Here is a 127910-nt window from a genome sequence, read left to right as displayed (position 1 = left end):
TCGTAATCCTCCTGCCTCAGCCTCCCGAGCCACGGGATTACAGGTTTCGACCCCATGCCCAGTCTGTATCTTTTTAATTTTTTAAAATATTTTTTTAGTTGTTGACCTTTATTTATTTTTATGTGGTGCTGAGAATCAAACCCAGTGTCTCACACATGCTGGGTAAGCCCTCTACCACTGAGCCACAACCCCAGACCTTATTTTAAACAAATTATTTTATAGTCTTCTGTTAGAAAACTTTCATTGTATTAGCAAACGCCCAAAGGCAGAAAGAAGAAAAATTCTCTCAAGTTTTACCACTGAAAGTGGGTATTGACCTCACTTTGGTTGCAGTCTTATCTGCGCATATTTATTTTAACTGGATTGTAATAATTTTGTGTTTGCGATTTCATATTTGTTTCTCTCTATCAATGGCAGTGGTTTGCCACCACCTCAGTACCCATCGGGGGCTGCCCTGGCTTTGAGGGGCCCTGTTCACAATCGTGCTGTGAATACAGTACCTGGGAGCTCCATGATTTTGTGCTGTATGGGGAGAAAAGATGACAGTGTTCCACTATGTCCACAGTTTGTATATACAGTGTTTACAGCCATAACTGGTGGGTGTTTTTCGGTCAAATTTTATCTGGGTGTTTACTTCTACACAGCACGGAGCCCAACAGAGAGCTAGATACACGGCAGGCATACGAAAATTTATTGAAGTAGTGATTGACACTGCATTGCCATGTTGTTTAAAATAACCTGCCTGCGTGTTATAAATACGCTGTATACCAGAACATAAACTCCCCAAGAACAGACTCCTGCCTTCTTCCCTGTTCTATTCTTGGAGCAAGAACAGGGCTCCATTCAGAATAGTCTCTCAGTAAATAGTTGTTAAAGACATGCTCTTTTAAACATTTTTGTTAAATTTTGTACTCCTGAGAGGAGCTGCCTAAATGAGCAGTATGTATCATACATTCATTCCTCAAAGAATCCCAAATATCATTTTACACACACTAGGAAAGTATAAAACCCATTGGCCTATTGGACAGGGCCAGTCCTTGAGGATGACTGGCCAGGCATTTAGATGGCTTGTTGGTTTCCTGCTCTTTTCAAAGGAGAACTTTACTAGACAGACCAGTGACCAGCTAACCTGGGCACAGAGAACCTGTGCACTTCTGCCAGGCACAGAGCTTTGGCCCTTCCTCCTTCTATTTTCCATTAGAAAATTTTTGTGGGGCAAGCAAGAACTGGAACATGGGGAAGAGAGTCTTTGGTCTGATCAAAAAGCTGGGGCTATAGCTCAGTGGTAGAGCACCCCAGGGTTCAAACTCCAGTACTGAAAAAAATTTATTTTTAATTTCAATGATAAAATATAATTTAGAAAACTTGATAGGAAAGCCTATTGTATTTGCCCATTTTGTCCTTATTATTTCTTTCCTGTTTTCTGACATTCTAAGGTTTCTTCTTTCATGATTTCCTTTAGAGAACTTTCTTCGGCATTCTTTTAGGGTAGGTCTACTGACAATTCTCTTAGTTTTTAAAAGTTTTTCTTTTCATGGAAGAGTCTTGATTTCCCCTTCATTCCTAAAGGACCTATTGCTGAATATACCATTCTGGGTCGACTTTTTTTGGGGGGGGGGATCACTTGGGAAATGTTGTGCCACTTCCTCCGGCCTCCATGGTCTCTGATGAGAAATCAGCTGTCATTCTAGTTGTTTTTCCCTCTGAGTAATGTGTTATTTCTCTCTCATTGCTTTCAAGATTGTTTTGCCTTTGGTTTCCAGAAGTTGAACTTAGAGGTGTCTTGATGTGGATTTATGCTGTTTATAGAGTTTGCTCAACTTCTTGAAATCTCTAAGTTTATGAATCTTGCCAAATTTATGAGCTTTTCAGCCACTGTTTCTTCAATGACTTTTTTTTAGCACTGCTTCTTACTCCCTTCAATATAGGAAGCCCAAAATAAAATTATCTGTATGTTGTATGCAATTACTTTTTAAATCAGTGAAGAAAAGAGAAAAAGATGCAACCCTACTATCTTTTGCGATTATCTACCTTTATCAACCCTTTTGTTTTTCGTGTGAATTCAAATTTACTCTCTGATGTCATTTGCTTTCTAAGAACTTCCTTTAGTATTTCTTTTATATTAGACCTACTAGCAATAAATTATCTCAGATTTTTCTTATTTTGGAGTGTCTTTATTGATATTCTCTATTGGATAAGACATCGTCATTAAGCCTTTCTTTAATTCTTTAAGCATGATTTCCTTTAGTTCATTGAAAATATTTGTAATTATTACATTGAGGTATTTGTCTACTAAGTCCAGCATCTGAGCCCCTTCAAAAATGGTTTGTGCTCGGCATAGTGGCGCATGCCTGTAATCCTAGCAGCTCAGGAGGCTAAGACAGGAGAATCGCAAGTTCAAAGCCAGCCTCAACAACAGTGAGGTGCTAAGCAACCTGTCTCTACATAAAATACAAAATAGGGTTTGGGAGGTGGCTCAGTGGTCCAGTTCAATCCCTGGTACAAAAAAAAAATGACTTGTATCGGCTGCTTTTTTATATGTCACACTTTTCTGTTTCTTTGAATGTCTCACTATTTTTGTTGTTATTAAAAACTGGACATTTGGGATACTATAGTATATCATCTCTGGAAATGAATTTCTTCCATCTTCTGGGAGCTGATGTTGCTTTTTAAAATTTTTTTTAGTTATAGATGGACATAATACCTTTATTTCGTTTTAATGTGGTGCTGAGGATCAAACCCAGTGCCTCACACGTGCGAGGCAAGCACTCTCACCGCTGAGCTACAACCCCAGCCCCTGATGTTGCTTTTGTCACCTGCTTGGTCATTTATTTGTTTGGTTAGTGAGTTGACAAGCTAATATTGTGCAGTGTATCACTTCTGATGTCCACACTCAGATTTTTGTCTCACTTTTATCTTTTAGCCTGACTACCTATTTATATAATATTTTATATTATATAATATAAAATATTTATATAATAATAAATATATATTAATTATATATACTTATATATAATTAATATAAGCCACTTATTATATTAATTATATATCAATATATTATATATATATATATATATATTATAAACCTATTACCATTAATGTGTGTAGTTTGGATGTGCTACCAGTTTGGGATATTTACTTATTATTTTCCTCGTGCTTTATGTGCAACAAGAGAGTAGTAGCTTGGATTTCCTCCCTCCGATCACTCCTAAGAATGTCATCTTAGGCATTTGCACACTTCCAGACTCCCAGGGATGCATATATGATTTTATTTTAAAGCCTGGATGTCTAAGAGTAGCTTATTGTTCAACCAGTGTTTGGTCAGAGGGTGAACTTAAGCCCCTTGTGCCAGTAGGGCTTCCTCCCTGTGCTGATGGGTCTCTGTGCAGCCTGGGAAATATTTCCAAGTCTGCCCTACATCTTGCTGTGACTTCTCTAGACCATGTGAAGCCTAATGTTTGTACACAGACTTCCTGTGATGCTCCTTCTAGACTTTCTCTGGGTCGCTCCATTACATTTCTGATTATTCTGTCATTCTGCTCGTGTTGTGGAACTATTAGCACCCTCTTAATTTATTGATAAAATATCATAATTTTCAACAACACCTTTAGGCATGGAATTTTCCACACTCTGTTTCAAATTTAAAAGTCCCCTCTGACTCTACCCTGGGCAAAATCTATGTGCTACTGCAAAGGCCTTAAGTTGGGGACAGTGACCAACTTATCCCAGAATGATGCTTCTGCTCTACAAGTGGGCACTGGGATGTTGGTAGCTCCTGGTCTTCTTGGTTCACCCCTCTTGGTATGGAAGCTACAGTGGGAGGGGTTAAGGATTGAGGTCTCATTTTTCTCAGGCTGCTTACCTGCAGTAGAGCTTCTGTCCTACAGCTGGGGTCTGTGGATACAGCAGAGCACTCCTTTTCTTGCATCAAGTAGAGCATTTGTAATAGTTTGTAAGATGGCACTGGCAGTGGAGGGAGTGAATTGTGGTTCATATGCCATATATTTCCTACGATATTTAACCAAGTTTCTTGAATGAATGTTTTTCTACTTGATGGATGACCTTAAGACAATTTCCAAAGACTTGTTGTTTTGAATCATTTTCTCCAGCTACATGGAGAATGTTTATTAGGGAAGGAATCTACCATACCCTTTCCTCTGCCGTTCTAGAAATAGGCTCGCTGCTGGGCTACATGAGGCTTTACTGGTCGCTCAGCCACTGTCTGCATCTCTTCAGCAAATGCTGCCTGACAATGTCCACCACATGTGGTTCTAGCAGTTTTATCATCTCTAATTTGGAAACCGAATTTTGTTTCTTATATTATTTAAATCATTCAATTTCTTTTTTTTTAAAGTTTTGAATTATTGGCTTTAAAGTGACAGTGCAATTTAACTGATACAATATTATTTCAAAGTGTTCTATTATGATACCATGAACTAAATTGTTAACATTGTGAAACAGAAGGAACAATTAAATAAATGATTTTATTCCATCTATTGAAATAGAAGGTTCACTAAAGAAGAATGTCTCAGAAGTGAACAAGGAGTTTTCAGTGCAAGTAAGCAAGGGTCTTGATAAAGGGTAGAGTTCAGTTCTGTCTGCAAGCACAGGGTAAGTTGAACCTTTCCAGTTCACCAGCTCTAAGAACATAACCAGCTTCTATAGTTTAGATAGGGTCTGTTGCTGCCAAAACTCATGTGGAAATGTAATTGCCAGTGTAATAAAATTCAGAATGTCATGGAATTGTGCACTGTTAAGAGGTATTTGAGCCCAGGGCAGTGACACACACCTGTAATCCCAGCTGCTTGGGAGGCTGAGGCAGGCAGCTCACAAGTTCCAGGCCAGCCTTAGCAAGGCCCTGCCTCAAAATAAAAAGAAAAAAAATTAAAGGGCTGGGGATGAAAGAGTGTTTGCCAAGCACACATGGAGCCCTGGGTTCCATCCCCAATACCACCAGAAAGGAAAACAAAAAAGAGGTGTTTGGGTCATGGGGGGGGGGGTGTCCTTCCTCATGAAGATACTAATGTAGTTCCTGCAGGAGTGGATTACTTATCATGAGATACGGTTGTTTTCATAAAGCACGAAGTTCCTTTTGTCCCCAACTCTCTTAGTATACACCTGCTTGGCCTTCCACTTCTCTCCTTGTCAAAAGCTAAGCAGATGGATCTCACCTTGTCAAATGCTAAGCACTATGGTTGGGACCTCCCAGCCTTCAGAACTGTGATTAAAAAAAAAAAAAAGAAAGAAAGAAAGAAAAGAAAAGAAAAAGAAAAAAAAAGTCTGTTCTTTATAAATTACTAAGTCTCTTGTATTCTGTTATAGCAACAGGAAACAAACAAAGACAAATGACGATTTTTTCAACCACTACTGCTTTCTAAGAGGGCAGGGCTCAAATTAAATTTAATGTGCTCATTCCCTTCAACTACCGGTTGTCGCTGACAATCTTCTGAGTGGGTGATGGACAGACTAAGAAATAAAACCTCAGGGAGGCTTGCTGACATTGTGTCTGTACAACCAGGTGAACTAGTTTTTGGAAGGTCAGATATATTGAAAGATGATGCCCAAAATGAAAAAAGGGAAATATTAATAGAAAAGGTTGCATCAAAGTAAAAAGCCAGCAGTGGAATGAGATGGACATCATTACCCCAAGTACACATATGAAGGCACAAATGGTGTGACTCCACTTTGTGTTCAACCAGAGATATGAAAAATTGTGCTCTATATGTGTAATATGAATTGTAATACATTCTGCTGTCATACATAACAAATTAAAATTTTAAAAAATACTCAAAAAAATGTAAAAAGCCAGAGTTGAACCTTGGAAGTGTCCTGTTCAACAGGTTCCAGGAGGTCAGTGAGGAGAGCTGGTGTCCAGCAGCAGTACGCTCAAAGTTTCCTAAGTCTCTAGCTCAATGATGGTGTTTTAAATGAGCTTGTAACATCTTGGTTACCTTCCACATAAAGGTACACACGATCCAAGCCTTCTGCCCACTTGTCCAGGGAGAAATTTAGCTGACAAGAGTGTGCTGGGGTGGAGAATCCTTCAAGCTTGCCAGACTTTCATTCACAGGGCTTCTCCAGGTCTTGGGAGAAAGGTCCAGGCAAACAACGGGTTGGGTGGTCAGGCTTTTGTTTTTGGTTCAAGTCAGGTGACAGGGAGAAAAATCGGGAGTGTTCTTTTGGATGGTTATAACCAGCTATTGATAGCAACTGGAAGAACTTAAAATTTGGTAAGGACTGATAGTACGGACAAGGTAGAAGTGCCCATTCCAATTTGCAACTCCAATTGCAAATTCCAATGAACAATTGCAAACTCAATTGTAATTCTAATTAACAACCCATTCTTGTGATCAAATGCAAGTCCATTTACTCACTGCTTAAAAAGGGCCCAATTAATTCAGGACAAGTTGTTGGGGTCAGGAAAAAGATTTATTCAATGTATTAATCAACTTTTCTTTGTTGTGACCAAAATATCTAACAAGAACTTTGAGAAGGAAAGATTTATTTTCACTCATGGTTTTATAGTTTCAGTCCATGGTCAGCTGGCTCCAAGGCAGAAACATCATGGTGGAAGGGCATCCTGGAGGAAAGCTGCTCAGTTCATGGCAGCCAAGAAGTAGAGGGGTGTGGGAGGACCGGAGCCCTTCCAGGGCACACCTCCAGTGACCTACTTCCTCCAACTAGGTCCCACTTCCCAGTAGTCCATTCAGCTATCAACAGATCAATCCATCAAACTGATTAACTGCTGGATGAGGTCAGAATCCTCACGATCCAATCATTGTCTAAACCCCACCTCTGAACCTTACTGCATTGAGAAGCATACTTTCAACACATGAGTGTTTGAGGGAGACAGTCCAGATTCAAGCCATAACTAAGAAGATGGTGGATTAGGATCCTGAAAATCATCTTAATTCTTTTGTAAAAAGAAATGAACCACTTGCCCTTTTATCTTTGGGAGGAAATGATGGAGGAAACCTGGTAGCTGGTAATCTGTTGATCCAAATCAGTCTTGAAGGGCAATGATACAGATTAGGTAAATTTGGGGTAAATCAACCTTATGCTGCTAGTTTATATGATTAATGAGGGCTGTGTACTCAGGGAAGCAAAGGCTTTTTCTAGCAAAGGATAATTGTAAGTGTGACTATATTCTTCCATCTGTGGAGTCGGCAGTAGAGTCAATTAAATCTCCGCCAGAAAAAACAGAGTTTGCATAGCCATCAGTTACCTGCAATTTACAAACAGATGCAAAGTAGCTCAAAGACAATGAAATTCAATAACCTTCCATAATGTGCTATGAATTAAATGCACCATTTTCCATTAAAACAATATTTTCCCTTCAGGCTCCCAATTTTGATAAAAAATTATCTCAAAGAAAGATGATGATGATGATGATGATGATTTTGGTACCAGAGATTGAATTTGTAATTCTCCTGCCTCAGCCTCCCTTGTCACTGGGATTATAGGACTGCATCATGGGGCCCTTCAGATTATTCTTCTTATTCTGGTCCACAAAATAAAACTGCTCTGATTAGACTTAGTCTAGTTATTTTCATAGGAAGAACATTTACCAGATGGGCATCATGTGGTGGGGCATGCCTATAACCCCAGATACTTGGGAGTCTGAGGCAGAAGGGTCACAAGCAGTAGGCCAGTCTGGATAACACAAAGCTGTGGATTCTATCTTCCATCTCTCCCCCACTTCACATGCGTGTGCCTCTTCAAAGTTTGTTTGGTAGGAAGTTTACCTAAAGATATCAGATTGGCAACTCAGGGGCAGGAGGATCTTCAAGTTCAAGGCCGGCCTCAGTAACTTAGCAAGGACCTAAGTAACTTTGTGAGACCCTGTCTCAAAATAAATAAATAAGAAGGGCTGGGGATATGGATGTGGTTAAATGCTCTTGGTTTCAATCCTTGTATTAAAAAAAAAAAAAAAAAAAAAATTGGACTGGGCTTTCAGTAACCACTTAAGGCCAGAAGCTAGGAACTTGCCACCAGACCTGGTGAGGTACTCTTAGCTCTGGAAAAACTCCTCTCTTCTTCAGTTTCCCAGAATATCCTCAGGTCTCTGGCCTGCCAGAAAGTCATCTTCATTACAATTCCAAAATTGTGGGAATGATGTAAGCCAGATACCAGGCTGGTTTTCCCAAAAGGGCTTTGTAAACACTAGCTCCATAAAGTCAATCTCAGCTCCCTTAAAAGGATCTAGTTATATCTGATTAAATGAGCAGTACTGTCAGACAGGGAGTGTATTTCAGTAGTGGAGTACTTGACTGGCAGGCTTGAGGCCCTAGGTTCCATCCCCAGCACTGGAAAAAAGAAAAAAAAAACATCATTCTCAAATATGACCTTCCAGGTAAGTCCTTGTTGTATAACCAACCGTTTCCAATTATTCCCCATTAGCATGAGGAGAATTTATGACAATAGCTGGTATGCCTATAACAACACAAATACACCGTAGGAGATTTGACTTTTGGAATGGTCAGGCAAAAGGAAGTCATTTTAAAAATGATTCACTTGTTTATGGAAACAGTGTATAAAATTGTTATGAGTTTTAGGTATAAGGCAAAATATTCTAAATATATTTTTTAACTTTGATATAAGATGTTAAACTCTAAAACAGTTAAGTTTTAGATAAAAATTTAAAATGAAGTTTTTGGGGAAATTTTTAATAATATTGTCAATCAAGAAAACAAACTATACCTACTTTCTGTTTCCACTTAGATCACAGAAAACTCCAGGATTTCACATAACCATTAATTGTACAATATTGAGGTCAGAGCGATTGTAGCTAGTACGCCAGAAGAGATCTAGTAAGATCTTGTAGTCCTCCTGCCTCGACCGGAGTCACTGGGATTACACAGCAAACTGCTGAGACAAATGGAATTAATCACTCTGAAGTTACACACACAAAATCTATTACCTTAGAAAATTCAAGAAACACACAAGCATGGCCCACCCCGGGACTCCCGGAGTGGGAAAGCAGGGGTTTGTGCAGCACTGGCTGAGCAGCCCCTGTCTGGCAGGCTTGGGTCAAGCAGGGCACTCCTCTTGCCCCTCAGGAAGCTTCCCCAACCCCTGTGGCCTGGGCCTGGCGGGCCAGACGACCACGCAGCCATGACCTCTTGGAGGAGAGCGCTCCTGGTCCCTCCTGCATCCTGGGCGCTCAGAGAAATCTCAGTGCAAGTGAAGGCACTTCCTGCCTGGAACCGATAATGCGCTTGGGGACCCCTCCACCGGAGCTCGGAAAGAAGCGCAGTTAAATCATTACCCACAAAGCCCGCCCCCAGTGGCTGTGAGCCCTAGCTGGGCTGCTATCTAGAGCTGCAGCCGCGAGGTCCCCAAGCAGCTTTTGAAAAACAGGAGCAAGCAGCCGGTGCAAGAGGCCAGTCGCAGTGCTCAGCTTGGCTTTGTCCTTTTCTTTGAAATAGACCGACCCGGGCGCAGGGTGCCTCCGAGGCGGAGATGGTGCTCGAGGTCGGCCGAGGACCCCAGACAATGGCTCAGGGATTCCTAATTAGGCAAGACACTAGAAAGCCTCAGCGAATAGAGAGAAAAACTGGGATGAGCCCTCGGCTAGGCATCCAACACTCCTGTTCGAGGTGGTCTGTTTCCTCAGCTTCCAGGAAGTTTAAGGAGACCTCGCAGGTAGAGAGCCGGGATTAAAGCAGTGCCGGAGGGCAAGCAGAGCCGGCTGGTTGGGCTGCTCTCCAGCGCCCCTTGTGGGGAATTAGCGCTTGCTCCACCCAAGTGTGCGAACTTCACCAGTTCCCAACGCTGTGCCAAGGACTCTGCAACTAAATGCCAAGAGCTTTGGTTTTTAGAACCACACACGCATAGCAACAGCCCAAAATGCCCTTGTAGGTAACTAGAACATGTCACCTCAAAAAATACCTCGCTGATAATCCATATGTTGAGCAAAACACAATTAAAATGAGCTGGGGATGTAGCTCAGTGGTACAGCCTGTATTCAGCATGCTGTTGGTCCTGAGGTGGGCAAAAAATAGTTCTCTCTCCTTCTCCTTCCCCACCAGCTCAATACAGAGAAGGCAGGAAAAGAATGGTCTTGGGGAGCAAATAAGCCAAAGATCTATACAAGAAAAAACTACTGGATAACTTACCTGTCCTGCACATTTGTCCTGACAAATAGAATTAATTACTCTGAAGTTACACACACAATCTACTACCTTAGAAAATTCGGGAAACACACAAGTATGGCCCACCCTGGGGACTCCTGGAGTGGGAAAGCAGGGGACCTCCAGGCATCATATCACAAATTCACAACAGTCATTTAAAACATCTACAAATTAGGTTGGGTTTTCCAATCAATGGATTCAGGAAGTATCTTCAAAGCCTTTCAGGCATTTACTGCACTAAAATTGACAGTTGTGTCTGTTCATTCCATTGTCGTAGCACACTTATCAGGTCCTAGGAAAAGAACAATGACAACAGACCCTGTCCTCAAGGAGCTGGCAAAGCTGTGAACAAAGACTATTGTAACTTGGAAATAGTGAACACAGAAAGTGAGGGATATGGAAAATACATCCCAGGGAATTTTCCTTACCTACAACTGTTCCCCTAAGTACCCTCCTGCCAGGTGTGTGGGGTGATGTCTGTGATGAACTGGTGCTTTTGTCAATGCGGTAGAATACACTAGAAGTTCAGGCCTCAGCCAGAGGGAATGCAGAAAAGGCAAATGGGGCGAGCTCTGAAGGGACTCGTAGGTGGACCCCACCTATAGCTGAACTTGCTGTCCCCAGTAAAAGAACAGGTCCCAGGGAACTTCCCTTACCTACAACTTCTCCCTACTCGCCCTGTCCTAAATGAGCCCACCACTTTATGAATAGACAAAATTCTTCCTGTGACCTGGCCCTGCTAAACCCTATAAAATTTACTCAGCGCCCTGTTGTATCCCATCGCCATTTTCCCCTTGAAAAATGTGCCCCTCTAGGGCTGGGGATATGGCTCAAGTGGTAGCACACTCACCTAGCATGCACCGGACACTGGGTTCGATTCTCAGCACCACATAAAAACAAAATAAAGATATTATGTCCACCTAAAAAAAACTAAAAACTAAATATTAAAAAAAGAAAATGTGCCCCTCCATTGCTTAATAGAGCATCGACGATCTGTTGAATTCTGCATCCCTTTTTCTTTTTGTATTTGCTTTCAGAAAGTACACCTAAGTTTAAAAGAAGTAGCAGAAGGTATCAAAAAGTAGCAGGCCTAGGAGGCCGGAGGGTGTGGCCTGGGTGTAAGGAAAACTTCAAGATGTTATGAGAAAAGTTGCAGAACACAGGGGACTGACCAAGCAAGCGATCAGTCAGGAGATGGGGCTGAGGCACTGAAGACCCAAACCAGGTATGAGGCAGAGGAACCACCACATCTTGCACACGGGATGTAGAGAGGTCAAGGATCTTGCCAGGCCTCTGGCCCAAACCAAGACCAGAAGACAAGCAAGGTCGAGGTGGGTGTTAACCGTTCATTTATCAACTGTGACCTGGTTCCCAAAGAAATCAAATAAGTTCTGTGGGTCTAAACGTTTTTAAAACTTTATTTTGAGATAACTAGATGTGCGTGCTGTAGTAAGAAACGAGATCCCTCATTACCACAGTATAGCAGCCCATGTAGCCATTGATAGTCTGGACAGTATTTCCAGAGGGGTACTTTGTGTGCCACACACCCCAACTTTTAATGCTGCCACAACTCGTCTAGCGGCTACAATCCAAAGAACCGGTTCAGACGCTGAGAGAAAGACTGGCAAGAGATGCGGGGCGGGCCAGCAGACCAGACCTGGAGACTGCTCCAGTCTGCACAGAGACTACCCTGCACGGCCACGCGCGCCACAGGCCCCGCCCCTTCCGCCGAGTCCACCAACCGCCGCCATCTGGCCAAGCCACTGCTGCCGCAAACGAAAGCAGGAAGCGCGTGACAGCCCTCCTCTCCGTCGCCGTCCCGTCGGAGATGGCAGACCTCCACCGCCAGCTGCAGGACTATCTGTCGCAGAGCAAAGCGGGCAGGCCAGCGGAAGCGGAGCAGCTACTCGCTTCGGAGACTGCTGAAGAGCCTGCGGCAGGGGTCGGACCGACGGGAGCGTGGCTTGGACGCGCTGGCCTGCGGTGGACGTGGCCGCGAAGTCACACGGAGCCGGCGGCGGCGAGCCAGGCGTGCCTGCCTAGCGTGACGCGCGGGCAGCAGCTGGCTGCGGGTGGAGCCTGTCTGCTACTCGCTGCGCTCTGCTTCGGTCTGGCGGCACTCTACGCGCCGGTGCTGCTGCTGCGCGCGCGCAAATTCGCGCTACTCTGGTCGTTGGGCTCGGTGCTGGCTCTCGCCGGCGGTGCGATACTGCGAGGCGGGGCGGCGTGCGGACGTCTGCTACGCTGCGAGGAGACGCCGTCGAGGCCCGCGCTGTTCTACGCGGCCGCCCTGGGAGCCACGCTGTACGCGGCGATGGGTCTGCGCAGTACGCCGCTCACGGCGCTGGGCGCCTGCGCGCAGGTGGCCGCCCTACTGGCCTGGTTGGCTAGTCTGCTACCGTGGGGCGGTGGCACCGCGCTGCGCCTGGCGCTTGGTCGCTTGGGCCGCCGCGCAGGCCTAGCTAATGCGCTGCCGGTGTGAACCCTGGATATGCGCCGTCAGGGAACGACGCGGAACCTCCTCAGAACCCGGCGCCTGCCGAGCCAAAGACTGCACCCGTCCACTCCCGGACTATACCACCGCAGAACGTCCTGATGACACCTGCCGCTTAGGGCGAAGGCGTCGTCCAGACGGTGCTGGCGAGTGTTAACCTTTAGCAGCTGTTTCAAACTGCGACACCAGCGGTTTCCGGTGGTCCTGATCTCGCCGTTTCGTGCTATCCTGGGTAGCATGTGCTCTGAAAAGGAAGTTTTGTCGTGGAATTGGTGCTGTGAAGCTGCTCTTAGAAGTTCTTTTTGCACTGTGATTTTAGATTGAGCTGAGTAAAAAAGGAATGGCTCTGTGCATTAGTTGTTTTTGTGGTTTTTCTCAGGCTTAACTTTTTGTCATTTTTTTTTAATCCAGTGGTAGATGTTGAGCTACAATAGTTTTTTTTTTGGGGGGGGGGGGGCGGGGTGGCTGTACCTAAGACTTGGAAATTATTTTCCTTCAGTCTTCAGTGTAAATGAATCTCAGAAGAGTATCTATCAGATTAAGCATTACATTTAACCACTGGATTTAAAAAAGTAATTAGTTAAGGAAAAAACCGAGGTAAACTGTCTTAAGAGAAATTGTAAATTTGGTGCCTTATGTAACATTAAAGGAAAATTGGTCCTGAATTAGATATGAAAGTAGGGGAACAAGAGAGTCATTTTCTGCCCCAAGTTGCCTGGTATCCAGTAAGATGCCGGTAAACCTTGGAGAGGTCTCAGTGCAGAACTGGGCTAGCAAATCCTGGGAACAGGAAGGTAATTCTACTTTCAGAATTCCCATATTTGTTGGAAATTATGGATTTCTGCAGACTATCACTTCTAATTGTATTTCATTTTTAAAGCAGTTTACAGTTTATTTGTCTTTTCCTTTAAGTTGTAGATGTACACAGTACTTTTATTTATTTTTATGTGGTGCTGAGGATAGAACCCAGTGCCTCACATGTACTAGGCAAGTGCTGGACCTCTGAGCTATAATCCTAGCCTGTAGTTTACAATTTCCATGGTGATCCTAACACAGTGTAAAATGCTTTTCATATATAATCACTATAGTCCCTTTGTCTTAGGTTCAGTGGTTACTTTTTCCTACTAAATTTATTGCCAGAAAGCAGGGGTCCAGAAAAACTACAGGTTTTACCATTAACTATAAACTAGTAAAATATATTTAGAATTTAAAAGTTCTGTGCCAATGGTTCTTACATTTAACTGGCACATCAGAATTACTTGAAGAGCAACACTTTAAATAAATTCATTCAGAATCTCTGGAGGTGGGATCAGGCATTGACATTAAAGCTCCTCTGATGATTCCATTTCAGCCAAAGTTGCCCTGGCTTGTGCAGTTTGAAAATAATTGTTTTTTGGGGGACTGGATTCCAGTGTTGCCCTAACATACTGTGTCAAGCAGCGGAAGAGCACTGCTTCTTCCTCCAGTCCCCAAATGTACATTTTTCTGTCCTGATAATGTCCTGAGCCCTTCCCCAAGATATGATACTGACTGAAGTGACCAACATCCACAAGTGGGCTTGTGAGCTACCACCCTGCTTAGTACTTGCTAATACTGCCTCCTCCCCTATTAATAATTAGGGTTATCTACCTCAAAAAGATACATTCAAGTTTTCAGGAGTAAGTTATTTTTATAATGGGAAAGACTTGTGCCATTGACTGCTCTTTCTAGTCCCCTAGTTAAATTTCTATTCTAGTTTTAAATTTCTCTAGAATATGCATGGCTGAGGATTTTAGTGTTTGACATATTTTTATATTGTTGCTATTATAGTTCTTAAGCCAGGATTTTAAAAATTCTGTTTTCAGCCTGACACAGTAACACATGCCTGTGTAATCTCAGCTATTTGGGAGGCTGAGGCAGGAGAATCCCAAATTCAGGGTCAGCCTAGACAACTTAGCTAAATCCTGTCTCAAAATAAAATAAAAAGAGCTGGGGATGTAGCTCAGTGGTAGAAAGCTTGCCCAGCATGCCCGAGGCCCTGGGTGGATCCCTAGTACAGCAAAAAACCGAAAATGTCCAGCATTTTCATTGAAAATCTTGTTTTCAAAGCACCTTATCTTGTATTTATTTGAACAATGATGTTTTAAAATGCCATACATACTATATTTCTGAGTATTTTAATAAATGTATAACGTAGAGATTTCTGTTTTTCTCTAAATTCATTCTCAAAATGTGATCTGGGTATCTGCTTTCCCAGGAACCAGTTATAATGTTAAACTCTAAATGCTAATAATTCCACATGAAGGAAGGGAACCTAATTTCTATGAGGATTTGGTCTCTGGATCCTTTTAGCTTCCTGGAATTTGATTATTATTTATTTTACTAATGCTATACAAGTGGAGGACAAATAAAGAATATCCATAAACCTAAAGCAATGCTGATTCTCCTAACAGTGTGTTAATAGTAGGGTGCGGGTAAATGTTTTTAATTTTGAAGTAAAATGAGAATTATTTACCTGGAATCTTTAGGTTGTAATAACTCAAAAATCAGTGTAGGTACTTGACATTTTTCTCACGCCACAGAAAAAACTTGGCCTTTATCATTTTTCCCACTAATACAGCCAGTTCCTATTTCTGTATGCTATCCAACTATGTCAGTGTCCCTTTCCTGAGCAACCACTGAGACTCCAGCACTACTAAGCCTGCCAAGTACACCTGTCTGTCTCCATTGCCAAACTGAAGCTGGCAATATAATGATGTTAAGACAGCTACAGGACTGCCCTTTTAGTAATAAAAAGCTTACTATAAAATCACCAGCATAACAAGTGGTCTAACTGAATTTTTGACTTTCAATCCAAATTAAACCAAATATTTCTTAAATACATGACAGGAATTCACCATTGACAAGAACGTTTTAGCTTACTCTAAAAACTATTCTCTCCTTTAAACACTGGTATTTCCACAAAGCTAGTGTGGAAGAAGAATTGAGGTTTTGCAAAACAGATATTTCAGTCCCTTCCTTTTCAGCTTAGTGTGTGAAATGGCTTTAAAGTTTTCAAAAGGATGTATGTAGTTAACCTCTAACTTAAACCCAGGTTTTTCTCATCAAAACAAAGCAATTCAAATCTAAAGTGTGGTTACCGGGAGATGTACCCAAGAGCCCATAGTTGGACAGCCAGATTTTTTTCTTGAGTATAATTTTCCATCTGTCAGAGCATGTCTGAGGCTTTTGAACTACATTAAAGTATTCCTCACTGTACAATAAAAACGATATGAAAGAATATTCAGATGAGAATGTTAAAAAGCACCAAGTTCACAAATGAAATTAGATAACCTACCTGTTCCCTCAAGTCTCAAGTCTCCTCATTTACATCAATAATAACTGTACGACCCTCAGCAGATTAGATACAATGGAAACCAAAGATTTCCTTAAGGCAAGCACTTCACGACTGGTTTTCTGTTAATTCTTGCGTAAATCACATTCTGTATTCATACAAAAACAACTTAAATGTTTTTTTTCTCTGACAAACTGTACATATATAGAAACAAATTTCCAATTGGACATGAACTTAAAGTTGTGGAGGTGTTCCATGTCTTGTGACACTTTAAAAAAAAAAAAAAAGATTCCAGCTTTATCTTCACAAAAACAACTTGGGAGTTAGGGCAATGAGGGTGGACAGGACAAAACAAGTCTAGCTACTCTAGGTAGCTGGCAGCAGTCTCTTCATCTTGAAGACCTCATGAGGGGCTCCTGGGACTCAGCTACCCCAGAAGAGTTCAGGGCTACAATAGTGCGGGCTTCCTTGTGTTTCACTTGGTAAGTCCACAAGTTCTTAAATACTGTCCAGAGAGGCCTAGTACCCACTTCTACCGACCCCTTCCACCACCCCTTGAAGCACCTCGCCTTGGTGGGCCAGAGTTCATGTTGCTCCCTCTACCCCAGTTACTGCCACTCCGGCCCCCTCGAGAAGGGGTGCCACTGCCTGGAGGACCCCCAAAAGGTTCGTCTCTATGGTATCCATCATGGTGGTCTCCATCCAAAGAGCTGGAACGCCCAGATTTTGGCACTCTCTGAGAAGGTCCCGGGCCTCCTCGGCCTGAAATGAAACATTGATATCAAACGTGACTTTTTATATTAGAGATTGCTTATCAATAACTCTAGCACAAACTTCACTGTATAATGACAGTGGACCACTTCAGGAATGTCTAATGGGTATGCCTCTGCCTCTTCCTGACCACTACTTCATCCCATCCTGGCTCGAGGCCATGGTCCCCCAAAGCTGTGCTACAGATGACAGGAAGCCAAGAGATAAGTATGGAGCACCCCAGGGAAATCTATATTACACTGGGCCATGTGCCCAAACTATGGGAAGTGTATCATCACTCTCTTGTGCATTGGGGTATTTGAGGAAAGGTTTCAAAAGCAGTGACTAAACTCTGGAAGCAACTAAGATACACAAACTACTGCTGCTCTTAATAACAAGGTTCCAGCTAGACTCAGCGTTGACTCTGATTGTCCCATAACATTTGGTGCTTTGGCTTCCTTTTACACAGTTTATAAAATAGAATATTTCTTGAAAAACAAAAAGAAAAACAGTGCCTCTCAAAATTATTTACTCAGACACATAAATGTTAGGTATTATTAAAATTTTCTCTTTTTTAATATATGTTTAAGTTGTCAATGGATTATTTATTTATTTATTTATTTATTTATTTATGCATGCAGTGCTGAGGGCAGAATCCAGGGCCTCATTCATGCATGCCAGATAAGCGCTCTACCAATGAGCCACAACTCCAGCCCTAAAATTGTCTTTAAAAAAACTTTTCTCATAAAATGATAGTATTTGGTCCCATCTCTCCTATAATGTGCTCTCAGATCACTAATGCCAACTTTATCTTGAAATTTTGAATAGAAGTTGAATGTAGCTGAGATGCAAGATCAAGGGAGCTGGCCAAATATTATGGCTTCTCTTCTCACAAAGCAGCACAGGATGACTGGAGGGTAGCTGGGCAGAGATGCCATCATGTATATCATTTCCACACCAGCTACATGTCCTTAGCCAGGGAACATGCAAAGATGTCCTGAGTACCCAAGAATTCATCCAAGACTAGTAACAAGATAGCTATTTGAGTGGGCAAGATCTGGTGATACATGACTCATTTTATTTTGGGCGGGTGGGGGTGGGGTTACCAGGGGTGGAACCCAGGGGCCTTAACCACTGAACATCCCTAGCCCTTTTTTGTATTTTATTTAAAGACAGGGTCTCACTGAGTTGCTTAGGACCCCACTAAGTTCACTAAATTGCTGAGGCTGGATTTGAATTTGCGATGCTCCTGTCTCAGCCTCCCAAGCTGCTGGGATTAACAGCATGCACCACTACACTTGGCTGTATAAGTAATTTCTGAGGGTTTTGCTCTGAGAAGACCCAAACAACTGTCAAGAACAAAAGGCAGCCAGACACAGTAGCACATGCCAAAAATCCCAGCAGCTCAGAAGGCTGAGGCAGGAGGATCACAAGTTCAAATCTAGCCTCAACAATTTAGCAAGGTGCTAAAACAAATCAGCGAGACCCCATCTCTAAATAAAATACAAAACAAGTCTGGGAATGTGGCTCAGAGACTAAGTGTCACTGGGTTCAAAACCCAGCACCAAAAAGTAGATGAAAGAAAGAAGGAGGGAGGGAGGAAGGAAGGAAGGAAGGAAGGAAGGAAGGACGGACGGACTTTGTAATGGGGGGACTGCAAACATAAGGCAAGTGAACTTGGGGCAGGAAGCACATGATGCTAGGACACTAAGCAGCTGTCTTTCCCAAACCACACCACATATGCCACTGCCCAGCTCAACCTGAAGCCAGACTTGTGGTTAACATTCGGTAACTACTGCTCCTGGCTTAAGATAGCACCACCTTCATTAGGATAAAGATTCAATGTTTTGAGGTGTAAAGATAATCTGTTGCCGTCCTGGAAACACCTCCTGCAGGCCATGTTCCTCGAAGTCTTGTGATTTGAGCGTAAGCGATGTCCTCTCTGGCTCAAGCTGAAAAAAGCAACACTGAAGGTGGAAGAGGATAACTCATCCCCTTCTGCTGAGGACACACATGAGGGCTCCAAGCAGGCATGAGTGGAGGCCAATCAGATCAGGAGTCTCCAGAAAGCAAGTCTGGCAGAGGGAGAGTGCGGAGACCCTTCAACAAAGAGCTGAAGTGGAAACCGTGACAAACCAGAGATTCCCAGAAGTAACCAGAGACTGCAGGATTGAGTTTGCAGTCACCAGAGGCTGCTCCATCCATCTGTGGTGTGAAGCCAAGCAAACCTTCATCTGCACCACATTTGGGAGCATATGCCTCCTCAGAGCCTAGCCCCAGAGGTCAGAATGGAGAACAGACCCGAGGTACCCTAGTAGGGGTACATGGGACAGGCACAGACCAGGCCTCCCTCCCACTGCAACTCCTGAACTGGAATCACTAGCCTCTCTTTACCTTTGCCTCCTCGGTCCTCAGAAGGGCCCCCTGGGGCCTCCATCTCTCTGTGCTCAGAAGTGCCTGGCCCATCATGCCAGGGACGCTTTCGGGGTGGCAGGGATGCCATGTCCATGCCTTGTAGAGAAGAAGAGCGCTCTCTGCTGGCTGGGGAATGACCGTCATGAGGGGGATGATCAGGGCGGGGAGCATCACGGAAATGTTCATGACCTGGTCCTGAAATAAGAACATAGATCCATGAGGCTAAGAATCTGATAATGACATGTAAGCTGTGACCAAAAGCTGATGGAAATGATACCACGGAGGACACAGAGGAACATGAGAACCACCATTCGTTTCACACAGGAAACATATGCTTAATAGGCCAGGTGTAAGTCACACCATAACTACATAAGAAAGGCCAAGATTAGAAATCAATGCACCTGAAGGAAAATATAGTTCAGGTAAGTGATTCTCAGATGTTTTAGCCTCAGAACATCCTATAATCTTAAAAACTGTTGAGGGACCCAAACAGATTCCCTTAATGAGACTTATATTTACTAATACTTACAGTGTTAGCAATTAAAACCAATTTCAATTCATTTAACTTTATTCTCCAAAACAAGAAAACTCAGTGAAAAGAGTGGTATTATTTTATATTTAGACAAGTCACTTTCCTGTTTGGCTTAAGAGAAAAAAGACTGGATTCTCCCAATACTTCTACATTCTATCTACTGAGATAAAATGTCATGTTGGAAAGACAGGAAGGCAACTCGGCCACCATGGAGATGCAAGTTGGAAAAGACAGGATGTGGAGGGCTCCTGGGCCCCACTTTGTGAATTGTTGGTCTAGTGTAAGCCCGAGACATTCAACAAGCACTTCTTCCCCACCTGGCTCTCGGTTTCCATCCCAGGAATCTGGCTTCCGTCCTCCTTCAAAGCGAGGGAACTCGTCAGGGGTGGGAAGTAAACCTTTCCTTCCTCCTACAAAGCAGAGCAAACAATACTGTGCTCACAGACTGTCCAGCTGTGCTCACAACCACCTGTCCCTTCAGACCAGGTGTCCTCCACACTGCTCACCTCGTGGGGCACCTCGACCTCGGCCTCTGAGATCTCGTGCTCTGGCTGCCTCATCAGAAGCATCAAAATTCTCCTCTGGACCAAAGTCTTCAGGACCAGGAAAACCATCCCTTCCTCTGGGTGGGGCACGACCCTCATGTCTTGGGGGTGCTCCTCTTCTGAAGCTATAAAGAAAAAACAGAACAACCATCTCCTGGAATACCCTCTACGTATGTTGGAGATGTGTTATATACAACATCAATGGGGAGAAAAACAAATTGCAACCATATTTTTTTTAAATACTCATTTTACAAATCCTAATATCAGAGGCCAAAGCAGACAGGAAAAAAACATTGCAGAATGTGGGGTTACTTCAGGTTGCTTTTAGGAATAGTAAGAGTGATCCGCACTTCGTAGGTGCCTATGTCATGCCAAGTGCCTTCCACGTATTACTTGGTTGCAGTTCCTCCTGACAACAACCACTGTGGCGCCTCTCCTCTGGCTCTGTTCTTCTGATGAGCACACTGAGGTCCAGAGAACTAAAGTCATTTAGGGACACACAGGAAACAAAGGCTATGATATGAATTCAAGACAGTCTGGATGCTCAGCCCGGGCTCTCTGTCACTGCCTCCCAAGTGCTTTTCATTATCATCTACATTTTTGAGACGGGGTCTTACTATGTTGCCTAGGTTGGTCTCCAACACCTGGGCTCAGCCTCTTCCCACTGTGCCTAGTGATCATCTGTGTTTTTATGATGAACATGTGTTACTTATATAATCAGGAAAAAGGGGGTGCAGATTATGCTAGCCAACTGTCCTGGACATGGTTCGGAGTATGTGCTCTGTAACCTGTCCACAGCCTCCATCTGGGGCAGGCCCAACTGACATGAGCTGCCCCAGTGGCCCCAGTCTACTGCTGACTGGCATACAGGGGGCACCTGGCCTTCTGATGGCCCATGAACTGGTTGGCTAGCAATCTGGTGCCCTAGTGGGTGGACAACTTTCCTTTTACTCTCAGGAACCTTGCAATTGGGAGTCTAAGTTGGCTGAGAATACTGCTGAAGCAGAAAGGTTATAAGGAAGCCTAGGGGAGAACAGAGAAAGTGACCTGCAACCAGAAAAAGGTGTGCAAGCATACCAAGAGAGGTCACAGTCACTGCCGAAAGGGCTGGAAGGAGCTGGGCACAGGCCTATCTGCATGTGCTGTCCTCCCTGTGTGTGGCCTCCTTTCAACCATGCCTTTGCTCTTTCTGAGTTTCCATTCAGTTATCTTTTGCTTTTAAAGTTTCCATACTAACAGTAAAGTTGAAATAGTACAATGAACACCCATAGACCCTTTACCTAGATTCATCATTTTGCTATGGGTGCTTTATATTGTCTACTTACAAATGTGTTTTCTAAACCGTCTGAAAATCAGAGGCCAACAACATGATGCTTCAACTCTAAATACTTCAGTGTTTCTCTCAAGAGCAGGAACTTTCTTCTGCCTAACCATAATATCATTGTCATTCTCAGTAATATGTGATATTATTTAACATACAGTCCAAATGTAACTTCCCCAGCTGTCCCCAAAGCATCAATTAGAGCCAATTGTTTCTCAGTAGAATTCAGTCATGACTACACATTGTTATTTTAGTAGTCATGTCTCTTTGTGGGGCTGGGGATGTGGCTCAAAAGGTAGCGCTCTCGCCTGGCATGCGTGTGGCCCGGGTTCAATCCTCAGCATCACATACAAACAAAGATGTTGTGTCCGCCGAAAACCAAAAAAAAATAAATATTAAAAATTCTCTCTCTCTCTCTCTCTCTCAAAAAAAAAAAAAAAAGATATTCTTTCTTTAAAAAAAAAAATGTCTCTTGGGCTGGGGATGTGGCTCAAGAGGTAGCGCGCTCGCCTGGCATGTGTGCGGCCCGGGTTCGATCCTCAGCACCACATACAAACAAAGATGTTGTGTCCGCCGAAAACAAAAATAAATAAATAAATATTTTTAAAAAATGTCTCTTTGGTCTCCTCTAATTTTGTCTCCTATATCTTGTCTTTAATGACCTAGGGGTTTGTGAGGGTCTGTCCAGATGTTTTATAGAACACCCCACAATCTGAATCTACCTGATTATTTTCTCATGACTAGATCCAGGTTACACACTTTTGGCAATGGCTGCTTAGACCTCAGGATATCAGTTTGTCTCCTTGTTGATAATGCAAAGGTGTGGTGGCAACCAGATTTTGTTGCTACAAAGGTACATCTTCTTCTTTGCAATTGATAAGTAATCTGTGGGGTGATCTTGCTTTCCCACAATCTTTTCCCCAAAGGTCTTGACACCCAATGCCGATCCTTGCTTATATCAGTTATGACACTGACTGCTCCTAACAGAGGTGATTTTCTAATTCCATTACTCCTCCTACAGTCGATCCCTGGCACTCTGCTTAAAAGAGGTTTCTCTAGAGCCAGGCACTGTGGCGCATGCCTATAATCCCAGTGACTCCAGAGGCTGAGGCAGGAGGATTATAAATTCAAGGTCAGCCCCAGCAACTTTTGAGATCCACCTCCATCTCAAATTTAAAAAAAAATAAAAGGCGGGGGAGCAGCTTTCTCTTGCCTTCCACCTTTCCCTCCAGCTTTGTTTTTAATAACCTTTTTGGCCTGAGTTGACTTTACCAAATCATGCTTCCTGAAGCAAGGCAGGTGTCCCTAGGACACTGGCAAAGATAATAAACCAGGGTGAGGATGTGACTAGATGAGATAAGGAGAGGTAAGTGGGCTAAAACAAGTCACAGTAAGGGGCATTGTTTCCTTGAAATTCAGCAGGATTCTTCTTATGTGTAGGCATCTGCTGTACCATTGCCCTAGTTACAAAGGGATCCAGAGGGTCTAATTCCCCTTACCAGAAAATACCTCCTGTTGTGGATTAAATATTTGTTCCCACAAAATTCATATGCTGAAGCTCTCATCCCCAGCATGATGGTATTTGGAAGTAATTACATTTGTATCAAATGATGGGTGTGGAGCCCTGGTAGTGGGAATAGAACCCTCATAAGGAGAGATAAAAGTGAGAGCTCCCCAACCCCCTAATGTGAAGATACGTAAGATTCCAAGTCAGGAAGAGGACTCTAACCAGAAACCAACCCTACTGCACCTTGATCTAAAACTTCCAGGCTCAAGAAATGTGAGAAAATAATTACTGCCATGTAAGCCACGCAGCCTGTGGTATTTTGTTATGGAAGTCAAAGCAGAAAAATATACATTCTAATGGACTAACCCCTCTCAAATCACTCTCCTGATTAATAAACAGGTCCATTTATTGAAGATGATCATTGAGCACCTACATCATGCTGCCACTACTGCTCTAGGTGCTGAGGAGATAGTGGGAAGTTGGTGTGCTTACAGGAGATACATGCAATAAAGAAATACAGTCCACCCTCTGTATCCACAACTGGGACTGAACAAATCATATACTGCAATTAAAAAAAAATTGTGTCTATACTAAATATCTACAGACCACTTTTTCTTGTCATTGATCCTTAAATAAATATACAGCAACTATTTACACAGTACTTACATTGTATTAGGTATTAGAAGCAATCTAGAAATGATTTTAAAGTATTTGGAAGGATGTAAATGGCATGCATGGGGAAACCAATACCCCTCAGATATTGGAGGACAAAGTGTGTATGACTTAATGTCAAGCAGTGCCATGAGTTACAATGAAATATAAAGGTGGGCAGAAACCTGAAGTGAACCACAAATATCTGAAGTGTGTTCCTGAAATAGGGAAGAGTGAGTACAGAAATCTGGGGGTAGGAACATATCTGGCATGTTTGAAGAGCAGCACAAAGCTGTGATAGCACAAGGGTATAGGTTGTGGGTCTGTCACTGACAGAGGAAATATGACATAAATTGAGACAAAAAAACAATAATGTGAAATTCTGCCCAAGATCAGAAAGTCAAGAAATCATGGAAGTTATGCAGATGCCAAGTTCTTATTTCAAAGAGAATACCTAGATATTATTTTTAAAAAGGGCCAGATGCGGTGGTGCACACCTGTAATCCCACAGGCTCAGGAGACTGGGATTACAGGTATAATCACGAGTTCAAAGCCAGCCTCAGCAATTTAGCAAGGGCCTAGGCAACTCAATGAGACTCTGTCTCAAAATAAAATACAAAAAAAGACTGGGCATGTGGCTCAGTGGTTAAGTGCCCTTCAGTTCAATCCCAGGTCCACCCCCCAGCACCACAAAAAAAAAGTTTTTTTTTTTTAACCCAATAGCTGTTTCCCTTAGCCCTTGCTATTTTACCCTTCCTGGCCAAATTATTATCAGCAATTCTTTTCTAATATATCCCCAAAGCATGAAAGTGGCCAATACTTCACAGTGGTGTACACTTATAATCCCAGCAACTCAGAAGGCTGAGGCAGGAGGATAAAAAGTTTGAGGCCAGCCTGGACAACTTAGTGAGACTCCATCTCAAACTTATAAAATGAAAAGGACTTGGGATATAGCTCAGTGATAAGAGCACCACTGGCTACTGTGCACAAAAAGAAAACAAAACGCCACAGAGTAAGAGGACAAGGGACAATGCCTGAAGAACAGTAGAGACAGAATTGCTGGACACAGGGGCCTGACTCTCAACCCTCACACTTACAAGACCCAGAAAGTCTAGCCCCACCTGATTCTGTCTGATCCCTTGTTTAGGATGCTCAAAGTAACACCTAGCTCATGGATTCCATGTACCAATCAAATGAAGTGACAGTGCCTGACACAGAGCAAAATTCAACATCATCACTGATTATTCTGAGTCTTACTTGAGATTTCCCAATTCTTGTTTTGTTTTTTTTTTCTATTCCTTTTATGTTCTACAAGGTTATTCAAGCCGGATCTAAGTTTAACAGGAAGTTTACTTTTCAGTTCCATTTAACTTGGCAATTACATAAGAATTGCATCTATTTCACAATTTCAATTTAGGTATCTGGCTCTCATTTCAACATTTAATCAATGTGAACCTGGAAATTTTTAATACAGATCCAAGACCCTCTCATAGTATACTGATCACCATCTCTTTTTAAAGAAGAATTAAAAAATATATATATATAAAGAGAAAGATCTCTAAACTGTAAAGACTAAAAAAACAAAAGCACAAAGCATAATGTTGTTTAAGCCTAAATGCAAAACCTAGAGAAGATAGGGTTAGTAACCAGTGTAGTACTCTTGCCCAGTGAAAGAGGAAAGAGACCTTTGTGGAGAGAACTGATAAAAGGCCCCAGGGAAGAGGCGGTGGACTTGCGCAGTATGTGTCCCACCTTTCTTCTCTGCGCCCTCGAAAACGTGGGTCCTCGGGTTCCCGAGGGAAGCGCTCCTCTCCAGGTCTGCGGCCTTCCCATGCCCCTGGAGGGCCTCGGGCAGCACCCCGGCCATCTCCCTCGCTGAATTCCCTGTGATCAGGAGGAAACGGAGGCCCAGGGCCCCCTCGCCTCCATTTCTCTTCCTGTGGCAAAGGTCCTCCTCGCCCCTCAAATTCACGTAAGCGGTGGCCAAAGCGCTTGTCGGGGTGGAAGTCGTCAGGTCTGCTGAAGTCATCGGGGAAGTCAGGGTGAGGGCCACGCCTGTCAGGGGGACCCCTGCAGTCCTGGCCACCCCGAAAAGGCCCTCTCTCAGGCCCATGCTCAGGGCCACCACTCTGCTCATGCCGCCTCTCTGACATCGGGCCTAGGTGATGGTTTGGAGGGCCACGGGAGTCACCTGAAGGAAACAAAGCTGACCATTACCATGACATCCAGAAAGCCTGCCAACACAGGTCTGACCTGCAGCATCTCGACATTTCAGGATGTATTAGAATGTTTTCCCTCTGGGTTCTCAGCATACTTAGAAGACAGTATCCCTGAGGCACCATATAATGGAAAGACCATGGGCTTTGGGTACAGAATTCAGCTTCACCTCTCACTAGCTAAGTAGACTGACCTCAGGAAAACAACTAATATCAAATGAGACCAGCAGTATCTACCTCCTAGTATATACTAGAAAACATCTGAGAGAACCTCCAGAGCGTGAGAATGAGCTTCCCTTCCCCATACCTATTCTTTCAATGATTTCATTAGGGTCACTGGCTCCACACTCAAGAGGGCACATCAGAGAAAAGCAATCCTCCTTTGTACTTCAGAAAGCTACCAAGGTCATTATAAGGTTCCAGGTCTACACTGCTACCACCTAAAATGCCACCCCTTTAACCCCTGACTCATTTAACTTGATCCCTTCATTAATATGAGAAATCTCAACACATTGCTCTTTGAGGTTCATGGAACCATGGGCACCTCTAATAACTGCCTGGTGACCACACAGCCTTGTTGTGCTTGTTTGAGTTTACAAGAACACCTTTTCTGCCCCATTTTAGCAAAGTTGTCCCTCATTTACAATATTAGCACCATTCTTTGAAGGCAGAGTTTGGGAATCCACTAAAGATAGCACCTACCCAGCACACGCGAGACTCTGGGTTTGACTTCCAGCAAGGGACGAGTGGGGGAGCAGAGCTTAATAAAAAAGGGAAAGTCCAATGAAATGAATATGTACTGGTTAAATTAGTCAATCTCCTGATTCTGAAGGAACTGTTTTTCTGTCTACTGAGCTAACTACAGTAGCCACTGCCAATGTACACCTACTTTCTGCCAACATACAATTTAAATCAAACATTTTTTAAAAGGAGGTAGCAAAGAGATTCTTGCTTCAGAAACAAGAGTGTTTTTTTTTTTTCTTGCAGTACTAGGGCCTGCAAGAAAACACAGTTTTTATGAGCTGGGGATGTAGTTTACTGGTGGAGCACTTGCCTAGCATGTATAAGGCCCCAGGTTTAAACATATGTATAGGAAAAACAATTCAAACCTTAAATTTAAGAATGAAATCCTTCTACTTGCCCAACTCATGCTTTTTACTGATGTTCCCTGGCAATAAGATGACCCTCTCAGTGTAACACAGTCAGCCATAATTCTTTGCAATCTCCCTCCCTTTCACTTTTTCTTGGTCATTTCAATTCTTCCTCACCGTTCAACATGAATAAAAGCTTAAACATCTCAGTATAAAAATATGCCATTAGAAAGAGTCTCTCTTTAGCCAGTCTGTCCCTTCTTTCCCCTTGGCTGTCTTTTCCATGCTGAGGCAAGCCCCTTCCTAAGGTGCTCTCTGTTCAGTCAGTTTGCAAATATCTTTGATCCACTTCCCTCTGGAATATAGGACACTCAATTCTGTGTGTTCCTGCAGCTAAGGCCTTCTCTGACTTGATGTTACCTCAACTTATTAGACATGGCCTTCCTCTGATCTGAGAAAGCTGCAAATGTTCCATTTGGACTTACCTATGATTATTAATCCCCCCATTACCTCTACTTGTTTAAAGTACCCTGCTCTTCCAAGAAAAGAAACCCACCACTACAAATAAGAAGGGATGTGGCACTGGCGATGGGTGGCAATGGAGGTTAATCCAGTAGGGGATGGAAGGGCCACTTTCTTAGCTCTCCCTTCAACCTTTGGTCCCTGGGAAGAGAAAGAGGAGGAAAAGGGGGTGTGGGGGTGGGAAGAGTAGAGAGAAAGGGGAAGAGCAAGGAGAAGGAGACAAGTGGAGACAGACACAGGGTAGGGAAAGGAAGAGAAGCAGCTCTCAGTTTGTGGATGACAGTATTTGGGGGATTAGACTTTCTTAGGGTCCAAGTCTCAGAGATGGCTCTCAGTGTTTTCATTCTCTCCCTATGAGTCACCTCTCTCCTGAATATCCTCCACTACCACTTTTATGTAATGAGTTAGAAATAAACACTCTCCAATTCCTTGACCTCACCCTTTCCTACCTCTGAATCTCACATAAACTCAAGGCTGAGCTCTAAATTTCCAAAGTTTCAGGGCTACAAATGCCAACAAAGACTTCTCTTAATCTGATAAAATTCTGTCTCCTAACTGCCCTTGGTCCACACTCCTCAGTATCATCCCCAACCCCAACTCTCTTAATAGCACTGCCCCATTTTGCCCTCCAGCTCTGAGGTGGTGGGGTGAGAGGGTGCAACATGCAGTAGGTCAGCCCAACCAGGGCCATTGGTGCTGGCATACCTCTTTCAGTTTTGGGGATCAGCTCATAAGCCCCACAGCTATTGCTGACAATTCTCATCCCTTCACTTTATATATCAACAACCTGAGGCACCACACATTAATACATCGCTTTCATCTTTTCAAATGGTGTAGGACAATGAAAATAGTTAAAGAATTCACCATAAGACATAATTTGGGGTAATAAACACTGTTAAAATCCTGACTCCTTTACCCTGACAAAAAAAATTAAGTAGAAACAGTTGAGCTCTTGAGGATGATGAATGTGCACTTGCATTTCATGAGCTCAGGAGCCACTTCCACTCCAGGCAGGGGACAGGCCAGCCTGCAGAACACATGCTCCTGCCAAAACCTGGTGACACCACCAGCATCTGGTGATGAGGAGCTCAGATCCTTTGGCCAGCATTGTTGCCTAACTAAACACACATATAAAAACAACATAAGATACAACTATTATCTGAAATGGCCATACCCTTATTTCCCCCAGCAGTTCAAAAGACCATTGTATTAATTACTTACAAACAAAAACATCTATTAACTATAAAATGTATATACTGGATGTAGAAAACAATCTCTTATTCAGCCAAGCAGATATTTACCTTTGTTAGGGCCAGGTCCTTGTCCAGGGTTCAGAGGGGGGATGCGACCTTGTGCTCCCTGTTGTCCTAAGCCTGGTATGAGGGGCGGGGGGCCTGTACTTTGTCCTTCCTGAAAAGATGTTTTCAAAGTGGGAGTGTGAAATCATAGACTTGTGCTTCAAATGCATTATCATGTAACAAGATAAAAATACTAGGTTGCCCCAAAGCCTGCAGCACTAAATATTTAGTGACACTAGAATAAAATTGTCCCTAAAATGGGAGAAAGAAGATACTTTTCATGCCGTAGTAAAAGAAAGCACTTGTATTTTAAACCTGCTAACAGGTTTATTTAGAGCCAGTTTTTTTTGTTTGTTTGTTTGTTTTTTGTAATGCCAAGTAAGAACTGTAATGGAAAGTTAGAAAACAATACACCACTCTGAAAAGGTCTTCTTAACTTCTGGCAAAAGTAAAGGTCTACCAATCTGCCAGGACAATCAAACTCTGCTGTGACACCCATGAATCCTACCCGTGACAGAAAGTAAGGAATGTCTAAGTAACATCAGGACTGAGCTCTCCTACCCTAAGATTACACAGATTAGAAAGGCATTCTTCCTGGCTTCTCTTTTGCTTCCCTCTTATCTCTGCTCTCCAACAACCCCATTGCTCAACACCCACTGCTCATTCTAGGTACAGCACCTTCATCCATCATGCTGGATTCATTTGGTTCCTCCAGCTTCTGTTTGATACAGACTTGCAGCTCTTATTTTCATAGTCTCATTGCTTATGATTTGGAGCTCAATCCCACCTTGTCCCTAGTCCTAATATTCTCTATTTTTATCTAGTCATATCTGATTGCCTAGCCCAATAACCTTGGTTCAAGTCGCTTTTTAATTTTTTTTAGCTGTAGATGGACACAATTTATTTATTTAAATTTATGTGGTGCTGAGGATCGAACCCAGTGCCTCACAGGTGCCAGGCAAGCACTCTACCACTGAGCCACAACCCCAGCCCCATGGATCAAGTCTCTTGACAAACAAATACATAAGTAAATAAAAATACACCTAGTCATTCCTTATTTAAAAAAAAAAAAAAAGCACACATTTAGTGACTGAACCTACTATGAAAGCACAGTTTCAAAAAAAACTAATAGCAAACTTGCTCTCAGGTCCCAATCTACTAGCAGCCCTACTAGGAGGGCTATCACTGGCAGTTAAAAATGGCCATTAGAGGCTGGGGATATAGCTCAGCTGGTAGAAAGCTGTCTTGCACGCACAAAGCCCTGGCTTCAATCCCCAGCACCACCAAAAAAAAAAAAAATACTAGTAACAATAAATGTTGGCGAGGATGTGGGGGGAAAGGTTCACTCACACATTGCTGGTGGGACTGTAAATTGCATTATGAAAAGCAGTATAGAGATTCCTTAGAAAACTTGAAAGGGAACCATAATTTGGCCCAGTTATCCCACTCCTCCGTTTATACCAAAGGACTTAAAATCAGCATACTACAGTGATGCAGCCACATTAACGTTTATAGCAGCTCAATTCACAATAGCTAAACTATGGAACCAACCTAGGTGTCCTTCATCAGATGGATGGATAAAGAAAATGTGACACACACACATACAATAGAATATTACTCAGCCATAAAGAATGAAATTATGGCATTTGCAAGTAAATGGATAGAGCTGGAGACTATCATGCTAATGTGAAATAAGCCAGTCCCCCCAAAAAACAAAAATGTTCTCTCTGATATGTGAATGCTTACCCCAAACAAGGGAGGGTGAAAAGGGGAAGAATAGAAGTTCATTGGATTAGACAAAGGGAAAGGAAAATGAATCAGACATAACTTTTCTTTGCTCATATATGAATACACAACCAGTATAACTCCACATCATGTACAATCATAAGAATGGGATCCTAATTGGAATAGGTTGTACTTCATGTACATATAATATGTCAAAATATACTCTACTGTCAAGTATATCTAAAATCAACAAATAAAAATATATTCATTGTCAAAAAAAAAAAAATAGCCATCAGTAACGGAATGTCAGTAATTAGTATATTGCTTCATTGCCTGCCCACTTTTGGCCCAGGACAGCTCTAATTAACATCTTTCATGCTGCTACTTAAAAGCCTTGAAAGCAGGTCCACTAAATTAGACCATGGAAACAACTGGTTTAAATAATTGGCCTAGTGTTGTATGAAAGGAGAGAAGGTTAGCACTCCCCTTGACAAGGATGGAAGAGGCCCTCAGGCCTGACAACACGCATACGGTTAAGGCATTGCCACCTACTTCGTGGCATCTAACTATCGTTTTTATACAAAATTACATACAAGAGGAAGTGAGGGGAAAGGGGGAAAAAAAAAACAAGGGGGAGAAATGAATTACAGTAGATGGGGTAGAGAGACAAGATGGGAGGGGAGGGGATGGGGGATAGTAGAGGATACGAAAGGCAGCAGAATACAACAGACACTAGTATAGCAATATGTAAAACAGTGGGTGTGTAACCGATGTGATGCTGCAATCTGTATACGGGGTAAAAATGGGAGTTCATAACCCAATTGAATCAAAGTGTGAAATATGATATATCAAGAACTATGTAATGTTTTGAACAACCAACAATAAAAATTAAAGGAAAAAAAAAATAATAAAATAAATAAATAATTGGCCTAGTCAAAGTGAAGAAAAACAGATTTCGGCATATGAAAAATATAAGCAAAGATTTTTGATCAGGCAACTTCTGAGATTTGAAATACCTACACCAATGTCAAATCTTCTGATTCACTCTACCAGTTCTATAGGTCAACTAAAATTTTAGAATTGCCATGCTTTTCACATATAAAAATCTTAATATATGGACAATGAAAACTCTTACAGAAATTTGGGCCTATTCTCTTAAATCTGACATGTTGATAATTTCAGTCATAATATACTAGTTAAATTTCATTTTTAAAAAATCCTTCTAAATGAAAACTGTTAATTGACCATCAAAAAAAAAAAAAAAAAGGAAAATAACCTAGAAAGTAAATGTTACATACACACACACAAATACTCAATGAATTTTAAAAACATCAAGTTTTAGGGCAATTTAGGTCATATGACAATCTTAGATTTTTATTGAACTCATCCTAAATTCTGAAAAATGCCTAATAAAAATCTGTGTCACTGTGACACTCAAGTGTCAACAGATTCTTCCCTGCTATGACATTTTTAAGTTCTAGAAGATCTGAATAATACCATATAATTTATTTATTTACCTAGTTCAATAAATCTGATGGTTATCTTTAGATTATAGATTCTCAGTGATGTTTGAAGAAAAAAAAAATTACCACATTTCCTACATGAAGTACCTGTAACATCCCCTCTCCCTGGTAATTCAGTGGCTTCCAATGACAACTCAGGGAGTCAACATTAGCTCGCTCACTTTTTTCCCATATCTGACTTCAGGGACAAAACCTAGTTGTCCGTATCCAAATAATGCCTCCAGACTAAGAGCTTCAGAACCTACACAGCCAAACAGTATTGAATCCATTCACGCCAAGCAGATTTATAATATTCCCCAAGCAACTCTCCTCACAACTCTCCTCATTTCTCATCAGCAAATGAGAAATAAAATGCAGTTGACAAAAACACTCCTCCTTGCCAGGCACAGTGGTGCATGCTTGTAATCCCAGCTGAGACAGGAAGATCACAAATTCAAGGTCAGCCTCAGTAACTTAATGACGCCCTCAGTAACTTAGTGAAACCCTGTTTTAAAATAAAAAAACCAAAAAGGGCTGGGAATGTAACTCAATGGTAACATACCTCTGGGTTCAATCCCCTATTCCAAAAAGAAAAAAACAAAACGAAACACAAGAGTTCTTGAAAATGGACCAAGGAAATGTTTACAGAAATACACTTCCCTGCAAATACTTTAATATGAAAGCTGAAAATAGATGGGTGTAGTGGTGCCAGCGGCTCCAGAGGCTGAGACAGAAGAATTCTGAGTTCAAGCCAGTCTCAGCAACTTAGTGAGGCCCTAAGAAACTCAGGGAGACCCTGTCTCTAAATAAAATATAAAAAAGGGCTGGGAAAATGGTTCAGTGGCTAAGTGCCCCTGGGTTCAATCCCTGGTACCAAAAATAAGAAAAAGAGCTGCAAACAACTTGAACAGAATTTCATCCAAAGGGTCACCATTTTGGAATGGTCCATTCTGGAACTGTAGATCTGTGAAAGCATTCACTAAGATAAAAATAGTGAGATACACAGTCTACAATATATAAATATCCCACACTGTCTTTAAAAGAAAAGCAGGAAGACAGGTCAGGCATGGGTTGGTTGCTTGCAGGCCCATGGAACACTGGGCTACAAAGTAAAGAATGCAGAAAGCGGAGCATGACAACCTGAGATATGTACAACATAACATGTCTCCTCCTCAAAGCCATAGCTCTGGGTTCCCTGGGACAATAAACTGTATTCAATTCAAAGTTGATCTTTTCTTGAAAAATCTCTAGTATAACCTAACTCTTCAGACATTACTTCCTTCTTTAGCCAGGATGCTATTATTTTACACCACCATCACTTGCAGAGAAATGGCTACACCTAGCTCTGACTGCCTTTCACTGTTCTCAGCAATACTGCTTCAAGTGCAGAGTATATTTCCTCAATGTGTTGTTAATGCCTACAAGTTAGAAATAAATAGTACCTGATTGAAGGGGGCCCGGGGCCCATCACCTAGCAGAGGTGTTTTCTGCTGCTGGAATGGTATTGGCCCTTGAGATGGATGTGGCCCTCTTGCCGGGTTCTGCTGTCCCTGAGGTCCAGGGGGCCCTTGCATGCCACCCTGGGGTGGAGGTCCCAAAGAGCCCTGGGGCGGCCCCTGCTGGCCTTGTGAGCCTGGAGGACCTCGAAGTTCCTGGGGAGGGCCCAGCATTGATCCTTGAGGTGGAGGCCCCTGCATGCCTCTCATCTCCTGAGGACCTCTCATTTCCTGAGGGCCGTGTCCCAGCAGTCCACTTGGAGGGTGAGGTCCTCTCATCTCTTGAGGTGGATGGCCCATCATCATCCCTTGGGGAGCAGGACCTTGATTCTCTCGGGGACCTGGAGGCCCCTGCATTCCTCTTGGATTCAATCCCATCAGAGGCCCCTGAGAAACAGGACCTTGGATTCCTTGAGACCCTGGCCCACCTTGTATCCCATGAGGATGCGGAGGTCCTTGCATTCCTCTGGGACCAGGTGGTCCCTGCATTCCTTGAGTACCAGGAGGCCCCTGTGGGCCTAAGTGGCCCTGGGGACCAGGTGGACCTTGAGGTCCTATGTGACCCTGTGGGCCTGGTGGACCCTGAGGACCCATATGACCTTGAGGACCAGAACTACCCTGTGGTCCAGGTGGCCCCTGAGGTCCCAAAGGGCCATGAGGTCCAGGGTGCCTCTGCATTCCTTGGGGCCCATGCATGTCCTGAGGCCTTGGTAGCCCCTGGGGTGGGCCCTGGGGCCCTTGTGGTCCCATGAATCCTTGTGGCCCCCCACCTCCCTGATGCAGTGGAGGACCTTGTGGTCCCATTTGTCCCTGAGGTCCAGGGGGTCTAAACTGTCCCTGTGGACCTGGAGGCCCCATCTGAGCCATGTTCATTGGCATCTGCTGAGATGGATGGGGCTGCTGAAAACCTTGAGGAATCTGAGACATTGGACCTTGTCCTGGAAAGGGCTGGGGTCCAAGGAGAGGGGTGCCAGATGAGGGAGGGGGCTGAATTTGCTCAGCCTGTTTCTGCGCAAGTCTTTCAATTTTAAGTTGCTAGAAAGAAAGAAAGAAAAAAGAATTAAGCCAGAACCCTCCAAGATGACAATACTGCTATCAAGTACTTCATCAAGGAAGCCTCAAAATATACAAAATTCTTAACGTCTTAATGGCCCAGTGGTAACCAGAGTCCACTGCAACACTCAAATGTCCAGAGGCCACTCATGATTATCCAGTATTGAGGCTGCAGTTTCACTCAGACTACTTCCTTTTAGGATTATTTATATTTATCTTGAGTAGGAAAAGCCCAATAATTTATTACTATTTTGTCATCCTGATAGCTGTCATAGGTGGGAAAGTAAGAACGAGCCATCTGTACTGCCAGTTGACAAAAAAGGAAAAATTCGTTTACTTACAGTAAATAAAAGAATCCAAATTAAAATCATGTTGGCCTTATCTTTTCTGTTAAAAAGGTGTATTTAACTTGGGTGTACTCGCTGATGGTTTTAAAAGTCTAAGAAAAAGGATTCTTTTAGAAACTAGCTTCCTAGTACAGCAGTAAGAAATCACGGAGCTTGTCAGACCCACCTGAGACCCTTCCCTTTCTTTAAAAGCACATCAATAAAAACATTTGTCACTGCTTTCTTAGATCACCTAGCACCCCAATAAAAAGCTTCACACACCTCCAAAAGCTGTGGATTGGTATACTGTAACGTGGCCATTTCTTGCTCAATTTCCGCTTGTGTTTTTTTCTTCTCTTCCAATTTAATGTCCTCTTTTCTGTCATTCAGCACTTCATTTGGAGCAGGGATTGGAACTTTATTTTGCATCCAGGCCTTGGGAAAAAAGCATTAAAATATACCTCAAATATGAAAATTATAATAGGATGAGAAAACCATTCTGTGATGTCATCTGCTCAACCCAACCTGCTAAACTGTTCTTATTTCTAATGCAAATTCTTAGTGACTCAGGAATGGAATAAGACCAGTGCATTACTAGATGGAAACAGTCAATATACTTTCTGACCCACACCTCTTTTTCCTGACAACTTAGTAAAATAAGTAGATGAGGAAAAAAGAATGACAGAAGATTCATGGTAAACAAAGTAAATCTGCAAGGCAGCAGATGAGAACTATGTTTGGGAATACAGGAATATGTGAAGGAGAAGAGTCCACAGTACACAAACACCTTCCATAGATGAGATGATCCAAGAGAGACCTAATTTTCAATGTCAATTAAACAAACTAACCACAATTTCACAATGAGAAAGTGGGTGAGGAAGGGGTCATTTTTAGTTAGTTACCTGCTGGAACTGAGCAGGAATAGGTTTTGCATAAGGAACTTTCTTCTGAGGTACTTTTTTCTGATCCTTTTGCATCACCTCCTCCATTCCCCAATCTAAACCTGGAATTGTCATTTCAATTTCGTTTGATTCATCCTTCCCTATAACCATAAAGAGAAGTAGTTAGCCCTTTAAATGAAAGTAATTGGCCACCTGATCAATGAACATATTTTTGGAAGATTTTAAATACTATGCAGTTTGCATCACTTTTATCAGCATTTCTCAACATAAATCATGTGACATTCAATACAAATAGTCATGAAGATAAGAAAAAATGACCACAAAAATTTCATAAGAAATGAACGCAACTACTGTAACTACTCTTACCCATCTGCTCCTGTTCCATAGCTAATTTTAGTTGTTCTGGTATTCCCATCCCTGGAATCACTGCCAGGCTATTAGGTTCAAGGTCATCTACAAAGAATAATATACTCATTGTAAACAGAGATTGTATGAAAGCAGTGGCCAATAAAAATTAATACTTTATAAAAATAGATCATTCCTCTGGTTATTTATAATCCAATAAATCAAACTATTAAAGTCAGTTTTGCATAATATTGCCAATACTAACACTGTTATAACAGAATATCAACATTTCAAACATGAATGTACAAGCCTCACCATATTCTACTCCATCTTCAGACATTCCAGGTAATAGGTTTAGATTATACCGATCTCGCATTTTATCACCTGGTCGGTTTCGAGTCCAGAATTTGCTGTCAAAATAAAAGTAATGGCCCAAAGGACTTAAAATCAGCATACTACAGTAATGCAGCCACATCAATGTTTATAGTAGCTCAATTCCCAACAGCTAAACTTTGGAACTTAGGTGTCCTTCAATAGATAAATGAATAAAGAAAATGAGGTATATATACTCAATGGAATATTACTCAGCTTTAAAGAAGAGTGAAATTATGGCATTCGCCAGTAAATGGATGGAGTTGGAGAATGTCATGCTAAGTGAAATAAGCCAATCTCAAAAAACCAAAGGCCGAACGAATGTTTTCTCTAATATGCAGCTGTTAATTCACAATAAGGCAGGGGACATTAGAGAAGAATTGTGTTACCTTAGATTAGGTAGAGGGAAGTGAAGTGGGGATAGGTGGGGAGGGGATGTGGGGATAGGAAAGATAGTAGAATGAAACAGACACTATTACTTTATGTATATATATGACTGCATGACCAATATGATTCTGCAACATGTACTCAGAAAAATGAGAAATTATATCCCACCTATGTATGATATACCAAAATGCATAAATGCATTCTACTATCATGTGTAACTAATTAAAACAAATCAAAAAATTAATAAAAAAATAAAAGTAATGGGAAGAGAGAAGGAACATAGTTTCAGTGTTGTTATGGAAAATTAATAGTGTGGTATATACCAGTTCCTTGGTACACACAACAGATTTTTTACAATTCTTTCCTTCTCAAACTTTAAAATGTGGGAAAAAAAATTTTTTTAATAAGAAGGCAAAACAAAAATTTTAATAAGAAGGCAAAAATTGATTCAAACAACCAAAATCATGTACAATATACAATCTCCATATTGCAACAAAAATATTTATAAAACACTATAAAAATGTTTTAAAGACAAGCTGAAATACAAATTAGTACATCCATCAATAAACGAAAATAAACATGTAATATTTATTTCTCACTGTTCTATAAGTACAATAATCCCTTACTGTTTTCACTATAAAGCTTACCTAGTATGGTCATTTGAGCCTGAGCAGAGAATATGTCCAAGAGGATGCCAAGCCAGACTCCAGATCATTCCTTCATGGGCCATCTCCATCCCACCCACTTCCTTCTCTACTCTGTAACAGCACAAAGAAAGAAGTCCTTTTCACAAAAGTTAATGAAGAAAGGCTAATTTTCTTTTAGCCTTAAAACAAAGCTATCAATGCCTGTTACTTTAAATCTAGTCAATTCTAGATGTTTCAGAGGTACTGACTTGTCATCAAAAATACCTTCTTTTATCCAAAGACAAAAGAAGCAGAGGGGTAAATGCTTCAAAAATTATTTTACCAATAAGAGACTAAGAATGCTATTTCATTTTCCCTTAACAACTTCCACAGCCAAAAGTAGAAGTGCTACATTTTTTATTCTAAGCTGGATTTACAGAATTTAAAACTGCAGGCAGACTAATACAGTACATACTAACACTCAGAAAAAATAGAAAACTTTATCGTGCTTACACACATTCAAGTGCTCTCTTCATAGAAATATACTGTTTCCTGGACTTACTGATAATCAACAGAATGTGGCAAAATTTACACTGTATGATTCAGAGACCAGAAAAGATCACCCACTTTCTACCTGAGTCTCTGAATACACTCTTTCTCCAAGAGCTCATACTTCCAGAAGCCTCTACCACAGAGAGGCCATGTACTCTAGTACACAGTGCCTAAGTACAGCCTGGCCTTCATGTCATCCCAGCAGGGGCTTCAAACACAAAGAAGCAGAGGAACCATCCCTGCTGTGCCCTGTCCAAAGTCCTGAACCACCAAATCCCTGACTTCCAGAATAAAATGCCACTTTTGTTGCTAAAAATTGTTTTTGTAGTTGTAGATGGACAGAACGCCTTTATTTTGTTTATTTTTATGCGTGCTGAGGATGGAACCCAGTGACCTGTGCATCCTAAACAAAGGCTCTGCCACTAAGCTATAGCCCCAGCCCCAAATGCCACTTTTATACCATGAAAAATGTAATAATTTTGTGTGTGATACTTCTTTTTCTTTCTTTTGCGGTGCTGCATGAGCTCTACCACTGAGCTACATCCCCAGCCCTTCCATACATACATAAACGTTACACACCCAACATGCCAGAATAACAAAGAACCATCTGATCCTCCACTGGCAAAAAGCCCTTCGTGCACAGGATGCCAGGCCACAGCTGTAAACAGAAACAAGGGAAAAGACAAAATTGTTTGGGTCTGTGAATGCTACAGGTAACAGTCATAAAAAAATCAAGCATAACCGTCACGGACCTGTGGCTTCTTTCTTATGACCACGGAAGACTTGAAGCTCTTCTTTCAGGTTTCGGATATCAAAAAGTTTACAGAGATGATCACGTGATGCTGTGAGTAGCCAATTGCCATTGAGGTTTAATTTCACTTCCATTACAGTGTTTTTATGGGCATGACTAGAAACAGAGCACCAAGAAAATAATGGTTGGAATTCAAAAACAAGCATCAATCAATATAATGACCATTTTGGTTGAAAGCACCATGGATCAAGATAGCAAGAGGTGTGGCCTAGAAGTAATAAGCACATAACATTATGGGGTAATGTAATAAGAATATAACATCAAAGTACACTTGAAAGAATTAGGTCAACAGAAGTAATATCCATTACCAAAGTGCTGCTCTCACTACCCAGATAAAATAGCAGCAGAGCTTCAATTGTACAGAAAAGTTTTATCTGTGAATCAGAGAAAGAATTTGGAATACATAAACCAATATTCAGTAAAGGTCATTCAATTTTAAAAGGTTAATGACATTCTTCTTATTAAGACAAAGCATAAAAATAGGCACTGAATAATGTGAAGGTTAATTTGAACTAAAGACAACGCCTTAAGGCCTGTGCAATGTACAACTTGAAGGGACATCAGTCACAAGATGCAGCATTGGTCACTGCCACTAGAATATGCAATAAGGCAGCCTTGCTCCAACCAATTCACTTGGGGGTGGTTTACTTCCCAAATGAAGGAACAGGATGCAGAGTTCAGCCAAAAAGGTGAACATATTCATAGAACTGTGAACATTTACAAAGAATTCAAAGAGAAAAAAATTGCATTACGCAGTTGCATTGTAAGCATGAGAGGGAAAAAAAATGCAAGTTAGCTCAAAAAGTCAGCTTCTTCTTTTATTTTATTGGGCGGTGGGGGGGATAAGGAGGACCTTCTGTATAAATAGATTATATGGAGAAGGCTGAGCTATGACCTCTAAGAGGCACATATATCAAATTTATACAGTGCCAAAAGGTACGCTAATGAGGATGGACAGTGAGAAAAAACGGTAATAACGATTTCCTCTTCCTGCTCCCCCGCTAAGCTCACCAAATTAAATTTAGGCATATGTGGCAGAACAAATATCAAGCATATTTCATTAGGGATTTATAGAGACAAAACATAATTAATAAAAAGTCTACAGATCCAAGTCCATCTGGTATCTAAACCACGTTTACAGGAATATATAAGAGAAAGCTAAAAGTTAAAGAATATAGGCTGCTTTGTTCCCCTCTGTTTGGGGAATAAGGTGGGGCTCCTATCACTTACAGTGTAGCAAGACTCTGTCCAGTCTTGGGATCCCAGAACTTGATTGGCTGTTGACTATCTTTACTTCCTGAAACAACTAACCCTTTGGTTGGATGCCAGTCTACACATTTCACATCAGCACCATGCCCTGTTGAAACAAGTTAGGATAAAACCTATTCAGTCTTGTGCATTTAAAGCAGGACTTCATTGTAATTTAACCGAAGTAGAGAAATCTATTAAATGTCTTGATCTCATTGCTCAGTCAACCTATTTTTTTTTTTTTAAAGAATCTTTGGTCTGTGTCTGGAAGTCTTTTGATAGATACATCAAGCTTTCTTCTGATGCCAGGATGCACAAAACCCAGTCCCCTCCTCCTGAAACTAAGTATATCTCCCAGCCTACTTGCTGGCAGGTGAGCCAAGTCCTTTTGGAAGTTGTACCCCTCAAGCCCACAAATAGCAAACTTTGGTTTTCCTACTTTGTGGTATTTGTTATAGTTCAAAACTCCTTGGTACATAGAATGAGGAGAGGAAAAAGTATTCCAGCTTTTTACTTATTTATTGAAGTACAGGAGAAAAATTATTTCTGCCAAATTCATATGTAGATTAACATGTAATCAGAATAAATTGAGTTACTAAAATATTACAAATGTGAAAATCAGGATTAACAAAGAAATAAGTATTGTTTTTTAAAAAAACGTGGTGTAGTATAGTCTTAATATTTTACAAATCAGGAGGCTGAAGCAGAAGGATCAAAAGTTCAAGGCCAGCCTGGGCAATTTAGCAAGAGCCTATCTGAAAATTAAAAAAGGAATGTAGCTCAGTGGCAGAGACTTGCCTTGCATACACCAAGACCTGAGTTCAATCCCTAGCAAAACATATACACACACGCATGTGCACATGCACACACACACACACACACACACAAAAAAAAAAAAAAAAAAAGCTGGGAGTAGGGATTTATGAAGCAGATGCACGGGAGGCAGGTGAAAAGTAAGAACACATATGAAACAGCTTCAGAAAATTTTAGATGGAAGGAAAAAATTTTGAATAAAAGTACAAAGGGAAACAGAAGAAGGAAGAGATGGTCTCCAGGAAGTGGAAGCGATCTATACCAGTTCAGAAAAGGAGAAACACATCTCACATAGGGCTAGGCTCATCCCAACACAATAGCCCACACTGGCAAGCACAGAGGGGTGGGCTAATCATACGGAGAACAGTTTGGAAGATTCTATTGACAGGAAATAATGGATGTCCAAAGGGATTTTTCTACAAGGAAATAATTGCAGCATGGCACATGTACTCTAAGGAATATGATGCACCTCTTACAAATGATCTTATGGATGATTTAATAAAGTGATTAAAACATCCATTATACTAAATTTATTTTTCAACAAATTAGTGTATATTCTTACTGTAAAAGGCAAACAATTCAACAACATAAGTGATTGCATGTGTATATCTGTGCAGAGAAAAATAGCAAGAAGACTAGATACCCAGTTGTTAACAAATACCATAAAGCTGGGAGGTGGTATTATAGAGATTCCTTTTCCTTGTGTCTTTAGATTTTCTTCAATTAACTTTTTCTTTTTCCCTTATGGTGCTGAAGATTGAACTCAGTATCTCACAAATGCTAGGCAAGTGCTCTACTTCAAGAAACATATTTTCTAACTCCCATTCCATGAGGGTGAAGCTGAGGATGGGAAAAGGGACGGCAGGTTTTGCTGTTGCCTGATATTTTATTAAAAACAAAAGATGGAAAAATTGAAACAGAAACACAGTTCGGTCCTTCCGGCCCCTTCCTTGCCTTAAAAATCTTTAATATTATTACCAATCTAACACTGAAAAGATGTGATCGGGGAATTTAAAACCTTTATGGCAGGGCTGGGGTTGTAGCTCAGTGATAGAGAGCTTGCCTTAGCATGTGTGAGGCACTGGGTTCAATCCTCAGTATCACATAAAAAAACAAAACAAAAAAACCTTTATGGCCCACTTAAAAATGAATAAGGTGTATAGCTATGTACACTTTTTTTTTTGGCAAAGGGTACCTGGGATTGAACTCAGGGGCACTCAACCACTGAGCTATATCCCCAGCCCTTTTTTTTAAATTTAGAGTTAAGGTCTCACTGAGTTGCTTAGCACGGTGTTTTTGCTCAGGCTGACTTTAAATTCGCAATCCTCCTGTCTCAGCCTTCTGAGCCATTGGGATTACAGGCATACACCACTGTGCCCAGCACTATATATGAATTTTAACCAAACAAACTGGAATTTCTGGCAAATGTATAAGAAAGCACTTTCTAATGATGATGCACTATGTAAAAAATATATTCTTAGGACTCAATTCTACCTTTGCCTTTTCTGGAATATCTTTATTACATAGAGAAAGTATACCTACTTAGTGTAAAGTATATGCAAAAATTAAAACACTATCAAACTATAAAAACATATAAAATGTATTTTAGGGTCCTTTGTTTTCTGAATTTTTCTATAATTTATTTGGGCAAAATTCAAACAAGGAAAGAATGCCATGAATATACTCACACCCATCCACATCATAGATATAAGTCAAACTAATAGGTATTGATTCTCAAATATTACTTTTGGTCACTATTCTTAAATCATACTAGAAAACATATGTTTACATATGGTACTATACTAAATGAAGAATCTCCAATATGCTAACTCATAGTTTTACAATGAATACTTTACAACACAGATGAAAGAACTGGCTCTTGATCACACAGTTGATAGGTGGCAGAGCAGAAATCTGCATGAGGGAAGCACTCAGGATATATGCACATCTTCTAATATATTTTGAATGTATTACAAAATAAATTCAGGGAGTTCAATGTAGAGAGCTGGTTCCAGAGTCTCTGCTCTTAAGGACTAATTGCCTTTTTAGACATAAAAAGGTCAGTTTCAGAGTTGCAAAAGGGGAAAGGGATGACAACAAAATGTACTTTCCTATTTGCTTCTATCTGCACAAAGACTCCTAAAGGATGGTACTTAGCAGGTAGAAAATTGGGATAGAGATTACTCATTCTTCAGCTTTTGTATTCACTGTTTTATTTCTGAGCCTTGTGCCTGTATCATCTATATTTTTAAAAATTAAGTACAAATAAAGTCACCTAAGAAAATATGTGCAGGGCTGGGGTAGTGGCTCATTGGTAAAGCGTTCTCCTAGCACGTGCGAGGCCCTGGGTTCGATCCTCAGCGCCACATAAAAATAAATAAATAAAATAAAGGTATGTGTCCAACTACAAAATAAAAAATAAAATATTAAAACATGCTAACATTTGTGGCTTCAAAAGGGTCACACATCCACACAAAGAACAAACTAACACTTGTTCGAAAATGCATAAAATGTATCTTAAAGTATGCACAAGAATCTCCTACTAACTGCCTCCAAGAGAGGGAAACAGGAAGGCTTGGGCAAAAAAGGTAAGAAAGAGATTTCACTGTACAAATTGAACATTCCTAATCCAAACTCCAAAATGCTTCAAAATCTCAAACAATGCCTTAGGCATAAAATTTCATACTACAAAACTTAGTGTGGAGAAATTATAAAAAGTATTAAAATCAGCCAGGCATGATGGTGCAAGCCTGTAATCCCAGTCACTTGGGAGGCTGAGGTAGGACAACTGAAAGTTGAAGGCCAGCCTCAGCAATTTAGCAAGGCCCTAAGCAACTTAGCAAGACCCTGTCTCAAAATTTTTTTTTAAAAAAAGGGGGGCTGGGGATGTGGCTCAATGGTTGAGCACCACTGGGTTCAATCCCTAGTGTACACACACACAAAAAGAAAAAATTGTATAAAAATACCTTCAGGCTATATGCATAAAGTGTGTATAAAATAAAAATAAATTTTGTGTTTAGCCCTAGGACCTATCCCCAAGATATCTCATTACATATATGCAAACATTCCAAAATCGGGGGGGGGGGGGGGGGGGGGGGAGGAAGGAAGAAAAAGAAATTTGAAACACTTCTGTTTATAAGTATTTCAGATAAGGGATACTCAACATATATACTATTTTGTAAGTTTTAAATTTTAAAACACATAACCTACTGGGAGAAAATTTCAATCAAAAACTGAATTAACTAACAGGAAACTACCTTGGGAAAGCAGGTGTGAAATCTTTATACTTTTTTTAAAAAACTTTTAAAATTAAAAAAAAATAGTTTAAGCTACCATAAAAGCAAATTGATATGTAACTGTTTCCTTCAGGGAGGAAAAAATTAAAATAAATTTCTTCTGCACTGACAAAAATTATTTCAAATATAAAAAGCTACCATGCCATGCCAATGCTGATACATACATTTAGGTTAAGAAAAGTAAGACTAGTAGGAAACACATCCTAAGAACATAATTTTTAAAACTTGCATACAATGCAGGTGTGATGGCTCACACCTGTACTTGCAGCTACTTGGGAGACTGAGATACACAGATCATTTGAGTCCAGCAGTTCAAGACCAGCTTAGGAAATAGCAAAACCAGGCCTCTTTTTATTTAAAAAAAAGGGGAGGGGTGGGCCTGGGCTGTAGCTCAGTAGTAAAGCACTTGCCTCACATGTATGAGGCACTGGGTTCGATCCTTAGCACCACATAAAAATAAATAAAATAAAGGTTCACTGACAAATAAATAAATAAAGCTACTGTGTCCATCTACAACTAAAAAAATATATTAAGAAGAGGAAGAAGAGGGGAAAAGAGGAGGTGGCAGAAAAGGGAGGGATGGAGGAGGGAAAACTTTCATATGATAGTATCTGAAGCCTTGTTTATAATAGCGAAAACTAGGCAACAAATTTTGGAAGTATAAAGACAGATAAAACTTGCCATAACCCAAATATTAAACAATCATATATCTATTAAAATGGAAAACAAAGAAAAAGGCTCATAAAACCCATGAAATAAAAGCAACTAAAAGTGTGGGTTGTGGCTCAGTGGTAAAGCACTTGCCTATAACATGTGTGAGGCACTGGGTTCAATTCTCAGCACCACATATAAATAAAGATCCATGAATAACTAACAAAATACTTTTAAAAAGCAAACTAAAATAAAAGTCCACTAAAAACAAATGGAACAACACATGCACAACAACACATGGATTAATATGTTGAGAGGATGGTTATAAAAATACACGATTACAAAATTGCAGATGCAGATAAACAAAAGTGAAAATTATATTGGGATAGTAGAAACATAAAAGTGTTTCTATTCATATTTCCTCTAGTGTGATATTATGGTTTTAAGAATAAATAACACAGGTTAGGTTTTGTCTCTGAACCTTTTGGTATGTTTTTTAATATGAGAAAAACCACCACTGAATGCAAGTTACTTTGCCAGTCGTACTTTCCCTACCAAATTACCAAAAATCATGTGTGGTATCCCTTGGTGTTAGAGAGAGTAAGAGGTATTCTCATTTGTAACTGGTTGGAAAGTAAATTGCTACATATTTTGGGGGAGGCCATTTGGCTGTAGCTACCAAAATCTTAGATCCTATAAATCATCTGGTAGAAATTCATGCTGTAACTGAAAAGCATACCAGAATTTATGTTCAAAGATATTTACTGCACTGTGTTTAAATCGCCAAGACTGGAAATAATCTAAATATGAATGAGGGGTTACTAAGGAAAATTAAAGTAAACTGACATAATGAATATAATATGGTTATTAAAACTGAGGCAGAAATAGGTACCTTCCGGGGTGCTGGAAATTTTCTGTATCTTAGTGAATGATATCTCAATAAGCCTGTCTTGTAAAAAACAAAAATAATACTGACAGAAAACCAAGGTATTTTTATCCCATGTGTATAACAGAAAACTTAAATGGTAATAACATACTAGAGAGAAGAAATAGTAAGGGAGTAAGAAGGCATTTACTATTTCTGTGCTGCTTTATGTTTCATATGCTTTTATTATTTATTTAAGGACAATTGCCTTTGGTCTCCCTCTACTCAAAAATCAATTATTGACTTTGCTCTGCAATACAGAGTTAACCAGCACCTGTAGTCCCAGGAAGATGTGCTTCAGATCCTCAGCAGGGCTGCAGAATTTTCAATGACAGACCTCAGGTCAATAGAGCTGAATCAGGTTTCGAAGATATTTGTGAACTGGCAAGTCACGTATAAAAAATGATCTTATGTAAGTTAATATCTGATAGAAAAAATGACTGAGTACCAAACACATGGTCTATCAATTTCAAACATCACCCTTGAAGAATGCCTCAACACTAAAATTTGAACAGTGCTCACTGTGAACCCCAAACATGAAAATTCCAAGAATGGAGTATATCTAATGCTGAATTCATTCAGATAGTAACTGTTTTTATAGCTTAGTGATACAGCAGTCTCAAACTAAAAATATCTTGCTAATGGTTGAAGTTTTTAGGACAAAAAACTTCTTGCCAACGAAGGACTATTTTTTTTAAATGGAATTTAATAAAACTTATCAGAATCAAACATGTAAAAAATAAAATAAAGGTCAGACTCTGAACAACACTAAACTTGCTCTAGCACTACAAAGCCTACTACAGGGACAAAGTCTGGCCCAAGAGGAGACTGACAATAATCTACAAGTAGGCCATAGTGTACACACACGATCCTCAAAAGGATGGCAGAACTTTTACGAAGCCAATAATATAGGCACATGGTTACCAAGTAAAGAATCCAGGATGACTGGGAAAGGTCATAGCACCTTATACATTCTGGACTGCAACTGTAAACAGAGGATATCCTTGAAGAAAGATTCCATTGATTAGACTAGAGTACAATTATAAATTTATTAAATTTAGAAATTCCAATTGTTAATCATTATATAAAGAACTAGACTGACATAAATCTATGTGTGGAATTCCCTTTGAACACAAATATTTAGGAACTTAACCTGCATGATCCAATGTGGTAGCTCTTAGCTACACGTAATTATTTAAAGTTAAAAGTTTAGTTCCTCACTCATACTAGTCAAGTACTCAAGTTACATGTGACTAGTGGCTAGCACAATGAACAGATCAGGTAACAGAATATTCCCATCCTCACAAAAAGGACTCTTAAGACAATTATCAGCCTTAATCAAAGTTTCTCTTTAAGTTTCCATAGTCATATTATTTTTATTCATTATCTCAGCTACACAATGAAAACTAGCAAAAAAAGTTATCTTTAATTATACCAGAGCTAGAAAAGACCTATAAAATTACCCACCCCTAAAATTTTTTATATATGAGAACATTGCAACCTAGAAGGGTTAACCTGTGGTAGGAGTTGGCACGTGTTTTCTTCTTTCTGATTCAATCCTCTCTTCACCTTACTAAATGTAATATCCAAATGAAGTGGCACAATAGTTCCAATTGGTTGTTGAAATTCTAAATCAACTTCAACTTGCTCAACTGTAACTGAGGAGACTGTGTGACATTTGTTCTCATCTCTCAAAGCTAGTTAAGGATAAAAATCTAAAAAATAAATATACAAGCAAGAATTACTTCTTTTAAAAATATCTGAGAGTAACTGGATTGATTATGAAGGCCAGTGTCTGTTACCTAAGTCCACCAAAAGAAATTACAGATTAATCTAACCACACTGGATTATGTTTAGGGATCAAGCCTTGAGGTCCATGAATTCTGTACCATTTCTTTTGTAGAAAGTCAGCTAGCTAAACTTTTACTCAGGGTCCTACCAGCATAATTATCAATTTAGTATCTCTTGGAGACATGTGACACAGGTTTGGGTATTAACTGTGTCTAACAGGCTAGAGATAGTGTTGAACAAATCACTTGCAAAAGCAGCCACTAACTGTGCATTAAAGTTTACAGTTAAATAGGAAGTAAATGATTTCATTTATTCCACTTGATCATTCTTTCACACATTCATTTATGTACTCCTCCACTCATTCATTAATTCAAAATGAGTGTGCATGATACCAACATTTATTAGGCTCCTGTATGAGTGCCAACCTCCGAAATGTAGTCACCAAATATAACAAGGGCTGAACACTGGGGTAACATCTGTGGGATTATGTGGCCCTGGAATATTAACTTTCCCAAGATAGTTAATAATTTAAAAGTTTTCTGAATTAAAACTGAAACTTATTTTTTAAATGTAAATTTTTGAGGCTGCTCCACAAGATAGAAACCCCCCCACACACACTTTAAAATATGCTACAAAATCATGCCTGAAATAAGTGAAGTGCAGAGTGTAAACAAGATGATCTTCCCAACTAATGAAAAATTCATTCGTGTGCTTAAAAGATTTAAGGAAAACAAAACAGACTCACCTTAATTAACCCTTAAATTATAAGAACAATACAATAAATGCTCTAGGCTTTAGATATTTTGGTAAACAGATGTGCTAGACTTACTTTTGTAGATAGTGGAAATTTCCTGCTCTTTATTTCCTATCCCAGAAGCACAAAGTGGAGTGTGGTGAGTAAGGGAAAGAGCTGTTTTGTGAGGCTTCCTTTAGAGGAGGAGGTTCCCTGGCTTTTGTGAAACTGTATGTAAATTCTGTGTCCCTGTGCATTTTCCCAGGATTTCACCCCTCTTCCACAGCCTCATCAGATCCTAAAGGACCTGTCACACGGCACAACTCTGCCCTAAGACAATGCATATGACCCAAGGCTCGGTGAAAAGTCTGAAAACCAATAAATAAGTTTTATTTGAAGGTCAGAAATAGTGTCCATTGTCCCATTTTATTTTCCTGGATCAGGTCATTATATGAACAAATGTTAAGAAAAATTTCTTTTATACATAACTCATAAAAAGCACCAAGATGTTCTAATACAGGAAGGAAAAAGCAAACAAAGATTCAAGTATCATCTTGTACAATATTAACAGTTTAAGAACTGCCACTCAAGAAAATGTGTTAAACATTAACAGCAAACTCAGGCTACTTTTGGCCACAAAAACATAAACAGATAAATTTAAGGCAAAGGGGTAAGTAAAGCCAAGGTCCATAGCAAGACAGTTTAGAAGATCAAAGAACTCAAGAATTGAAAAAATTAAGGAGTGTAACTTGTTCATCCATCAATAAATGTGCAATTTATGAGCATTTTACCTTTTTTTTGAAAAGATCTCACCTTTCAAAGGTTTTCATCATGATTTCATAATTAACATCAAATGTGAGTGACTACTATTAGAATCTTTGTCATTCCAATCTAGAAAGTTATATTAGTGAAAAACTACAAAACTCAATGCTACATCAATTCCAGAATGGGTACACCTCTAGCAGTGTTCAAAGTGTTCCAAGCAACAACAGCACACAGAATCGCAGGTGAAGGGTTTTGGTGATCAAGTAGATTGGTCAATGCTGAATTTTTTAAATGGACGAGTTTGATCCCCCCCAAGTCTGAGAGCCTTTGATGCTTGCAATATATATTATAATTCTGTGGGAGAATTTAATCATTTCTCAGATTACTTCTATGTTTATTAGGAGACTGATTTGGCAAATGTGAAACACTAGCTCTGTATGTTTGACAATGGTGAACCTCAATTCAGGGACTGGACACCTCTGAGTAAGAGAAAAGAAGGGACTAGGGAGAGAAACACCAAGGGGCCTTCAACCACACTTGTAATGTGTATTTCTTCGAAAACAAATTCAGAAATGTTTTCTTCGAAAACAAATTAGAAATAAGGGGTAGGTAGCACAGAAGTATTTTCCAAGTTGTAAAAATCTTGAGATGTCAGAAAAGCAAGCAATATGCAAACGTAACACTGCAAACTCAACGGAAAAAAAAGAGATAGATGCATTATAAACTTGCCAATATTCCTACTTAAATTCCACATTTAATTTGCATAAGAAGTTAAAATGATTTGTTGATTTGTACCACGTACATGGAAAATTGACAAGGGCTGGCCTAAAACAAACTGTCAAGTAGGTTAGAAACTGAAATTAAGCATACAAAGCATAAGATAATGCCATAAAACTATTTAAGTACTTTAAGCATTAAAGTGAACAAATTCTTATGAATGTATGCTGAAATATATATGAGTCAAGGAACATACAGGCATAAGTGTTGCTGAAATTTACATGGAGGACTGCTTAGATCTTTATACAATAACATGGGGGTAAGGTATAAACAGGAAAAAGAACAATTTCCATCTGAGTAAATTTTAAAGACCGTTTTTTAGAAAAACCTTCAGGATTATGGAGAAATACAATCAGATTGATACAATAAGAAAACCTGTAATAGTTTTCCAAAATACTGCCTGACAGTATTTAAAATGTATCAGTCCTCTGTATTCTTCACTTACAATGACCAAGAAGAAGCAATTTTGCAGTGTTTTGTGCCAGAGCAAATTTTCCTGTGTTAGCTGTTTAAAAGTGGAAATCATTTTAATTTTAAAGGCTATTTGGATAGCAGCTTAAAGGGAAGGAATGTAATAAATATTCTCAACTTCACTGCTGTTGTTCTCTTCTGATTCCTAGATGTTAATGCTAATATCATAAGACACTTCAGCCATTTGTCTGAGATGGCAGATATTTTTGTCCCAAACGCAGGCACTCAGGAAAAAGCACAAACTTCTTTAGAAGGAAGGATACAAGGAGATGCATTGGTTGAGTTTGTATGTGCACATGTGTATAATTCAATAATCAAATGTTGTCCAGTAAACATTTTTATAGACATGACTCACATCTCGGTAATAACATACAGAGTCAAGAAAAGAAGCATATAAAAAGCATTTGAAGCATTTGAAAAACTAAAAAATTATGAAACCCCAAAAATTATTTATAAGATTGATAGAAGCCTGGCATAAGATTACCAGAAAGAACTGTACCTATGCCACATTAGTAATAGTTATTAATGTCAGCGGATAAGCTGAGCCAAGAGAAACCATGACTGAATCCTCTAATAAGGAAGAAAAAAACAGAACCAAGAAGGAAATTTTAAATGCTATACCAAAACTTCCTGGGATAAACCTTCCTCCTGAAAGCAAATTAAAAAGGTGGACAGGTTCATTTTGAGTTGGTCAAAAAATGACTACATTTCTTTTAAGTTTAAAGTTTATATAAATGAAAGTAACAAATAATCCTAGCCAAAGAAGAAGTATTTAATTAACCCCACGGCAATCATAGCTATTTATAGCATCCACTGTACTTTGAATTTGTTTAGCCAAAATCTTCTTGGGCGTATTTGCACATTTTTGGTAAATGTGACTCCCTGTAATCTTTTCCACCTAATACTGCTACACACATCTTGAAAGAAAGGTAACAATGGCAGTGACAAAAATGTACCTACATCAGAATAAGGTTACATGAATCCTTAAATTTGGGGGCAAGTGTCTATCACATGATTCCTAAGAAACTGCAATTTACAGCTATCACTAGATTTTTTTTTTTTTTTTTTTTTTTTTTTTTGTCTATAAATGAGTAATCTGGGATGAGATACCCTCTAACGGAATTTTGACAAATACACTCATTTCTGTTTCAAAGAAATCAGATAACTGAGAAAAACCTCAACTGGGAGATGATTATATTAATTAATTTCCTTAATAGCAATAGTGTATCTCAACAAAATAACTACATACTTAAGCCCTACTGATTTAAATAACTGCATAAATCAGACATGGTGGTACACACCTATAATCCCAGCAGCTCAGGAGGTTGAGGTAGGAGAATCACAAGTTCAAAGCCAGCCTCAACAACTTAGCAAGACCCTAAGCAACTAAGACCCTGTCTCAAAATAAAAAACTAAAAAAAAAAAAAAAAGCACTAGGGATGTGGCTCTGTGGTAAAGTGCCCTGGGTTCAATACCTGGTACCAAAAAGAAAAAATTGCATAAATAAGTGGGGGTAAAGAGTCAAATCTCCCATGCATAAAAATCCCATGCAGCTTAATGTCACTACTATACCCTGAGGGAGGTAGATTATTTCTCAACCTGCTAAGTGTGGGCTGTGCATCATAACTTCATTTCAAAAAGTTCAGTCCAGAGAAGGAAGGAAAAATAGTGTTAGGCTAGGGAAATCTGACAAACACTCCCTCAAGCAGGTGAAGGTGAATACCAAATCATGCTGGTAGTATACACCCTTGATACACTGTGTTGAAAATGATATTTTTACCTTCTGCCCCAAAGATCCATAACCCAAGTCTAACCATGAGAAAAGCATCTGAAAAACCCCAACTGACAAAATATGATAAAACTTCTGGTAAACAAGGCAAACTTGGTAGTGCATATGTGTAATCCCAGTGACTTGGGAGGCTAAGATAGTAGGATGGCAAATTCAAGGCCACCCTTGGCAACTTAATGAGATCCTGTTTTGAATAAAAAATAAAAAGGGCTGGGAAAGTAGCTCAGTGGTAGGGTAGGCCTGGGTTCACTCCCCAATAATGGGGGAAAAAAAGGACATGAATCATGAGAATTCTGATTCGCATTCACAACCTACTATGAAAGGCAATAACCCAGATGACATTAGCTTTGTCCAATAGGAATGCAAGTACAGTACCAAATCAAATCAGTTCCACTGGAATCTAGAAAAGAACATGTTAATATAATTTAAGTCCAATTGATATAGGGTTCAGAGTTCATGTAATAATTATTAATAAACCAGGTATCACTTACTGGTTCTCATGTAATTTACCTAACCTTTAATACTTTTATGTGTAAAGTGGAGATTACTACTCAATTACTGGATTATTTCGGGAATTAGATGAAATATGTGAAGCATTTGGAATCATGCCTAGTACTTTTTTTTTTTTTTAAGACAGAGTCTTGCTATGTTGCCCAAGTTAGTCTCAAAGTGGGCTAAAGCGATCCTCCTACCTGGCCTACTAAGTAGCTGGGACTATAGTAACCCCCACCCCACCCCACTGCACCTGGCTCCAGCATACATTCTGAATAATTGATAAACAAAACCTTCCACTTTGATCCAACCTCTGCCCTGAAAGAGCTCACCAGGCAGACAGACTTAGTTATTCAGCAATAAGCTATCACTTTGAATATAATAAGGCAGGCAGAAAATTGGCTCAACTTGAGAAAACTTATACAAAGTAAGATTTTGTAAGACTTAAATTTCAGTTTTCAAAGTGACCCCTGTATCAAAGACAATGATTTACAATTACCAACATCCAACTCAAGCATTAGACTTGATATAATGTCCATTATATCTCAAAGCTGGAAAACCTAAAATTAAAGGCCACTGTTACCTTCATTATATTTTAAATAACTTAAGAAAGGACACTGGCAATGTAGTTCATTGAAAGAGGGTTTGCCTAGCATGAGCAAGGCACTGGTTTCAATCCCCAGTGCCACAAACACATACATACACACATAAAATAAAGACTGATAATACTTTTGATGTAACGATAGATTCTACTGGACTAAAATGTCATCCCCCACGAAGAACATGATTCCAATACTTCTGATTTGGGGTATGAAAATTTGACAATTTTCTTTGTATTTTCTCTATTTCTGAAGAATATAAATGCATTTCTAGGGGAAAAAACCTCAAAGGAAAGTACTAAGTTTAGCAAACTGTCTTTCAGTTAATGACTTACCTCCAAATACTCCAATGCCATGGATTACCTCAAACTTAAGTATATGATTAAATTTTAATATTTGAGATTTCTTCAGAAATGGAAAAATAATGGAAAGACAACATCAGGAGGAAAGTGTTTCAAGGTCACAAATGTGAAAAGGGACTGTGCTTTGGAATCAAGTCACAATCAGGCTCATTCTTGCTTTCAAAGGTTTGCAGAGGATGGCCTTATTTCCAAAATTCATGTACCTTGACCAAAAAAAAATTATTTTTAATTTTAAAAAACTTTCAACTCAAATGTGAGCCATTTATATATAGAACAAGTGACCTCAGTTACAGCCAGACAACTGCTTTATTAACAAAGCAAAAATAAGTGGGGTGGGGGGAGCTTATAGGAATGCCACACTATGCCCCTGAAAGATGGGAAAAAAAAAAAAGTAGGAAAACAGAAAGGATAGAGGGGGAGAGAAAGGGAAGGGTGAAAGAGAATGCAGTTTGGAACAAACTAGGGCACTCTGCCTCAGAATACAACCCACTTACTTTAGCAATTTATTCCAAGGTTGCCCTTCCCTATCCTCATTATGCGCGCGCGCGCACGCGCACACACACACACACACACACACACACGTGTGTGTGTCTAGAAGATCTATCATCCAGAAGAGCAGACTTTTATATAAGTAGACTTTTAAGTATAACTGCAAAACAAATGCAAATATTAACCAAAACAAACTACTAGTCAAATATTTGGATCACTGGAGATTTGAGAAAATAGCAAGTAAGGGAAAGATCAGGAAAAAGAAACAGTTTAAGTGGCCTTGATAAAAACAAATAGGAACAGGACATCAAACCAAACACAGAAACACTTCAATTTACCTACTTCCTCTGTCCAGTGCTAGAGATCAAACCCAGGGCCTCATGTATGCTAAGCAAGAGCTCTTCCACTGAGCTACATTCTTAAGTCACTATGCAAAGAATTAAGGGCTAAAATTATTATTTAAAAAAAAACAAAGCCAGGTGTTGTTCATGACTGTAATCCCAGCTACTCCAAAGGCTAAAGGAGAAAGATCACAATTTTGAGGCCAGATTGGGTACAGAAGGGGGCACATAAACAAAAGAACAGGCTACTACAAACCAACAAAACAAAGAACCATTAGTTCTTAGAAATTAAACATGCAGTTGATAATATAAAAAAATCATAAGAAGGGATAAATAACAGATTGGGCATGACTGAAGACTAAATTAGTATTCTGGAACATAAATTAGAAATCTCCTGAATTTGGAAGAAAAAGTAACACAAGTAACAAAGGGTAGACAGTACCTAGACACCCAACAATCTAGTTGAGAATCCATGAGCTCCATAGAGAAATGGGAAACAAAAATGAATGAAAAAAAAAAAAATGAAACAAAGGTGTGACTGCAGATTAAACAATGCCAAGAAAAATATATTTTATAATATTTGCATCTAAGACCTACTCTTTAAAAAAAAAGTCGTTGTCCATGGAAACAAAGAGATCATTTAAATATTCACATAGGAAAACCAGGAAAATTAGGACCACATGTGACTTCTTGACAGCCAAACTGCTGGAAGACAATCAGAAGCCTTCAAAGTTCTGAGGGAAAGAGGACTTCAAATCAATAATTCACTCCCCAGAGAAACCAGGAGGCCAGTTTAAGTTTGACGGCAAAACACTGAAGACATTTCCAGACAAAATAATTTTGAAATTGACTTCCCAAGCACCAGTTTTGAGAAAACTTTTTGAAAATGTTTTTTTGAAAATGTTTTTTAACTGAACTGCAAAAATGAGTGGACTTGGAAGAAGCCAAGTAATCCCAGAATGACTGAAGTATAGAAAACAGTCCAAAATAAAGCCATAAGTTTGAGAACTTGATGATGCCTTTTAAAAAAAAAAAAAAATCATTTATTCAAATTGCAAAATTTTAAAAATCTAAAAATCTTCCAGGACAAAGGATTTAGTGAAATTGAGGTGAAAAAAAAAAACTACATCAAAATAAATTGTGTCATCATCTTCAATAGCTGATAGAGTAAGACTTAAGAAAAACAGACTCTTACTTGATCTTGACTTCACCTTTGTTTCAACTGCCACAGGATTATCATTCCCTCTCTAGGACCTGATTGTACTTCTTTGTTCAGTGATTAAAGAATCCTTCATAGAAGAAAACTTTTATTTTTGGTTTTTGTTTCTTTAAGAACATAAGATACCAAATGCTGAATGTTTTCTGATTTAAGGATGCTGATTCACCATGTGGTTTGGGGGAGGGGGCATGGGAGATCATATGAACTCTAGATACGGAAAAGGGGAGGGAGGGAAAGGGAGGGGGCATGGGGGTAGGAAAGGTGGTGGAATGAGATGGACATCGTTACCCTAAGTATATGTATGAACATACGAATGGTGTTGACTCTACTTTGTGTACAACCAGAGATATGAAAAATTGTGCTCTGTGTAATATGAATTGTAATACATTCTGCTGTCACATATAACAAATTAAAATTTAAAAATACAAAAAGAACATAAGATAATTATAGTTGAAGAATAGAATAAAAATATCCTAAAACCTCTGACAATGTATGTAAGTAAAGGCAGTTATAAAGCAGAAAAGTGGTAAAATGCTAAGTGGCACAGGTTTCCTTCTGAATCCTCATGGTAAGTGGTGAAATACTGCCTAAAATTGGTGACTCCCTAAACTGAAATAATTACAAGCATGGCTGGCGGTATAAGACCATTAAACTCCTCACCTTGCATAGCAAGAAGCAGACATACTGTGCCAGGCAACAAGAAAATAGGGAAATATATCCTTTACAGGTCTGATGGTGATCACAATAAAAGATAAGGAAATTGACAGATAAAGGATTGACAGATTTTTTACATTTCAAATTCCACCCCTCTGTGGTGTCAGAGACAAGACTTTACAATGTTTATTATTTATAATTTTTTTAAAATTAAGATTAGAGTTTTAAAAGGTTAAAAAATTGCCGTAAAACAGTACCTTTCTGAAAACTTCATTGTTAATATTTCTGGAACAGTGAGAACAACCCATCTTCCAAATTTTTAAGTGTTCAGACCCTTTGGTTCACTGAATTTATTGTCAAAAGTCTACACTAAAGGAAAATTTTACATGTGGACACAAATACGACGCTACAAGGAAGTTTAGTGCACAACTTTGGTCTTGGCAAAAATATCTTGCAAATCCTAAATACCTATTAATGAGGAATTGTTAAATAAATTGTGCTAGGAAGTGTTACTGAACCATCAAAAAGGCTGGGGAGTAATTATACAAAAAGATGACCATGACATATAGCATGTAGTAACAAAAAGCAAATAGAACATGTGCAGTATAATCCCCTTTTTGTCATAATTTTAAAAAATAGTTTTGTATGTACATAGGAATTCTGGAAAGATACCAAAAAAAAAAAACTTAGTAGAATGATGCTTACCTCTGGATGTGAGACTGGGAAAGGGGTGGGGAAAATATTGATTTTTATTTTAATTGTGTGAACTTTTAAATCGTTAATTACCTTTTTCAAAAGGCAGAAATTCTGCCAGGCGTGGTGGCACAAGCCTGTAATCCCAGTGGCTCTTGAGGCCGAGACAGGAGGATCCCAAGTTCAAAGCCAGTCTCAGCAATGGTGAGGCACTAAGCAACTCAGTGAGACCCTGTCTCTAAATAAAATACAAAACAGGGCTGGGGATGTGGCTCAGTGGTTGAGTGCCCCTGGGTTCAATCCCAGAACCAAAAAAAAAAAGGGCAGAAATTCTCAAGAAAAAAACTTGTATGTTGGTCTGACCCAATCCTTTCCTTACCTTTCCACCCCTCCAATCCCCCAACAATGTTGATCACAGCCTTTCGGATGACATAGTGTGAATCCACCTTAAAACTCTCCAATTCTTACTTCCATGTTACACATAGAATATACTGTTGACATGCGTGACTGATGGAAAAAATGCATCTGAGTGTTTCATTTGGTCTTCACCTTTGTTGGTCAAGGAATGATGCTGCTATTTGAAGCCAGGTTGTAAGTAAGATCACCATATAGGTCAGTAATTGTTTTCCAGTCAGCCTGACTTTATATTCATCATCTGTCATCTTCCCTATCACAGAACAAGACAGGGAAAGATCAAAATAAATCTATTGAGGCAGTGGGAACACTTTTGTAAAATACATACTGAGGGTGGACCTTAATGGCATGGTTGTTGCATTCTGAAGAACTCATTTGTGTATACCTATGATCAGAGTAAACATTTCTTTAGCCAGGCCTGCACAGAAGAATCACATAGTCATGCTATCAATTCTTCTCAATGAGAAAATGCTGGCTAACCAGATATATGTAGCAGCAATGACACTCTACTTTGGGGAACAGTGTGACGTTGACATATGTGGGCCACAAAATTCCCAGTTTCTGGTCTGAACTTCTCATCTTCAGTCATCACACTGAACATAAAATCAAAGCATTACAGTAGATTGAAGGCTTCTCACCTTTCATTGTGCTTCAAGAATGATTTTTCTTTCACTAGACATTTTTAGAAACGGCAAGGATAAGAGGAAACCAAAGACTAAAGAAAAATAGACTACATGAGGATATATAATGCAACCAAAGTTTTATAAATATTCGTAACAATGAGTATTTGATTTTAATTCAACTTAAAATTACAATGTCTATTAAAAATGTTCAAATAAACAACTCACACCACAAAGATATATCAATATTTTTGGCCTTCATGTTTTTAAGACATTGTAAACCTATAAAAATGAAGCAATGGTAAGAATATTGTGCTATAAATCTATTGTGTAACTCAGTATAAAATAAATCCACCAAATGTGAGTTTACTTAACTAGAGCTCAAAACAAGCAGCTAGTGGTTCTCAGAAAAAATTCAAATATATAAGCATGTGAGCAAGCAATGAACATTGGGACAGATCCAGGGAGAATGTTAGGAGTGAAAATTTTCCAGTAAGCCTGTGGTTCTCAGATGATAGTGGAGCTTGTATAAGAATTTACGTAAAGAACATATTTTTAAAAAAAAATAAGTCATAGTTCATTTCAATACAATGTTATTTATTTAAGTGTGGCTTACAATACAATTAATTTTATCAATGACATCTCTATTTTTCCCCCCTTTGGGCGGTGCTGGGGATGGAACCCAGGGCCTTGCACATGCTAGGCAAGTGCTGTACCACTGAGCCAAACCGCCAGCTCTGGATGATAGTTGTAAACCTAATAATCACTACTAAATAGGATAATCATATGTCATCTAAACTCTTGGTTCAATAACCTCCTCCTTTAAATAAAACCTTCAGCACTTTTTCTAATAATTCCAACTTCCTCTTAAATTAACTAAAATATATATTTCTTAATTGGTCCTGCCTTTTTTGTACCTTTCCTTGACATATAAAACACACCTGCTTCACCCTACACTGTGATAAGTGTCTTCTGTGCATGTTTATAACTTCGCAACAGCTCTGTAAAGTAGGTATCATTAGCCTACTTTATAAATGAGAGGACAAACGGAAAATTTGCTCAGTTAAAAAGCTAGGATTCAAAGCCAACTATTGACTTTCAGATGAGTACTGCAAAAGTATCCCAGAGGAAGAAGAAAAATTGCCAAGCAGAAATTATGTACCTAGAATTTTGAACTTAAGAGCACAATATTAAGATTTTATTTTCCCTTGCCATTTAGCCACTGAAAACATTAATTAGTTACACTATATTCAATTTTAAAGGTAGCAACATGGTAACAACATGTCAGTTAGTTTATCCTTCCTTTTGTACACAAAAAGACAGAAGGAATATACTTCATTCATCTCTGACTATGAAAAGATATAGTAAACTGGTTGAGTTATATAAAAAAAAAATAAGGGTTGTGGGAGTAGCTCAGTGGTAGGGGGCATGCTTAGCATGCACAGGTTTGGGGTTTAATATCTAGCAACAAAAGAGAAGAAAAAGACATAAATGTAAATGTATAGTCTATATTAGATGATAGGACCAGTGGGGTCATCAAAGTGGGTTTCTGCTCAAACAGTTTTCATTTCAAAATACAAAATCTGTTATCATCAACCCACTTTAACCAAGAAAATACTACAAAACTTTGTACCTATTTTTTTCCTTTCTTGTTTAGTTTTGTTTGTTTTTGCAGTGCTGGGGATCAAACTCAAGATCTTGATCACTGAACTAAATTCTCACCCGTGTGTCTGGACTATATGAAAAAGTATTCTGATATATTCTGGCAAACACATATAATTTAGACACAGACAAAAATGATCATGTAATAATTTCCCTACCAATCCTGAAATCTGTAGTAAGTCTGGAATACACTAATGCCTTTTCCATGTAAAATTATGTACTGTGCTTAGTAAATAAACTTTAGGTGATAATTACACAGTGTTTTAAGCCTAAAACAAGCTGATATTGTAGCTCAGAGGTAGAGTGTTTGTCTAGCATGTGTGAGGCCTCAACCTCAATACCACAAAAGATAAAAACAAAATACAACCTAAAATCAACACATTTTTCACTATGGAATAATCATTAGGAGAAAAATCTTGATCTGCTAAGTTTTCATTCTTACTTCGTTCCAAATCAACGCTATTTTAAGGTTATACTGCTTGAATTAAAGGAAAGCAGTTTTCATAATCTAAAATCTTTTATAATCTAAATAAATTGTTAAAAGCTTTAAAAGTACTTGTAAAAAGAAACTAAGAAAGGAGAGGAGAGCAGAGGAACGAAACTATGAAGCTGGGCTCAGTGGTGCATGCTGCTTGTAAACCCAGCACCTCAGGAGTATGGGGCAGGAGACCGAAAGAAAAAATAAAAAGGGCTGGGAATGTAGCTCAGTGGTAAAACAATTCTGGGTTCAATTGCTAGTATAAGAAAGGAGAAAAGAGAGAAAGAGTATAAGAGAAACTATTAAGATTTCAATGAGAGGCTGAGATAGGAGGATTATGAGTTCAAAGCCAACCTCAGCAAAAGTGAGGCTGTAAGCAACTCAGTGAGACCCTGCCTCTAAATAAAATACAGAATAAGGCTGGGGATGAGGTTCAGTGGTTGAGTGCCCTGAGTTCAATCCCTGGTACCCAGGGGTGGCGGGTTGGGAAGGATTTCAATGACAAACCATTAACAATATTATTCCTTTGGGGAAACTCTGTAAGTCAATAACAAAACTATGGTACAACTCTAAGAAGCCTAACTTCTGGCCCATCTAACATAACTAGATACGTTGAATACCCTAATCATGTGACACTACCCAAATGTGTTCTAGTCTTTTAATGAAAACTCATGATTAATGCTTACCTACAAACCAAACTTTTCTAGTTTTAAAACTTACCCAGCTTTTGGGGCTGGGGCTCAGTGGTAGAGTGTTCACCTAGCCCACGTGAGGCATTGGGTTCGATTCACAGCACCACATAAAAATAAAATAAAGGTATTATATCCACTTACAACTTAAATAAATACACACACGCGCTCTCTCGGTCTCTCTCTCTCTTATACATTAAGGGATTCGGTGCTAAAAAAAAAAAAAAAAGAAAGCCCCAATCTATCATCCAAGGAAAAGATTAAATGGAAGAAGCCTATCTCAGGAAATTTGCTAGAAAAAAAATTTGTTTTAAAGACATCCATGTTTTTTGTTTTGTTTTTGGTACCAGGGATTGAACCCAGAGGCACTTAACCACTGAGCCTCATTCTTGGCCTTTTCTTATGTTTTACTTAGACACAGGGTCTGAGTTGGTTAACGTCTCACTAAGTTGCTGAGCTGGCTTTGAACTCACCATCCTCCTGTCTCAGCCTTCCAAGCTGCTGGGATGACAGGTGTGTGACAATGCACTCATCTTAAGAACTCTGTTTTAGGACTTCAACAGACTTACATGAGCAAATGCTCAATAAATACGTGATCTTTTAAATTTATCTTTTTCATATTTATTTTAATAAATTTATTCTTTGCAGTGTTGAAAACTGAGTCCATAGTCTTGAACATTTTAGGCAAGCACACTACCATTGAGCCACAACCTCTAGCCCATTTACCACTTTTAAAGTCACAAAAACAAAATGATCTCACTAATCATAGGAATAGTCTTTTCTATCCTATAATACAATTATGCAATGCATATTTTAGAATACATGTGTAAAATTAACACAAGTGATAATCTGAATACTTCTATCTCCAGTTGTCATTTGCACTGCTCATGAAGAATGGAATGGATATCCCACTCCTCTCCCACCAGTCCTAAGAGTGGCAACTTGTGGGGCACAGGACATACAAATTATCTGAATATAAGAATAAACATAAAAATCCCTTCTGTCATCTTTGATGCACACAAGTGAACTTAGGAGTGAAATTGTAGAGGCAAGGGTTGTGGCTCAATAGCAGAGCATGTGCCTACCACATGTGAGGAACTGACTTCTATCCTTAGCACTGCGTAACAACAAAATCAAGGCATTCTTTCCATCTACAACTACAAATAAATAAATTAATAAAGAGTGAAATTGTAAAAATAAGGTTCTTTCAGGTTAGGGGTGTAGCTCAGTGGTAGAATGCTCGCCCAGCATGTGCATTTAAGGAAGGCCCTGAATACAATTCCTAGCACCAAGAAGTGGGGGAAAATGTTTCTTTCTTTGCCTACATTTATCCTTACAGTTTATAAATAATTTTACAATTATTATTGTAAGGTATTTGCCAGTTCGTATCTTGATGGCATTTAAATTTTTCTAATATTTAATAATATTTTATATTATTTTAGACCACATAGAAAATGAACAGGTGACTCTACCCAACTATAAAGAAACAACTCTTGGGGCTGGGATTGTGGCTCAGAGGGAGAGCGCTCACCTTGCATGCATGAGGCACCCGGCTCGATCCTCAGCCCCACATAAAAATAAAATAAAGATATTGTGTCCACCTATAACTAAAATATATACATATATATAGAAAGAAACAACTCTTAAAGCTAATTCTTTACAACTTATTCTAAACAACTCTAAAAACTAATTCTTAGACATTAAACTTAGAGGGATAAACACTAGGAGGAACAGAGGTTAATGCAGGAAAACTAATTCATCTTATTTTTTAAGAAGAACGTGTTCATATTCTGACAACTAAACTTCTCATAGCCAGCTGAAATAAGGCTTCCACTGGATGATAGGCCACCTCACTGTTTTGTAAGAACATTAACTGTCAGCATTGTTGCAGTTCATTCCAATCTATATATATCCAACATGTTACTCCTACTAATCTTGGCCAGTCTACTTATAAGAGACCAATGAATTTATTTTTGAGAAAGGAAAAAAACACAGCTTCCAACCTCTTAAAACCAACCTTATGTTCACAGCCAAGTCGCATAGATATTACATACTGATTTGACATTTACAGTTTAATCACTTTCTCCTGTTGGACAATCTCATTGAACATCTGAAATCAAATGTAGTCATACTGAGATCATGATAAAGAAAGACTTTAAAGTAACCGCACAACCCACAAAATTTGAACTCCCCAATTTCCAAATAACAGCTAGTTCTTTACCAATTATAACTTTATCGTAACTCTAGTCTGTCCTCACCCTGTAAGGCTTATTGATACCCAATCATAGAGCCTCTGCTTTCTGAGAGCTCCCAATACCAACTCTCTACTCCCTTAGGCCATCCCCAAATTACCCAGTTAAAAGCCCATATCCTATAACAGATTCTTTATAAACCCTAATATTGAAACACTCCGTGGTTTCCTATGATCTATGTTATTTGCTGCAATGAGTAATAAAAATCAACCTTTTCAAGTGTATTCCTGGTCGTCTTTTGCTAAAGGGTATTGACATTAGTGAATACTAATGGTAGAATAAAGTTAGACTACATATTCTAGACTTACAAAATGACTCTAAAACATGGTTTTTAAAAAACATGGCTTATTAATATACATCTCATAATTCACAAGGAGGGTAGTGCTAGATGATTTTTTTTTAAGAGAGAGAGAGAATTTTTTTTAACATTTATTCTTTAGATTTCGGCGGACACAACATCTTTGTTTGTATGTGGTGCTGAGGATCGAACCCGGACCGCACACATGCTAGGTTAGCGCGCTACCGCTTGAGCCATATGTCCAGCCCCGCTAGATGACTTTTTAATATTTAGTTTTTAGTTATAGGTGGACACACAATCTTTATTTTATGTGGTGCGGAGGATCAAACCCAGTGCCTCACGTGTACTAGGTGAGAGCTCTACCTCTAAGCTGCAACCCCAGCCCTCTGGATGATTTCTGATATACTATTCATCTTCCATTTTGATTTTAATGTCAATACCATACTAAACATTATGAATCATTCAGAAGAAGCATAAAAGTATTACTGATAATCACAAGGTAAATTGTTAAGACAAAAAATTAAAGTGCTCACCTTAAATACTGAAATATTTGGATAATATGTTAGCTTTGAGAAGAAAATGAAGTATCGATAGTCTTTCATTGAATGATTTTTATTGTTGCTATTGTTGTTAAGAACTAAAACACACAAGACCTTACACATACTAAGTAAGCACTCTATTACTGAGGAACACCCCCAACCCCTGATTTTTTTTAAGTGTTGATGGACCTTTATTTTATTCATTTATTTGTATGGAGTGCTGAGAATGGAATCCTGTGCCTCAAATGTGTGAGGCAAGTGCTCCACCACTGAGCGACAACCTAAGCCCTCACCCCGATTTTTTAAACATGCAAAATCTCCCATTCTGCACTTCAATGTTATTTCTCTCTCTCTCTCTCTCTCTCTCTCTCTCTCTCTCTCTCTCTCTCTCTCTCTTGGTATCAGGGGTTGAACCCAGGGATGTTTAACCATGGAGTCACATCCCCAGCCCTTTTTCGTATTTTACTTAGAGACAGGGTATCACTGACTTGCTTAAGACCTTGCTAAATTGCTTGAATTCAAAATCCTCCTGACTCAGTCTCCCCACCCACCGGGATTACAGTGTATACCTGGCTCAATGTTACCTCTATAAGTATCAATAACATCTAGACAGAGGTACAAAAACCAAAATGCTAACTTAGCCCAAATATCAAGTTTCTATAATACAAATTAGTCTATTATAGACACTAAGCAAGCATTTGGCCAAAAATACACATTTTAGACCTAGGAGCAGAGCTGTGTTTCTGCAGTCCAAGCATTCAGGAGGCTAAGGCAAGAGTGCTTGAGCCTAGGAGTTCAAAATCAGCTGGGAAACACAGTGAGATTCCATCTCATAAATAAATAGATAGATAGATAGACAGACAGATAGATAGACAGACAGGTAAACAAACAAGCAGATGATATTACACAGGCTCATATCAATGAAGCCAAGCACACAGGAAACTAATAAACTATACTTCTTAATGATTCCTACAAAAATATATCAATCATACACACAGACATTTTAAAGATATTCAATTCATAACTATTTGTTTTATACACACACGTATACACACAGCAGGGGGGAACCTAGAGGTTTAGGGCTATGAACTTAGCTCACTGGGAGGGCACTTGCTTAGTGACAATCTGGATTCAATCCCCAGAACCAAAAACAAAAACACAACCCTGGAGGTTTTGAAGTTCAGGGAAATGGTAATCCAAAAGAAGGCCTCTCTACTTGAAAAAAAAAAAAAAAAAAGGCCAAAAACACGTTTTGCAAACTCTAAGATGAGCTTTTAAAAGCCTAGGGGTAGAGGTACAGAAAAAAAATCACCATTTCCTACCTTTCAAAAAACAGGAAGGTTTCACTCCTAGGGTATGGGAGCGCTGGTTAAAAATTATGAGCCTGTTGCGCCAAGATCCTAATGCTTCCTTCCCAGGCCTTGAGATATATGAGTTTGGAGCTTCAGTCTAAGATCCCAAATGCTGTCTTCAACGTTTCATTTCTCAAGAACTGACACATATGGGAGTTTGGGCTGAAACAGAAAACTGTCACCTTCACTCCCCTTTATTGGAGTTGCATATATTACAAGCTGATGTCTCTTGTTAAGATTGCCATTACCACTAAATTTTTATGGATCATGAAAACTTGGTAACTTAAACAAGCAGGAGAAATGATTTAAACTCATGTTCTGATGCTTTCATTAAGTTCAAACCCTGACTTTGATGTAATGAAAACCAGTTGAAAAAAAAAAATGTTTACAAGTTTGTTCAAAAGAAGATATTTATACAAGTAACGTCTGTGTAACTCACAATGCGAAAAGGAAGTGGTGGGTCTCACTTATCCTATATGGTGAATTAGGGTATTAAGGTCTAGTATTCATAAGATCCATTTTAAAATGTTTCTTTCTTTCAGCTGTACTTGCATTAAGCTACTACAAGTAGCCGAGCCTTCTACTAAATCCAATCTCACCTGTAAATCTCTCAATTTTTAAATTTTAGAAATGTAGAATTATTTCACAAATATTTAATTTAGCACATTTAATTCAAATGTGATTCTAATATAATGATGGAGACACTACAGTATTATGTTGCGTATATTCTCTCCCTAAAGACTAGATTTAGGGGATGAGGTTGTGGCTCAGCGGTAGAGCATTCACCTAGCACGAGTGAGGCGCTGGGTTCGATCCTCAGCACCACATAAAAATAAAAACAAACAAAAATAAAGGTATTGGGACCAACTACAACTAATATTTTTTAAAAAGACTAAATTTAAAAAACTGATAAACTTTGCCATTTGTAACAATGTCAGTTCTCAGCCTGCTTATATTATCAAAGACTGCAACTCTCCTCCTTCAAACTGTCTTTCAAATTTTTCCCATTTCACTGGGTTTAATTTCTAATACATGCTTCCTAAATAAAAAACACATAATCATGGGCTGGAACTGTGGCTCAGCAGTAGCGCATTTGCCTGGTATGTGTGAGGCACTGAGTTCGATTCTTAGCACCACATATAAATAAAATAAAGATCTATCAACAACTAAGAGAAAAAAAAATTTTTTAAGTATAATCTTATTTCTCACTGTTTAAAAGTCTAAGACGAAAAGTCAAAAACTACATTTAGGGCTGTGATGTGCCTCAGTGGTAGAATGCTTGCCCAGTATGTGTGAAGCACTAGGTTCAATCCTCAGCACCACATAAAAATTAAATACACGAGGCACGGTGGTACACGCCAGTAATCCCAGTGGAGGATTGCAAGTTCAAACCCAGACTCAGCAAAAGCAAGGCGCTAGCAACTCAGTGAGACCATGTCTCTAATAAAAATAAAAAATAGGGCTGGGGATTTGGCTCAGTGGCCAAATGCCCCTGCGCTTAATCCCCAGTACCACTTCCCCATCAAAAAATTAAATAAATTAATTTTTTTTAAAACAATTCTGGGAGAGCACAGTGGCTCACGCCTGTAATCCCAGCTCCTCAGGAGGCTGAGACAGGAGGACTGCAAGTTCAAGGCAGCCTTGGCAACTTAGTAAGAACCTGTCTCAAAATATAAAATAAAAAGGGATGCGAATGTGGCTTAGTGATAAAGCAGTCTACGTTCAATTCCCAGTATCAAAACAACACAAAACCCCACAAATCAATTTTAAAAGGTTTCTTGTTTTCTGCAGTACTAAGGATGAAACCCAGACTCATGTATGCTAGCCACATTCTTTATCACTGAGCTATACCTGAGCTACTTTTTTTTTAAATTTTGAGACAGAGTGTTGCTAAGTTCACCCAGACTGGCTTCAAACTTACAATTCTCCTTCCCAAATATTTGAGACTAGTGTGCACCACTGTGTCCAACTTCATTAAGGTCTTTTGTAACAACTGACTTAGTGATTCCTCTGCTAGAACTGAATAAACCAAATAAAATGCCTAATAAATATTCTTGAATCTGTTTAAATAAATATTTCATCTTGACCCAGAAGATCTTTGGTAATTTACATTCACATGAAAAATATTCAAACTTGGAAAACTGGGAATGGAACCACCTTTTGACCCAGGTATCCCACACCTTGGTCTAAACCCAAAGGACTTAAAAACAACATACTACAGGGACACAGCCACATCAATGTTTATAGCAGCACAATTCACAATAGCTAAATTGTGGAACCAACCCAGGTGCCCTTTAGATGAATGAATAAAGAAAATGTGGTATATGTACACAATGGAGTATTTTTTTTTTTAACGAGAGAGAGAGAGAGAGAGAGAGAGAGAGAGAGAGAGAGAAAGAGAGAGAGAGAGAGAGAAAGAGACTATTTTAATATTTATTTTTTAGTTTTCGGTGGTCACAAGATCTTTATTTTATTTTTATGTGGTGCTGAGGATCGAACCCAGTGCCACCCGCATGCAAGGTGAGCGCGTTACCATTTGAGCCACATCCCCAGCCCCACAATGGAGTATTTTTCAGCATTAAAAGAGAATAAAATCATGGCATTTGCAGGTAAATGAAGTTGGAGGATATCATGCTAAGTGAAGTTACCCAATCCCAAAAAACCAAGTGCAGAATGTTTCTCTAAGAATACTAATTCATAATGGGGTTGGGTGGGGGGATATGGGAGAATTAGATGAACTCTAGATAGGGCAAAGGGGAGGGAGGGGAAGGGAGGGAGCATGGGGGTAGGAAAAATGGTAGAATGAGATGGATATCATTACCCTAAGTACATGTATGAAGACACAAATGGTGTGACTCTACTTTGTGTACAACCAGAGATATGAAAAATTGTGCTCTATGTGTAATATGAATTGTAATACATTCTGCTGTCATATATAACAAACTAAAAAATTTTAAAAAAGTATTCAAACTGTGAGACTAATAATATCCTCAAAAGTCAGACTGATAATACACTTGAAAAAAAGATGTACATGCTGGGCATGGTGGTACATGCCTGTAATCCCAGGGGCTGAGAGGCTGAGGCAGGAGGATCATGAGTTCAAAGCCAGCCTCAGCAAACTTAACAAGGTGCTAAAGTAACTCAGTGAGACCCTGTCTCTAAATAAAATCTGGATCCAATCCGTAGGGATCCCACATCCGTGGGATGTGGCTCACTCGTTAAGCACCTCTAGGTTCAATCCCTGGTACCAAAAATAATAATAATAATAATAAAGTACATGATATAGTCTATATAAATTTCTGAAAACAAAATGATATGATTAGCCAGGCATGGTGGCGCACGCCTGTAATCCCAGTGGCACTAATCAACTCAGTGAGACCCTATCTGTAAATAAAATACAAAATACGGCTCAGGATGTGACTCAGTGGTCTAGTGTCCCCAAGTTCAATACCTAATACTAAAAACAAAAAAAAAAAAAAAAAGGATCTGATTACACCATTAGAAAAAAATTATGAAGTATTATAACACTAAACCTTTGAAGTACTTACTTAACATTCACAGCCTACAAAAAAGATATTTAAAACTGCATACTATGCCATATGATTTCAAGAAGGAAACAGGATTTAAATTCAAAAATCACTAAACTAAAAAATGTTATTATTTTTTTTAAAGCTTGTTTGTAATGGACAGAATACATTTATTTCTTTTTATGTGGTCTACGGATTGGATCCAGTGCCACACGTTCACAGCAAGCACTATGCCACTGAGCTACAGCCCAGCCCCATTCTTTAATTTTAATATCATCGTAATTTGTTGGCGTCCCTTGGTCAGACCACACAAACTCAACTTGGAGAACAACAGAGAGAAATGAAAAATAATTTAATGAAAAAAATCTTTCAGTCTAAGGAAACTACCTAATAAAATGTTAGAGTGGGAAAAAAGGCATGAAGGAATCTTTGGGTTACTTAAGATATTCTACATCTTCTCTAGAGGTGGTTAGATAGCTATATAAATGTGTATAAATATATTATGCTATAAATTTAAGATAAATGATTAAAATATAAATATTTTAAAGTTTTTAAAGACTAGAATTTTGAGGCTCACATTCACTATATTTTGAAGAATAAGAGTTAATAATGTTATCTTATATTTCAACAAAGAGAAGGTGGCCACAACTCCTTATGAGATCAATCTTATCCATTTAATCTATTGTAATAAATATGTCCACACCAATAGCTCACGTTCATTCTCTTTCTATAGGAAAACAATTACATCCAAGCATGATGTCCTATATTTTCTGCATACTTCCATGTTCCAGACCTATACAAACCCTTTAAATCTGAAAATAATCTTAAGTCTATTTTGACCAAATTGAATGCTAAACTTCCCTTTACTGTTCCTCATGGTTTCCAGATCCTTCCCCATTCTAATCAACTCACCTCAAAAATGAGCCTTACTATTCTGAACACCTATTTCTACTAAATGGGGAAAAGAGCCCACAACAATTATCTAAAACCCAGTATTGTTTTAATATGCTCTCTAATAAGCCAGACTTAAATTGTGGTTAGAAACTGAAATGCAGGACTCCCCGTTTATACCTAAATTTTACATTTTATGTTTTTAAATTTCTATTCATTAAATTTAATATTAAGAAATCTTCTCAAATCCTGAAAACTAGTAAATTTTTGCTTGTTATAAATATGCAAAGCAAGTCATTTAGATTTATACCAATGTCACACAATAGCCAAGAAAAGAATCTTACCACACTCTGTATACTTGCCTCACAGGAAGGAAACATCCAGTGGAGACTTACTTTGGAAATGACCCTTCACTTATGCAGCTACAAAACCACATTCCTCCCTCATGATCTATTCATTAGTTTAAGATTGGCTATGGTCAAGCTACTTTATCCTTGACACCTCCAGTTATCCCATAAAACAGGAAAAAAAACTGCTTTAGCATGACTTACTTCAAACCACTGGATCTCAATGGAAGCACTAATGTGCCTTAGGGAGCATTATGGAAAGACCATTTTTTTCTCAGAGCTTTTTTATTGTGTATTTCTCTGTGTGTGTGTGTGCTTATGTGTGTGCACATCTTTTTTGAAAGTACGACATACTGTAAGTACTTTTTCAGCATTGCTGAATTTTTGTTTGTTTTGATACAGTACTAAAAACCATGAAGGGCTAGAAGTGTAACTCAGTGATAGAGTGCCAGTCTAGCATGTGCAATCTCTGGCACCAAAAATATTATTTTTAAAGTGACGGAAAAATGTGACTGAATAAAAAAACAGCATTCATTTTATTACTTCACTTCCTCTATTTTTACCTTTATTTTTTACCCTACTATATTCTAATTATATATTTTATAAAAGGCTCCTCTACCCATTAAAAATGAAAAAGCCAGCACACAGTATATATTATCTAATATATTTTATCAGTCTTCCCAAAGGTCAGAGTTTTAACTTTAAAAACAATCAGGAACCTATAACAAGGTAACTAATTGGTCAAAATGAAGACGATGACCACAGGATATTTAATAGATGCGAACATGTAAAGGCTCTTGCTGAAAACTGCTTCAATTATTAATCAGAATTTTGTTGCTATCACAAAGGTAAAATCCTTATTTCAAAACAGTGGGGGGGGGGGCATGGGAAAAATGGAGTAACTTTCGGGAAAGCGGAGGAAGAAAAGGGGAAGGTGGGGCTGGGGATGTGGCTCAAGTGGTAGTGCGCTCGCCTGGCATGCGTGCGGCCCAGGTTCGATCCTCAGCACCACATACAAAGAAAGATGTTGTGTCCGCCGAAAACTGAAAAATAAATATTAAAAAAAAAAAAAAAAAGAAAAGGGGAAGGTGCATGGGGGCAGGAAAGATGGTGGCATTCGATGAACATCATTATCCTAGGTAAATGTATGACTGCACATATGTATATTACATGATGTACAACCAGAGAAATAAAAAGTTGTGCTGCAATTGTGTACATGAATTAAAATGCATTCTGCTGTCATATAAACCTAATTAAAATTAACTAATTTATAAATTTAAAAAAAAAAACAGTATCTGGTACTAGCTCCTAACTCTTAATTAAAACACTGGATCCTATGGTAGCAGCAGGCATCTCTGCCATCCCAAGAAAACCACATATTTCTCTTCAACACATTTTTGGCATATTATATACCAGATTTTAAATAAGCCCAGAGATGGAAAAGCCCAAATTTAAAACAATTCCTATAAAAACATGAATGTATCATACAAAATATTTCAGGACCCTACTACACCAATTTCCTCAAATGGTTTTAGAAGCTATTTTATGTCTTTCTCCCGATAACACACCCAGGTAATTATTTACATAAGAGAACCTACCACAAATACGATCCAATCTTTTCAGGAGACCAGAGAAGAAAGAGTCACATAAACTCTTCCTCAAAATAAGGAACTACAGATAAGAAAACAGGTCTCTATATGTAAAATGGATCCACATGGTTGTCTGTATGATTAAATGAGATGTACCTGAAATGCTTTTAATATTAAAAAGCGACGTGTCTGTGGATGGAGTTATTCTGCTATGACCCAAACTTTAATGGAAGCAGAGAATTTTTGTTTTTTTACCTTGAAGAGAATGTTTTGTAAGATCTTTAAAAAATAAGTACTTCAATAAATAAAAATTGTTTCCAATGAAAAGCACCACAGTTTCTCAGTACACGGAGGTTGTGTGAAAGTAACTTTACACAGTTCAAAAACATACTGCTGAACCAAAAGATCTCTGAAGCAGAATTTTCCCATTTAGTAAAAATCACAGTCAAGTATAATCAGGAAGGGGCACAGAGAGACTTTTTAAGCTGTGTAGTGAGTATTCAGGCTTCGTTTCTTCTCTGTGCTACATTTCAAAAATGAAAACAAACCTTACCTCCTGAATAAGTCCTTCAGTGTATTTACATAAACTAGCAAATAAATACGATTAGCCCATTTGCAGTTTGAACAGTTCACTGTGGTTTAATGTTTTTGTAGTAAGTATGTCCAGTGTTCTAAACCTATATGGACAGGTTTATAGAAGACTATTAAATGGAAGACTTAATCAGTTCCCTCTGCCCCATACTTTCTCTTCCCCATTAAAATTTTTACTTCATAATTCTGTCAGTACAGCTCAGGGAGACACTAAATCCATGCTGACATTCCTTTTAAAACACCGAATGTAGGTCAGTGGTAGAACATTTGCCTAGCACACTAAGAGCAAGGCTCTGGGTTCAATCCCCAGCACTGAAAACAAACCCCCACCCCCAATTCCAACACACAAACAGGAAGTGGGTAAAAGTATAAACTCTTAAGAGTGTAATGCCTCTCATTCCGTGGCAGTTTTAAAGTTGGGCTGCTATGGTAAACTACAGGGCCCTATCACTACTTGAATATGGAATATGTGCACAGAGAAAGGAAGTAAAACATCGCACTTTATAGCTGAGTGAAAATGCAATGCCTTAAATAAAACAGTATTTTAAATTGGCAAAAAAAAAAAAATTCTTTCAGTATTCTGATTCCATATTTTCAACCTTCTACCAGGAAGTGATCTGCTTCCCCCAAGTTGGCAACAGTGTACCTCTAACGTAACTCTTCTCCCATGTTTATCCAACATCTTCAAACTTAGTGATAATTTCTTACTTTACCTACAAAACTTTAAGAAGTGTGTGTGGGGGGGGGGGGGGGGGTCCATACCATACAAAAAAATCTTCTATCTAGAGAGTTTGCATATAGTATATGCTCATAATTTCTAAGTATATAGTCTAATCATGCTATTACAAATGCACAAATATCAGTAACCTAAAGTGATAAAGTCTTAATATTCTCCTGGTGTTTCTGAATCCCAGTCCACAAACTGACTGCCTTAATTTATATGGGGGGAGTGGGGGTGGGAGGAGAGAAGGACAAGTATGTGCAAACTCTGGTGATTTACACATGTGTCTATAGTGCTGGACATACACATGGTGTTCTCATGCTGCAGTGTATTCAATTTCATAAATGTCTATTTTTTCAACCTGTAAATCAACCAACAAATCCTTTTGCATAGCAAATCTCTCAACAATACAACTATGTCCATTTTAAAACTTAGAAAACAGGGGCTGGGGATGTGGCTCAAGCGGTAGCGCGCTCGCCTGGCATGCGTGCGGCCCGGGTTCGATCCACATACAAACAAAGATGTTGTGTCCGCCGAGAACTAAAAAATAAATATGAAAAAATTCTCTCTCTCTCTCTCCCCCCCACTCTTTCTAAAATAAATAAATAAATAAATAAAACTTAGAAAACATTACTTTTCTCTTGTATAACTTCCTCCTTTTCCAAAAAGTGTAAGAACAATCTCAGAAATGACACTATAAAGCAATGGTAAATTCTGAGCTCAAAAGTATGGGAACCATGGCTCTGGTACAAGAACACTGTATGCTTAAAGCTGAAATATACAACAGAAGACATGACTGCTATATTTGAATGCTTAATGTGCTGCTCCTTGTAAAAGAGACTGTGTGATTCTTTCTTTCTTTCTTTTTTTTTTTTTTTTTTTTTTGGTATTTCAAAGGCAAGACAAGTTGTGAGAAGCTGATTTCTGATATAAGAGAAGAACATTCTGAAAATTAGAGCTGTCTAAAACCAAGAAGGGGGTGTATGAGGTTGTGAATACTATGTCACTGAAATTGTTTTTTTTTTTTTTTAAGTACAAGACTGGTTTTTAGGGATGATGCAGAAAAGATAAGTATGTGATAAAAAAGTGCTGTACTATATAAATCCAAAACTCCCTTTGAGTGTTCTTGAATTTTTAAAATACTTAACCCTAAAAGTTAGGGCCTGATGTACAAATGAACAATGCGAAGTATATGCTTGCCTGCCAGATGCTAAAATCTATGTGAACAACAAGCATCGCCCTTAATATTGGACAGCTAACACTTCAAAAGGTTAGAACACCCAGTCACTATTTGACTTTGATCCAATTTTCTTTATCCAAGTAGAGCTAAGTTGAGTTCTCCTCTAATTTTATTTGAATAGTTTCATGCCATCCTTGAGACAACTATATATCTACCATCCCTCTGATTCCCAACCCACCAAGTGGAGGACAGCAAATCTCTTAGATTTGTAAAATTTACAAATGGGAGGAAAGAAAGAAAATGGATAACTAGACTCTACTAACTCTTCTACAGCAGACTTAGTATCAGAACTATTGGATTATACAATCAACTTAGTTTAGTATATTCATATTTGTCTCACTCCTTGAGGTACTAACAAACAATTATGATTATAAAGCCAGTAGAATATTTTGTTCAAGGAAGCAAGACATCAATAAGCCAAAATATGAATCCTAAAAGTACATGAAGATTCATTATAATTTTTTGTGGACAGAAACACCGCATGTATGAAATTTCCATAGTAAAAACCTAAAATAAAAAGCCTTTGCCAGACATGGTGGCAGACACCTAATCTCTGTGACTCAAAGGCTGAAGGACTACAAATTCAAGGCCTTAGTAAGATATTATCTAAAAAAAGGCATGTGTGTGTGGGGTTTGGGGGGTGCTGGGGTTGCGGCTCACTGGTATAGCACTTGCCTACCATGTGTGAGGCCCTGGGTACTCAGGCTCACATATAAATAAAATAAGTAAGTAAGTAAGTAGGTAAATAAATAAATAAAGGTCCATTAACAACTAAAAAATTATTATTTTTTTTTTAAAGGTATGTAGGAGAAAATGGGTGCTGGCTGGCAAAATAGCTCCAGAGAACTTGCCTAACATGTACAAGGCCCTGGGTTCAATCCCTAGTAACACCAAATAAGAAAAGAAGGAAAGAAGGAAGGGTCCTTATATACAAAACTCAACACTCGATTAATATAGACATTAGTATATTTTAAGTTACACTAAATATTTTAATAGGTAATCATTCAGTATCCTCTTAACTTGTATCTAAATTTACCTGAAATAAAATCTGAAAATATTTAATCACTAGCTAATATTTCCAATATACTCTAAATTTCAGGGGGAAATTCTTAAGCACTATTTTAAAACAGCTGCAAATTTGAATAACTTTTCACTGGCATAAAGAATTGAAAAATGTTATCATATAATAGATTTTCTGCTTTGGTAAAAGCAGAGGACCTTCAGATCAGACCTGTCAGTATAGTCCATTATAAAATTAACTGCTCTGATTCCTTAGAATTATATTAAATAGAATTATTACCTCTATACTTCTAAAGACATTCAAAACGTAGAAAATATTGTCTGTCTTATTTCTTTATAACATCTAAGACTTACTGTTAAGTAACAGTAAGAAAATATACATTAGTATGGCATTAAGATAGGATTAAGTGACAAAAGATTCTAGCTCTGAATCTGAACCTATTTTACTATCAACATGTCACTTTAAACCTTCTGGGTCATGGAGCTCATCCATAATATAACTCAGAAGAGATGACTTTAAATAATCCATCTTGTTCTCAAGTTATACAATAAAATGACATTCATGCTGAGTACATGATGGGCACATACCTATCATACACATGAGCATATGATAGGCTCCAGATCCTTATGCTAGCTATAGTAACACAGTCCTGGGGATGAATCTATACAAATATGCAAAGCCAGGAAAGTAAAGGTAAATGGGATCAAAAACACTGGCTCAGAATATGGGTTAAAATGGCTCAGAATATGGGTTAAAATATCACTAAGGTCCTTTTCTTATCCAGAAATCATTATCATATGTTGCAAATAAAGCTCAGAAAAGTTGTTTTAAAAAAAAACTTATAAATCCATCAAGACAACTAACTCTGCTGCCTCTTTAACATAAAGGGAAATCTCTGAATAGGAATTTCCTAACACCCAGTATCTGTAACACCTATTCTCCTACTCTGCAATTATGTATCAGAGGAAGATGTTACTTTTGTGGCACACTGAAATCATGGATATGGCCAGTATAGATTTAAACTAAGCAATTGAAAATACTATCTTTTTAGGAAAGAATAAACTAACAGGATTTAATTGGAAGGATAATACTGTTGTTGTGATGTTTGTACTGCATATATGTAACAGATAATTCCCTAACTCTAATATTACTGAACTCATATAAATGATGTTGATGAAATGCTAATATTTTGGCATTGGCAAACTGTTAATATTTTAAGTCCCACTTTATAAAGTCCAATAAACTAACACAGCAATGAAAAATGGCCCAGGTGAAAATATATATTTTTATAGGGTAAAAGCAATTCATATAGGTTTATTGTAATTATGGAATCAATAAATGTAAATAAGCAATCCTTCCCAATCTACATATGGGCAATGTCATACAAATATATGTTCCACTAAATAAATCAACACTGAGAAGTGTAGTTGTTGAGACCTCTCTTTTGGGGGCTAATTTATTTTTGCAAGAAGACTTCCAGGAGATGAAAGTACAGTGGTGCATGCCTTTAATTCCAGCTACATAAAAAATAAAAAGGGTTAAGGGCGAGGGCCCCTGGGTTAACTTCTTAGTACTGAGGGGAAAGGAAAAAGAAAGAACAAGACTACAGTGTGAGTATGTTGAGAAAGTTATTTTGAGTACAAGACAAGAAAAGGAATACAGCCCTAAAAGAGGCATAAAGTCAAGCAAGGAGGGCTGGGGATGTATATCAATGGTAAAATACTTGAATAGCATGTATAAGGCCTTGGATTCACTTTCCAGTACTGGGAGGAAAAAAAAACACACACACACAACCAAGCAAGTAATGGTAGAAAAGATAGAGAGGGGACTCTTGTATTTAATTTAAAGCTGAAAGAATTCAAAGATATTAGTAGTAAAAATCTATAAAATGTTTGTGAACTAGAGAAAGTGAGTTTGGATTTCTTGAAAGAGCCTGACTAAGATGGTGTACTTGTGAAAAACTTGAATGGAGATGTAAGCTGGTATTGTGGTATTGTGATGATTTAACCACAAATGCCTTCCCTATTTAAATATTCTAATCAGTACTGTTAGTACACATACCTCGGAGAATTCTTTCCTCATGGCAACGAAGAAAGTCCCAGATTCTAACAGTGCCGTCATCAGAGCATGTAGCAAATTTATTATCCGTGGGTGAGAAACTGTTACGTGAAGACACACAGCAGGGGAAAGAAGTCAGCATTTAACAGATTATCTGTGCTTCTCAGACAGGGAAAAATAAAAACACTGTGCTGCATTATAAAAAGGAAAGGAAGTATCCAGTGAAGAAGCCCTTAAAGAGAATGTTGACAACACACGCATCTCATCAAAAGAAGACTTCAACTGAGTAGTTGTTTCAGTTTTCAATCATCAATATTCACACAATTTTAGCAGTGTATTGTCCTAATGCTACCCATGCTCCTCTTAGCATATTTCCTACCATACCAGCAAAACAAAGGGAGCTGTTTTAAGTGTTGGAACTCAAATATATTTGTACAATATTCCTGCATATGGTCATTTAAATCACACAGGAATACTGTTCAAAAAAAATCACATCAGTTTCTGTCTCAGACACTGTGTGGAATGATAAACTTAAGAGCAAGCTACTAAAGATCAAATTGTAAACATTCCTACATACAATGTTTCTCGTTTATTTAAAAGAGCTGTGGAAAAATGTTCACATCTTCCTGCCAAGCTAGCAAATGAATGTTGTACCCTTGGAGGAAAACATTAAAATAGGGTCATTCAAATTTGTGTTTAAAGGCAAAGAATCTGTTGCAAAAGAGGAAGCCAGTTTTACTTCCCAGTAGTGAAAGACCATCGAGTTTCTCAACTCTAAGAATTCCCTTGAACTTCTGAATCTTAAAGAAAGGACCAACTGGGAAAACTCGAATTATTGGCATGACACTAAGGTCAAATCTATAAAGCAGAAGCACATATATCCAACAATTTTGGGGATTCTGAAAATAGAAACAAGTGACTGCAGTGGATGGTGTTTCCATAGAGTCAACCTCCTCTCACACATAGGTGGCACAACCTTAAAGAATGCTGCTTAACTTTATTCTGAGGCTGCAGCAATTCTTCAGGCTTCTTTTTGTAACTTTTTCCCCCAGTTTTACTATACATATCTCATTGATATGTAAAACATACAACTCACTGAAAATATTAAACTCCACTTATTATACATTTGCATAGCTGATGTTAACAAAGAATCAGAAGAAAAGGTCCTAGAGTCTTCTTGACAAAGGTCTGCTTAGAGCTGCAAAGCTTGAAGAACCCATTCATTAACCCATTAATGTTTGCCACATCCAGAGAGTTATCTGTGAGGGTTTATAGTCCTATACTTTCCTTTTGAAGTCATGGCATAGCCAAGCCAACCAGGTCTTCACTTAAGCCTTTTTTTCTTGTAATTTGTGTGAATTCTGAAGGTGTTTTCTGAAGGCTTTAGATTTTATTCAGTTGTATGATTAAAGACTGAATTCTTTATTTGGAATGAAATATTCTTGTCTTACACAGTAGATAATAAAAAGGAATAACGTATACACATTATTAACCATAAATGAAAAGAGAAAACCAGTGCAAAATGCGGCAGACAATACATCTCTAACATATTGCAAAGGCTGATACCAGGACAACACTACTTCAGAAAGGTGCCAGCAAAATGGTGAATGTGTGAAAACAAGGAAAAATATTGTGTTTATAGGGTGCAGAAAGTTTCCCAGAATCTGACAGAGCCCATGCATCTCTGCACCCAGAATACACTTAGAGAATAATTTAACCATGACAATAGGGACTACAGAAAATGGTATATTGTGTATAAACCTGGCCTCTCTAATCGCCTCCTTATGTGCCTGGAACATCTTGACGTTGTTCATGTTCGACTGCCAATATTTCACATATCCTCCATGGTCTGCTGTCAACATCCACATGTCATTATGTGACCAAGTCATGGCCCTCACTGGGCTATCATGAGCCTGGGAAAAAAGAAAATATCTGTAAGGTACTATCTCAAATAACATATGATCAAAGGCTTATAGGAGCATGTATTAACTCAGCAATAAATCATCCAACTGTAAACTTTCACAATGCGAATAAGTGCCAATCTCAGATTCCTTACAATACCACAGCATGAGCTACCAACTGATGATTAGTATTACCTGTAATATTGTTTCGAAATTGAAAGTGAGTCCATTCCACAATGTGAACTCTCCACTAGAAGCTCCAGTGACCAACCGTCTTCCTTCTGGAGTCCACTGTGGAGGAGGAAAAAAATGACAGGTTACACATGGGCAACTTCACTCATTTTTTTAAAAATTTACAAAGGTTTTTTGTTGTTTTTTTTTTTGTTTTTGTTTTTGTTTTTGTTTTAACACATCAAGTAGTCAATATTAAGTTGACAATACTTTCACTTAGTGGAGCTCCATTTACAAGCAAGTATTTTGTCAGAAAAGAACCTGTATTAACACCATGCGGGGAAAGTACATTATGAAGAAACATAAATACACACTAAATTACAAGCACCTATGCACTCTAAAAAGCATTTCAAAATAAAATGCACCATATTCCTAGGCTACATAGTAGATTAACATAAATAAGGTGGTTGGTCACCAAAAAAATTCAACAACTAATGAAAGAGTTGATGTCTTAGAACTGCTACGCAACTAATGCAGGCAGAAAGTTATCAGTGTTTTATTTAAAAAAATTTTTTTTTTCAAATAACAAGATAATAGTAAGCACCAAGTTAAGGGTATCAAATGTCTTCTGCAAATAAACATACTCAAAATATTGGGTTAAGCTCTCTGCCATTCACAGTGCCAAGTCTTATGCTGATCTACTCTCAAACCATAAAAACCACAACTAATATTACAAATATTTTAATTTACAATATGCATACTGAACCAAATCTGTGATGAGCTACATAACTCAAAACATTCACAATGTTCTTTTTGTTTTGTTTTTCCCAGTCTATACATACAATGGATTACAAACTAATTTTCCTTACAGGATGTAAATAAATAAAATCTCAAAATAACAATCCTATTTTCCAAAACTGAAAAGTATGTCAAAGACTTGAAAAATACAAGTAAATCTATAGAAATAGCAAGACAAAATACATAAAATGAACACTATTTGGTAAATTACACAAATATGTGACAATTTCAGGTTTTATTGCTTATCTATATAAATCATAAATCAAGATTTATGATTATTATGAATGAAATCTGCCTACTTTCCCATTACTATCAGTCAACAATGCTTACAACTAAACTTTAGATACAGAAACTGCAGTGTTCATTTCTTAATATCTTTAGGCTGCTTGAATTTTATTTCAAAATGGTTTTCTGTGTTTTCTTTTTAAAAGAAGGATATTAAAATTAGCTGTACAGTACAACCCACTGACCAAATCTCTTGATAAAAAAAATATATACTATATACTAGTTGGTTCTACTTACACAAAAATGTTTCTTTACTGATATTTCTATTGCCTTAGGTATCTAAAGCAAATAGGAGGCTTAAGACCAACTGCAACAATTTCTATGTAGCTCAAACTAGCATCTTTCAGTCCCTCCCAGGTCTCCTTCCTATCTGAACACCTCTTAAATATCAAATCTGCTTATTCTCTTCATTTGCCATTAATGTCTGCCATGACTCTTTTTTCTTCTCCCCCCACCGGTACTTTATTTTTCAATTGTTGTTTGCTCAATGTTGACTATTAATCATCGTACAACTCTGAACACAGCTAATCAACAAGTACATTTTTAGTAAATGGAATAATCAAAATACAAAGAATATTATTATGCTATCATCTACAGGAATATTAACTGAATGCCTGGAAAATGGGGATGAGAAAATGTTTTACTGCAAATCCCTCAAAATTTTAAATTTTTAAGCCATGTGAATTCATGACTGACTGTAAAACTATATTTTAAATTTCATTGTTGGGGCTGTAGCTCAGTGGCAGAGCACTTGCCTTGTATGTGTGAGGCACTGGGTTCAATCCTCAGCACCACATAAAATAAACAAATAAAATAAAGGTATACTGTCCATCTACAACTACAAAATAATTTTTAAAAAAAAATTTTTTTTTTTCAGTGAAAGTGTATTGAGCATCTACTATATTCCTTCATGGAGATGACAAGTATGTACCACACAATTCTTCAGTTACATTCATGCATTTTCCTTCCTTGTAACTATTAACACCTAGGGATTTTTCATTTACTCGGGGTGCTGCTTTTCTCAAGTAACAAAAACATTCTTATTGAAGGATAAGTCTGTAACTTTATATCTAAGGAAACTGCAATATGAAGAAAAACGATTGAAATTGAAAAGTCAGTTTACTAAATGTGGACACTTTGGATAAATAATTATTTCAAGATAAAATTTATGAAAAATAAACTATTATCCCAGACCCACACTTAAGTTAATGTTTGATTTTTCTTTGTTTTGTCAAATACATTCGCAGACTAACAAAGGATTAACTTTTCAAAACATAAATAAATATCCAACAGAATACTTACCCTGACAACAAATACTGGGCACTTTACTTTATTTGTTGATGTCCGAACAAATTTTGTTGTTACTGCATTCATAGGATTATTTAACATTCCTATAGGTGGAACCAGCTGCAAAACAAGAAAACTGTGTTTTCAGAGCTCCTGATTACACTCAGGGCAGAAACCAGGCCATGGCAAGGTAATTTCAGCATCTAAAAACAAATTCAAAGCAGGCTTTGTGGCGCACACATTTAATTCCAATTGCCCGAGAGGCAAAAGGATCACAAATCTGAGGGCAGCCTGGGCAACTTAGGGGGACCCTGTCTCAACATTTAAAAAATAAAATGAGTTGGGGGTGCAGCTCAGTGGTAAAACACTTTTGAGAAAGGAGAGGTGGGAGGGGAGGGGAAAGGATGAATTCAGGACAAGACTTTTTTAAAAAACTATTGTAATAAAAGGAAGATTGTGAGTTCGAAGCCAGCCTCAGCAAATGGGAGGCACTAACCAACTCAGTGAGACCTTGTCTCTAAATAAAGTTCAAAAAAGGACTGGGGATGTGGCTACACAGTGGTTGAGCACCCCCTGAGCTCAATCCCTGGTACTCAAAAAACCCCCACTATTGTAATATAACTAGTTTGTGTTAATTAAAAGAATAAAAGTGAGATATGGGAGGGGTAAACACCAGTTATTATTAAACAAATCCCATCACAGATTATCAGATGTTCTTGATTACTTCTTAAAGTCAACTCCATTAAACATGTTCACACTGGGTTTAAAGTTTAAAATTTCTAAATTTAAAATTTTAAGTTTCAAGTTTTAAATTAACTTTCCTATTACAAGACTTTTGGTTCAATATTTTGTTGAACACTGCTTTACATCCCAAATCAACAATTCACCCATCATGTCTTTTAATAAAAGGAATATTTAAATAGAGACAAAATATAATCCATGATTCATACAAATGTGTTATATTACCCTTTCAGAAACCTTTTAGTATAATTATAAAAATGTAGAAAGAAAAGAACATTGTGAACTTGAATTCACCTATTTTTAGGCTTAAATGTCAAAGCAAAGAAATTTTTATTCAGCTTATATGACCTGTCTTATACTTACATCATTATAATAACCTGCGTCAGGCTGAATTGCCCTCATATCTCTCTGGTCTCTTTGCCATATTCTATTCTGTTAAAATAAACAAAGAGATTAGTTAATAAGTACAGGTCTCATTATCAATGTGAAATTAATTATTAACAAAATATAAGGTATATTAAATGGGGAGAAAACAAAAAATGTTATTTTCTAAGGGCTGGGAGTGTAGCTCAGTGACAGAGTGCTTGCCTAGCATGTATGAGGCCTGGGGTTCAATCCCAGAACCACCACCACAAAAAAAAAAAAGTTATTTTCTAAAACAGAATCCAGAGCAGACCAAAAACCAATCAATATTAACAGTAATATTAGAAAGTTAAGGAAAATAAAGAACTAATAAGAAAAAAGTAGGGCTCATAGAAGTTTAGGCTGACCCCTACCTTGCTTTTATTTACCATCTCAGAGTTGCTTCCACCCTATAATAGGATCTCAACCTTAATTAGAGTCCTTTTTACAACTAGAAGTCTCTTATTATTTCATATACACTGGAGGTTTAACAAATGCTTTAAGGTTGGACTGAATATTAAAGTACCTTATTTTGATCTGTTATGAACTTTGAGAACAAACTCAATATTTATTATATCTTTATATTTATGTGGTGCTGAGGATGCAACCCAGTGACTCATGCATGCTAGGCAAACACTCTACCACTTGGCCAAATCCCCAGTCCGAGAACAAAGTCAATTTCTAAAGTGAAGTTCTACCTTAAATAATTTTGCAAAAGATTACTCATGCACCAACTTTTTAAAAAGTGAATTGAGGTAAACTGAGGCCCTTTTTATGTGGCTTCATCTGAAATTCCAGTTCACCCAACTAATTCAAGCAATACAAGTATACTTACTTCTCTACATTTAGGCAACTTTCAAGAAACCAAAATTTGGTTATCTTACCTCCAAATACTTAATTACGGATGGATTGTAGTCTATGGTTTTTCGGTTTACAGCTTTTCTCATTCGTTTTCCATCAAAGGTAAGCTGCTGCATTGCTTGCTGCTGTGCAAAGTCAGGTCGCTTATAAAACAGTTGTCGAGGTGCCTGGTGTTGGAACCGTGGCATGTGGAAAAAACGAGGAGGAGAACCAATTTCTGTGGCCATGGTGATGTTTTCCTTCTAGTACACTAGGACAGGAAAAAAGTACTTTCATTCAATATCAGCAATCTCCTTCCAGCAAGTACTAAGGATCAAACCCAGGGCCTTGCATTTGCTAGGCAAGCACTACCACTGAGCAACATCCTCAGCCCATGAAAACATTTTTAAATGCACATTTTTTAATGCTTTTCCCCCTTTTATAACATATATCATTTTTACTTTTCAATCAATCTACTTAAAATAAATATGAAATGAGTGGCAGAGACCACTTATACATTTGAAAACAGTTACTAGGTATAAAACACAAACACAGATACAATTAAAACCTCTTCTGTACAAATATGAGGAAAATGACTGAGGTCAAATGCAAAACAATTTGTTGAGTAAAACTTGCATTGAGCCAGGCAAGGTGGTGCCCACCTGTAATCCCAGTGACTAAGGAGGCTGAGACAGGAGGATCATGAGTTCAAAGCCAGCTTCAGCAATGGCAAGGCACTAAGAACTCAGTGAGACCCTGTCTCTATAGAAAATACGAAATAGGGCTGGGGATGTGGCTCAGTGCTCCTGGATTCAATCCCCAGTACCGACCCCCACCACCACCACCAGAAAAACTGTACTGAAAAAAAGGCCTTTAACTTTTTCTTGAGGGCTGGGATCCTAGCTCAGTGGTAGAGCACTTGCCTAGCTCGTGTGAGACACTGGGTTAGATTCTGAGCACCACATAAAAATAAATACATAAACATACACAGAAAAACTTTTCCTTAAATACCCAAGTACTACTTGTATTCCAGAAATAGATTTGGCATGAAGAAAAAAATACAATTGCATTTCAAATGAAGAGTCACCCCTAAATTAAACAAAAACAAACCACCTCACCATACAGTGATCAGGCTTCATATATGCTTTATATGCTTCAGCTCCACATCGTGCAAACCATTAAGTTATGTGGCAAATTTGTAAAACTGAGGCTACTGTAGATAACCTCAAGGACTCTTTTCACTCAAAGACACTGTTTTGTATGAAATACTTATTCCTTTAGCCAATCTAGTGACTAATCTACTGAACAAATTGGAAAACACACTTAATTATCCATGATCCTGTGCTCAAGTCCACGTCTGCATTATAATTTTTCTTCTAGTCCCAACTACTCACAAAGTACCTTTTTTTTTCTTTTTACAGTCTTAGTCATATACTATGATTTACAGTTGAACATAAAACTGGATAGGCAAAAATGTAAATGTTTTTCTTAAAAGAAAAGTTAGGACAGCTGGGCACAGTGGCACACGCATGTAATCCCAACAACTCAGGAAGCTAAGATAGAAGGATCACACGTTCAAGACCAGCCTTAGAAACTGAGCAAGACCCTATGTCAAAAGGGGCGGCGGGGAGCTGGGGATATGGCTCAGTGGAAAAGTGCCCCTGGGTTAAATTCCCAGTATCAAAAAACAGCACCACTGCCACCTCAAAAAAAGTCATGACAACTTTCACATTTTAGAAAATGCTAAACAATTCACTCATTTATAGAACCTAAACATCTAGTTAAGGTAACAAAAACTACATACAAGGACTAACAAAACCTCAACTTTGGGGATAACGTAGATTGAATAGGAAAGTATTCTTTTTTTTTTAATATTTATTATTTATTTATTTATTTTAGTTCTTGGCGGACACAACATCTTTGTTTGTATGTGGTGCTGAGGATCGAACCCGGGCCGCACACATGCCAGGCGAGCGCGCTACCGCTTGAGCCACATCCCTAGCCCAGGAAAGTATTCTTAACAAAGATAATTCAAACTAGAAAAAGACACAAGAAGATGAAAAGATCTTCCATGTTGACGGACAGGCAGAATTAATGCTGTTAAAATGGCCATACTGCCAAAAGCAATATAGAGATTCAATGTAATTCCCATCAAAATACCAATGACATTATTACAGAACTATAACAAAAAAAGTCCTAAAATTTATTTGAATAAAAGACCCAGAGAAGCCAAAGCAATGCTGTAGGCATCACAATACCTGACTTCAAAATATACTAGAGTTAGAATACACTCCAACTAAAAACAGGAATACGGTATATTTCTTATAGTAAAATGACCTAGCTAAAAATCAACTAATTCCACAAATGTGATCCAAAATCAACTTACTAACTGCTTCATACAATTTAGTACAATGAGCTTTCAAGTAAATTGAGGTTAGAGATGAGGCTTTGGCTTCAAAAACAAAACAAAGCCAAAAATCCCACACTCTGAAGGATCATAAACAGGCCTAAAGTATAAAGTAGCAATTTTTCTTTAAACCAAAAATTACATCCTATTGGTGGTTCTTGAAATCAAAAGGGTTGACAAGCAACCTTGAAGATTAAAAAAAAAAAAAATAGGGGGCTGGGGATGTGGCTCAAGCGGTAGCGCGCTCGCCTGGCATGTGTGCGGCCCGGGTTCGATCCTCAGCACCACATACAAAGAAAGATGTTGTGTCCGCCGAAAACTGAAAAATAAATATTAAAATTCTCTCTCTCTCTCTCTCACTCTCTCTCTCTCTCTCTCTAAAAAAAAAAAATAGAATATATGAATAGTGCACATTTGAAAGAAAAGAACTGTTCTTAATTTCTGCTACCACTGTACATCAATAAGCCAAAGAAAACCACATATAACCTCTATCTAGTATGGGCACTGTGCCTAGCCCATAGTAACTATGACACCAGTTATCAAATACAAAATTTCTACTAATCAAAGTTATCTGGTCAACACAAGCAAGCTTGTTTTCTGAAACTAAGATAACAGAGTTTTAACTGAAAGCAGATTCGTAGTTTATTTTTTTAGTACTTTTTAGTTATACAAGGACAACATCTTTTTTTATATATATATAATTTTTGTGTGGTGCTGAGGATCGAACCCAGTGCCTCACATGTGAGAGGCAAGCTCTCTGCCACTGAGCCACAACCCCAGCCCAGATTAGTAGTTTATTAACTTGCTAGGATAACAAATACAATTACTGTAGTGCTCTTAAAAACAATGAAAGTTGGACTGCAGTTGTGGCTCAGTGGTACAGCACTTGCCTATGTGAGGCACTGGGTTCGATTTTCAGCACCACATATAAATAAACAAAATAAAGATCCATTGACAACTAAATAATATTTTTTAAAAATAATGATGAAAGTTTTGAGATTCACACTAACATTAAATTCCTGGCCCCCAGTTTTAGAACCTCAGCCTGGGAACCTCTGTTTTAGATTATCTCCAGTACATTAGGTTCTGGCCTGAGAATCTAACCTAAAAGAGATTTTTAAATTTTTTTTTTCCTAAAAGAAATCTGATGCCTAATATATCACTGAACATTGAGGGATCTACATGACTAGGACTAGGCCAGTAACAAAATGATCGATATTTTTTTCTCTTCAAAGTACAAACATTTAATAATATAGAGGCTGAAAAAATTAGTAGAATATTTAGTCTTTTAAATGACAACAAGGAAGCTGTTTAAGTCTTTAAAAGTTCTTACAATTCTATATCTTGATTGTGATAGTAGATACATGAATCTATGCAAAAGTCATACATTATATGCTTTCATTTATATGACATTTATGAAATGAAGAAATGGCAGAAATGGGGAAAGGACTAGTGGTCACCAGGAGTCAGAAATGGTACACAGGTGTGGTTACAAAAGATCTCTTGTAGTAATGAACCGTTAAACTAGACTATGGTAACAGATACACAAATATACAGTAAAGCATATCAGAACATATAATCCATATGATAAAACTACAGAACTATATGCACACACACAAGCGAGTACAAATAAAACTGAAGGAAGTCTGTATAATATGTACATCAAATGACTGTCAATATTCTGCATGTTACTTTGAACTTGGGTTTTAACAATGACTTTAATGTGCCATTTTAAAAGCACAACTTATAATAAATCAGACTTCTTAAATATAAGTAACAACTCAGTATTTCAAGTGCAATTCTGTGATAGAGAAACCTGTACCACCAACAGTTTTCAGTGGATTACTGGGTATGGTTTTGTTCCCTTTCATTAGCATGAAAAGCAAGAGGTTTTCCATTTTACACTATTTTTCTTAACTGGATTGTATTTTAACACCTGTTTTAGCCAATAAAAACTGGGCAAAGGAGGCTGGACAGGTAGCTGATAGGTTTAAAAAAAAAAAAACCCCTGACAAATTAATTTTCAAGGGATTTCTGAATTTGCCTCAGCAAAAACCAGATAAAAACTATGTAATATTTTCTAAATAAGGTAATTAAACCATAAAGTCACCTCCAAAATCAGGAATAAGAATGCAAACATGAGAGTCTGAGTCAAAGCCAGCAGTCCTCCAAATTTTGCTACAAGTTGCAATCAAATCACAATCTAATAAATAAGTAAATAAAGCAAGCCATTTTCATTCTGATTTAATGACAAGGGGTATGAACTGGGCAGCAGATACTTTTTTAAGACTTCCCAAGTGATTTTAAAGTGCAACAAAATTTGGGAACCTCTGGATTAAGTACTTTAGGTTACTTCTGAAAGAGTTTCCCTATGAGAGCAAGTCATTAAACTTGTATCATCTTAGGTCCCCTTTCTTCCCCCCCTACCCCCGACCAGTGGGGGTGAAGATGGGGCCTGGAAGTCAGGGCCTCCAGTAAGGTAGGCAAGTGCTCTACTACTGAGATATAATCCTAGCCAGGCTCCCTTCACCCTTAAAAATTGAAAATCCCTGCTGAATTTTTGTGTATTGTGGTGTTTATAGATATTTGCCATATTAGTAATTAAAATTGTAATAAGCAGGGCATGGTAGCATACACCTGGAACCCCCAGAGACTCAGGAAGTTCAGGCAAGAGACTCAAGTTGAAGGTCAGCCTCAGTAATTCAGGCCTGTAATCCCAGCAGCTGGGGAAGCTGAGGCAGGAGGATTTCGAGTTCAAAGCCAGCCTCAGCAAAAGCAAGGTGCTAACCAACTCATGATCCTGTCTCTAAATAAAATACAAAATAGAGCCAGGGATATGGCTCAATGGTTTGGTACCCCTGAGTTCAATCCAGGTACCAAAAAAAAAAAAAAAAAAAACCCTGGGGATGTAGCTCAGTGATAAAGTGACACTGAGTTCAAAAAATGATGGTTTTTAAAAAAAAATTGTTACTGATTCATTTTATACATTTTATAGTAAGTCCATTTTAATATCTTATAGTGACTATCTTCCCTTCCCTAAAAACAATTAAATCAGCATTATTTTTCACATTTTTGTGAAATGTTTTAAGATCTAGTTCAATTAAAAACAGCTACCTTCTCGAAACTGGCTTCACCACTGGCAATATTTGTGACACATACAAAACTATACGAAGCCAGGTATGGTGGTGCACACCTGTAATCCCAGTGGCTCAGATGGCTAGTTCAAACAAGCCTCATCAACTTATCAAGGCCCTAAGTAACTCAGTGAGACTCTGTCCTGACATAAAATACAAAAAAGGCTAGGGATGTGACTCAGTCGTAAAGTTATTGTGGATACTCTTTGCTATTCCAAAAAAAACTTGACAAGTGATAATTATTAAACATTAACTACATCATATCATCTGAAATTCTATTAATAAACTTTTGAGAGAGAGAGAGAGAAAATTTTAATATTTATTTATTTTTTTTAGTTTTTGGCGGACACAACATCTTTGTTTGTATGTGGTGCTGAGGATCAAACCCAGGCCACACGCATGCCAGGCGAGCGCGCTACGGATTGAGCCACATCCCCAGCCCTATTAATAAACTTTTTTATAGTTACATTAAAATACACTACTTTATCTTATAATTTGAATAGAACTTTTTTACCCACTCATGATTTTGTAACATAATGCATTTATTATTTACTAATTTCAGAGAATTATGCTTATCATTCAATTGTGGTCACATCTTTTTTTTTTTTTTTTTTTTAAAGACAGAGTGAGAGAGAGGTAGAGAGAGAGAGAATATTTTTAATATTTATTTTTTAGTATTTGGCGGACACAACATCTTTGTTTGTATGTGGTGCTGAGGATCAAACCCGGGCCGCACGCATGCCAGGCGAGCGCGCTACCGCTTGAGCCACATCCCCAGCCCTTGTGGTCACATCTTATTCATTCATTCATGGTACTGGGGATTGAGCTTGGGATTGAGCCGCATCCCCAGCTCTATTTTGTATTTCATTTAGAAACAGGATCTACTGAGTTATTTAGCCTCGCGCTTTAACTGAAGCTGGCTTTGGACTCGTGATCCTTCTGCCTCAGCCTCCCCAGCCACTGCGATTAGAGGCGTGTCGTGTGCCACTACACACATTTCTTATAAAATACAATCATCTTGACTAAAGCCAACACTAGTCTCATCATAAAATGTATTAATTATTGTGAATATCAACTTTACAATGACAGAAACAAGCTTTCCAAAACTCTAATCTTGAAAATTCACTTTTTTATAACTGCTGACAGTTGATACTGACAGTTGTTTCCCTTGAAGCAATGGAATCCTTTCATTTATTTTCAAGAAAAATGTCTGTCATGCAAACAGGTCTGAATGACATAATTTATCATTCTTTTTTTTTTTTTTAACACAAGACTATGTTTTAGATTCATAGCAAAACTGAGCAGAAAGTACAGTTCCCATATACTCTCCCCAAAAAAACAGACATCCCTGCATGAGTAGTGCATGTTATCATCCATGAACCAACACTGATATATTGTTTATCACCCAGTGTCCATAATGTGCATTACAGTTCACTCATGGTGTGCATTCTATGAGTTTTAACAAGTATATAATGCTATATATCTACTATATCATACAAGATATCATACAGCACAGATTCACTGCTCTAAAAATCCTGTGTAAAAGAGCTGGGGGTATAGATCAGAAATAGACCTCCTGCCTAATGTGTGTGAGGCCCTAGATTCCATCCCCAGCACAAGAGGAATAGGAAGAGAAGGAGAAGAAGAGGGAAAAAAAAAAAAAGGAAGAAGAGGAGGCAAAGAAGATAATGATGATGAAAATGAAGGCAACTACCACAGAGAATTCTTCTGTGTGTCAGAGGAGGGGAGACTAAATCCTGTGCACCCTAACTATTTATCCTCCTTCCCTCCACCAAACCCCTGGCTACTTTTCAGTTTCCATAGTTTTGCCCTTTCCAAAAAGCCATAGGATTACAACTATTCAGTATGCAGCCTTTTCAGGTTGGCTTCTTTCACTTAGCCCCATGCTCTTAAGGTTCCTCCAGGATTCTAGGCTTTTACAATGTTATGGATATGACAGAATTTGTTCATCCATTAAATTACTAAAGGACTTTTTCTCTTTTCAGCAATACTACAGATTGAACAAAAGAATTTATGCATGCTAGGCAAGCACTCGACCACTGAGCAGCAACCCCAGCCCGTTTGCTTTGAGCCAATAAGCTGCCAATGCTGGCCTCAAACTTGCCATCCTTCCACCTTGGTATTACAGGTGTGCAGCACCACACACAGCTCTGAAAGGTCTTTGATTATTTCTACGTTCTGGCAGTTATGAATCAAGCTGCTATAAACATTCATGTGCTGGTTTCTGTATGAAGGCTATTTTCAACTCCTTTAGGTAAATACCAAAAACACAGGCGTTACTACCATATGGTGAGTATGCTCAGTTATGTTCCTCTCCCCCCAAAAAAAACTGCCAAATTGCATTCCGAAATGGCTGTACCATTTTACATTTTCACCAGCAGTAAGTAAAGGTTTGTGTTGCTCTTTATAACTGACAGGATTTGGTGCGGCCAGTACTTCAGATTTTAGTCAACCTTACAGGCTTTTAGATGCCTGTTGTTTCATTTTGCAATTCCCTAAAAACATACAATATTGGGTATCTTTCCATAGGCTCAGGTAACATTGTGTATCTTCTTAATAAAGTGTTTACTCAATCTTACATTTTACAACCAACTTATTTGCTTTCTTTTTGACTGAGAACTGGACCAAGATATGTTTAGCCATTGAGCCATACCTAACACCCCTCCCCCTTTTTTTGTTTTTTGGTTTTTGTTTGCTTGTTTGTTTTTTTTTTTTAAAGAGAGGGGGGAGGGGAGAGAGAGAGAGAGAAAGAGGATTTTAATATTTATTTTTTTGTTTTTCAGCGGACACAACATCTTTATTTTTTTTTGTATGTGGTGCTGAGGATTGAACCCAGGCCGCACGCATGCCAGGCGAGCGCGCTACCCCTTGAGGCACATCCCCAGCCCTGCTTGTTTGTTTTTGAGACAGAGTCCTGATAAGTTGCTTAGGGCCTGGCTAAGTAGCTGAGGCTAGCTTTGAACTTGTGGTTCTCTTGCCTCAGCCTCCTGAGTTGCTGGAAATACAGGCATGTATTATTTGTTATTTGTTTTCTTATTGTTCAAAAGAGTTTTTTCCTTTGCTTCTTTCCTGTATTTTAAACCAAGGGACACTCTACCACTGATCTACATCCCCACCCCTTTTTATTTTGAGTCTGTCTCAGTAAACTGTCAAACTGTCCTTGAACTTGTGAACTCCTACCTCAGCATTTCTGAGTAGCTAGCTGGATTTACAGTTATGTGCCATAGCACCTGACTTTTGCGGGGTGGGGGTGGAGGGAGTGTGCCAGGAATTGAACTCAGGGCACTCAACTACCAAGCCACATCCCCAGCCCTATTTTGTATTTTATTTAGAGACAGGGTCTCACTGAGTTGCTAAGTGCCTCACCATTACTGAGCCTGGCTTTGAACTCAGGATCCTCCTGACTCAGCCTCCTGAGCCTCTGGGATTACAGTCATGTGCCACCAAGCCCAGCTGCACCTGACTTTTTTTGTGTGTGGTGCTGGGGACTGAACCCAGGGCCCTGTGCATGTGAAACAAGCATTCTATCAACTGAGCTATATCCCCAGCCCTGCACCTGACTATTTTGAAGCATTCCTTACATATAATAGCAATTCACTTTTAAGTTCATGTCTAGGTACATGTATATTTTGATAATTATACAGTATCATGGAACAACCACAATAAAGATACAGAACAGAAGCCAAGGGTGCTGACACACACCTGTAATCTTAACTCTTGGGAAGCCAAACAGGAGCATCACAAGGTTTGATACCAGCCTCAGCAATGTGGCAAGACACTGTCTCAAAAAATAAAAAGGACAGGAAGGGCAGCAGAATAGAATAGACATTATGATTGCTGTATGTATATAGGTGACTCTATGACCAGTGTGATTCTGCAATCTGTACAATCAGAAAAATGAGAAATTATACCCCAATGATTCAAATGTATGAATTGCCAAGATCATTGTAATGTCATGTGTAGCTAATAAAAATAAATAAATAAATAAAAATAAAAAGGGCTGGGGTATAACTCAACAGAAAAGTATCCCTATTATCCATCTCCTACCACTTATTCCTAAACTCTAACAACCACTAACCTGTTCCCTACCATCAAGTTTGCTTTTATCAAATATCATACAAATAAAACCACACATACTGCATCCTTTTGTTTTGTTTTTTGGGCACTGGGGATTGAACTCAGAGATATTCAACCATTAAGCCACACCCCCAGCCCTATTTTGTATTTTATTTAGAGACAGGGAATTGTTAAGTTTTTTAGCATCTCACTTTTGCTAAGGCTGGCACTGAACTCGCGATTTTCCTGCCTCAGCCTCCCGAGCCGCTGGGATTACAGGCATGCACCACCAAGCCCAGCATACTGTAGCCTTTTGAGATTAGCATTTTTCATTTAGCATAATGTTGTTAATAATAATTCCTTTCTTGCCAGATGGTTGGCACATACCTGTAATCCCAGCAGCTCAGGAGGCTGAGGAAGAGAATAGCAAGTACTACATCAGCTTTAGCAAGTTAGCCCAACTTAGTGAGATCCTGTTTTAAAATTTTAAAAAAAAAAAAGCTGGGGCTAAAGATCAGTGGTAAAACATGTCTGGGTTCAATCTCCAGTAGCCCTGCCCCCAATATCCCTTCTTTTATTGCTGAATTCTGTGGAGCTATCACAGTTTATTATTTATTTACCAGGGACATTTAGAATATTTGCACTGTCTTGCAATTTCAACAAAATTACTATAAACATTAGTGTATAGATTTTGGTGTGTGCTGCCCATGGTGATGCACACCTATAATCCCAGCAACATGGGAGTTTGAGGCAGGACTGTCAAGTACAAGGCTAGCCTCAGCAACTTAGTGAGGTACTGTCTCAAATTTTTTTTAAAAAACTGGGGTGGGGCTGGGGTTGTGGCTCAGTGGTAGAGCACTTGCCTCGCATGTATGAAGCCCTGAGTTCGATACCCAGTACCACATAAAATAAATACATCAAATACAGGTTGTCCATCTACAACTAAAAATATATTTTAAAAAAAACGAACTGGGGTGCAGCTCAGTGGGAAAGCACCCCTGCGTTCAATCTCCAGTCAAAAATAAATTAATTGGGCTGGGGCTGTAGCTTGCTTAGCATGTGTGAGGCACTGGATTCAATTCTCAGCACCATATAAAATAAATAAAATAAAGGCATGTGTTCATCTACAACTAAAAAACAAATTTTAAAAAAATTAACTAGATAATTAATTAATTAAATTATTGAATAAAATAAAGGTATTGTGTCCAACTACAATTGAAAAATAAATATTTTTAAAACAAAATACATACATGCACAGAGATTAATTTTGGTGTAAATGTATTGGGTACATCTCTTAGTAATGTTTGGGGTAAATCTCTCAGGGAAAAATCTAAGATTCAAACTGTTAGGTCATATAAATTCCATGTTTAATCTTATGGAAATCTGCCAAGCTGGAATTGAAAATTCCAGTTACCTAATAACTGGTATTGTCAGTTCTGGGGAGGCGAGCATTGTTTGTTTCTTGGCCTTTCTAATAGGCAAGTAATGATCTCATTATGGTTTCATTTTGTATTTCCCTGATGACTTAAGAAAGTCACACATTCTTTTGCAACTTTTCTTGTGTTTATTTGCTTTCTGGATTTGTTTTTGGCAAAAATCTTCTGCAAATTTCTAACTGAGTTGCTTTCTTTGTACCAGGAATGGAACCCCCATGGGTAGTCAACCACTGAGCCATACCCTCAGTCCTTTTTTGTACTTTAGAGACAGGGTCTTGCTGTGTTGCTTAGGGCCTCAATAATTTGCTGAGGCCGAGTTTGAACTTGAGATCCTCCTGCCGCTGCCTCCTGAGCCACTGAGATTACAGGCAGGAGCCACTGAGCCTGGCCTGTTATTTTCTTATCGTTGAGTTTTTAATTTCTATCTGTAATCTGTCCTTTGTCAGGTATGTGATTTCCAAATATTTTCTCTCAGTCTGTCACTTCTTTCATTCTCTTCTTGGTATCTTTTCTTCCCCCACTTATGTACGAGAGATTGAACACAGGGGTGCTTAACCACTGAGCCACATCCCCAATTTCTTTCTTTATTTTTCATTGTGAAACAGGGTCTCACTAAACTGCTGAGACTGGCCTGGAACTTGCCATCCTCCTGCCTCAAGTCTCTCGAGTGGCTGGGTTTACAGGCCTATACTACCATGCCCAGTTTCTTCTTGGTATCTTTTAAAGAGCAGAGAGTTTTTTTTATTTGGTTTGGTTTGTTGTTGTTGTTTTGTTTTGTTTGCATGCTGGAGATAGAAGCCAGGGCTTTATGTATGCTAAGCAAGCATTCCATGCCAACCCTGAAGAGCAGATATTTTTAATCTTGATGAACTCCAATGTATCAATTTGTTATTTTGTGCTTTTAATTATCTCTTTAAAAAAAAAAAATCTTCAGCCAGTGGAACATGCCTGTAATCCCAGGGGCTCAGGAGGCTGAGGCAGGAGGATTTTGTGTTCAAAGACAGACTCAGCAACTTAGCAAGGTCCTAAGCAACTCAGAGAGACCCTGTCTCTAAATAAAACATAAAAAGGGCTGGGGATGAGGCTCAGTGGTTTAGCATCCCTGGGTTCAATCCCAGGTACCATTTTAAAAAACAAACAAACAAACCTTTATTGAAGTCAAAGCTAAAAAGATATTTTCCAAGTTCAAAGCCAGCCTCAGCAATTTAGCAAGGCCCTAAGCAACTTAGTGATACCCTGTATCAAAAATTTAAAGAAATAAGAAATAAAAAGGCTGGTACGTGTTTCAGTGGTAAAGCACCCCTCGATTCAACCCTGGTACCACAAAAAAAGAAAAAACAGTGTCTCAGCGATCTTAATTTTCCTCACATATTACATCATTTTTACAAACAACTTATACAATTATTTAGGCTTTCTCTTATTTCTTTCATCAATGTTTTAAATCCTTTGTACATTCTGTCAGATGTATACCTAAAGTTTTCCGTTTTGTAGCACTAGGAATCAAATCTAGGACATCATACATATATGCAAGCACTCTACCACTGAGCTATATCTGCAGTTCTGTTTTTTTTTTTTTTTTCTTACTTCTAGATCCACTGTTCATTGACAGTACACAGAGATGGAATTAATTTTTTTTTAATAATACCAGGTTGCATATGAGATGATGTTAATACCTAAAGATTTGGCCACAAATGCCACATTAGCCAGAAATGTTTTATTTCGAGAGAATATTACTTCAAGATTCTTTTTCTGGTTTTTGTTTTGGTAGTGGGGACTGAATCCAGGGGTGCTTAGTAACTACATCACACCCCCCAATCCTTTTTATTTTTTAAGACAGGGCCTAAGTTGCTTAGGGCCTCAATAAATTGCTGAGGCTGGCCTCGAACTTGTGATCCTCCTGCCTCAGCCTCCCTAATCACTGGGATTACAGGTATGCAACACCATGCCCAGCTGCACTTAATTCTTACATATTGTCCATATTCACTACAACTTGCTAAACTCACATATTAATTCTAGAAGCTTTCTTATAGATTTCTTGCAATTTTTCTACAAAGACAATTATATCATATGTAAACAGGGACAATTTTATTTCTTTTTTGTTTTGTTTTGTTTTTATATTGTTCCAAGTCTTAGGGAAGAAAGTATCTAGTTTTTCACTATTTAGTATGGTAATAGCTATCAAATTTTTTTAAGTGCTCTTTTCAGGCCAAAAAAATATATATATCTTTTATTGCTAGTTCCTATGAATTTTTATCATAGGCCAGATATGGTGGCACATGCCTATTATCCCAGCTACTTAGGAAGCTGCTGGTGTGGCCAGCAGTTCCAGTATAAGCCACTTAAGCCATTACTGGGTGGCTGCCAGATCAAATGAAAGTCACCTTTCTGTAATTCTCTGTTAGGATCACTTGAGCACAGGATTTAGAGGCCACCTGGGCAACACAGAAAGACATCATCTCAAGGAACACCAATAAGTATAAAGCAGATAACAGATTTCCATTCTAAAAGGTTTTCTAAGCATTAGAAATATCATGGAAGGGCAGGTATGGCAGCACACTCTTGTAATACAGCTCAGGAGGATTGGGAGTTCAAACTAGCCTCAGCAATTTAGCAAAGCCCTAAGCAACTTAGTGAGAACCTATCTCTAAATAAAATATAAAAGGGGATGAGGCTATGTGTGGCTCAGTGGTTAAGTGCCCCTGTTCAATTCCTGGGTACAAAAAAAAAAAAGGTAATTTTAATCATGTAATTGATCAAAATATCTAACTTGCAATAACCACTGCTGTTTTATTTAATAATGCATTGTTGCTTAAATGCTTAAACGTTTGGGTGTAAAGACTGGATCTACTCAACAGGGAGCCACAGTACTTAAACTAATGAATCAATGTTACAACACCTTTGAGGTGGCCAAATGTAAACTAAATGCTTTAATTAAAGTTGTGCAATTTTGGATAACACAGCATCAGTATTTCAGTAAATCTGGATTGCCCTACAAGCCCTTGCACTATAACTGCTTGCCACTTGAGTGTATTTTAGTGCCAGCAAGTAAACATGAGTTTATTGACTTAAAAGACAAAGTTATCAAGGAAAATAAAGAAAAGAAAAAATATATTGTGCCACCACTAGCTAACTGTATCTGCAATGGTGAATTATATGTATATTTGTACAGCTTAAGGAAATTTCCATATTGTACAAATCTTTGCAATGTTTTAAACAGCTTCCTAAATATTCCACAAATTAGATTTAACATATTTAATGTTCTCTTGTTAAACACTTGAATTGTTTTCAACCATATCCTACTAAAATATCAAATAGAACTATGTACATAAAGCTTTTTCTGAAAAACCATGTTTCCATCATAAATAAGAGGAACTGCTAAAGTCAAAGAATCTGCTCTATTGTTATCAGGTTAAAACATATACATATATTATCTCTTCTTTTGCTTTTTAGTTTTCTTGATTTACCAAGAAGACTGAATGTTTATTATTTTCCATTTTTTTAATCATTTTATTCCTATCACTACATGCACTGTCGAGTTCTCATGTTCGTGTATGAGTGTGTGGGGGGGGGGGGGATGGGGATGGGGGGGCGAGGGAGGGAGAGAGGGATAGAGATTGCACCCACATAGAAAGTGCACCCAGAGCCTCACACATGCTAAGCATGAGCTCCATGTTTTACCACTTAGTATAACCCTGCCCTCTTTTGTACACTGGTTTGGTGAACCAATCTGAAATAAGGTCTTTGTCATTTGTCTCTTATCTGATTAGGCTCAAAGTAGGTCTGGATTTTGAATTTTAAAAGCACACTTCTTATACTCCTGGAATTCACAAGCAAAAATGGTTAGACCTACAAGTGTTATTGCATGCAGATACAGGTTTTTTTTAAGCACTCTATAATATTCCTTCAATGAATATAACATTATTTATATTTTATTGTGTCTGAAGGACTTTGGAATGATTCTCATTCACAATGATGAAAATAATACTGCTAAAAATTCTTTATTTTTTATTGCTATTACGAGTCTTGAATTTTAGTTACGCTGTTGTAGAGAATAATTAAAGATATAAGTTGTACATCTTTGATTCCAAAAGAGGTTGAGCACCTTTCCATGTTTATTGGTCCATCTGTATACATTATGAAGCATCTGTTTAATTCTCATGTTTAAAAAAAAAAAAAAGTTTTTTTAATTTTAATATTTATTTTTAGTTTTTCGGCGGACACAACATCTTTGTTTGTATGTGGTGCCGAGGGTCGAACCCGGGCCGCACGCATGCGAGGCAAGCGCTCTACCGCTTGAGCCACATCCTCAGCCCCCCCAAAAAAAAAAGTTTAGAGCTGGGATTGTGGCTCAGAGGTAGAGTGCAAGGCGATCCTCAGAATCACATAAAAATAAATAAATAAAGGTATTGTGTCCAACTACAATTAAAAAATAAACAAATAAATATTTTTAAAAAGTTTAACAGTAAAATTACTTATTGTTTCTCTATGATCAAGTGACAGTGGATCCTAAGTATTCACAGATTCTAAATTCACAGATTTTTTTACTTGCTAGTAAAATTGAACTGTCACTCTAAGATCAACACAGTGTTTTTGAGCGGTCACTCTGCCACACAAAGCACACGTTCACAAATATCTACTAAAGCAGTGAAAACTTTGAGCTGCTCAGAGCCTAAGTCAGTGGTCAACCAAGACAACATTTCCCCTTCTTGTTTCAGGTCTTTTTTCTGTAAACAAGTATCCTTTTTGCAGTCTAATGTGTATCTTTTTTTTCTTGGTGATTTTGCTTTTTAAAATGCCCCTCCCAGCTACTGCTAAAATACTGTCTAGTATTACCAAGAGCAACAAGGCTGTGATGTGCTTTATGGAGAAAATATATGTGTTAGATAAGCTTGGTTCAGGCATGAGTTAAAGTGCTGTTAAGCATGAGTTCGATATTAATGGATCAATAACATACAGTAAATAAGGTATCTTTAAACACAAGCACACACAAACAATGTCGTATTTTTTAAATATTTTTTAGTTGTCAATGGACCTTTATTTTATTTATTGATACGCGGCGCTGAGAATCAAACCCAGTGCCTCACACATGCTAGGCAAGCGCTCTGCCACTGAGCCACAGTCCCAGCCCAACAAGGTTATATATTCTTGTTACCAGAAGCTTGCAGCAATCTAACCCTCTATTTTCCCTAAGAGGGAAACATTTGCTAATGCAGTGTTCACATTAAGAAAGCATGGGGACGCTGGGACCTGTAATCCCAGCAGCTCAGGAGGCTGAGACAGGAGGATCTTGTCTCTGCCTCAGCAACTGCGAGGAGCTAAGCAACTCAGAAAGACCCTGTCTCTAAATAAAATACAAAATAGGGTTGGGATATGGCTCAGTGGTTGAGTGCCCTTTAGCTCAAGGCCAAGAAAGAAAAAGAAAGAAAGAAGGGAAGGAGAGTGAGAGGGGGAGAAGAAGGGAAAGAAAAAGAAAGCATGGTGGCACTGTGTGGTCCCAGCTACTGGGGAGGCAGGGCAGTACTCCAAGGACACGGTAGGCAGCATGATGAAACCCTTTCTACAAAAAAACTGTTCATGGTGACCTTATAGAATTTAGTGCTATGAATAACAAGAATTAACTGGATTTGACAGTACTTCCTATCCACAAGTAAAAATAATAGAATTGGATAGATCTTCAAGAATTTTCTCTTTTAAAACTCCTTCATAAAGGTACTGTATCCAACTACAGCTAAAAAATAAATATTAAAAAAAAATTCCTTCAGCAGAAGAACCCCTTCATCAAGTCTTATCCTACAATTAAGTTCAAGATAGAGAACATGGCTGGACCACTCTTTACTACTTACTACTCCTGACTCCTCCACAGAACCCCAAGCAACAAAAGAAGTGGACACAGCCTAACATCACTGGAGTACAAAGAAATGCAAACGAGGGAATCTAAGGCTTTACTTAAAGCTCAAAGCTCTGGTTCTCTGCCACACTGAAGAAAATTTTTGACAACTCTGGTTCTTTGTTTCCTCAATCTCTAAAATGAGGGAACAGGATCGGGACCTTTAATATAGCTTAATATTTAAAATTTGTAGAGCACAAGTACAAAATGGTAATGACTTAAAATCTTTTATTTGACATTCAAGAAATTTTTGCTAAATGGCAAAAATTTATATACCATGTTACAACTGGCTGTGATTTCCAGAAGTACCTTAACCTATGTATAAACTTACCAAAAACCATCCAAAGACTGAGCAGAGATCCAGAGACAACCTAAAAACTTCTGTTATGCAAAAAGGTCTTTGAGTTCTGTTCATGAGCATAAGCAACCACTGGAGACTGATAAATAAATTACTTCAGTATTTCTATATCATAAATCACTATGTATTTTGATTTTACATAATCATTAAAAATGCTTATAAATTTTTAAACAATGGTAAGTGAAAAAAATCAGATTGTAAAATAACTATTTACAAATTAGTGCTGGGGTTGTGGCTCAGTGGCAGAGCACTTGCCTGGCACATGTGAGGGACTGGGTTCAATTCTCAGCACCACATAAAAAAATAAAGATATTGTATCCATCTACAGCTAAAAATATTTTTAAAGAAACAAACAAAAATTAGAAACTCTTTTCTCTCTGTATCCTGGTATCATGACCAGCGCTACTTTCCTTCACCACATTCTTCAGCCATGATGTCCTACCTGATTCAGGCCCTGAGGAAGGAGTTGACCGTCTATGGACTAAAACCTCTGAAACTGGGAAGGACAGTACCAGACCTAGAACCTGGGCCTCATGTATGCTAGGCAAGTGCTCTACTACTGAGCTACATTCCTGGTCCTCTTTAAAACAGGGCACAGCCTGGAACTGTGATTCTTCTGTCTCAGCCTCCTGAGTGTCTGGTATTACAGGATATATGAATTTTTCTTCATTTTTTAATCTAAGGAACTTAGAAATAGAATATGCAAACATGTATCTTATTCTACATTCTCATGAATATTTATCATTTGTACACAAATGAAGAATTCCATTTTCATATAGTATACCAAATAAATTATTGTTTTCTTTTTCTTTTTTTTCTTTTTCTTTTTTGGTATTAGAGATTGAACCCAGGGATGCATTACCACTGAGGCACATTCTCCACCCTTTTTTTTTATATTTGGTTAGATACCAGGTCTTGCTGAGTTGCTTAGGGTCTCACTAAATTGTTGAGGCTGGCTTTGAACTTGCGATCCTCAGTCTCCCAAGATTACAGACATATGCCACCATGCCCAGCATGGTGGGCATATCTTATCATCGAAAATAAATAAAAAGAAATGTGTACTTGTCTGCATAAGTCAAAAAACTAAAAGGAATATAGTGAAAAATTAAGAGTGGAGAATTATGGCAAAATCTTTCTGCTCTCTTTTTTCCCCAAGTTGTCGCAATAAATATGGATTGTTTTTATAGTGAGTTAGGATATAGTATTTTTCTGGGTTGTTTCATTTTGTATTTTTTTCTTGTGTGATACCAGGGATTGATTCTAGGGACTCAGGCATCCTAGGCAAGTGTCCTACCACTCAGCTACATTCCCCAGCCCTTTTTCATTTAATTTTATTTTATCTTGATACAGTGCCTCGCTAAATTGCACAGGCTGGTCTCAATTTTCAATGCTCCAGCCTCTGCCTCCCAAAAAATTGGTATTATAGCTGTACACCACTGCATCCCATTGTTCATCTGTTTTTAAAAATGCTTTTCCAGCTGGGCATGGTGGCACACACCTATAATCCCAGTGGCTCAGGAAGCTAAGGCAGGAGGATCACAAATTCGAAGGCTAGCCTCAGCAACTTAATGAGGCCCTAAGCAACTAGCAAGACCCAGTATCAAAACAAAGAAAAAGGCCTGGGGATGTGGCTCAGTGATTTAGCACCCCTGGGTTCAACCCCCAATGCCAAATAAATAAATAGAAATTTTTCAGGAGGAGGGGTGTAGTAACTCAATTGTAAAGCACTTGACTGACATGCATGAGGCCCTGGGTTGGATACCTAGCATTGCAAAACAAAACCCAAAAAATTTCTAAAACTAACCTTGTCACATATCCCTACTACCCTTTGTTGGTACAGTCTTATAACAAAATTCCGAATTATTTTTGTAAATTAAGGCTTATTTATAAGCAGTTTTACAAAATATGTCTTTGTAAAACTGCTTATAAATAAGCCTTAATTACAGGATGTAAAATCCTAGCAAAGCAGTATCACACTGGTAAAAACTATGACTTTTGTCAAAACTATAAAATCCCTATCAGCAGAAACTGAATGTTTTGAATCTATATTTCCCCACGCCTCGCACAGATCCTAGCATACATTAAAATTTTTACAAGCGTGTTTTAAAATATATGCTAACAGAAATCATCCTTGGAATACTGAAAAATTGCTGCAAGAAGGCTCATCCAATTAATGTTAAGATTATAGGGCAGCTGGGCACAGTGGTGCATGCCTGTACATCTATAGGCTGAGGCAGGAAGATCCCAAGTTTAAAAGCAGCCTCAGCAACTTAGTGAGGCCCAAAGCAACTCAGTAAGACACTGTCTCTAAACAAAATACAAAAAAAGGGCTGGGGATGTGGCTCAGTGGCTAAAGGTCCCTAGGTTCAATCCCCCATACCAAAAAAATAAAAAATAAGTGGGCAAAAGTTTAAGAACACAGTTCCCAAGTAACTCCCCCACAATACCTATTAATACTTATTAATTTAATTACAAAGAAAAGAACAGTAATTATATGGTGGAGAGTCCAACAGACACAATATTTGCTGACAGAATAGCAATAATGTTTGTGCTTCTACATGACAAGGAATAAGCTAAGGTTTTTAACCAAATCAATAAGAGTATTTCAGGATAATCTAATTAAAATACAGAGTATGTGTGAGATATAGTTCATACTCTTGAACAAACATAACAGAGACAATTAGTGAAACAAACAGTCCATCAAGAGGTGTGACATGCAGGGGCCTGAGTCATGCTCAGCATGCATGAGGCACTGGGTAGATAAATAAGAACAAATAAATAAAGGTATTGTGCCCATCTACAACTAAAAAAATATTTTAAAAAAGGAGATGTGGCATGGGGCTGAGTGTGTAGTTCAGTGGGACCACACACTCCTGGGTTTGACTCCCACCACCTCAAAAAAAAAAAAAAAAGTAAGAACAAGAGCAAGAGAGGAGCTGTAATCCCAGTGGCTCCAAGAGGCTGAGACAGAGTTCAAAGCCAGCCTCAGCAAAAGAGAGGTGCTAAACAACTCAGTCAGACTCTGTGTCTCTAAAGAAAACATAAAATAGGGCTGGAGGTGTGACTCAGTTGTTGAGTGCCCCTGAATTCAATCCCCAGTACCCAGAGAGAGAGAGAGAGAGGGAGGGAGGGAGGGGGAGAGAGGCAGGCCTGAGCACACCTACAGACCCAACTACTCAGGGAGATTGAAACAGAAAGAACACTTGAACCCACAAGTACAAGACCAGCCTAGGCAAAACACAGCCAATGCCATCTCAAGAAACAAAACAAAACAAAAAAAAAAACATGACTTGCCAGGCACAGTGGCACACGCCTGTAATCCTGGAGACTAGGGAGGCTGAGGGAGAAGGATAGCAAGTTCAAAGTCAGCCTCAGCAAAAGGGAGGCGCTAAGCAACTCAGAGAGACCCTGTCTCTAAATAAAATACAAACCAGGGCTGGGGATGTGGCTCAGTGGTCGAAGTATCCCTGACTTCAAGCTCCAGTATCCAAAAATTAAAAAAAAAAAAAAGACTTATGTTTTACCACTGTTGGATAAAAAGAGCAAACGACAGTTTCAACTAGTCCCAAGTCAGGTCTAAGAAGCACTAAGACTTATTTGCAATACTTCTCCAATGGGCAAGTCTAAAAAAATGCAAGACAAGAAAAGCAATAGTGATTCATTTATTTAAATATTATCCAATACCCAGAATTTGGATGGATAGGCTTAAATGATAAACTAAACAGAAAACAGAATGGTCTGCTTCTGCTTCTGAATCCAGATACATCAGCAAAATGAAAATTATAACTATGAAACTAAGAAGTGCAGGAGATCTTTTATTTAAAGAAAGGGGAGGAAGCTAGGGCAGTGTAGCTCAATGGTAGAGCATGTACATACAGACACAAAGTGCTGGGTTCAATCTCTAGCTCAAAAAACATAAAAAGAAAAACAAAACCTTCAAAGTTCTTTTAAGAATCTGTTCTCAGAAGAGATGTAAAGACAAGATCTATTATCTAACTTACATAAAAATAAAGGGTCTCTTAAAAACAAAAGTGGAATTGGTGAATTATTTATAGCAAACTTGCAGTTTAGAATGGATTAAATAAAGTGGGGCGGAGCAGGAGTCTCTGCAGTTCTTCTCAAACTAGTGTACCTCAAACTAATGCACTTAAGAATCACCTGAGAGGTAGTTAAAGCTATGATTCCTGGGCCTCATCTCTAAAGACTTTATTTAGCAGATCTTAAGGAAGACCTGAAAAGATACATTCCTAAGATATTCTAAAGGTGATACTAATATCCGTGGAGTATATGTTCAGTAGCATCACTTGAGTCACAGTCCTAGAACTAGTGGAAAACTAAGTACAGAATTAAAAAGCCTTTGAATTGAGCTGGTCCCAATGGTATACAAGGTAATCCCAGCTATTAGAAAGGCTAATGCCAGACTGGGCAATATCACAAGACCTTCTCTCAAAATAAAAAGGGGCTGGGGAGCCAGGCACAGTGACACACACTTGTAACACCAGGGATTGGGAGGCTGATGATTACCAAATCAAGATCGGTTTCAGCAACCTGGCAAGACCCTGTCTCAAAAACTTAAAAAAAAAAAAAAAAAAATTGTCTGGGGATATAACTAAGTTCCCCTCTGTTCAATCCCCAGTACTCCACCACTTCCGACACCCGAGAAAGGCAAAAATAAACAAAATAAATAAAACCCAACATATCATCAATACCTACCAAATAATTGATAGCTCAAGACAGGATTATCAAATGATTCAAAGAGTTACTCCTCAATTTGCTAATCTGAAAAGGAAACAGTGGTGAAAGCTGTTACCACCATACCTAATTTAAGAGTCATCAATAGTGGAAAAACTTGACATTGTATACTTCCTGATATGAAACACTACAAAATAACTTCACATCATTTATCATATATTCCTTATTTATTTAATTATTTTTTGCTGTCAGGAACTAAACCAAGGGACTCACACATGCTAAGCTACACCACTAGTCCCCGGGTATGATATATTCTTGTCAAAAATGTTTTTATTGATTCAAAGTCCCAACCAGCCCCTAAATTGTTCTTTTATCTTTTTTTTTTTTTCCTATAAATGTCTCCCAACTTCAATTTATAGGGAAAACAGAAGACAAAAGAACAGGGGGTTGGGGTTGTGGCTCGGTGGTAGAGCACTTGCCTAGCACGCGTGAGGCACTGGGTTTGATCCTCAGCACCACCATAAAAAAATTAAATTAAAAAAAAAATTTTTTTCTTAAAAGGAACAATTTAGGGCTGCGGTTGTGATTCACTGGTAGAAGGCTTGCTTAGCATGTGTGAAGCACTGGGTTTGATTCTCAGCATTGCATATAAATAAATAAATAAAAGGTCCATGGACAACTAAAAAAATTTTAACAACTTAAAAACAATCGAGGATATCTAGAAAATGGAAGAATAATATGCAAGACAAATTGTTGAAACTCTTCAAAAATATATATGTGTGTGTGTATATCTATATATACACACACAAAAAACAACAAAACATTGTTCTAAGTTATTGAAGACCAAAAATACAAAACTAAATGAACACATGAACTTTGATTAGATCCTGGTTTGAATAAATCAACTATCAAATACCCTCTGAATGTGAACCAGATATTATATAATATTTAGGAATTACTGTTAAGATTTTTAGATAAGACACTACATTCTGAAGTATTCAGGTTGTGTGTCACTATATTTGCATTTAGTTTTTTTAAATATTTATTTTAGTTATATGGACACAATACCTTTATTTGTTTGTATGTGGTGCTGAGGATCGAACCCTGGGCCTCATGCTTGCTGGGTGAGAGCTCTACAATGCCAGCCCCTGCATTTAATTTCAAATGGTTAAAGACTATTGTGTGTTTGGGTTGTGGGAGTACATAGAGACAGTTTTATAATGATTGTTATGGTTGAATTATATCATCTCAAAATTCACATGCTGAAGTCCTAACTTGTTGAGAGCCACAGCCGAGCCCGAATGGCCCCTGGCATTTTGCCAGAAATAATGGTTGAGAGGTGATGCCAGCAAGCCATTAAGATGATGATAATTAAGTTAAGCTGTGTAAAATTGCTGTGACTGGATGATGCTGGATTGAAACAGGCTGTGTATTCAATTGTATATAGACCCCTGCTGCCCGGCTATGGCAATAGGGCGGATCCTGCTGCCTCGGGCGCCCGCCCGGCTACTTTGGAGTTCTCCCTGAGTTCCCGTTGAGTGAAGGGTGAGGGAGTTCCCGGGGAGTGGGCGTGGGTGCCAGTGGAGTTCGGGCAATAAAGGAGTTCCTGTTTGAACCTACAAGTGCCTCGTGGTGTCGTGGTTATTTTGTGTCGTGGTTATTTTGTGCCCAACCAGACTGCCGCACTAACTCCTAGAACCTCAACTGTAAATAGAGTCCTTGAAATACAATGAAAAAAGATGGGGTTATACAACGTTAAGGTGGCTCCTAATCATCAGTGTACAAAGGGAAACTTGGACACACATAAAGAATAGAATTAAGCTAACACAAGTCAAAGAACTACCAAAAACTAATCCTTTTAGACAAGTCTAAAACTAATCCTTCTTTTCTCCCTTCAGAGAAAACATGTCCCTGTGATCCTCAAACACCTAGCCTCTAGCACTATCAGACAAATTCTACTAGATGTTCCTTATAAATGTCCCTTATTTAAACTACTCAGTTTGTGTTATTTCATTATAGCAGCTCTAACTAATACAGAGAAAAAGCAAATGCAGCAAAATTGTAACTAATGATGAATCTAGGAGGAAAGTACATAATGTTAACTGTACTATTCATTTAACTTTATGTCTAAAAACTGTTCATATATTTGTATAATATCTAAGAATCCTGTGAGTATCTAACTATTTATTTAGCAGGCATTGACCATGCTTATCTAAATAAAGGAACTTTGTTTATCAACATCTACAAAACAATTTACCGGGATGCTGTTTGGGATGAAAATCTACAGATAAGTTGGGAAGCACTACCATTTTGACACTGAATCTTCCTATCCATGTATATTAAAAATTACTCCATTTATTTAGATCTTCTTTGTGTAGTTTTCTTGTACACATTTTGTTAAATTTACATCTTAAGTATTTTCCTTTTTGATGTCAATGTAGATGGCACCGTGTTTTAAACCACAATTGTCTGCTGCTGATATATAAGAAATTGACTTATATATTTACCTTGTATTCTGAAACCATTATAATCACTTTTAGTTCCAGGAGTGGTTTGGATTTTTTTTTTTTTTGAGACAGGGTCTCACTAAATTGCCCAGGTTGGCTGGAACTCCAATCCTCCTGCCTGTCTTGCAAATTTCTGGGATTACAGACAAATACCACCAACACACAGCTTGATTAAATTTTTTTTCTTTTTTTTTTTTTTCTTTTTTCAGTCAAACAACTCAGCAGGGTGGCTTATCTGCCTGGAAAGGCTCTGTGGGTTTTTCCAAAGACAAGGGTCTTGCCCCCCACCCCACTTCCTTAGGACAGGCATTGAGGCAGAAGTTACTGTTATTTATTTATTTTCAAAAATGGAGTCACATCAGTTTCTCATTCCCCCCTTTGTCTAGAAACTTGGGGACCAATAATGGTTCGGTCAGTTGGGGGTCTATATGGGTAGGATCTTGGTAGGATTCTCCTTCTGAGTTTGATAGTGGGTACACAGAACCATCATCTGAACTCTGTCCTTGATGAAAGCCAGTAGCTTGTTCACAAGTGGTCCTACTAAGGTTGACACTAGGGTAATTTTAGAGTAAACAGTAACCCTCAGGGGAATTGATTAAATTTCTTTACCCCTGAAGCTTCCCACCACTATACCTTTGCTTAAAATCTTCAGACATGCAAATATTTATAACATGCTATGGCAAAAGACAAAGTATGTACAAAATGCCACAGAATTTTCAACATATATTAGAAGAACTGAAAACGGGGATACACCACAAGGTATTTGCACATGCATTTTCACAGCATTATTCAAAATAACTAAAATAACAAAATAACTAAATGTAAATATACACTTACAGGTGAATGGGTAAAGAAAAAAAGTCATAATGCCAGGCATGGTAGTGCATGCCCCAGAGACTCCAGAGGCTGAGGCAGAAGGATGGCAAGTTCAAGACCAGCCCCAGTAACTTAGCAAGGCCTTAAGCAACTTGGTGAGATGCTAATTCAAAATAAAAAATAAAATGGGGTAGGAATTTAGCTCAATGTGTAAAGCACCTCTGGGTTCAATTCCCAATATAAAAAACAAAATGACATATACATACAGTGGTATATTATTCAGCCTTAAAAAGGAAATTATGACTGCCAGGCACAGTGGCACACGCCTGTAATCCTAGCAACTTGGGAGGCAAGGACAGGTGGCTTTGAGTTCAAGCAAGCTTCAGCAACTTAGGGAGGCCCTAAGCAACTCAGCAAGACCCTGTCTCTAAATAAAATACAAAAAGGGGACTGGGAGGCTAGAGTTGTGGCTCAGTGGTAAAGTGTTCACCTAGCACCTATGAGGCACTGGGTTCAATCCTCAGCACCACACAAAAATGAAATAAAGATATTGTGTGTCCACCTACAACTAAAAAATAAATATTAAGGTGGGGGGCGGGGGGGGGGGGGGGGACACGTGCTGGAGACGTGGCTCAGTGGTTAAGCAACCCTAGGTTCAATCCCTGGTACCAAAAAGGAAATTATGACACATGCTACAACATTGATGATGAACCTTAAACATATTAAACTAAGTAAAATAAGCCAGTCACAAAAGGATATTAAACTAATAAGCCAGTAAAATAAGATATTAAACTTAAATAAAATAAAATAAAATAAGCCAGTCACAAAAGGTTATCATTCCTCTTGAGATTCCTAGAACAGTCAAATTCATAAGACAAAAAAAGTAGAATGGTAACTGTCAAAGGCTAGGGGCTCCTGTTTAACAATAAGAGTTTCGGTTTTGCAAAGGAGTTCTACAGACTGCATAACAAAGTGAATGTGATTAACACTACTGATCTATAGTGAAAAATGGTTAAAATTTAAAATTTTATGTTATATATACTTACCACAATCTTTTAAAATAAAGCAGGTTATGGAAACCAGAAGGCATTTCAGTAGTGGCTTTAATAAATGAATAAAGACCTAGGTTCCATCCACAGTACAAGAGATCAATCAATCGATAGATAGTATTTCTCAGTTTCTAGTTCTATTATCCACATTGAACTAAAAATCTAATTCTTCAGAATACTTGTTGGGTTTTTTGTTTGTTTGTTTTTTCGGTTTTTTGTTTGGGGCAGTGTACAGGATCAAACTCAAGGTCTTAAGTTTGGCTGTACACAAAGCTACACCCCAACCCCATGGTGCCTTTTAACTACCTCATGATACATACTGTTCATAACAATTGGATAATTCCCTTCTAAAAAGCCAGTCTTAAAAGGGAACAGTGGCACATCTATAATCTCAAGTACTCAGGAGGCTAAGGCTAGACAGATCTCAAATTTGAGGCCAGCCTCAGCAACTTATTGAGACCCTGTCTCAAAAATAAAAAGGACTAGACACATAGCTCAGTGATACTGCATCCCTGGGTTCAATCCCAGTTAGTGACCAAAAAAAAAAAAAAATCTGTCTTGCTATCAAAAGAACAATGCAGGCTGGGATTGTGGCTCAGTGGTAGAGTGCTTGCCTAGCACATGTGAAGCACTGGGTTCGCTTCTCTGCACCACATACAAATAAACAAAATAAAGTCCATTAACAACTGAAAAAATATTTTTAAAAAACGCTTATGCAATGTCAACCAAATATTTTTAAATAACGTAAAACAAAACCTCACCATTAAGTCATGTAATTACTTTTTACTTGACCTTAGTTAGGGTTTAGTATGGTTATTGAAAATTCCTTTCATTAGAGCCAAAAACTAAAGCCTACAGCTTTCTAACCACAAAATCAAACTCACTATAGCCTTCTAGTCAAAAAGTCAAATTCACATTTATATTTAGGGGCTGTGGATATAGGTCCATGGTAGAGTGCTTGCCTAGCATGGGCCTATATTATTAGGCCCTAGGTTAGATTCCCAATGCCAGAAAAAAAAAGTGTGGGGGGGGGGCTCATATTTTTACCCATAACCAACAATCCACATTCCTGACTGCAAAAATCAACTGTGTAATCAATTGTAAACTGTATTAAATATAGCAAATCTGCCTTCCATGACACTAAAGGCACAATAAACAATTCTTAAATAGATAATACAAGCATTACAAAAATTATAATTTTATACTTCAATGACCAATAAAAAGGTGAAAAAAAGTATAGCTCAGTGTTAGAGCTTAAACTCTAGCATGCTCAAGGGCCTGGGTTCATTACACTACACAACACTGGGAATAAAAGAGAGGAAAAAGAAGCAAGCAAGCAAAAAGAATCCACAAATGACAGAATATATCTGCAATCATATATTTGATAAGAGACTTGAAAATATGGAATAAACTCTTACAACTCAATAATTAAAAGACAATCCAATTTTTTAAATGGGCAAAAGGTCTGAAGTTACTTGTCTAAAAAGATAAACAAATGCCAATAAACATATGAAAAAGATGTTCATCACCATTAGTTATTAGGAAAACACAAATCAAAACCATGAATGTTGAGGTACAGCTTAACATCATATAGACACATATAAACGTGCTAGCATGCAGGAAGCCTCAAGTTCAATCTCTAAACTATATACATAAATAAACAAACCATAATGAAAGTCAGGTACTGGAACACTTATCTGTAGTCCCAGGTACTCAAGGGGATGAAGCAGGAGCATCCCTTCAACCCAGGATTTTATAAACAAATTGGAGCCCTCATACACGACTGGCAGGAATGCAAAATGGTGCAGCCTCTTGGGAAAACAGCCTGAAATTTCTTCAAATGTGATTCAACAATTTTACTCCTAGAAATATTCTCAGGAGAATAAAAAGCATTATATCCACATAAAAGCTAGTACACTCGTATTCAAAGCAGCATTCATTAATTGGTAAAAACCAAAAAATGAAAACAAAAAGGCTGGGGATAAAACTCAGTGCTAGAGCACCCCTGGGTTCAATTCCCTAGTAATGCAAACAAGGGAAAAAAAGAAAAATTCAAATGTCTCAGTGTAACTACTTGAACTCAGTTCAAGAACTCATAAAACTTATTTTTTTAAAACTGTATTTGACCTGATGCAAAATTAGTTTGAGTCTACTGTTGTATATGAAACTGAAAGTTTGTTAAAGCTCTTTTTAGGCATCCTACTTAACAGAAATTTCCTCCTTCTACTGAAAAACAACTGTGATTGTGTATAGAGAATTTCCACAATTAACTGGTTAAAGGTCTTTAGTAAAACCATCAGAACCTTCAATATCTGATGCGGTTTTGCTTTGGGTTTTGTTTTCCCCCTTGGGTCAGGATAATGAGGATTGAACCCAGGGGTGCTCTACCACTGGGCAACATTGCCAGGCTTACTTATTCTGAGACAGGGTCTAAGTTGCCCAGGCTGGCCTCAACTTTACTATCCTCCTGTCTCATCTTTCCAAGTAGTTGGGATCACAGGCATGTGTCATGGCACCTAGACAATATCTAACTTTCTTCTTTTTTAATTTTTTTTAGCTGTAGATAGACGCAATACCTTTTTTGTTTTGTTTTGTTTTGTGTAGTGCTGGGAATTGAACCAGGGCTTTGTGCATGAGATGCAAGCACTCTATCAACTGAGCTATATCCCCCAGCCCCGACACAATACCTTTATTTATTTTTATGTGGTGCTGAGAATCCAACCCAGTACCTCACACGTGCGAGGCAAACGCTCTGCCACTGAGCCACAACCCCAACCCCCAACTAACATCTGTACCGATGAAATACTACTATGTAAAAATTTGAGAAGTTTCTTTTTACTAATTTTTTTGGAGGTCCCCAGGGATTAAACCCAGGGGCACTCAACCACTGTGCCACATCTCCAGCCCTATTTTTTATTTTATTTAGAAACAGGGTCTCACTGAGTTGCTTAATGCCTCACTAAGTTGCAGAGGCTGGCTTTGAACTCGTGAGCCTCCTGCCTCAGCCTCCCAAACCCCTGAGATTATAGGCGTGAGTCACTGTGCTGGTTTAGAGGAAGTTTCTTATAAAACAAAAACAGTTGCAGTTATCAAAATAGGGTTTGAAACCCACCTGGAAAAAGAAATCTATAAAAAAAAACGTAAGTCATGAAAAGAAACCAGCAAATCATATCTGCACTCCCTTTTTGGTACTAAAGATTGAACCCCAGGGGCACTTAAACCACTGAACCACACTGTCAGCCCTTTTTATTTATTTTGAGTCAGGATCTTACTAAGTTGCATACGGCCTTGCTAAATTGCTGAGACTGGCTTTGAACTTTGGGATCCTCCTGCCTCAGCCTCCCAAGCAACTGGGATTACAGGAGTGCTCCACTGCCTTGCTTCACATCTGCATTCTTACAATGGGAGCTAAACTGGGCACGGTTTCACATACCTGTAATCCCAGTCTCTGGAGGCTAAGACAGGAGAATCATGAGTTAAAAGCCAACCTCAGCAAAAGCAAGGTGCTAAGCAACTCAGTGAGACCCTTTCTCTAAATGAAATAATAGGGCTGGGGATGTGGCTCAATGCCCCTAAATTCAATCCCCAGTACCCAAAAACGGGGGGCGGGGGTGTATTTTATATGTTGAAAAGAACAATGATCAGAAGTTGTCGTGCATGTGTGTTTTACCATAACTTTTTTTTCGGTGCTGGGATTGACCCAGGGTCTCCTACATAAGCACATGCTCTTCGGGTAGAATAGAAGAAATAAAAACCAGGTAGAAAGGAGTCATAAAGACAACACAAGGAAATACAATTTTTTACAATATTTTCTTAGATGTTGATGAACCTTTATTTTATTCATTTATTTATATTTGGTACTGAGAATTGAACCCAGTGCCTCGCACATACTAGGCAACTGTTCTTCCACTGAGTCACAACCCCAGTCCCAAGAAATACAATTTTAATTTAAAGTTCAGCATACTTTTCCAAGGCTATCATTTCCTAAGCCAGTCTCTCTCCCAGGCTTGTCACTCACATATTACCATATATTCACCATATATTATGTATGTTACCGTATATTCACTGACTTATGTTATGCCACAGAAATGCCGCAGTCTGGCTGGGCACAAATCACAAGCCACTCAAGCAGGAACAAACTTTATTTCCGAAATCCCCCAAAGCCACCCACTCGGCCCTTTCAGGGACACCACACACCAACCGGAACTCCCTCCACCGGAACTTCACCAACCAACCAACAGGAACTCCCCAGGAATCCCCGTGAGAACTCCAAAGTAGCAGGCGAGGCGGACAGCAGGGGTCTATAAACAATTGAATACACAGCCTGTTTAATCCAGCATCATCTAGTCACAGCAATTATACACAGCTTAACTTAATTAACATCATCTTAATGACTCACCTCTCAACCATTACTTCTGGCAAAATGCCAGGGGCCATTCCGACTTGGCTGTGGCTCTCAGCATCGTTAATTACCTTTTGCACTGTTAATCAGTCCACCAATAAGTAGATTAAGCAAAGAAGAGATACAATATTTTGATATACCTATAATTTAGAGAACTTTCCAATGTTATCTACTAACCAGATAATGGATTCTGAAAACTGTTAAGTCATGCTGAGATCACTACACTGATATCATCCCTACATACCTTCTCATGTCCAGCCCTCATAAAGTATACTTTAAAAGAAAAGCCAGGAACCCCAAATATGTCTCTCACCCTCCAGGTAGTCTGCATTCTCCCCTGAATGCATATTACTTGATTTTTAAATTATATCTGTGACTCTACTGATATATATTGAAATTCTTTCCCATAATGAATGCCAAGAACCCTGCTTGTCCTAAGTGAAGTACCCCCTTCTCTGAAAACACCCTAGCCCTAAAAATCTTTAAAAAGTTCTTGAACCAAAGATTGAGGCCAACCTCAGCAACTTAGTAAGACCCTGTCTTAAAAGACAAAAATAAGAAGGACTGGAGTATAGCCTAGTGGTAAATCTCCAGGGGAGACAGGAGGAGTTCCATTAATAGTTGAGTGACTATGTCTAAATCTGCTCAAGAGCTGGGGTTGTGGCACAGAGATACAGTGCTCGTCTAGCATTCATGAGGCACTGGGTTCAATCCTCAGCACCAAATAAATATAAAATACAGATATTGTGTCCACCTACAACTAAAAAATAAATATTAAAAAAATAATACATAAATAAATTTGCTCAAGAACACTTTTTTTTTAAATGCTAGTATCTGAACCCTGGGTCTCATGCATACTAAGTACCTGCTCCACCACTGAGCTATATATATATGATCAGCCTCTAGAACTCCGAGTTTATGCCCATTTATGCCTGTTGGCACAATAAGTCTCCTTTTCACCTTCAAATACATTCTATTGAATCATTATAGGAGCTGAGGGGACAGACTATGTTACATTGATAAAATGGAGTTCCTCAAAGGTAAAGCTGTTGTAATTTTTAAAAAGGAGGAGGAGTTCAAAACTGATATGGAATGATTTCTTGACACATTATGAAGCTTAAAAAAAACCAAGGGTCATACACACGTGAGCATGTCAAACTTAAAAAACCTGTGCATCACCAAGGTGTAGTGGTGCATGCTATAGTCCCAGCTATTGAAAAGGCTAAGTCAGAAGGATCACTAGAGTCCAGAAGTTCCAGGCCAGCCTGGGAAACATAGTAAGAGCCAATCTCAAAAAAGAAAGAAAAGCTTGTGCATCAAATGACACAACATAGTGAAAGGCAACCTACAAAATGGGAAAAAATATACATAAATCATATATGTGGTAAGGGCTTCAAATCAAGAATATACGCATGGCAGTGCACACTTGTAGTTCCAGAGACTTGAAGTCTGTGACAGGAGAATCATAACTTCAAGTCCAGCCTAGGCAACTTAGCATGATCCTGTCTCAAAAAATAAAACAGAGCGGCTTGGGAGGCTAAGGTAGGAGGATCAGGAGTTCAAAGCCAGCCTCAGGAACTCTGAGGCCCTAAGCAATTCAGTGAGACCCTGTCTCAAAATAAAATACAAATACAAAGTAGGGCCAGGGATGTGGCTCTGTGGTGGAGTACCCCTGAGTTCAATCCCCTGTACCAAAAAAATAAAAATAAAACAGGACTGCAGATGTAGCTCAGTTGTAAAGCGCCTCTAGATTCAATCTCCAGTACCAAAAAATAAAATAAAAACAAAAAACACACACATTTAGAGTGAGATCTCGGGACATGGCTCAGTAATAAAGCACTTGCCTAGTATATGCAGAACTGAGTTGAATCCAGAGCACTGCCAAAGAAAAAGAAAACTTTTCCCGCTTTCATGTGTTTTTGTTGTTGGGTTTTTTTGTTTTTTTTTTTGCATTAAGACTTCAGCCTACAACTGAGTTATGCCCCAAGGCCCAAAAGCTACTTTGCAAAAAAAAAAAAAAAAAAAAAAAACTGCTAATAAGTGTATGCAAATAACAGAATTAGAAAACCCCCAATGACATAAATGGCTCAGCCAACAATCATCAGACATTAGGTGAAAAATCTGAGGAACAGGGTATTCATATGATGCCAGTGTTATCACTCTACACATCAAGTATAATTGCAAAGGGGAAAATCTACCTGTTCAATGAAGAAAAATGGTGGCCGTGGCCACCACACTAACCAAGTAAATTTAGCCCTATAAATACTGGCAGTCCTAGCCACCTTTTAAGGGATCACTAGACGTTGAACCTGACATTCTATCTTTCCTGATGTAATGCAATGTAAATTGCATATCATCACCTGTGAAGTGATGATATGCAATTTACATTTGTTGTGGCATTGGGGATGAACAGAGGGACATGCTACCATTGAGCCAAATGCCTGAGTAGCTGAGATTAGGGGCGTGAGCCACCACATCTAGCTACCTATAAGGTTTTCATTGTTTGTGGAAAGTTTGTTTGTTTGTTTTTGTGGTACTAGGCATTGAACCCAGGGCCTTATACGTGCTAGTCAAACACTTTAAAACTGAGCTTCATCCTCTGTAAGTTTTTAATGCTAAAAACATCTGAGCTAAATTTAACAAACCTTTCTATATCATCATCTCAGCTATTCATAAGGCTGAGGCAGGAGGATCACAAGTTCCAAGCCTGCCTAGGAAAATTCAAGAGACCCTCTCTCTCTCTCTCTCTCTCTTTTTTTTTTTTTTAAAGAAGCAGCGTCACACCATGCTGCCCACAAATTCCTAGGTTCAGTCATCTTCTGCCTTAGCTTTTGAGTAGCTAAGACTACAAGTGCACTCCACTTGCCCCACTAATGTGGAACATTTTTAAATTTTTATTTGGTACTGGGGATTGAACCGAGGGGTGCTTAACCACTGGGCCACATCCCCAGCCCTTTTAGTTTTTTATTTTGAGACTAGATCTCACTAAGTTGCCTCAAACTTGCAATTCTCCTGCCTCAGCCTCCCAATTCCCCGGGATTAAAGGCATGTGTCACTCACCATACCCAGTTGGAACATATTTTTAAAAGATGGGGGTTGGGGTTAGCATGTGAGGCACTGGGTTCAATCTCAGCACCACATAAAAATATAAACAAAGTTGTGTCGATCCATAACTAAAAACACACACACAAAAAAAGATGTTGCTATATGAGCTGGAGATGTAGCTCAATGATACATCACCTGATTAGCATACTGGAGACCCTGGGTTCAATGCCCAGCAGCCCTAGCCTGAAAAGGGATGCTACAGATTTAGTGCTAATTGCCACAGACCTGATAAAGACATTATGATTATGTATGTTCTTAGTCTGAGTGTGGTTTGAAATAAAAATACATGAATGTATAGGAATAGTATTAGCTCAAAGAAATGTTTCCTAAGATATTAAAATAAGAATCAGCATATCTGAATTTAATTTCAAATGGTGGGGATGGAGTGGTATACACAATTAAAGCAAAAGAGCTAAAAGTTAACAGTTAAATATAAGCATAAGGTAATGGGTGTTCATTGTACTATTCATCCATTTTTATACATGTTTGAAATTTTTCATAACATAAAATTGGAAAGTTACCATAATATTTCACATACAAAAAAAGAAAAAGAAATTGCTCCTTAAAAGTATCTTACTAGGGCTGGGGTTGTGGCTCAGCGATGGAGCGCTCACCTAGCATATGTGAGGCGCTGGGTTCAATCCTCAGAACCACATAAAAATAAATAATAAAATGAAGGTATTACGTTCAACTACAACTAAAATAAATATATTTTTTTAAAGTATCTTACTAGGCCAGGCGCAGTGGTGCTTGCCTGTAATCCCAGCAGCTGGGGAGTCTAAGGCGGGAGGATCAAGAGTTCAAAGCCAGTCTCAACAATGGGGAAGCACTAAGCAACTCGGTGAGATCATGTCTCTAAATAAAATAGGAAATAGGGCTAGGGATGTGGCTCTGGTTGAATGCCCGAGTTCAATCCCCAGGTGTCCATCTCCCCACCCCCCCCCCAAAGAAAGTATCTTACTATGGCTGGGCATTGTGGTATATGCTACTCTGGAGAAACTCCAGCTACTCTGGAGGCTCACAAAAGGATCACAAGTTCAAGGACAACTGGGCAATTTAGTGAGACCCTGTCTTAAAAAATAAAGTATCCTATAAGTGGGACAGCAAACAGAAAAGAGATTAGGTGCCTTTAATAACAAATTCAGTCTGAGGTACAGTTTTGCATTTAACCCATTCAAGGACCAGCTAAAAATGGTAAGTACTCTGGTAAGAACACAAATCTACAGAAGGCATTTACACAGACCTTAGACTAAAGACACAAGTTAAAAATAAAGGAAAAGTAAACGCAATGAGATTTAGCTGAATTTTGAAGAATGAAAAGGATATAAATAAATTGTCTGAAAGAAAAGAGACAATTAACAAGGATTAGCCTAAGCAAAAGTCAAAGTACAGCAATAAATCAGAAATAAACCAGGTCAGTTTGAAATGTGGATCCCTGTAGAATTACAAGGGAAATTTTTATAGAAAACTCATTCATCCTTCAATTTTTGTAATGACAGGGTCTCACTTAAGTAGCTGAGGGCCTTGCTAAGTTGCTGAGCCTGCAATCTTCCTTAAAAATAAAAAATACAAAATACAAGAATAAAAGTCACTATGATATCTGACTTCAAAATGTTCATGAAGGCCAGGCACAGAGGCGAATGTCTGTAATCCCAGTGACTCCAGAGGCTGAGGCAGGAGCATTCCAAGTTCAAGGCCAGCCTCAGCAATTTAGCAAGGCCCTAACCATCTTAGCAAAAACCTGGTCAAAATTTAAAAAATAAGAAAAAGGTTGGGGACATAGCTCAGTGGAAAGCACCCCTGGGTTAAATCCCTAGCTATCAAAAAAAAAAAAAGTTCACAAAGTTAAGAACAGAGTCAAAGCACATTAAGCACATTAATTAGAAATACATTCAAAAAAACAACAAAAAAAGAAATACATTCAAAAGGCTTTCATAACACAGAGAAAGGAATGTTACCTAAAGAAATTGTCAATAAGTTTTCAAAGATATTTGTGTTAATGTTTAAAAATTGAAAATGATTTCAACAAGTAAATCTCACACTTAGCATGGGTGAGGCCCTGGGTTCAATCCATAGGAATAACAGAAAAAAGTAGGTAGTTGGCTGCTACTGAAATCTATGATGCTTTTTTTCTTTTTTTTAAGATATTTCTTTCTTTCTTTTTTTTTAAGTTTTATTTTGTTTATTTATTTTTATGTGGTGCTGAGGCTGGAACCCAGTGCCTTAAGCAAGGCAAGCATTAAGCCAGGCAAGCACTCTGGCGCTGAGCCACAACCCCTCCCCCATGATGCTTTTTTTCAATGATACCCAGCACTGGGGATTTACAAGCAATCAAATTATGAAAATAAGGCATAACAAAAACTTTATAAAATCAGTTAACTCTACTAGAAAGTTATTAAAATGTTTATGAGCTAGAAGAATCATGTTCTATGGGTCAAGTGCTAAAGAGCTTCTATGTCTAGAATTAATATAAATAGTTTGTAAAGGGAAGAGAAAAGTCACCAAAGAAAAAACATGTTCAAGAGCAAACTTTTAAATCTAAACCACTGAAATAACAAAAGACGATACTTTTCGGTTTGGGTACAGGGACACTCAAACACTGAGCCACATCCCCAGCCCTTTTTATTTTTGAGACAGGGTCTCACTTAAGTAGCTGAGGGCCTTGCTGAGCCTGGCTTTGAACTTGCAATCCTCCTGCCTCAGCCTCCCCAGCTTCTGGGATTAAGACAAGCACCTGCACACCTGGCCAAAGACAAGACTTCTAAGTATTAAAACTATCATCAGGCAACTTGTCACACAACATGTTTCAGCAACAAAGAAACTTGTAACTGTTTCAACAAAACATTTCTTATCAGCAAGTTTCAACACATACCAAATTCTTAAAGTTTTGTAGAAAACTAAGTTTGGAACCCATGCTTGTTTAAATAACATTTATGATAGTTAAATATTTTTATAATGAAAATTGCTCACATGGGGACTCCCAACTAAGTAATACTATCTTTCCTAAAAATATTTATAACATTCCAAATACTTTTCTAAGTAACCTCAAAAAGATTACATAAATGCATTCATAAGTGAAAAACTTTTTAAAATATCTGTTGTAGTTATAAAGCTTTATTTACAACTTTACTTTCTTATTCTGAAATATAAAATAGTTTGAGCTTGGCAATAATCAAGTAACATTTTCCTCCAAAAGTAACATAAAAAGAACATGGACTTCTTATTACTAATCAAAGAGAGCTCTGAATAAGCACCTTAAGTCATTAATAAAAATATGGTTAGGGGCTGGGGCTGCAGCTCAAAGGCAAGTGCTTGCCTAGCATGTATCTGAGGCACGGAGTTTGATCCTTAGCACAGTGTTAAAAAATAAAAAATAAAGGCATGAGGTCGTATCTACAACTACAAAAATGATTTTTTTAAATCTATATATATATATATGGTTTAAGGTTTAGCTCAAGATAAATCTGTAATGGCAAAATTGGTAACTTGGTATTTTTCACAAACTAAAGAAGAGAATTGGGCTGGGATTGTGGCTCAGAGGTACAGTACAGCGCCTGCCTAGCGAGTGAGAGGCCTTGGTTAGATCAGCACCACATAAAAATAAATAAATTTTAAAAACAAAGGTATTATGTCCAACTACAACTAAAAATAAAGATAAATATTTAAGAAAATAATTTAGACCTTTAGTTTCACACATAACGATTTATTTTTCCTTAACAAACTGTGTTTTGGGGCTGGGGATGTGGCTCAAGCGGTTGCAGGCTCGCCTGGCATGCGTGCAGCCCAGGTTCCATCCTCAGCACCACATACAAACAAAGATGTTGTGTCCGCTGAAAACTAAAAAAAATAAATATTAAAAAAATTCTCTCTGTCTCTCTTTAAAAAAAAAAACAAAAAACTGTGTTTTAAGCCAACTTTCCACCAAAATTCTTCCCAGGAGTATAGAAAATTAAAATTTCCCCTAAATTACTAGAAAACAGGCTAAATAAGGAACTTTAAATCCTAGCACAAACTCAAATCTTCTATAGAGTAAGGAGACCAGTTAAAAGTGCAAAAGTTATCTTTTAAAAGATGGGTGTCCAGCCAGGCAAGATGGCGTGCACAGGTAATCCCAGCCATTCCAGAAACTGAGGCAGGAGGATCCCAAATTCAAAGACATCCTCAGCAACTTAGCGAGGCCTTAAAGCAACTTAGCTATACCCTGTCGCAAAATAAAATGTAAAAAGGGCTGGGGAAGTAGCCCAGTGGTTAAGTGTCCCTGAGTTCAATCCCCAGTGCCAAAAGAAAAGGGAAAGATGGGTGTCAAATGCAATTAAGATTTGAAAAAGAAAAATGCCACCAGGGGAACGTTTTCTTTCAACTAACGGTCAATAACAGTTTTGCTTGAATTAAATAGATTTACCACAATACCACGTTCACAAACATAAAATAATAGAACTCCAGAGTGTACGCAAAACCTATTCTTCCAAGAAGCGTGACTTTCAGCATAGCTTTTTGTTACTATGCAGTCTTCCAAAGTTCCTGAACAGTTAGCTTAATGACATCTGTGCAGAAACTACTTTAAAACAAGCTTGATAAGCTTTCTACTCCTCTGATTTGATTTAAACAGATATAACCACTGAATGCCCTATCAACATACCTTCTCCGTATTCCAGAAGAGCCACTAACCACAAGGGTTACAACCAAGTATCAACATTTATTTTAGTATTCTTTTTGTTTGTTTGTTTGTTTGTTTAAAACAGACTAGCCGTACAGAGGCGCCTTATAATCCAGCTACTCGGGATGCTAAGAATCGTGAGTTTTGGGACCAGCCTGGGCTTCACAGGGAAAAACCCTGTCTCAAATGCAAAACAATGCAAAAACAGGAATGCTTTCTAAGATCTTAAATTAGGGTAAATAAGTTGCCAAAAAGCAACTTAAAATTAGAGACAGGGAGGGAGTTACCAAAAAGACATAAGTAGGATGCATTTTCTAAAGGAAACCAAATACGAATATAAATGTTCTGAAGAAGCAGGGCTTTGCCTGTCAAGCTGGGGCCCTTATCCCTGTAACAAACACCGAATCCAAGCCACAATAACATCAAGGCTAAACCTTCCGCTGTTTTATAGTCTGCACATTAACTTCTCCTGAATCTTCATCAACCAACGACTCAAACCACACTCCATTCAACTCTCGGCCCATCTCCTTCCAGTCCCGTTCAAAATATCAGTTTAAACGCGCTTCCCTCCTCCAAACATCACCTCTTATTCATGCCCGCCTTACCTACGTCTTCTCCATCGCCACCGGTCCCCAAGCAGGGCTTTAGTTTCACCATGTCCTCCTTTCCTCGCCGGCCTTAAGCCTCCAATCCCCGCCCCAAAGGTTCAAACTTGCCCCAATCAGCCCTCCCGATATTGGTCCTCCCAGCTCCTCCAACCTGTCCCCGGGAACCCCTCCAGTCCCCCAAAGCACGCAACGGCCAAGCCTGAAAATGGCGGAGAGTGCTGCCGCCTACTGCAGGCGAGCGGTCCCGCGCCACCACTGCACTCACCGTCTGGCGTTGAGCAGAGCTCCTAACGGCGAGCGAAGCGTTCGTCTTCACAGTTGGGAACGTCTCTACTCTCCAGCCTCCTTCCTCCTCCCCTCTCAATCCCTCTCCTCCAAAAGTGCAGCCGCCATCTTCCCCAATGAGCCACCGAGCGCACGTCATCACGCACGAGCGTACGGCACTACGTCACGCGCGCCTGAGCCGCGGACTCTGTACTGCTGGAGCTGCGCATGTGCATAGGTGAGGGGCAGGGCCTGGCTGAGTACCCACGCGGCTTAGTGTGAGCTTTCTTTGTTCGGCTGAGAGGTTCGAGCTGGTTGCAGGAGGGCGAATGATGGGGGCGGCCCTTCACAGTACTGATACGTTTCAGGTCGTAAGCCAGCCTGGATGCTTTCAAAAACACTCCGTTTTCCAAAAATTGAACACGATATTTGTTCGGAGATGGATACTTTAGCTATTTGGCCAGCCCTAGCAAGAGTCAAATTATGGGCAAGGCGCTTAAAATTGCTAATTTTGTGTCCTTGTGTTTCACCGTGAAAACATGTAGCAGAATCAGGCACACGATTAGTGTTCATGCAGTACCCGATACCAGTTGTGCTACAGATTACTTTATTTCCTCTGGAGGCCACGTGAGAAAAACAGCCTTATGGTACAACCACTTTGGAAAACTTATTTCATTGTTCTAATTAAAGCTAAGAACGCTCACCCTGCGACCTAGAAATTCCACTAGAGGAGGTAAAAGTGCATATACCCACCAAAGAATGTTCAAGAACGTTTATAACACCTTAATTCCTAATGAACAAAAACTGGTAACCCAAATTGCCTTGCGTAGTTGAATAGGTAAATTGTGGTATACAGCACATTTCTGGATGTCAGTAGGAAAGAATTGCTGATGAACATGAGATACTGTTAACTCAGGCACCCTGTGTAATTTCTTTTTCTTTTCTTTTTTTTTCTTCTTTTGGTACCAGGGATTGAACTCAGAGGCACTCAACCGCTGAGCCCTATTTTGTATTTTTAATTTAGAGACAGGGTCTCACTGAGTTGCTCAGCACATTGTGTTTGCTGAGGCTGGCTTTTTTTTTTTTTTTTAAGAGAGAGAGAATTTTAATATTTATTTTTTTAGTTTTCGTCAGACACAACATCTTTGTTTGTATGTGGTGCTGAGGATCGACCCGGGCGGCACAGATCCCAGGTGAGCACGATACCACTTGAGCCACATCCCCAGCCCCTGAGGCTGGCTTTGAACTCTGGATCCTACTGCCTCAGCCTCCGGAGCCCCTGCCTGGTTTATGATTTCTTTGTTTGTTTGTTTTTGGTGGTGGTGCTGGGGATTGAACCCAGGCCTTGTGCATGCGAGGCAAGCACTCTGAGCTATATCCCCAGCCCTTATAATTTCATTTTTATAGTAAAGAATACAGAGAGGCGTGGTGGCACATGCTTGTAATCCCATTGTTACTGCTGTTGACCAGTGAGGAGTCCTTGCTTCCCCAATGTTAAAGAATAACACCTGAGAAGCACACCAAGGCAAGGTCAGAGTAGAAATTAGAAATTTATTAAAGGACAGCAGAAAAGACTTAACCCGGAGGAAGGAGGGGACCCAAGAGGTGGAATCCGTGGAAGTGCGGTTGTTTCCCCTTTTTATAGTTCTTTCAATGATGGAATGTAGGTTGGAAGGCCGAGGGGTGGGACACAGGTGGGCCAAAGAAGTAATCTGGGCAGCAAGGACTTCATTAACAATTCTTTGGAATGGGCTATCTTCAAATCTGCTGGGGCTGTTCATTAACATTTCTTTGGGATGGACTTTGGGCCTAGGGCTTTTCTTGGGACTTTATTAACATTTCAAGAGTTGCTCAACTTTTCCGGAAATTCTTCTCTACATGGCTTCCATTTTAGATTTCACTCGATATTAGACTCGATTTACCTAACTACACTGACTGCCTAATTTTATTTATTTATTTTTTAATATTTATTTATTTTTTTAGTTATCGGCAGACACAACATCTTTGTTGGTATGTGGTGCTGAGGATCGAACCCGGGCCGCACACATGCCAGACGAGCGCACTACCGCTTGAGCGACATCCCCAGCCCTGACTGCCTAATTTTAAATCTGGCTTCATTACCCCCTCTAATTTTGGGAACTCCTTACTGCTGTAAGGAAAGGGGGCGAAGATCATTCTGGCTTCTTCAGGCTGAAAGGGGATGATGTTGGGCAAGCAGTTTGGAGTCCCCTTTAAAAATCGGGTCTATCAGGTCTATCTAGTGGTCCATGATAGAAGTCAGATTGAGAAGTAATAGGCTGGAGGGCCATTTGAGTGATGGGTGGTCTATAAGAGAAACAAGAATTCATTAGTACTGGAACCAGATTGATGCAGCAATAAATGCCACAGCACAGGAATATGTCAATGAGTATGATGCAAAAGACAGAGACTAACAGTGTTTTCCACCAGGAAGTAACAGAGAACCAAGAGCTAAGATATTGTTCCCATGACAAAGTTGGTGAGGACATGGCTTCTATCTGAGCATGTAAATTTTTAAGGATATTTGTCACATTGCCAGAATTGTCAGGGATGTAAATACAACATTTAACTTTTGGGGTTATAGATGTCCTTTTTCTTAAGATACAGTTTAATAATTTAATGTCATCTGATCTTGCAAAATCTTTTTTTCTAGTATGACCTCTGTGTCTAATAGAGAAACCTTTAATCTTGTTACTCAGGGCTGGATAATCATACTAGCAAACACCAAGCCTACCGGTGTAGGTTAGAAATACCTGTAGGCCTTTTTTTTTTTTAATTTAAGAAAGAGGAGAGAGAAAGAATTTTTTTAATAATTATTTTTTAGTTTTAGGCAGACACAATATCTTTGTTTGTATGTGGTGCTGAGGATCAAACCTGGGCCGCACGCATGCCAGGCGAGCCTGCTACCGCTTGAGCCACATCCCCAGCCCCTCTGGCAGTTCCTTTTGATAGTTATCAGGCATTTCTGTCTGAGAATCCTTTTTTGTAGCCTCCAGTCTTACTTATTTTGGGAGGCTAACATAAAGTGTATACCTTAAAATATTATTATTATTATTATTATTATTTAAAATGTCCAGGAATGGCTGTGTTTTGGTTTTGGTTTTAACTGTCTTTGCTAAGTGTTTAAGATGAAGCAGTCAAACTGACTTTTGTTTCTATCTATTGTTAACAGTCAGCTGAGTTTTTAATGGGAGTCATTCCTGGGGAAATTTGAGAGCGGCTTCTCAGTGCTGCTAGTGCCATTTGCGCTAGGATGGGTCCAGGTCTTGCTTGACCATGTGGCTTCCCTCGGAAGCATCAGGGATGTATCCTTTCTCTGATGACCCTCCTCTTCATAGCAAATGCACTGATTGGCTTTCTGTTCTCCAGTGGTCTCATTAATCTCCCTGATCAGGAGGTTATGTGGCCCAGAGTTGCAAAGCTCTTTGGAGAAGTCCCCTGCTCCCTGGATTCAGACTGACTCAGAGGGCAAGAGCCAAATATTGGTTTTCTTGGCCCTTTTAATTTAACTTTAATTTTAAAACTTAATCTTAAACATCCAGCAAATAAATTTCAACAGCCTTATATTAAGAGTACTGGGCTTTAATGTCTATCTCTCTATCCTATAGGTGATAACTCACTATCTTAAATCAACCCAGGTTGTGTGTTCTTAAATCAGTGTTCTTAAATCTCTGCAAAACATTAACAGGCAATCTTTAGACCATTTATAAGAAAACTACAAAATAAAATTATCAAGAGTAAAAACATATTTAGTTCATGTAATAGCTACCTTGAATTTTTGCAGAGTTATACATTATATCCCCTGTTTGAGATCCAAGTAATCTTGACAAAAACCAACTTTTGGACACAACTTTAAATGTACTGAAATCTGGCCTACTTCTTTTGTAGTCATTTTCACATGTAGTGAGATGAGACACAGAACCTTTTCTCAGGTAAGGCGGGGCTCTTCATAAACCTTAAGTACTATAGTTCTGAAGCTGATCTTTGCTTTTTAGACATTATTTTATAAAACCTACATAAATTGTTGCTCAAGTTTACAAAAATATTAACTAACACAATATAATATCACATCTAAAACATGAATTAAAGAAAGACTGAAAGATTTTAACCTTTTGTAGAAAAGTAGCAAAGTACTTTTGTTTTTTGTAATAAAACCTTTACACAGATTAGGCTCTCATTAACTTAAAAAGACATTTAGATTGTATCTTAGTGTAAAAAGTAACATAGAACTTTACATATCTTATTGATAACAAGTCCAGTTATAGAACACAAATGATTGATTTGAGACATATTCCCCCAAATTGCCCAGACTGATCTTGAATTTAACCATCTTACCTCAGCCTCCCAAGTAGCTGGGATTACAGGTTTCTTGCTCTTTGTCTGTAAACAATCACTTATGCAGCCTTTTCTACTTCAGAGAATGTAGGTCACTCAGGTTAACCTGAGTTCATATTCCTCAGCCTTGGTTTGCATATTTGGCTCAAATAAAGTATTATTTTATTTAAAGCAGAGTTTTCAATTTGCATGAACAAGACATATATACACTGGGTTAGGGAATGTAGCTCAGATAAGACTTTATAATTTTATTTTATTTTTTTGGTGGGTTTTTTTTTGTTTGTTTGTTTTTGTTTTTGTCTTTTTTGGAACTGGGGGTCGAACCCAGGGCTTTGCGAATGCTACACTGAGCTACATCCCAGCCCTCAGATAAGACTTTACATATGTTATGTTATGAAGGGCTTGCCTAGAACCTGCAAGATCTTGGGGTTTAATCCCCAGCAGAATAAAG

At 38.5% G+C, this 127910-nt stretch overlaps 2 protein-coding genes and 1 non-coding gene across 6 annotated transcripts; 2 read left to right on the top strand and 1 right to left on the bottom strand.

Annotated features, from left to right (window-relative positions):
* Positions 1–10709: 10709 nt before the first annotated feature.
* Sft2d3 (SFT2 domain containing 3) lies at positions 10710–12978 on the top strand. Its single transcript, XM_027936803.3, has one exon. The coding sequence runs from the start codon at positions 11962–11964 to the stop codon at positions 12613–12615; it is 654 nt and encodes a 217-aa protein (XP_027792604.1). The 5' UTR covers positions 10710–11961; the 3' UTR covers positions 12616–12978.
* Positions 12979–16047: 3069 nt separating this feature from the next.
* On the bottom strand, positions 16048–123256 carry Wdr33 (WD repeat domain 33). Of its 4 annotated transcripts, XM_071619253.1 has the most exons (23): positions 123108–123256; positions 105720–105785; positions 83752–83978; positions 82829–82897; positions 81740–81844; positions 79379–79474; positions 79044–79195; positions 77286–77383; positions 40116–40242; positions 38827–38981; positions 38654–38732; positions 37544–37654; positions 36453–36547; positions 36159–36245; positions 35793–35932; positions 35173–35325; positions 33458–34546; positions 28792–28900; positions 25414–25852; positions 20144–20307; positions 19955–20047; positions 19085–19300; positions 16048–16702 (listed from the first exon to the last, which is right to left on the bottom strand). In XM_071619253.1, exons 3-23 carry the CDS (start codon positions 83953–83955, stop codon positions 16473–16475), a joined length of 4011 nt encoding a protein of 1336 aa, XP_071475354.1. In that variant the 5' UTR covers positions 83956–83978; positions 105720–105785; positions 123108–123256; the 3' UTR covers positions 16048–16472. The 4 variants fall into 4 exon arrangements, with proteins under 4 accessions (XP_071475354.1, XP_027792670.1, XP_071475356.1 ...); XM_027936869.2 differs by lacking the exon at positions 105720–105785; XM_071619255.1 differs by lacking the exons at positions 16048–16702; positions 19085–19300; positions 19955–20047; ... (11 more) ...; positions 40116–40242; positions 105720–105785 and adding an exon at positions 69478–71105.
* Positions 30966–31091, top strand: LOC114093976 (U6atac minor spliceosomal RNA). The gene has a single exon (XR_003582963.2). It is a non-coding gene; the product is annotated as a U6atac minor spliceosomal RNA (small nuclear RNA).
* Positions 123257–127910: the final 4654 nt, after the last annotated feature.

The sequence above is a fragment of the Marmota flaviventris genome, chromosome 11 (genome assembly GCF_047511675.1).
Source record: "Marmota flaviventris isolate mMarFla1 chromosome 11, mMarFla1.hap1, whole genome shotgun sequence".
In the NCBI taxonomy this organism is placed as follows: domain Eukaryota; kingdom Metazoa; phylum Chordata; class Mammalia; order Rodentia; family Sciuridae; genus Marmota; species Marmota flaviventris.
This window is presented reverse-complemented; position numbering and strand designations above follow the sequence as displayed.

Coding starts and splice junctions, on each gene's coding strand:
- Sft2d3 (XM_027936803.3), top strand. CDS start 11,962: ATGGCAGACCTCCACCGCCAGCTGCAGGACTATCTGTCGCAGAGCAAA.
- Wdr33 (XM_071619253.1), bottom strand. CDS start 83,955: ATGGCCACAGAAATTGGTTCTCCTCCTCGTTTTTTCCACATGCCACGG. Junction 81,845..82,828: donor ACGCAGGTTATTATAATGAT/GTAAGTATAAGA, acceptor CTTGTTTTGCAG/CTGGTTCCACCTATAGGAAT. Junction 28,901..33,457: donor CCCGGGCCCCCTTCAATCAG/GTACTATTTATT, acceptor ACATCTTTTCAG/GAAGGACAAAGTACAGGCCC.